Source organism: Haliotis rubra, unplaced genomic scaffold (genome assembly GCF_003918875.1).
Source record: "Haliotis rubra isolate DU_JTF1 unplaced genomic scaffold, ASM391887v1 Scf1592, whole genome shotgun sequence".
NCBI classification, from domain to species: Eukaryota; Metazoa; Mollusca; class Gastropoda; order Lepetellida; family Haliotidae; genus Haliotis; species Haliotis rubra.
This window is the reverse complement of record NW_025765550.1, coordinates 11,617-146,757: the sequence shown is the minus strand read 5'-3', so window position 1 is coordinate 146,757 and position 135,141 is coordinate 11,617. Positions and strand designations below refer to the sequence as shown.

Below are 135,141 nucleotides of genomic sequence, written 5' to 3'. Positions count from 1 at the left end.
AATTCTATTCTTCTTGCTTCAAAAATTCTTTAGGAACTTTCAAAGACTAACAATTCTGTTAACGTGTTTGTTAATGCATTAATTATTATGACCGTCATAACCGTTCTGAGAACATTGCAGATCGCCTTGTTCCTGGTTCTGTGGCGGTTCCAACCCCCGACCTATGGTGACTATCAGTACCCTGGGTGTGTCAGGTAGCAGGGTGGATCTTGGCCTCCATGTCCGTCATCCCTGTACCTGTCATGGCGGCTGTCACCTTGCTCAAGGCCAAAGGATCATTCATGGATGTAAGTGACATCGTTGTGCATGGGCAATCTGTTATGTATAGGCAAACAATTACCTGAAATTAGCTCTTACGAATCTGTTGTTCAGGTTACTAGATTCACTCTCGGGTTTTATATTTTGAGTGAGTGATTGAATTAGTCAATGAGTGAGTTAGTTTTACGCCGCTTTTACACCTTTCCAGCAATATAACGGTAGGGGACACCATCGGAAATGGACTTCACACATTGTACCCATTGGAAATCTAACCCCGGGACTTCTGCGTAACGACTACTAACCACTTCTGTTTTAACCACTAGTAACACCTTCTGCGTAACGACTACTAACAACTTCTGCTTTAACCACTAATAACCACTACCCCACCGACCCTGTTACATTGAGTACCCGTGAAGGTCCGGGTTAGAATATTGATCTTCAGTAACCCATGCTGGTCGTAAGAGGCGACTAACGGGATCGGGTGGTCAGGCTCGCTGACTTGGTTGACACATGTCATCGGTTCCCAGTTGCGCAGGTCGATGCTCATGCTGTTAATCACTGGATTGTCTGGTCCAGACTCGATTATTTACAGACCGCCGCTATACAGCTGGAATATTGCTGAGTGCGGCGTAAAACTAAACTCACTCTCTCACTGTTACATTGAGAGACAAACAGGCGTTGAAAACCTATTGTTTTCACTACATCGTCGAAAATCAATTAGACAGGTGATAATTACCAACAGTGACAATTGTGACAAGTGACAAGTTTGTTTTTTTGCATTTGAGGCCTCAGGGCCCATAGTGTTAAGATACAAAAATCATAGAGTGCGCAAGATATATTGATATACATTGCAACACTACTTAACATGATACATTTCTTTCGAGGAACAGTGATTTCTTTTTATAAGTACAGAATATGTTGCTGACATTAATGATACAATTTATCATGGGATGGATTGTCTTATAGTGAGGACATAACGGAAGGCAATGCAATTCATCTTCAACAGATCCTGCATTACACTTCGAGCATAGCAGTTGGTTATGATCTTTCAAACGTTTAAAACGTAGCAACTGAACATTTAATTCATGCGATGCACAACGAAACGTATAGTGCACACTTAAGAGATCCTCTGACTGAAACAGCTTTAATACATACTTCTTACAAATCATACAGTGCCCAAGATATATTGATACATAATGCAATAATTACTCATAGTCATTTATTGGTGAGTTTATTTGATATGACAGTGGTAAACAATGTCTTACTCTCTCAGTGTTTGTTGTTGATGTGCTTCGTCCATAGTTGTCAATATTGTATCATTACCTGATGAGTAATGATGTAGGATTTGCTATATGTTAATGCTTTGTGGTCAGGGCTAAACCAGCAAAGCATGGGGATGTCTGAAAGGGTTTTAGGAGTATGTAACGTATTAAGTGACTGCCTCTAGCATCTTACATTACATGTATTTTCACCCTGGATTTCCGGGGCAGGATTCTTTGGTTTACTTGTGTCTGTTACGGTTATGGGTTTTACGAAATGGTGACCAGCCAATCGGCAGAGACGGGAAACTGGTCACATTACTGGGTATTAAAGTGACGTTTTTATTCCACCAGAGAATTATGAATAATATCAATCAATGTCTTCCAGAGACTGGCAGCGAGTTGCAGGCCTAACGACTCATGGGGACCGTCACTGAAGAAACACAGAAACCTGTATAGGAATCAACAGGAAACAACGAAATTTGTCTGAATACTTGCAGGCCCCGGAACCCTCTGATTGTTTAGATGTGGTCACACTGTGCTCTGTGCTCTGGAAACATCCTGAACCTTCTTAATTAACTGGATGACAACTTCTTTCATTATAGTTGGAGATGCATTCCCCTGCACAATGCTCAGTGTTTGTTTGTTACGTTCAAACACACAGTTTTAGGCTTACAGTAAATAATGACAGGTACAATAAATTGCATAAGGAATAAGTAAAACAGGTCACAGATAATCAGACCTCTTGGTATATTCCAGTCCTGACAGTAAGAACGACAAAAAGATCATTTTGATAAGTCAGGCTTTAGTATTAGTCGTTAATACATGTGTGGGGCAGCCATCTTACCTAGCGCCTGTCTACAGGGTCCAATGACAAACACAAACAGCTTTCTTACCTAGCACCTGTATACAGGGTCCAATGACACACACAAACAGCCATTTTACCTAGCGCCTCTCTACAGGGTCCCACAACACACACGCAGCCATCTTACCTAGCACTTGTCTGCAGGGTCCCACGACACACACGCAGCCATTTTACCTAGCACCTGTATACAGGGTCCCACGACACACAAACAGCCATCTTACCTAGCACCTGTATACATGGTCCCACGACACACACGAAGCCATGTTACCTAGCACCTGTCTACAGGGTCCCACGACACACACGCAGCCATCTTACCTAGCACCTGTATACAGGGTCCCACGACACACACGCAGCCATCTTACCTAGCACCTGTATACAGGGTCCCACGACACACACGCAGCCATCTTACTTAGCACCTGTCTACAGGGTCCCACGACACACACGAAGCCATCTTACCTAGCACCTGTATACAGGGTCCCGTGTGTTGGAACCATCACTATAAAGACATAAATCATTATCGGAACAAAACTCCTCCAGTAATTTACCTTTAGCGTTGGTATTTGCACTACCCCAGAGTGGGTTGTGCCCATTTAAATCTCCCATAATAATACAGGGCTTCGGGAGTTGGTCATACAGAGCTTGAAGATCAGTTTTGTGAAACGTTGAAGACGTAGATATGTAGAGAGAGCATAATGTAAACGCAACGTGCAAAGTTAGTCGCACTGCAACAGCCTGAAGATTAGTAGTAAGAGCAGCAGGGCTATGGATAACGTTCTGTCTGACTAGGACTGAAGATCCTCCAGTGGCCCTATCACCCAGAGGTGAAAAATAATGATATGCATTGAAAGAACGCAGGGCAAAAACATCTGTTTGTTTTAAATAGTTCTCCTGCAGACAGAACGCTGATGGAGTTAAATCCTGGACTATAAGTTGTAATTCACTGAAATTAGTCCTCAGTCCTCTACAATTCCACTGTATAATATGATTGTGATAAACTATCTTTTGGGGGGATTTATTGGGGATCTTCCCCGTACTTTCTTGTTGGGCGACAAGCTGTGCGCCCTAGAACGGACAGTTTCGGACAAATCCATGTCCTCAAGAAAACCATATTTGTAATACAAGTTGATTGATTTTCTGACCCTTTTGGGGCTCTGCCACTGAATGTTTTGAAAGAATCTGGCTTCTTACCTTTGCCGTTAAGGGGTTGTGTAGACTTTGATGTCGACTGAGGTGATGCGTAAAGATCAGAGGATGTTTTGCATTGGCTTTGAGACGTACTAGGAACTGATTCCGTTGTTTGGGTCGATATTGCAGGTGAGAATATCACAGGAGATTCGGATTTAACCCAGGTCAGGTTTGTCTGACCGCATGCAGTTGACTTTGTTTTTGAGTGGCTGCTTCTGACGGTGTTCTGGTGATAGAAGCATAACTCTCCTTATGCTCTGAGCTTTGAACTAGCTTTTTCGCATCGGCAAAACTAATGTTTTGGGTAAATTTGATTCTATTTATCTCCATTTGACGTTTCCAAACAGGACAGTTTTTAGAGTAAGATGGATGATCCCCTTCACAGTTGGTACATTTTTTTACATTACTGTCACAATCTTCTGTTGTATGTGTCTTTTCACCACAGTGAGCACATACAACAGACAATGTGCAAGTATTTACGCCATGACCGAACTTTTGACATTTGAAGCACCTTAGAGGGTTCGGAATGTACGTGTCAACATTGATGTTACAATATCCTGCCTTTAGAGATTTTGGAGCATTTGGTGAAGAAAATGAAAACAGGTAGGTATTTGTTTTGATAACAGTATCATTTTTCCTGGTCGTGAAACGTGTGACATAGAGTACACCTTGTTCTTTCATCTCAGAGACGATGTCAAGTTCAGACATATCTGCAAACAATCGATCACGGTCTCTGATGATTCCCTTGCTCGTGTTTAAAGTTTTATGATCCGTGACGGTGACCAGAACGTTAACAAACGATTCTGTACTCATAAGGTTGGTGGCTTGGTGCCTTTTCCCACACTCAACCAACAGAGCACCGGAACGTAAACGTATAATATTCTTGACATCACCAGCAATCCCCTGTATACCCTTAGATATCGCAAAGGGGTTCAACTTCAATGGAGTCTTATCAACAGTTTCAATAACAAGAAATCGTGGCCAGTATCCAATGGACGTGGACAGTCATTGATCAGTATCAACTGGATCAGTGTCTAGTGGACGTTTTGTTTTTTTTATGGGGGTTTCGTAAGCCATGGTTAATTTTTCAAGGTTCGTCATCCGAGCTCCCCACCCACCACGGAGTATCGCAAGGACAATACTAAAAACAAGTGGATTTCCAACTTGCAGCACCAAGGATACCCGGATGATATACTCCAGCAGAAGAATTAAACGATTAATAGTTCTACCAGATTGGCCCATGAGCCACCGCCTTCTGGGCATAAGACTCTAGGCAAAGTTCATAACATAATAATTCAAAACCACAAACGTTTTAGATAAACAAGTAAGCCCGAAATTAAAACAATTCCAAATCAAATCAATGATATATATATATATATATACAGTCTATACACAGGGCTTGGCGTGACCAGCCGATTGATAGAACCGGGCCAGTTCAACCACCCGTCTAGGTGAAGTCAGGGCCGAAGTGGTGTGTTTGGCAAATGAACACTGTTCCTGGAACCAGTGCCCTCAACCACCAGACTACCTTCCTCCACCGACACAGGGGCGCAACCCACGGCAAACGGGTTGGTGGACCAAATATTCCCCCGGGTCCACAACGAGGGGTTGAAGGGCGCTTAGCGTTACCCAGCACCCACCACGAGGAGGTGCCCTTCATGGGTGCCTTGGACTGGAGAAACACCCTGATCGCCGAATATCTTATTCATGGATGTGTAACACTGTGTGACATAATGCCTGACTCTAATGGTCTATTTAGCTGTTTGTTTAATGAAAAACCACCAATAGATCACATGATCACATACTATTTGGACTTGATTATGATTTACGCGTGTGTGCATATATACTAGGCACATAAAGAAACTGTGCATACAAAAAAAAAAGAATCTAAATTTATCAAACCTGTGTAGACACATAAGGATTTAAACTCAGAGATTAGTGACATGTATCCAACATGCATGCACGTGTCACGTTCCGTGACGTCAGTGGGTTCGTCCTTGAGACGTGCAATACGTTGTTGCACGTGCATTCCGGGAAAAAGAAACAGAGCAAATGAATGCCACACAATACTGTCACTTTGGAAAGCTCAACCCCTGCCCTTGCGATCGTTCAAAAAATTAACGGCTATTGAAACGCATAGCACGCCAAGGCTCACGTTTGCACAACGTCATAAGGCCATTGGGATGGTCCGTGGGGGAATGTCTCAACGACAAGTGGCTGCACATTTCCACTGCCATCGGAACACCATTTCTGCACTGGTGAGATGCTATCAGAGCACAAATGACGTCATCGATCGGCCACGTTCTCGACGTCCACGTGTAACAACGCTAAGACGGGACAGATGGATAAGGGTGACCCATCTTCGCCACAGGTTTCAGACTGCAGTGATGACTGCCCGAACCATCCCAGGACTTCGTCGTATCGACCCCAACACAGTTCAACAACGTTTACGTTATCACTGGATCAGACCACGACGTCCCGCCATACGACCTATCCTGACACAACGTCTTCGACAATCTCGCCGAATGTGGTGCCGAAATCATGTCCGCAGACCCTTGTTTTGGTGGAGAAATGTTGTTTTTACAGATGAGTCCAGGTTTAACATTTCCCAATAGTGATGGAGGTCAACGTGCCTTTAGACGCGTGGGAAAACGTTATGCACAGGCCTGTGTCTTGGAGAGGAATCACTTTGGTGGTGAATCCGTGATGATTTGGGTTGGAATAACAGCACGCCAAAGAACACTTTTGGTGATTGTTCAGGGCAACTTAACTGGTGTGGGCTACAGGGATCAGATTCTTCGACCTGTGGCAATTCCTTTTCTGCAACGTCATGGCCCTGGGTTAACATTCCAACAGGACAATGCCCGCCCTCATACGGCAAGGGTTGCTATGGATTTCTTGCAACACCACAACGTTGACTTACTGCCTTGGCCTGCAAATTCACCGGATCTCTCCCCGATAGAGCATGTTTGGGACGAGATATATCGACGTCTACGCTGTCTTCCTCATCCGCCAGATAACGTCCTTGACCTTGCAACAGAACTTGAGAGAATCTGGCGTGACATCCCACAAGCCTTCCTTGCACGTTTGATAGGCTCTATGCGTCGTCGATGCACTGCTGTTCTCAATGCCGATGGTGGACATACCCGTTATTGAGCTTTTGACATGGTCATTTGATTCCTGTCCCGCTTGTGGACTCGTGACGTCATTGTGACTGACTTTTCAATTGACATTCTCCCGACTTGTTATGGTCTCATGATCCTCCATTAAAGTTTATATGTACCTTTGACGTTGTTATCGTACTTATCAACTGGGATAATATTTTGACAATGCAGTTTCTTTTATGTATGTGGCTAGTATATATAACGGAATGTGCTCTGTGAGTTAGTTTTGACAAGAAGGATACTCCATTATATCTCGTTCAATGTTTATAAAAAACTGCATGTGGTGTACTATTTATAGCTAGCGCATTCACTCCGGGACTAACTACCGGATGTTTTTATTCAGTCAGGTGTACTCAGATGAGGTTCGTATTAGTATTATCACTTGCACTCCATGTATTTCTACTCTAGTTGTTGAATTGAACATTTGAGCTAAGTTTTTCTCACGCAAGCAAGAACTATATAAGAACATCGTTTGATGTATTTTGACGTCGAATAGGACAGTCTGTCATGATTACACAGTTGGGGCTTGTACATATCTCACTGGATATCGAACAGAAGGTGCATGGTTGGCTCGCTGTTTTCCCTTAGCAATCTTTTGTTTCTGTATATACATTCTTTTCATTTATTACTGACTGACTGAGTTTGGTTTCACGCCGCTTTTAGCAATATTCCAGCAACATCACGGCGGGGGACACCAGAATTTCATTTATTAAGAAAAAATGGTTTCTCTACAAATCACCATAGTAACACATGTATTTTATGATTTCTCACAGACACTGCAGAGGTACATATAAGCTGCGTATCTGCGTAAATTACGCAAATGTTTATGAGAAAACATTTCCTATTAAGTCTATTGCGTACAAGTACGCTTGGAGTTTGGTAAATACCCAATAAATGTGATCTTACATGCGTACAAACACAAATGTCAAATCTTAGCTTGCGTAACGGTGGATAAAATAAAATAACTGTGGTATACTGAGAGGTTCTATTTTAGGACATGAACTTGACAACCTGCAGTCTTTCTTATCGTTTCTCATATTACAGATCAAATATAAATAAGAAACAGTAACATTTAAACTTTTTTATATTTGTAAAATTAATGGAAAATGGAAAAATACCCAATTGAGCTCGAGTGAGGTGAGTACAATTTATTTGGTTACTCAAAGGAAAATTAGGACGCCCAATTGAGATGAACACAAACGAGTACATAACTCAATGATCCAAAAAGTTATCTGTAGGTCTGCACTGTATATATAGCGTGCATACCACATTCACTTGAATATACAGCAATATCTAAACAGATTGGACATATCCTGATACCATTCCTAATGAAAACTACCCTTAATAACAATATAGATTTATGTAATCATTAAAATCAAATTTATCCCAGCTAATTGTCGAGGACTTGCAAATATAGCTAAGAGAACAGAAGTGATGAATATAAATAGGAAAAAATTATATTCCATAATATGTTTGCAAGATATTCATATTGATCAAGCTACCTCCAATACCATGAGAAATGAATGGGGTTTACGGTCTATCGTAGCTCCTTTCAAATCTAATTCTAGGTGTTGTCATACTGTTGAATAATGATATTGATATCAAGATACATAGGACCTTATTAAATGAGATTGGCAATAATGTTTTGGCTGATATTTCAGTAGAGGATAAAAGAATGACATTAACTAATCTCTATGGTCCTAATAATAATGATCCTCAATTTTACATTAATCTACTTGAAAATATTTCAAAATTTGAAAATGATTCATTAGCAATAGTTGGAGACAGGAACCTAGTGCTTGACCCCACAATTGATCTTGAGAATTATAAGGATGTATACTTTACTTTATTTATTTCACTTGATATTCAGGCCAACGGCCCATTACAACATAGAATGCATATACAATATAATAGCCTAATGCGCATGCGTAAAATATACATATTCATATGTGTAGTAACATATTGGTACAATGATTCATATCGGTGGGGATAATATAGAAGTTCTCAAATTCATTGCATGATGATAATACATTGATACATTCTAATAATGCTTTCATTTTTGTTTGACATGAGGTAAATAAACTGATCTATAGAAATCGTCCCGACATCGATATATTGTTTTCTAATGTGTGAAAGTGATCGGTAACCCAAAAGAAAATGGTATTCATGCTCTATATCTCTCGATTTACATAATTTACACAGTCTGTTTTTTCGCTCGATACCGTTCATCCCACCAATTTCTAATTTTAGTGGGAGTATACCGCAACGAAAGTTTGCCAAAATACTCATGAATTTATTTATTTGTATTGAATTGATGTACTCTTCAGATTCAAATTATACTTAAACAATTTGTATCTATGTAGTTTAGATGTACAATTTATTGAATTAAACCACTCTGATATGAATACATCTTTCATTCTTTGTTTGAATTCCTGGAGAAATAAGTTTATGTTTTGCACCCCTTGATTTACCCATACATACATAAATCCATTAGAGCATATAATGTTTCTTACCTTGGTAACCCAGTTTACTTTTCCGTTAGTATCATAAAGAAGTGACATTCTGTAACATTTTTTGGCATATCTATGGTCAGGCATCCTGTTTATTTTAAGCCTGTATTTAATGACTCTTACTAAAGTGTTAACAAATAGAGGGAAGCGGCCACATTCAACAAGGACAGCATAATTTGGTGTCTAAACTGCCAGTTGTAAATATCTCTTACAAGCTGTGAACTGAATTCTTTCTAGTTCATCGTATTGCTTATATCCCCAAATTTCACATCCGTATGTTAGGATTGGTAATATTTTTGTATCAAAAATATGGAAGAAAATCTTGCTATTTATAGTTCAGTTCATATTCAATGTCTGTAGAACACTATTTAAAGCTTCCTGGGCTCTTCTACTAATAGCATATTTCCATGATAACTGAGGAGTGAAAAATACACCGAGGTATTTATAATTATTCACAACTTTTAACTCGACTCTTTCAAAGTTCCATTTCTCATTTGTACCTAACACACCTCCCTTTCTGAATACCATTATATTTGATTTTGCCATATTAACTTTCAATCCAAATTCGATCAAAAATGAAGAAAGAATGTTTTAACGTGTTTGGAGGGTCCTTACCAACATTAGAAAACAGCACAATGTCGTCAGCAAAAAGTAAATATATATGTACAAGATCAGGCATAAGTTGTAACCCATAGCAGTCTGAACATTCAATACCAGTTGCTAATTCGTTTATGTATATTGAAAATATCAAAGGACTCATAATGCATCCCTGTTTTAAACCCACATGACATTTGAAGAATTCTGAATACGTGTTGTTATTTCTTACACAAGCAGAGACATCATTTTACAGATTATGTATTATTTGAAATAACTTGCCTTTTATTCCGATGCGATTGAATAATTTCCACAGTTTTGGTCTCCTTACCGTATCAAAAGCCTTCTTAAAGTCTATGGACGCTGCATATAAGTTCCCTCTTTTCTTCGTTATTTGTTTCTCTATCAATGCACTCAAAATAAATATGTTGTCAATAGTAGAATACTCACGTCTAAATCCACCTTGTGATTCAACAATTTTATCAAATATCTCTGTCCACATTCTTAGTCGGTTACATATGATTGAAGTAAATATATTACTAAATATGCTTAAAAGTGATATCCCTCGATAGTTGTTTGGATCATTTGACGGTCCACTCTTATGTAATGGAATAATAACAGACTTCGACCATTCATATGGTATGCATCCCGTGTCAAAGATCTCGTTGAATAACTTACGGAGAGTTGGGGTTAAGACACAAAAACAATGAAAACATTAAAAGTATTGTTGTCAATGATAATGAATATAAGCCAATGATACTGAACTATTTCTTGATGGAACTGAGGAGAGTTTATATCTTGCTATTGACACAATTAATGCAATTTATAAAATGTCAGGTTTGAAATATTAAAGATATATTTATCATGGAGCAAATTCTGAAACCTTTTTGGAGATTGAAAACCCTTTCTGACATGATGTGCTGAAAGCATGGACACTATTTCACAAACAACATTATGCTGACCCAAATAACATTAATTAAATTTTATCCCAACCACTATGGTTCAATCACAACATTACAAATATTTGGGATATATGTGATGAAAATGGATTACTATGAATAGAATCTTTAAAAGAAAGTTATGATATCAAAGGTACCTTTTAGATTTTAGGTATTTACTGAACATATTACCTGAATCATGGAAACATACTTTAAAGCACTGTCACTGTATCCCAGTCAGGAATTTGAATATCAACGAATGCTAGATAAATTTAGTGAAAGCATCAAAAGGCTGCAGGATTGTTTATGATAATCTTATTTTCAATGATAAATACCCAAACATTTGAAATAAATGGCAGTTTTTATTACTTTGATTGGAAAGTGAGTGAGTGAGTGAGTGAGTTATTATTTAAAGTCACATCGGCAATATTTCAGCCATATCGTGACGAGAACATATGTGACATTGAAATGGAATAGATGTATATTATAAACATCTGTCGACGAAGGACAGTAAAACAACTAGAATAGCACAATTACAACTGAAACTATTGATTGGAAAGATATATTTACAGTATATAGAAAGGGATTACAAGAGTACAGACTTTCAATATAGATTTCTTCAAGGTATTAATTATACAAAAACGGAATTGGTCAAAATGAAAAAAGTTGATAACAGTTTGTGTTGTTTTTGCAATAATTTAAATGAGAGTGTGTGTCATGTATACTGAGTATGTCAGGAAACACAAACCTTTTGGATACACCTACAAACAACTTTTGTTCTCAACCATTGATATTGTCAAAAAACATGATTTGGTTCGGTACTCCATATGAAAATAGAATGCTAAATCACATCATCATTGCTGCGAAGAGAAATATTCACATCTGCAGTATTAAAAATATGCTTCCAAATCTAACTTTATATATAAAAACTCTTAAAGAAATTTTATTTATAGAAAATCATATATCAACAATAAATAATAAAATAAATAATTTCAATCTCAAATGGAGCCTTCTCTCCCCAGCACTAGATGACTCTTAACTGTAACGATTTGTACCTGGCATTATCTATACATGATTTTTGCATGTTTATGAATATACTAATATATTGGTATCCTATATGTACATCATGTAGCTATATTACTTTAAGCCGTATGTATCACGGCTCTGTATATCTGTTATATCTGTGATATTGTAATCATGGGATCATGGGAACCAATAAAAAAAGAGAGAAAAAAAGAACAACAAATAGCAACGGTGCTGAAGTCAATAAACAGGAGGACATTGCTCTGTGACCAAAACTAGGAAATAGATGTCCAGCAGATATTCCACTCACAGGGAAGGAATTTAACATACAAGAAAGTACATTTTTTATGAATAACATAAATGTCACCAAATATACACCTGGACAAAAGTTACGCGCCAACCCTTATTTTACAAGCTGAGAGAATGAAAGACCGAAGTATGAAAACAATTGGGCCTCTTCAACTAAATTAATGTTTGGAACCTGTAGATAAGATAAATGTGTGCACAGAGAAAAGCAAGCCCGAAAGAGATATTTGAACAAATGCATGTTTCTCACTCTTTCCAAACAGCTTGTAAGTTTGATTCTAGGGACCATAATACTTTACACAGTCATGAGTGTCTCCTTTCTCAAAACAGGAAAACATTCCTGTGACCATTTAAATAAAAAAAACCAGTATTTTGTGTAACCACCATGAACACGAACGACAGCTTCAACTCGTTTCCTCATTCATAGGACCAGACGTCGTAGCTGCTGTTGCGGTAGTTGCTGCAATTCCTGCTGAAGAGCTGCTTCAAGATCTTTACGATTCTGCATCGGTGGTTGTCCTTTGCGGATATTCCGACCCATAAAGTCCCACGCATGTTCCATAGGGGTTAAGATCGGGGCTACGAGCAGGCCAGGGGATCGTTGTGATGACATTCTACTGCAGCAGCACGTGAACGATGAGGTAGAGCATTATCCATCCATAAACATGGGACGAGAAGCTAAAGGGTGGTTATCACACTCTGTTCCAAGATGTCCCTTCGGTACTTTTCTCCATTCAAGTTGCCTTGTACAGTGATGAAGTCTTATTTGCAGTCATGCGAAAGGCACCCCCATACCATCACAGACGCTCCGCCATACGGAACTGTTTCCTGGATGTTCCTTGCAGTATATGCCGTATTTGGGGTCCTCCAGAATCTGGTCCTGCCACCCGTACCATGCAACAGAAAACGACTTTCATCAGACCAATGAATCCGTCTCCACGTTGCCACATTGTGTCGATATCCAAGTCTGCACCATTCCAATCAGACTCTTTGATGACCAATGGTTAGCAAGGGACGTCTTACAGTTCTTCATGCCCGATAACAAGCAGATTTCAGATGGTTTCTCACTGTTCTCGTGCAGAGTCTTCTGCTCGGGAGCCTGTCATGGCGCAGACGTGTCCTTGATGCAAAGTCTCAGCAGGGCATTATCCTCCCGTGCGGAGGTTACTTTTGGTTGCGTGACCTTGTTCTGCCCTTGACAGTCTGGGTTTATTGATGTTTTCGTTGCAACCTGCTTATTATTGTATGGTTTAACAAAGGTTTACCAATAGCCTTACATGATAAATCAGCATTCACCATGCCAAACATACGCCATCTTTCTGCTTAAGTCTACGACGAGGCATAATCGTACTAAAAGCTTTATAACGCGTAATGTTTCACTCTAGGATAGTCTCAAAGTTATGATCAAGAAACTTACATTTTTCAGATTAGACCCCTGTCTTATTGCACGTGCACGTGCAAACACGTTAAAATTGTGCATGTCACGGTGCCCTAAGAGTCCCATGAACATGATTTATGTCATGTTATGAGTTTTCCCACTTATAAATAGTTTTATCAAGTGGTGCATAACTTTTCGTCCAGGTGTATACATAGACATGTATCTAAGATCTACAAGACACTGATGAAATGAAAGTCTCTCTCAGAGTTGTGGCTTTGTTGTTTTTATCGACGTAAAATTCTTTAAGAGATGACTTGGATGGACCCCAGGAGCTGTCAGGTTTCAAGGACTTCTGGAATCTCTGGAACATGGTGCAAGAGCATTCGTTTTAACATCTATAGTAGATGAAGCTTACAAAAAAGGGCTGGATATGTTATCATATGTATCCTAACAAACTGAGTCACGTAATCAGAAACTACCCAACATCATGGGTTAAGAGTCATGGCTGAAGGTGCAGACAGTTATTTACTAGGCATTGCATGTGTATATATCGTCCTAGATCTCCAGCTCTGTCATTTTAACAAACTACATGCAAATCTAAATCAAACTTATTTGTAGATGATGGGATTAATTTCAACATTCTATTAGTCATTCCTCTTTATGTTGAGAGGTATTCCAACCATTGCTGTCTACATATCTTAACATTCATACGACCCTTTTAAGAAGTTCAATGCCTCAAGTATAGCTTTCAAAACCGTTTTATGGAGGACACGTAGAGGGCGTTTCCATCAGTTATACCACTAGGGTGTGTTATGTCCATTGTTCCGGCAGGTTGATTTTCTGCGTATCAACCTTCTGTCTGCACGTGTGCAGAGGTTGATATGTGGATAACGACCTGGTCGGTGCAGGAAACGCACAAGCAACAAGCAATGTACGAGTCCATGCGGCGCCCTCGTGGTATAAGTAGGTTAGCACCCCCCCTCTGCGGGTGATATGGATTCAACGCTCTCGCCTGACGGCTCGAGCGTTTAAATCCATATCACCCTTGAGGAGGGTGCTAACGTATACATACAAAATGATGTCCGATGCAATTCCTTATTTCAACTTGCACCATATTGTCCCATGTTTACTTTATCAGCGTTCGCTCGTCATGCTGGAGACATGGTTAGATTCCCCACATGGGTACAATGCCTGAAGCCCATTTCTGGTGTCCCCCGCTGTTATATCACTTTTTTCTATGCGCCCGACAGACATGGATGTCGTGTCCCATATGGTGTATTTCTACGCTGTAAATGTGCTTTAAACATATCAGTTTGGGTTTCATTTATAGATGGTGCTGTATGACGGCCATTTTAATATGAGATATTGATCGTTGCAGTATATTTTACAATGGTTAGTCTCTCTTTACCCGTCAGATTAGTTTACATTCATCCCTACCTGCAGCAGACTCCCTTCCTCCTTGTAGATGGCCTTGAACATCATCACTACCAATGGAATTCTCGGGACGCTTGCCGCACACCAACCGATGGTGGCAGCGTAGTCGGGGTAGACGTATTTCCCGTATGTCGGTGACTGGTACTGAGCCAGGGTGAAAATAAATGTCACCTGGAACAACAAATAGCACATCAACATTAAAGCATCGATGTGATGGAAATGACTGTTGTTTCTAACTCGCAATCGGGACAAAACGTAGCCCATCGTATGACGACGGAAAGCCCATTGTGGGTATGTAAATGTAGAAGGCATACTTGCATCACTTTCCAGAACTGGGGTCTCCTTCATTCCCACGCAATAGTTATTTTCAACAAGACTGCAACTGTAATTTCACTCATTAAAGTCTACTAGCACAGTGATCAATCATGGACACGGAGGTTACTGCCCACTCCTGGGATGCACTTCCAGTTCACATTGGGATTAAAAGGATGTTCTATATACGAGGCCTTACTTAGTAAACATGCTGGTGAGATTCCAGGTTAGGACTGTTGACCAGCGATCTACGTGTTACAAGGGCACAGTAACAACAATGTGTGTAAATGTCTACGGTTTGGATCCTACCAGGAGCATTGCCGGTGTGATGTAACACCAGGTTATCTTGAAGAACAACGGAGCAGGTCTTCCAAGCATCAGTTCAATGTCTGCACTCAGACGATCAACACCTGGAATAAAGATAAACGCATAGAAACAAAAGGTTAAATTGTAAAAGGTGTTTGCATAAAAAATTAACATTTGCACACATACTGAGGTTGACTGATAACTTTCATTAATTCACATAACTTTGTCAGGGTTGGTCACTTTAAAATGCTCCATCATCACTGCCATCACCTTGCCAGGCCGAACCGCCACATCATTTTCTCAGGTTCCACCCTTGACATGAATTTGTCAGATTTCATCCCCCGCAACTCGTTCTGTTCTATGATTACTCTGTCATTCTGGGTTTTTTTGTTACTGTTAATCTCTGAATATATACCTCTTTACAGTATAACCCGTCCCACCAAGTTGTTTTTCACGTCAAAAGTAAATGAATCAGCATTTGACCCAAATTGTTGCCTTTAATGTATAATGCTGGTTAAATCCATTCGTCAGCTAGTTTGCGTGAGTGAGTTTTATATTCACATCGGCAACATTTCAGCCATATTGTGACTTTAAAAGGTATATATTAACAATAAACACAATTAAATTATAACCACCTGTCGACAAAGGACAGTAAAACAACTAGATTATCACAGGAATAAATCTAAGACTAGTAATTATATTTAAAACATTTTAACTATACAAGACGATACAATATAAACACAGGTTATGGATTGCCAACGACTGAAGATGGATCACCATACTAGGGACCATGGGGACTTACAGTATATTTGCTACCTGCATGGGCCCTAGTTGGATTTACATCATCTCTTCAGCTGTCAGCAATTACGATACATCTAGCCGTACCTTAAAGTTACACATATACTACGATTAAAAATTTACCTTGAATGTTTTTGGACTTACGTACCCTCTCAGGAGGACAATAATGGTACAGTACTTTAACCCCCCTCGAGGATACAGCCACGAACAACCTTAGTTACTAATTCAAACTTCCAATCATAAAATATTTATCTATTTACAAATCATAATTAATATGAATTAATATGTAATAATTAAATGAAAACTGATACTATTAAAAATATCCTTCATAGTTCGTGATTTAAATAGATATCCCTTGTGATGGAATATTCAACAGTCAAGAAAGACATGTTTGATCATCTGGTTTGATAAAAACCTTGACGACTGCGTGTTTGTTTGAATGTGAATACTCATGGTGTTTCATTCCAGCATCCGTCAAATGACAAGAATGAGTCGTGTGTTGTTACGAAGCATCATTAATGTACAGTAAGGTCGTCAAGTGTCAGTCCGAACAATAACATCACGTAGCGTGCTGTTACAAATGGCTTCGTTTCTTATGATCCTTGAAAGGCCTTTGTCTATTTCATTTACAGCTGATTTCCACCATGGTAATGAATTCAGATCTTGCGGCAAACACCGGCTAGATGCCATACACTACAGTGGTCAAGTGTCGGCAATAACTCACAGATCACATACCTTGCTGTATTTCTTATGATTATTAAAAGGGATTTTGTTTATTTACAACCCGTTTCCACCAAACACGAGCTAATGGTTCCATATTTTGTGACATACATCGACTAGATAGCAATCTTTCCTGCGATTGTTATCATTTGTCTCAATAATAATCAACATGACAGTTTAAAGGTCACATGCAACGTAAAACACAACTTTGCAGATTCTGACACATTTCAGTATGGACGTACCGAAACAAATCACCAAAAATGCAACTTCAAGTTATAAAGTTGAAAAATAACGCAATGAAAAAAAACGCGCGAAATCGGAGTTCAAACGATTCACTAATTTTCCAAAAAAAATTTCTGGGGAAAACGGGTTTCAACAGCTGGGCTGCGCTCATAGCATGTGCGCAGTGAAATAGGTTCGCGCAACTTGGAAACGGGCTGTCTGGTGAATATTCGGTGAAGGCTTTGGTGTGAGCTATTTTCATAATGTTTTGTTGATATCTCACAGGCGCGAGATTTTTTAAATGTTATGACAGTAAATAAACTGTTTATATAATTTCTTTTGTCTATTTCACCACACGTTCTTCTCACCGAGTCACTTTCTCACTTCGATACTTAAAAGCAATGTCATTATTTAGCGTTGACGGAATTTCTAACTGTGATATAGATATGTCGTTGTCACAGACAAAACTCAATGTCTTGTTTTATTGACACCTGTGTGTCTGCCTGCCCACTAATAACAATATTCAATACACAACTGCGATCACTGACCACATGCAATTTGATCTTAACACCAATCAGGCTATACACCATTAACAAAACGCGTTGATTTATGGCCCGAGTTCGGTCTCGGTCACATTATGTAATTACACAGACAGGCAGGTGTGATACTTGAACACATGACATGTTATGATGTCTGTTGATTGCAAAATGTTATACACAAAAAATGAGCATGTATTTACAAAACCCAACATCTCTATATATACACAAACAATGAGCTGTGGGGGCGGCATCTGCAAATGAACCAGCCGTTACACTTGAGTGCACACCCACCCGCTCTGACTGGGCTCGGTATCCCGGCTGCTTCGTTTCGAGGGAGGTAAACCGAAGTACAAAATATTGCACTTTTGATTTGCGATTATACGCTTATAATTTTGTTTATTTGTTTTTTTCATAATCAACAATGCATATTATATGTCATGAAGAAGTGATAATTGTGTTTTAATTATGTTTGATTTTTTGGCTGCATGTGACCTTTAAACATCAACATGATAGTTTCAAAATTATTTCAGTTACTTACCATATATCCAGCCGAGAATGATGCACTCCAGAAACCCATCGACGATTAGGAATATGACGACGAAGTACCAGTCAATCAGCTGTAAAATATATATTCCACCCTGAAAAGACAAAAAACACAATTACATTCTATGACAGTTGAAACCACATTGTGCTCTAGCTACATGGCGGTCGGTAAGTAATTGAGTGTGGAGTGAGTGAGTTAATACTTAACGTCACATCGGGAATATCTCAGCCGAATATCTGTGACGAATCTAGTGTGGACCACACAATCCAGTGATCGATATTGTGAGCAACGATCCACGTCGTCGATATGCAAAGACACTCTTTCAAGTAGGTTACAGAGAAGCACCATCCGAAACCACTTGGTCGCCTCTTACCACCTGCATTTGTTGCTGGCAATATATTCTAACCGGGAATACCAACGCGCCTGGTCCCTTCAACAAACAAATGTAACTATATATGATGTAACATCATTATTCAGACTGAATGTGCTCTACTACAAACCTCAGTGGTGAACAGTAGCCCCGGCAGAAAGGACAGAACACAGTATCCAAGGGTAACGACGACTCGCCATTTCAGCAGCCAGGGGAACTCATCCAAAATGGCCGATATCACGGTTTCCACCATAGAGAACTAGCAAACCGATGAAATATGCGTTAAAAATATTGGATTCACAAAGTTTTAAGCAGTTTACTCTTACTAACTTGGTTAAGTGAAAATGCACTGTATAGGTAATAATATAATGTACTTTTACACATTATGATACATTACTCGAGCGGATTTTCTATACATTATAATCAGTTGTGAGTGAGTGAGTGATTTAAGATTTTAAGTCAGCCATGTCGTGACTAAACACAAGTTGTAATTTCATAATAAACGCAGGTAAATTATAAAACTCTGTCAACGAAGGACTGTAAAATAACCAGTTTATCTCAGATTTTAATTTATAACTAGTACTGAACTATAAAACATTTTAACTATACAGTCAAGCACCGTTGTATCGAAATTCATGGGCCCAAGAAAAAATATCGAGTTATCCGAACTTCGAGACATCCGACCAGGCATATCACTATGAAAGAAACAAAACGCTTCTCAGTATGTTTTGATTCGAAACTATAATCCGTTATCAGTAGTGTTTAGTCGTAACAGTGACTACTTCCGAATTAAATCCTTCTTAATTAATCATCATTAAATAACAAACAAGTGACACCTTCAACTCAATTAGCCCTGATTAGTTTACACTACCGCATCCCTTTGATTCATGCCGCACCGTGTGTAAACGTGTGGAATCATCCTTAGTTCAGAGGGATACTTGCCCATGAAAGGAAGGTGACTATCGAGTTTCTCTGCAAATATCGACTTTAAAGGGTAATTTTGCTTGTTGTGACCATGAAATTCTATCGAGATATCCGAAATATCGAGACATCCGTATCCAGTTAAAAGAGCTTGAATATTGATAAATTATGAAGGATTTTGTCGGGACCGAGATGTTATATCGAGACAACCGAGTTATCGAGTTATCAGAGTTCGACACAACGGTGCTCGACTGTATATGACAATGCAATATAAAAACAGGCTATAGATTGCCAACGGCTGAAGGTAGGTGACAATACTAGGGACCATGGGGACTTACTAATCAGTTGTGAGAGTGTCATCAGTAATTGTCACCTTTAGCTGCGATTCAGGATCAGTTACGAAAGTTAACATGGTCTGAAATTTCTGCCCCTCACGAAGATATATTGCAGATGGGCTAGAAAGATGTTAGAAATTCTCAGATTCTTTCTTGTTTGTTAGTTAAACGGTTAAATCTATGTTAGTTAAACGGTTCAATATAAGTGACAATTCAGTCAAAGAAGCATTGCATTCCCACTAAATGTATATTGAGGCCGTGTTCGTATGTTTTTTTTCAATCCGTCATGATTTACTAAATATTGCCGCTGCTGAACAGACCTTTCCGGTTCCACATCCAGTAAAGGGCGGTTACACCATCAGGTAACCCATCTCTACTCTCATCACGTGGACCGTTTATGTCCTTGTTCGAATACATGACAGCTATTTAATATAAATGCATATATTAATCACTTCTGTAGGCATATTAACCCCTTTAAAACAATATAAACTGAAGTAGTACCTGTGCAGAAAACTAAATGGTTAACTCACCAAAGTGTCAAGCCCCAACAAAATCAGCATAAAGAAGAAAATGAAACTCCAGAGTTGTGGAAGCGGAAGTTGAGCCAATGCTTCTGGGTAGATCACAAATCCAAGTCCTGGCCCTTTAACAGATATAAAACAAAGTACATGTAGTCGAGATTAAGAACTGGGTTGGTTTTTTTTATGTGTAACGTCATATGGCAAAATTGTATAGTATAGCACGTCTTATCTGTTGACCTAAAGTGTCACCTAAGCCAGGCCAAGATGCAGAAAGCTGGGTTCAAATCTTAGACTGGTATCGATGTATTAGCAGCCATGATGTGTGTCTTTCACAAAGTTTGTAAACTGATTTGCTGCATGTTGTGCTTTTAAATCCTCAATCAAACAGATTGCCCGAGAGAGTATTTGAAAAGTGGGCATTAAAACAAACCCGCTTTACTCAGGATATATAGTGATAACTTTCATCACCTAATACAGGTCTACTAATAACAGGCAGCAGAGAGCAGCCGAAGTAAAGAATATGCACATAATTCAAATGCAAACAACCACAAAACATTTGGGCATGAAGTGTGCGTGATAAGGATTATTGTAATGATTAAAACACGACACGATTTCAGTGGAGACCGCAACAAAGCACTGGGTGCTCAATCGGGTTCTTAATCTTAACTTCTTTGTTTGGTTCCACTGAACATGTTGAGTGTTTTAGGTGTGGTTTACAGTTTTGGGGGATTGTGACTTGTTCGTATTTAATGCGTCTGTTTCTATCTAAAGTGTGTGCACGTTCATCGGTTCGGCTGCTCTCGGTGAGTTGTCTTTCATAGGCCTCTTACTTTGATAGGCCTCTTATAATACATTTCTAGCTCGTAATTTCCTTGTGAACTAATACAACGCTTACCCGAGGAGACGACATCCCCGATGGGGATGTTAGCCTCCTGCGCCATGAAGCCCAGGATGGAGAAAACAACCAGGCCTGCAAACATGCTTGTTCCCTCACTCACAAACGTACAGATGACGGCATTCCTTCACAAGAACAAAATGTACTCGAAATTATAAGAAATAAATAAAATATAATTCTGGGTCAAATGATATATTGTAGTATTGTTACATGTGAAAAAACGTTTCTGAGAAATAATAGATCTAAGGGTGTCATCATAATGTTTAACGCGTTGACAAATGTGACACATCGTTACATACAGACAAAAAGTTCAAACCGCACTAACAAGCATCAGTTCTACAGACCAATCCTCCAACATGAAAATGACAAACATGAAGCACTTGGTCATTCAATATCTGGTGTACCCTCCTCGCGCGTAGCAAGACACAGGTGCACCAGTTCTCGTGCTCCTCATCAAGTTCATAAAGAAAGTTTGCGGAATTGCATTCACTTCCTCAACTAGAGCTCTGTGGAATCTTGGGAGATTTTTGATGGGTGACCTGTGTACACACATCGACCGAGTTCATCCCAGGTGTGCTCATCTGGGTTGAGGTCTGGCGAGCAAGGTGGCCACTCCATCCGCTCTACACCCTGATGGCCTAAGGAATTCTCTGACAAATCCTGCCGTTGTGAGGCCTAGCGTTGTCGTCTTGCAGTAAAGAGGTACGACCATACAACCCATGCAAAGCTTGCAGGAACGGTACTGCAATAGGAGCCAGAATCTTGTCCCGATAACGCTTTCAGGTAAGATTACCGTCGACCACGTGCAGTTGAGTACGTCCAGAAGCAGTTATCCCTGCCCAAACCCCACCCCTACCAAATCGGTTATGCTAGGCCACAGTTGCAACTGTGATTCGCTCTCCATTGGGACGATCAATCTTCATGCCGACAATCATATAAGGACAAATTGAATCTGCTTTCATCTGTGAAGAGTACACGAGACCATTTCTCGCAATTTAGGATTTGAAACATGCAGGATAGTTTGCATAGAAAAAAGGGCAGGGCTTGGCATGACCAGCCTATTGATATAAACTGGACCATTCTTACACCCGTCTAAGTGAAGTAAGGGTAGAAGTGGTGCATTGGGCAAAGGGACGCTGTTCTTGGAACCAGTGCCCTCAACCACCAGAATCCGGTCCTCCACCGACACAAGGGCGCAACCCGCCGCAGGTTGACCAATTCGATCGCCAGCAGTGTGGTGCTGAGGCTATAAGCATTGCCCAGCACTCACCACAAGGAGGTGTCTCTTCACGAGTGCCTTCACAAAGTAATCTGTGTATCGGATATCGTTCACGTAGAACTAATGTGTCGGACGTAAGACGTTTCACGCAATAATCTGGCGTTCAGGTATTGGTCATGTAGAAACAATGTGTCAGAAGTAAGGCCTTTCGTAGGGTTTGATGTTTAGTACTCTACGAGTTCAATGATTACCTGAGACAGTTGGTGTTGAACCCGTTGTAGCTTGCCATGGTGATGAGACCTCCCCATGCTGGGCTGAGCGAGTAAAACACCTGGAGACAGGCCTCCAGCCACACCTGCAGCAGAGCAGGGACTCAATTTCACCACACAAGAGGATAGTATTTCCCTCGTAATTATGCAAAGTTACCTTTAAAGAGGAAGTCCCTTCGGCGAAGATCATGAAAAGATAGTTGTATTTACTTGACAGTAATATTTGGGTATACAAATACATGTCTTTTACCCAAAACAACAGATGAGAATCATTTTAAAAGACCACGAGTACTGAAAGTGGGAGTAAAAATGAAAAATCCGCTACTAGTAATAGGTAACAGGTGAGTTCAGTGATGCAGCAATCTGTGTTGTTCTGATACAAATCTAAACCATATATTGTTAACGAAAATATTAATATTAGAAACTAAATTTAAACAGTAAACTGGAGTGCAATATAATCATGTTTGTTGAACAAATTTCAGGTTTTTCTGAGTGTTTCCAATAAATCATAGGCACTTGATGCTGCTTAGTCTGTTACATCAATAGAAGATAATTTCATACAAATATTTTTTATATACGTGAACTGAATTATATATCAAATATGCAAGTAACTTATTTATTGTCTGTAATGTTGTACTATGTTTAATATATGTATAATCGTACCATCGTACTACCATTCCCTCTACTACTTGGGAGAGTCATATAAGTAAGGTAAGTGAGTGAGTGAGTGAGTGAGTGAGTTGAGGGTGAGCTATATCAGTAGGGTAGTGGCTGAACGGGTATACGTTTTTGCAGCAAACAACAGAGTAGCAGCACGCAAGCTCCTAATCAGATGGGACTCGATTAGTATTGTACAGAAAAGATCATGTCATACATGCCTTACTTATAATGACCAGAGGACCTTCTATGAGAACAGTGATCTTTATTATGTGTGCATCACCCACCTGTATTCCCAGCAGTTTGCTGAAGTCCGGAGTAAGGTAGAACATGGCGCCTGAAGGTCCTCCAGGTAACGTCAAGCCTTTGACAAGCAGGATGGTGAGGATGATGTAGGGAAGTGTGGCAGTCATGTAGACAGCCTGCGATAGATGGAACAATATATTTACACTATACTACACAGAACATATGGCTAGGCTTATACTCTAAATATCCACCATTGTATATGCAAGAATCACCACTACACTCACTGTACTAACTTTACACATCACAACCATTCTAAACTGTAGATTAATCTCTGGTGCCCACCGTATGCTATACAGTTAGCCCTTAGAACTAGGATAGAAACTACGATTATTGTATTTATATATTTATAGCTCAGCCCACAGACTAGGTAAGGAATCACCTCACCCAATAAAAGTACCGAGCAAAATTGAAGAAGGTGACACGTTGGTAAAATCACTATGACATAATGTTTGTTCACGCGGCAACAGAACTACCACGGCTGATACTCCTCGCTTCACTAAACACCTATTCTCACGAAACAATGCGAGATGGATACTGTTGGAAAATAAAAGTGTTCATATCTTGATGAAAATTTGTGTTTTGCAAACACAACCTTTATTCCTCAAAGAACAAGAAATATCAAAAGTCAGGGTGCGGTGTTATGTCTCTATAATTCTTAGTGTTATGAGAGTGTGTTTTTCGTAATTTGTATTATCATTGATTAGGTGATAGTCATTATGGGTCGCAATGTTTAAAGTTTTGAGTGTGGGTTTTTGCTTGCATCTCGCATCATATATGTTCAATGGCAAAAGTATTTTTAGCTGTATTTTTAGATAGCGCTTCAGAGCTGCCTTCCTTGGCTGGCTAAATGTTGTTTTGACTTCCGGGTCTTGTCACGTCTTGTGTTTTCGATGACTTTCGTGAACGTTCTGAGAGAATAATGATGGAGCCTAGTTTTGCTAGAACGCTCGAGATCTGTGAAAGAACTATACTGAGTCAAAAAAGAAACTTCACAAAATGTAATTTGAAAAATAATGATTTCATAGGACATTTATCCTACCTATTAATAAAGTCGTTAACAGTCTGTGACTTGCCTTTTAACTTAAAACATGGTTTACATTTGACCTGTAGAATATACCTGAACCTCAGGATTAATAAGCAAAATAGGTTATTGATACGCGTACAGTGTTTACTATATATCTATACTGAGTCAAAAAAGAAACTTCACAAAATGTATTTTGAAAAATAATGAATAATTTTTCTCTGATGATACATCTATGTATCCGAAATGGGATCCCTATCTTTCGACTCTAGAAAAACGTCAGCAAAACCCACTCAAGCTCAGCTCACCTTCCCGACTGACCTGACGCCCTTTACAATGCATCCGAAGATGAGTATCCAGGATGCCAAGAGACACAGCGCCAGCTCCCACTTGATGCTGCCCAGCTGCTCCAGACCTCCACTGATACCGAGGACTTTATACCTGGAAACACATCAGGTGAGTTGGGTTAACATGGCCACACCCACTGATACCGTGGGCTTCATACCTGGAATCACATCAGGTGAGTTGGGTTAACATGGACACCCCACTGATACCGAGGGGTGATTCTTCCAAATTCCAACTGCAAGAAGTACCGGAGATCGCGGAAGGCAGAGAAATATTCTGCAAACGTCTGCAAGATATCCAGGAAAACGATTGCAAGAATTACAAGAGGCAGCACATGTGGAAGAATGGAGAAGAGAAGCATTGGTTATCCTAGAAGGCAGGAGGAGAGCACGGCAGATAGAACAAGAGTGAGTTAGTGAGTGAGTTAAGATTTTAAGTCACTTTGGCAATATTTCAGCCATATCGTGACTAAATCAAGTTATAAATATACTGAACATCATTGAAAACGCACCACTTATAAAAGTTCAGATCATTAAAAGCACGTGTAAGGAACTGATATTTTTTGAGTGGATAATAACAGATGGACGACTGACAAAAACAACAACACAAAAAAGGCGATCATCTGGATGTGTTGCTGGGCCAGATACTGCATGGTAAGTCTTGTTGTGTGTGCCTGTGCGTTGTCCTGTTGAAAAGTATGGACATCTTGGTGGTGATTGAAGACACATACGATGTGATTCTGAAGAATCTGCTCACTGTAATAAAGGGCATCAACTCTCCCTTGACAGACATGAAGGCAGTCCTCTGATTGTAATTTATTCCATCCCAGATCATGACACTCCCACCACCCAAAGGTCTGTCTGAACCAAACACTCATCAGCATAACGTTCACCACGTCTACGCCAAACACGTAATCGGCCGTCAGCATTACTTTGATGAAGACGTGACTCGTAAGTGACTACCACACCATGCCATTGTTGTAACCTTTACTGAAAATGCCTGCTAGCCCATTGCATACGTTCATTACAGTGTCTGTCAGTCAGAATTGGTCCAACGTAAGGACGTCGAGCATAGAGCCCTGCAGCGTGTAGACAGAGTCGCATGGAGTGAGCGCTGATGACCCCCCACGTCAACCTTGAACTAGTGCAGCAGTCCTGGCAGTCGGCAGTGTTCAATCACTGATATGGACAAGGAAAAGTTGGCGATCCTGATGGAGCGTCGTAACACGTCGTTGCCAAGGTCATTGAAGGTCCCGGGTGCTGCCTGACTACTGATGTCGTCTATGAAGCCTAACGATGGTGGAGTGGCCAAGTCCAAGTTGCCTAGCAATATCCCTGCTCTTGGTACCTACCTGAATCATGCCTATGTGCACGTTCTCTTTCGTGAGGTGTTAACCTCGGCATCTCTGTCCTCGTTTCACAATCGTTAGTGAAGCAATGAGAATTGGTTCTCATACACCTGCTTTTAATGTCACAGTCAGTATGATTTCAGAATGAAATTCGCACTGTGTCCATGGCGTAGCTGCATTCTTATGCATTTTGTAATTAAGAGTCATACTGTAGACAGGAATTTGTTTCTAAAGCATTGTTTCAACTGGATATGCCCTTCGACTTCATATTACTGTAGTTATATTCATTGATCATTGTCATGCAGAAATCTATATTGATGAAAATATGGACAATTTTAGACTGGTGCATTTTCAATGATGTTCAGTATATATTAAATATTAAAGGTAAATTATAAAATTCTGTCTGCGAAAGAAACAACTAGATTATCACAGATATAAATATAAAACTTTAGTAATTAAATCTAAAATACAATACAATTAAAAAAAACAGGCTATAGATAACTGAAGACCACCGTACTAGGGACCATGGGGACTTACAGTACATCTGCTTCCTGCATGGACCCTAGGTGAATTTACACCATCCCTTCAGCCGTTAGTAATTTAGCAAATCTAGCCATACACTAAACGATAGGACAAGAGCAGTGTGGAGAAAAACTGGAGCAACTAGGAGAAATAGTACGGGAGAAAAAGGAATACACAAAGAGATCGGAAAAAGCTTGCACAGAAGTAGAAACAGCTCTACGAACTGCACAAACGAAAACAATAGCAGACGTAGGGAACACTACCTGGTCTAGGGTACCGCATAGAACTAGAAGCACAAACATCCAGCAGAGTAGTCTTGTCGTTAAAAAGACGTAGAAATGTCGATAGAAGTTTGGGCAAACAGACAACTGGAGCGTGTGGTAGAAGAGAACCACGACTTTGTAGAGGCTGCTACAGACTAATACGGGGAAAAACCTGTTGGATACCAAGAGGCTTGGCCAGCAACGAAGAAGAATACCCTGTTGGTCTGCATATCCGCATACAACCCATCATAACTTGCCAGTGATATGGAAGAACCCTATCCTGGAATCCCATTGCTGTAGTCGTTGCCTCAGACGCAAGAAAGCTATCTTCTATAAAGCAAGAATACAGCGACCTACTAGACGATAAAATGCAAACTATAGTGGTAGAGGCTGGCATAGCAGCAATACCAAAGCATAGAACCAAACTTCTAGATGTCAAACCTGGAAAATACATTGGCAGAAGGTTTGCTGCTGCACTATTCTGAGGGAAAGCGAGAATTGTTTTGTATCTGCTGCCAGTTGGGGAAGATGGCAACCCAACTACAGACATTGAAATACCGACGTATGGATACTTTCTAGAGAAGGAAATAGAAAAACTTGGTGGGGTAGAAGCCCTGCGGAAAGCAAACAGCTTGCTTCTCTGTAGAGTAGGTCCCGAAAAGACAACACCACAAAAAACAAAGATAGACTGGTGTCTGTAGCAAGAATACAGCTTGAAACAAATAGTCCCATCAGGGATACAGAATAGAATACCACCAGCATACCCAACGATATACCTTCTGCTACGATACAAACTGTTATGTTTACTAAGAAAGTAAGAAAGTTTATGGATAACAACTTCTTTATTATATAGTTGTTATCCATAAACTTTCTTACTTTCTTATTAGTCACCAACTTCTAAATGCCAATCAAACAGATGTTATGTTTACTGTTGTGCGTTTAAGTTCAGCCTTCTCTGTGTGGACAACTTGCTATCTCTGGTATCGGTGTCAGCTCTCAGGAATTTTCCCGGATAATTTATCAGGTCAGAGCAGGAATCCGTGCATTCAAAATCAGACTCAGTACATAGCAGGCTGTGAGTTCCATCACATTGCTCAGTTTTCTAAAAGGAGGTATGTCTATTCACATTATTGTTCTATAAGCGTCAATGTGCACAATCAAATTGATAAATCATCACTTAAGAATTTCAGTCAAATTCTATGTTTGCCTTATAAACGTTTATTCTTTAGTTTAACAGTACCTATTTCTATAATGTTTACTCAACATATGTGTGATATATATTACTTGAGCCATAAAATCCATGTGACAATAACAAGTATGAATCTACTTGTAGTGTTCGAATAAGTGTTTGCACAGTGGATATGAATGAGCACTTATTAATTTACCAAACTATTTCACAGTATATCTATGTATCTAAACAATGCAGTGGAGAGTGCAAATTGCCAACAAACGTCGACTATTACTTAACTATGATATTACCATTCATTAAATGACCAAAATGTAGACATGTTTCCAAATATAGGAATTTTCCCTGTTTCCTATGCCCGTATCCAATTTGCAGGCACAGGTTTGGTCACGTAGACACTCTTACTTGCTAATCAGCGATGTACAGGAAATCAGAAGATGATATTATATTGCTTATAGTCGGTGACACCAGTTCGCTATTTCACAGTATAAAGAATACGCCACTACCGTAGCAGCCAGATTCCTCACAGCAAATGTCAGCCCCCATCATACGTAAACATAGTATGCGACTTTTAATCATGAAATGGAGAAATCAGTTGCACGATTTGACCCCCAAAATCCGGTAATATTATTTGGTTGGTAATAAATTCCTATAGTATAGAATTAATGGTCTAGGTTGATAGATCTTTATGCAATTTTTAAGTTTTCGGATTTGTACTCTGCGAAATACTTTCACAACACAGGAACATTACTTAGCTGTAATTTAGCATCATCAAGAATGAAGTGACAGTGAATATTTATAGAATGTATATGTGTTTGTTTCAGAAGCCAACACAGACGCAAGAAGAGCCCGATGAGAAAGGTGAGTGATTATTTTCCATATGTATTGATGAAATGAAGTATTCTTTAAAAATATCATTGTTTTCTTTTCATTTGTACTAAATAATAACGGATGACATGATTAACAAACTTACTTACATGCATGTACATGTATTTACTTGACGGGATTTAAAACACTGTGTGTTAGCAAATGAGCCTTGTACCTATATCAGAAGATTACCTTTGTTTATGATATATCTACAATTACAAGAAGTTTCGACCCTAACACACACGGGTACAATGTGTGAAGCCCATTTCAGGTGTCCCCGCCGTGATATTGCTGGAATATTGCTAAGAGCGGCGAAAACTAGACGCACTCACACAACTCTAATAATTCTGGAACGTTTTGGAAACCCCATGGATAAACGTTTTCAGAAGGTGCCTCGCCAAAGTTTTGTCAAAACGTTTTTAAAACGTAAAAAACAAAAGTAAATTCACAAAATTATGTTTTTAAAACACAAGGTTAGGGATTTCTCATTTTGCCCATGTGTTATGTGGGGATTTTCTCATGTCTTGGTGCAGTCAACTGTTAGAGTAAGTGAGTGAGTTAATATTTATCGTCACACCACCTGTTAGATCCTCCCTTGGCTACACTCACTGATACCAGAGTGGGGAGCAGGTCTAGAAGAGAGGGAGGAATGTAGTGATCAGTGCTTCCGGGTGTGATGGAGGCACGTGACAGGGCTTACCCGCCAATTCTGACAAGTAACAGGAGGAAGATCGAGACAGACAAGCAAAGCGATCGGACGTACCTAGCCTAACGAACCAGAGTGAGTGAGTGACTTAAAAGTTTTAAAGTCACATCGGCAATATTTCAGCCATATCGTGACTAAACTAGTTCTAAATTCATAACACACACACACACACACACACACACACACACACACACACACGGCTGTATCCTCAAAGGTCCTCCTGAGAGGGTACGTAAGTCCCAAACACTTTCAAAGTCAATTTGGCACAACCATACTTTTTAATCGTAGTATTTCTGTTATTTTAACTTTCGACTAAGTCTTCCTACATCGCCAGCGGCTGAAGGGATGGTGTAAATCCAGCTAGGGTCCATGCAGGAAGCAAATGTACTGTAAGTCCCCATGGTCCCTAGTATGGTGATCCACCTTCAGTTGTTGGCGATCTATAGTCTGTTTTTATATTGTATTTTCCAAATAGTGCTATTTTCTAACTTTCCACGCTGGTTTTAATTCTAATTGTGATATTCTAGTTGTTTTACTGTCCGTCGTCGACAGGTTGTTACAATAATACATATATTCCATTTCAATGTGAAATATGTTCTCGTCACGATATGGCTGCAATATTGCCGATATGACGTTAAATAATAACTCACTCACTCTCTCTCTCTCTCACACACACACACACACACACGCACGCATATCATCAAGATTATAAACTGAAATCAATGCTGAAATCTAGAAAAATAATAAATAGCAAAGGACAAAATCAGAATCTTAAAAAGATACGAACAAAATCCAACTTTATTTTAAAGAAACAGAATTTATCAAATCTTACTGTGTCTAGATGCAACAGAGGTAACTGTGGAACGTGTCGACATATTGTTGAAGGACACTCTGTAACTTTCACCAGACACGGAGAATTCTATGTAAAACAGTATTTTGACTGCGCTTGCAAAAACATAATATATGTCATAATATGCACAGGCTGTAATGAACAGTATATTGTTCAATCAGAAAATTTAAGAGCCCGGGTTCGTGTCCACAAACAACAAATAAAGTGTCCTGAAACCCGATGTATCCCACTGAGTGAACATCTAGATATCAGTGCGAAAGGAAACGATGGTAAATTTACAATATTTCCTTTTTATCAAGTTCAAAATTCGGACAAAGTATTTTAAAAGAACACTACTTCATAGACAAGTACAAACCAATGTTAAACCATTGCAAGCTGTCACCTTGTCGCTCTAGAATGTTGTCCCTATTGTGACGTCACAATATATATGTAATAGACGTCATACTGTAACCGCTACAATCTCCCTGAAGAGTAAGGAACGAAACATGTTGGAGAAAAAGGCATTCTGTGTTTATTTATCTATGTAATATATATATATATATATATATATTACATAGATAAATAAAAACAATGCCTTTTTCTTGTGTAAACATACACCACCTTGTACATCTACCTCATTAATTGTGTAAACATCATCACTTACTGTTCAACTTTACCATGTATATAAATATACCTTGCATCTAGTATTGTACATCATTTGCTTGATAATGGTGTTAGTAGCTACACCGAAACGTCGCTCATATCATATTAAAGAAGGTGTATATCCATATAACTCTCCTTGTTGTTCATCACACCACCTTCTAAATGCCACTTAAACAAGTAATGCATTTTTCTCCAACATGTTTCGTTCTTTACTCTTCAGGGAGATTGTAGCGGTTACAGTATGACTATATATATATATATATATTAAGTTACACCAAACAGGTAACTTAAAACACATATTGACACGTGCCAAATTCGACTCATGTATTAAACCTACAGTTAAAAGACAGGAAACAACTATTTCATGCACGCTCTAACATGGACTGCTCCGCAAAACATATTATTTATGTTATTGTATGCCAAGGGTGTCATGAAGAATACATTGGACAAACGGAGTGCTTGAGGGACAGAATGCACGTCCATAAACAACAGATTAAGGACCCCAAAACAAGGTGCAGCTCCTTAAGCGCTCACATCGACAAATGCGCAGCAGAAAAGGAAACAAAATATAAAATACTCCCCTTTCTATAAAATGAATAATGCTGACGCCATGCAGCGTAAAGCTAAAGAAACCTTCTTCATTAAAGGTCACATGCAACGTAAAACACAACTTTGCAGATTCTGATACCTTTCGGTATGGACATACCGAAACAAATAGTCAAAAATGCAAATTCAACTTATAAAGTTGAAAAATAACGCAATGAAAAAAAACGCGCGAAATCGGAGTTCAAACGTTTCACTAATTTTCCCCAGAGATTTCTGGGGGAAACGGGTTTCAACAGCTGGGCTGCGCCCATAGCACGTGCGCAAGTAAATAGGTTCGCGCAGCTTGGAAGCGGGTTGTCGGGTGAATACTCGGTGAAGGCCTTGGTGTGAGCTATTTTTCTAATGTTTTGTTGATATGTCACAGGCGCGAGCTTTTTATATGTTATGACAGTAAATGAACTGTTTATATAATTTCATTTGTCTATTTCACCACACGTTCTTCTTACCGAGACGCTTTCTCAGTTCGATACTTAAAAGCAATGTCATTATTTAGCGTTGACACAGTTTCTAACTGTGATATAGATATGTCGTTGTCACAGACAAAACTCAATGTCTTGTTTTATTGGCACCTATGTGGCTGCCTGCCTGTCTGCTAATGACAATATTCAATACACAACTGCAATCACTGACCACATGCAATTTGAACTTAACACCAATCAGGCTATACACCATAAACAAAACGCATTGATTTATGACCCGAGTTCGGTCTCTGTCACATTATGTAATTACACAGACAGGCAGGTGTGATACTTTTGAACAAGTATGACATGTTATGATGTCTGTTGATTGCAAAATGTTATACACAAAAAATGAGCATGTATCTACAAAACCCAACATCTCTATATACACACACAATATGAGGCCTGAAGGCGGCATCTGCTAATGAACCAGCCGTTACACTTGAGTGCACACCCACCCGCTCTGACTGGGTTCGGTATCCCGGCTGCTTCGTTTCGAGGGAGGTAAACCCAAGTACAAAATATTGCACTTTTGATTTGCGATTATACGCTTATAATTTTGTTTATTTGTTTTTTCATAATCAGCTATGCATATTATATGTCATGAAGAAGTGATAATTGTGTTTTAATTATGTTGAATTTTTTGGTTGCATGTGACCTTTAAGAAATTTTGTCCATCGTTAAATAGGTAACGCAATGTGTTTGAATTATACTTGTTTTCATTGTTCTACTAGTACTGTCAAGTTAAGGCACCCGTGAAGAGCCACCTCCTCGTGGTAGGTGCTGGGTAACGCTAAGAGCTCTTCAACGCCCCGTTGTGGACCCGGGGATATATTTGGTCCACCAACCCGATTGCCGTGGGTTGCGCCCCTGTGTCGGTGGAGGAAGGGAGTCTGGAACAGTGTTCCTTTTGCCCAAAAGACTACTTCGCCCCTTACTTCACCTAGACGGGTGGTAGAATGGGCCCGGTCATGCCAAGCCCTGTGCATGTATATTGTGCTGCACAAATATATTATATTGTTAAAAAGTTCCTATCAAATGTCTTGGCTTAATGATGTTTCCTTCGAAATTCAAATTAGAACTTTCATCAATAAATTGCCTAGAGTCTTATGCCCAGAAGGCGGTGGCTCATGGGCCAATGTGGTGGAGTAGTTATTTATAATTCTTCTGCTTGAGTATATCATCCAAGTATTCTTGGTGCTGCAAGTCGGAAATCCACTTGTTTTAAGCTTTGTCTATATGACACTCCATGGTGGGTGGGGAGCTTGGATGACGAACCAATATAACATCAACCATGGATTATCAAACTCCTAACAAAAACGATGATCAGCAACGACCCTCCATATCTATCGATTATTGGCCACGAGTTTTGGTTATCGAGACTCTCGACAAGACTCCATTAAAACTTAACCCTTACAATTTCAAAAGGTGTCTCTGGAATAGCAGGAGAAGTTAAAAACATCAAACGCTTGCGTACAGGATCGCTGTTATGCAAATTTAACAGAAAACAACAGCAACCAACCTGCTATCAATTGATGCATTCATTGGAGTCCCGGTTCTGGTGTCAGCTCACAGAACGTTACACAGCAGCAAAGGTATTGTTAGAGATCGAGATCACCTATTTGCAGACATGACTGAGCTCGATATTGTGTCCGAGATGAAAGACAAAGGAGTTTCATTCGTCACAAGGTTTACAACCAGGAAAAATAATGAGATTGTTCAAACAAACACCTACCTTTTTTCATTTTCTGAACCAATTCCTCCAAAGACAGTCAAGGCAGGCTATTGCAATCTGATCGTTGATGTATTCATTGCAAACCCTCTGCGCTGTTTCAAGTGTCAGAAATACGGACATGGTGTTAATACTTGCACATTGTCTGTTACATGTGCTCACTGTGCTGAGAATACACATGTAACAGAAGATTGTGATAGTATGTATAAAAAATGTGCAAACAGTTCGGGAACTCATTCGTCTTTTTCTAAAGAATGTCCCATTTGGAAAAAGCAAATTGAAATTAACAGAGTCAAGTTTTCAAGAAACGTCAGTTTTGCATAAGCAAAAAAAAATGTACAGTCAACTGAACTCACTGAGACTTACGCCTCCGTTACTAAAACTCCTGAAACGTCCTCAAGAGGAATTACTTCACCAGTAATCACTTCATCAAGCTCATGTCAGACTGACTTGACGTGGGTGAATACAGAACATCCCATCCAAATCTATCTTTCCTGAACAGTCCACTCAGACAACACCACCATCTACACAGCAAAACGTATCTCCTACCCCTTCTCAGTCTTGATCTCAGTGTGAAAAGAAGAATGAAAAACAAATAGTAAAATCGAAAACCTAAACAAGAACAGAACCTTCGAAACCAACTCGAGCTCCTAAAGGGTCAGATGATAAGATAAAATTGTTTAATAGGTTTGGATCAATGGAGGATATGGAAGTGGCACATTCCAGGGCACATAGCTTGTCGCCCTCAAAAAAACGTGCGGGGTAGATCCCCAATCAACCCACCAAAAAGATGATGTATTCCAAAAATATAGTACAGTGGAATTGTAGAGTATTAAGGACTAATTTAAATGATTTACATTCTGTCTGCAGGAAACAGACAGATACTTTTATCTACGTCAGTTTGATGCATATCATTATTTCTCACCTCCGGGTGACAGGGCCACTGGAGGCTCTTCAATCCTTGTAAAGCATGACGTTATCCATAGTCCTGTTACACTCACAACTAGTCTCCAAGCTGTTGCTGTGAGACTAACTCTTCTCCTTACCTTTACACTATGCTCTCTATATATTCTTCAACACTCCAGCAGTCTGATCTTCAAGCTCTCTATGACCAACTTCCTAAACCTTCTATTATAATGGGTGATCTTAATGGCCATAACCCGATATGGGGTGGTACAAGCACTAACTCTAAAGGTTAAATACTGGAAGATTTTATATCCAATAATGACTTGTGTATATAAAATCACGATTCAAGCACTAATCCGCATCCTGCAACCGGCACCTGCTCTTCTCTAGATTTGTAGACTCTAACCTCCTCAATGAATTTGACTGGTCAGTCCACAATGACCTCTGTGGAAGTGACAACTTTCCAACTATCCTTTCAGAAATTTATCCATCTGATTCCACATCTTATACGAGATGGAAATTTTCCAAGGCAGACTGGTCCTTATTTCAAACTTTATGCACATCTAAACTAAGACCCGAATATTTCAGTGATATTACTGATCCTATTGAGGTTTATTCTGACGTTTTAAATGAAATAGCTGATGAGTGTATACCAAAGTCCTCTAGAACTCCACATGTACGGAAACCATGGTTTAATACAGATTGTAGGCAAGCCAGAAAAGCGAGGAAAAAGGCAGAGAACTATAACCGCAATCACCCAACTGTCCATAACTTAAATAAATTTAAAATAAAAATGCGAAGGCACGTTGTACCTTCAAGCAAAACAAACGGCAATCTTTGAGGAACTATGTCTCCAAAATTTATTCACGTACGCCAAAGTCCAGAGTTTGGAACAAGGTTCAAAGAATTAATGGCAAAGGTTCAAAATCTGCTGTTCACCATCTTAAAGATGGCGATAATTTAATAACTGACAAATACAAAATTGCAGATAAAATTGGCGAAACTCTTGCCAAAATTCTTCATCGGCAAATTATGTCCCTGAGTTTCAGAGATATCAGAAACAACAGGAAAAGATAACAGTGAATTTTGAATCAAATAACGGTGAAGACTATAATGAACTGTTTTCATTACATGAGCTACATACAGCTCTTGAGCAAACTCATGACACTGTAGCGGGTGATGACAATATTCATTATCAGCTACTGAAACACTTACCTGAACCATGTCTGGTCACACTTTTACATATATTTGACAAAATATGGACGTCCGGAAATTTTCCTCCCTCGTGGCGTAATGCCATTGTAGTCCCGATATCAAAACCTGGCAAGGATCATACAGATCCCCCAAATTACAGACCGATATCTCTAACTAGCTGTGTCTGTAAAACCATGGAACGTATGGTGAATAATAGATTAACTTGGTATCTTGAAACCAATAACCTTGTAACAAATATTCAATGTGGTTTCAGGAAAAAATCGTAGAACCATTGATCATTTGGTACGCTTAGAATCCTTTGATAAGAATGCTAAAGTCAATAAACAACATGCTGTATCAATTTTCTTTGATCTTGAGAAAGCTTATAATACGACCTGGAAGCATGGCATTTTGAAGAATTTACATGATTCTGGTTTGAGAGGCCGTTTGCCTCTTTTTATATCACAGTTTTTAAAAGACAGGCAATTTCAAGTCCGAGTGGGTTCAATGCTGTATGATCATTACAATCAGTATCAGGGTGTCCATCAAGGCAGTATTTTGTCTGTCACTTTATTTAGTATCAACAGTTTATCCAAGGTGTTAAACGATTCAATTGATGGATCACTTTTTGTGGATGATTTTAATATTTCTTGTCGTGGTAAAATTTCAGGCAATTTCAGTTGTGTTTAAATAAAATAAATAAATGGTGTCTTGAAAACGGCTTCAAATTTTCCAAGTCTAAAACTAATTGTCTACACTTTTGTAGAAAATATAAGCCGCATAAAGAACCGGAACTATCTTTAAATGGCACTCAAATCAAAGTTGTCAAGGATGCCAAGTTCTTGGGTCTAATTTTCGACTCACATTTAACTTTTTTGCCGCATATTTAATCCCTTAAAGCTAAATGCCTGAAAGCCCTTGATTTGTTGAAAGTTGTTTCAAACTCAAAGTGGGGAGGGGATCAAACTACCCCTCCTCCACCTATATCGATCACTGATCCGCTCGAAATTTGATTATATTATATACCATCGTATATGGTGGAGCCTGCAAAGCAACCTAAAACTACTTGATTCTGTACACCACCAAGGCCTAAGACTTTGTCTTGGGTCTTTTAGAACCTCTCCTATTGATAGTCTCTATGTTGAGGCTGATGAGCCATCCCTTAACCAACGTCGTATCAAATTATCTTTACAGTTTTTAACAAAACTCTATTCTAACAAGTCTAATCCTGCATTTAACTCAGTTTTCAATCCTCTTTATGAGGTTTTATACAACAAAAAGCCTTCTCTTCTTCTTCTTCGTGTTTTATATTGTATTGTCTTCTTTAATTGGAATGTTTTAGCTTTGTTAGCTAGTTATATGTTATATCTGTGATTGTCTAGTATGTTTACTGTCCATCGTCGACAGGTTTTAATCTTCAAAATATTTTCATTTTTGGGGTATAAATTGCTTTCGTCACGATATGGGTGAGATGCTGCCGATGTGACGTTAAATATTTTAACACAGTCACACTGTCAATAATCATTGAAAACGCACTAGTCTAAAATTGTCCATATTTTCATCAAGATGGATATCAGCATGACAATGATCAATGAATATTACTAACATGAAGTCGAAGGGCATGTCCAGTTGAAAAACAATGCTTTAGAAACAAATTCTTGTCCTGTCTTAATTCCAAAATGCATCAACATGCAGCCACGCCATAAAAAAAGGGCAAATTTCATTCTGAAATCAGACTGACTGTGACATTAAAAGCAGGTGTATGAGAACCGATTCCCATTGCTTCACTAACAGTTGTGAAACGAGGACAGAGATGTCAAAAACACCTCACAAAAGAGAACGTGCACTAGGCATGATTCAGGATGGCACTAGCAGCAGGGATATTGCTCGGCAACTTGGACTTGGCCACTCCACCATCGTTAGGCTTCATAGACGACATCAGTAGTCAGGCAGCACCCGTTACCTTCAATGACCTTGGCAACGACGTATTACGACGCTCCATCAGGATCGCCAAATTGACCTTATCCATATCAGTGATTGAACACTGCGGACTGCAAGTACTGCTGCACTAGTCTAGTTCAAGGTTGACGTGGGGGTCATCAGAGCCATGCGACGCTGTCTACACGCTACAGGGCTCCATGCTCGACGTCCTTACGTTGGACCAATTCTGACTGACAGACACCGTAATGAGCGTATACAATGGACTAGCAGGCATTTTCAGTAAAGTTACAACAATGGCATGGTGTGGTAGTCACTGACGAGTCACGTCTTTATCAAAGTAATGCTGACGGCCGGTTATGTGTTTGGCGCAGACGTGGTGAACGTTATACTGATGAGTGTGTGACAGATCTTTAGGGGGTGGGAGTGTCATGGTCTGGGGTGAAATAAATTACAATCACAGGACTGCCTTCATAATGCCCTTTATTAATGTGAGCGGATTCTTCAGAATCACATCGTATGTGTCTTCAATCACCACCAAGATGTCCATACTTTTCAACAGGACAACGCACGGATGTATCCCCCATTGAGCACTTGTTGGACAAATTTGGTCAAAGTCTTTCGCGGCGACAACAGATGCGAAGCATCTGGGAACTTGAGGCTGCACTACTGCAGAAGTGGAATGCCATCCTCAAGAACTCTATTCGGACGCTTATTGACTCAATGATGAGACATTGAACTGCATGCGTCAATGCAAATGGTGGTCACACGCGATATTGACTTTTCTATTTGACCCCACGTGTGTTTGATCCTTTCTGACTGTGGAACATTTCAATGAATGAGCGTTTTTTCTGTGATGTTGTTTTTATCAGTCATCCATCTGTTACTATCCACTAAAAAAAAAAATCAATTCCTTACATGTGCTTTTAATAATCTGAATTTTTATAAATGGTGTGTTTTCAATGATGTTCAGTAAATATATATAGAATGCCTTTTTCTCCAACATGTTTCGTTCTTTACTCTACAGGGAGATTGTCTGAATCTCCCTGCAGAGTAAAGAAAGAAACATGTTTTTATTCTATCTATGTAATAAATTTGACTGAACACCTGTACTCTTTTGGACATTGTTGTGCGTATATATATATATATATATATATATATATATATATATATATATATATATATATATATATATATATATATATAATTAGACTAACAACTAGTCTCTGAAATGAACATATTTTACTGAAAAAAGTTCATAGTAAAAAAATATATATATAATGAAAAAGAGCCCTGAGACTTTTTTCATTTTCAGCCTGAAGCTGATGAAAATCTAGACTTGCCACATGTTCTAGACTTGTGTGGGCTTTCTTGGATATATTTGCTTCAGGGTCTGTACGAGAGACTAATATATATGCAACATATATATAACTCTGTCAACGAAGGACAGTAAACTTACTAGATTATCACAAAATGAGTTAAAACTAGCTAGCATATGTCTTAAAAAGCAGAAAACTATTTTTGGACAATACAATGTGCAAATGGGCTAGTAATCGCCTCTAACGAACCTGAAGTCAGATCTCCCCATTCACCAGCTTACGTAGCCAGGTAAGCAGTTTCTTCCCTTGCACTAGGCTTTCACAACATCAGTAGTACATTTACATGCAATGATGCTATAGTTACCTTCTTAATTCTAGAAAGGGTATGATGTACGCGTTAAAAAATATTTTGATTCGCATGCATTTTGACAATCATGCCCTGGGTTTATTCTTTTTTTATCTTATTCAGTGTGAGTGTGTATTTCACGGTGTAAAATAGAAACATACAACTAATTAGACAGTCACCAATCCCTGTTGTCACATTTTAGAATGATCAACATAAAGCTGCTACAAATATATCGTCGTACTTCAAATGTAAGTATGTAACTCGGAGGAAATAATGATAAGCAATTTGGTATAATTTAGGAAACATTAATGTACGCCTGGTAACGAAACATGCACGTGAGAGGAAATAGTAAAATAAGACCCATATCTGCTTCTGCTTACTGCCAGAACTCCTCTGCCGCCGTGTGGGCCAGGCTGTCATTGGTTCCCCATCTGTAAGTGCCGGTACTGTTGATGTACTCTGTTAGGGTCGAGCTCATATCCGTCCCATTTAACACTGTAGAGTTGCTGACTGAATACAAAAAGACGAGCTTTTTCATTATTTTGATGTCGGGTTTTGTTTCAACTGGAAAGTAAAGTGGCCGATATGCTGCTTTGGCACTACTAACACACAAATAACAATAATGCATAATACTGCGTTGATTTATTGATCACACCAATTCACAATTATTATGTTCTCTGTACGGTATCAGAAAGATTAAGGCTGGAAGTTGTAGTATTGACTGAACAAGTGCACCAACACGTTATATGCCGCACGTACGTCACCGGCAGTGAAGAAACCCTACATGTTGCCTAGGAGAGCATCATCGATTGTAATAATTTGCCGAAATATATGCACATAAATTTCCGCGATTGTGGATACTTATTGGTATGTCGAAGCGACATGATGTAACTCTTGTTTATTGGTTAGAACAATACGTTACGATGCCATATTATAATGACGTAACAGCTGGATAAAACTCAGTCACAATTTGTTTGCAAGGTTTCCAAATGCGTTTTCTAGCATTTACGTTTTCATAATAAAAGCGCGTAATATATACGCAGAACATAAGTGTTGATAATCCTTAACTTGACAAACAAATACAAAATATGACGAACTGTTTGGTCTTCAAGGGAAAGGAGAAATATTTTGTTGCTGGTGTCCTCCCGGGAGACTCTAGCCCTCTTTATAAACAGACAAGGTACAGTTGGCTGAATAACCGGCCAAATCTTATGTTTACTGTTGTCGTTTTCTTTCGCTCTCTTATCCTGCTATTCTCCTCTGACTTTAAGGGAAACTCTGGATATGAGAGAGATAAATTCAAGTACCAAATGGCAGTAAAATACCCCAGTAGAAACCGCTTAAGTCTCAAGTCATACCGGTGTACAAATTTTGTGGGCGTGATTAGCCGTGTGACCACTGGCAATTAGTGAATGTAGCAAAATTGTCGTACATTTACTCATTGCTTATCTCAGTAGGATGTGAATGTCCTTTGTAAACATATGAACCACCCTTTCGTCTTCTATTTTGAATCCAGTACTGAGTGGAGTGATATATCTTCAGTTCGCTTTCTTCTTATATTTTAACATGAATTCCTACTTCCAGTGCGTGTATTCACTGACAATGTCATGGGCACTCTGCAACAAGCTTGGGGAAATACATCGTACCTTCAGTTCGCCCTTGGGACATGACTTGAAGGCTTCTCACACAGACGCCAGTGTTCCACGAGTTGCCACAGTCCGTCCAGGGAAGGACAGCTCGACAAGAGAAGACGGCGTAGTACAGTGCCCACGCGCAGATGGTCGTGTAGTACACGACGGTGCCGGCAGACATAATCAGCATCCCGATCCCAACACCTGATGGAGAAGAATCAATATGAAGCTAGTATGATTACAAATGCATGTCAGGTCTACCACCAATGAAGTGCTCATCAAGCAGTAGGGGACACATGAACTTTAAACGTCCACAAATCAGACACGAACTGTTAATGTTCGTTCGACCTAACCATACCTTTCATTAGGGGACACACGCTCCACACATGGGTTGCACTCTTTCCAGAAAACTGTCCCACTGCGACCTCCAGGAAGAACAGAGGAAGGCCACACAGCACCAGACACACAATGAATGGGATGAGGAAGGCTCCTGGAACAGAGACGCCAATGGAAACTGTGTTCGTTCGTTTGTGTGTGAATTTAATTCTTAGCATTATTCCTGCCATGTCATTCGCGGAGTACATTAACCAAAACCATTTACCCCGTGTATGTATACGGAACAGAGAGATAAAGGATATCTCCAAAGTCTCAACAACATCTTGTTGTCAACGCTACCATGAATGAGAAATATATTTACAAATTCATCGAAGGGTTTTTTGCATATCATCATGAGTGAGTGAGTTAAGGTTTATAGTCACATCGGCAATATTTAAAAAGTTATGAACTGATAATAAATGGAATTAAATTACAAAAACCTGTCGACGTAAAATAACTAGATTATCACAGATAAAATGTTTTAGATTTATTTACTGGTTTTACGTTTCTAACTATAGACGACAACACAATATAAAACCAGGCTGTAGATCGCCAACAACTGAATGTTGATCACTATACTAGGGACCATGGGGACTTACAGTGCGTGTGCTACCTGCATGGACCCTAATTGTATTACACCATCCCTTCAGCCGCTGGTGATTGTAGGAATAAATTAGCCGAAATATAAAAGAACAAAAATACTACGTTTATAAATCTGATAAGCTTAAATTTAGTTTTGAAAGTTTTTGGACTTAAGTGCATATCATCATGACATTGCTCCGTTAGCCAGGTCATGAAAATAAACAAATGTTCTCTACATAAGAAAATACCTCCTCCGTTTCTATTGCAGATATAAGGAAACCGCCACAGGTTTCCAAGTCCAACACAGTAGCCGATAACAGACAAGAGGTACTCAATCTGTGAACCCCATGCTCCTCTCGCTGATGATTTTTGTACTTTCTCAGAGTCGATTCTGTCGAACGATTCAGACAAGACGATCACCTCCGCATCTTTCTCCCCCTTGTCGCTTCCAGAATCCATCACTGAAATACATATACATGTTTCTTTCTGTCAAGTCACTATTTTAATCAAACAACCAAGAAACCATTCCAAAGCAAAAGCGAAATAGATGTGATATTATTTCGAACTATCCAAAAGCCAGTTATTACACAATTAAAATACAATAGGAATGCATACTATGACCGGATATCTTTACGTTTCGCAATATTTCGGCGCTTATTTCATGTGAACCTGTACCTATGAAACATACACTCATCGTACTTTGACGAATGCAAAAGCACCTTTTATGCTCTGACTATGCTATAAATTGAAAAGTTGATAACTCAAGATATGCTTAATCACACAATATTTCCAATACATTCCTTTCATTACAATAGGTGTTGAAATTTCCGAATCTTTTCAAAACTGTCTAACGTTTTAGATGATTCAATTGATGGATCACTTTTTATGGATGATTCTAACATTTCATGTCGTGGCAAAAATATCAATACTATTGAAAAAGAGCTACAATTATAAAATGGTCTTCGGAAAATGTACTTAAATTTTCCAAGGAAAAACGCATTTTATCCACTTTTGTAGGACATGCAAACCTCACAGTGACCAAGAACAAGTCTTAGATGGCACTCCTACTAAAGTTGTCAAGGAGGCAAAGTTATAGTGTATCATTTTCGATAGCCATTTTACCTTTTCATCACACATCAAATATTTTAAAATTTAAATGCCGTTGACGTGTTGAAAGTTGTTTCACACTGAAAACCCTCCTCCTTTTATATAGACGTCTAATACGTTTCAAAGACGGTTTTGGCTCAATCGTCTATGGTTGAGCCTGTAAAAGTAAATTAAATCAAGACTTCTCCAGTTAATAGCCTGTATGTTGAAGCTGGTGAGCCGTCTCTATCACATCGTCGTAAAACAATGCTCTTACAGTACATACCTACACATTTTTCAAATCGATCTAATTCAGGTTTTGACTTTGATATCACTTCTCTTTATCAGGATCTGTTTTGTAAGAAAAAATCACCAATTCCACCCAAAGGAATTAGAATAATACCTGACATAACTGCAGCAAAAATTGACCGAAATATGTTCTACTACTCAGTGGGAGCTAGTTCAGCCATAAAGGTGATCTTTCATTAACGCGACTAACAAAATCAGACACAAATGAACTTATCTATCATCAAGAATATAATCAATTAAAAAACACCTACATTACTCACAATTCACGTTTTTACAGATGGACAAAGGATGGTGACACGTTTGCTAGTGCTGTTGTCATTGGTTGCAAAACCGTATCATCAAGACTATAAAATAATACATATATTTTCTTACAGCGAAATCAAAAGCTGTGTTAACAGCTCTTAACTATATAAATGCTCAAACTAAATGTAAGCAGTTCATTATATTTTCTGATTCCCTCGTCTGTCCCCATGCCAACAACATGAATGCTTTTCACACATAACATGAAGCGGTTTCTTATTGTCTCTCTTCCATCCAGTGTTAAGATATGGTCGAAACGACGTTATTTGAATGTATGTAACAGCTGCTGTTACACTGGGTAATATATTCTTTGTGTGCTTCAATACAGTCACTAGCACATGAATAGTTGTCAGGGGTAAAATCCAGTCCACGGAAACAGTTTTCTGTTTCATGACAGTAGAGAGTCTGTTCGCCACAGCTTGCGTTAAGGGTAAGTGTGGAGGCGTCACTAAGATGGCGGGTGTGTTTTGAATCCTGTCCGACCCTTTTATTAAAATTGCTGAGATTTTTAACTCCAATGCTGTTAAGTCAAGTCTGGCGATCAGTCTGCAAAGAGGACGAAGCTACCCGACACTCCACAGAGTACTACGAACTCAGCCACGTCACCTGTTGTTGCCTCTGGAGCTGCTGTGAGGAATGCCGGCAAAAGTATTTCTCTGCCTTCTTCCTACACTTCCTGGCCTGTCTGCAATCATCAGTTAACCATGGTTTACGAATGCGTGGTGTCGCAGATGACTTAGGAATAGTTACATCAGCAACTGTATTCAGTTTATCAGAGAACAACGGAATAAGATCCCGAGCATTGATAAAATAGTCAGATTTCAGTTCGTCAGTACAAAGTGTCTGAAATAGTGACCAGTTGGCCTTATTAAAATTCCGCCTTATTGCAGGAGGATCATCAGTCGGGTTTCTAGCTGAAAGTATTGTGGGGAAATAATCACTTCCACACAGGTCATCATGAACTGACCATTCAAATTCGTTATAAACCTTTTGGGTCTGTTAGTGATAGATCTAGTGCAGAATATGTTCCTGAACCAAGGTGTAAATACGTGGCTGATTCATCATCAAATATGCATAGATTATTATTAGAAATGAAGTCTTCGGGGATTTTCCACAAAGAGTTATGACCGTTAAGATCACCCATGGTAATACAGGGCTTAGGAAGCTGGTCGAAATATATCCTGAAGATCGGAGAAATGTACAATGGACAAAGAGTGAAGGTTATTTGTAAAGTAACACGGACAGCAACCGCCTGACGATTACTTTTAAGGGGGGCAGGGCTATGAATAACACCCTGCCTCACCAAAACAGAAGCGACGCCGGTGGCTATTTACCTGGAGATGAAAATGAATCGAATGACTTGTACTAATGAATTTCAAATTTGTTTGTATTTTTCAGGTATGTCTCTTGTAAACTAAACCCAGATGGTTTATAACCCTGTGCTTATAATTGTAGATCATGAAAATTGTTCCTAAGACCCCCTGAATTCCATTGAATTAAGTTCATAAAACTGCTTATGGTGGTTTGACTGGAGATCGTGAGTGCAAGCAGGCGTCACTCCTACACGCTGTGCGTGAAGGATCAATCTCCATGTCAAGTGGTTCAAATGAATGAGAACTCAAAGAAGGAGTCCCTTCCAAATGCTGAAGTGGTCTGTTCTTTCTCCTTGACTTTTTTTTTCTTTTCTTGAAAGTTAGGCAACACTCTGTGTTGTCTGGGTTGAATGTATATTTTCTGGTTGCATTTCGTCAGTCTGGGAGGCTGATGAGCGTTGACAATCGTTTGACGTTGGACCAGTGTCATTCAAGGTTATTTGATCATCATTCACACATCATAGAACGGTTTGGCAGGCAGCTGAAACTGACTGAGATTTAAGAACAGTGTCAGAGGAGAAGAAGAAACTGTGGGTGAGTATGTTGGTCCGGTAGAAGGTTTAGACTATACATTTACTACTTTGGTTGCTTCAATATATGAAATGTTGTTAGTAAATTTGATTTTGACAACTTTGGCCTCGTATTCAAACTTTGGGCAAGATTTGGAGGATGCCAGATGATCACCACCACATTTGGCGCATCGTATGGTATCACTGCAGTCAGTACTCTAGTGACTTCCACTGCACAATGTCAAATTTTTTGGCACTTGTAACACCAAAGTGGATTTGGTACATATACCTCAACTCCGATGTTACAGTATCCAACATTAGTGGATTTTGGAAGCTTTGTCATACCAAACGTGAAAAGATATGTATTTGTTTCACAATGTTGGAGTCTTGTTTCCTGGTAAAACGCTTCACAGTAGTAACGCCTTGGTCCTTTAATCGTGTTCATCCAGGCACACCGCTTCATCGGATGAAGAAGAAAGATGTCTCCGTTTATTTGTTTTAGACGAATCAGAATGCATGTTTTGAGCCATAGTAGAACTATGATGTTCAGCAACCCTGCCCTCCCACCCGCCATCGAGTGTCAACGAGGACGATGTTGCAATGAAAACCAGACTGCAATACCAGGGCTATAGGGATGCTGTACTCCAGAAATACAGACATGAATAGCTTAGAAATCTAAAAGATCAAATGTCAGGCTGGTTCGGCCCATGACATAAGTCTCAAGAAACTCAGGATTCAGATATCCATATCACCAGATTGGCCGATGAGCCACCGCCTTCGGGCACAGGACTCTATGCAATGTAATTTCGTCAAACGTTTGAACATTCAATTGTTCAAAACATCAAATATCGAAAACAGTTTCCATGACCAGCCGATTGATACAATCGGGCCCATTCTACCACCCGTCTAGGTGAAGCAAGGGCGAAGTGGTGTGTTGGGCAAAGGAACACTGTTCCTGGAACCAGTGCCCTCAACCACCAGACTCCCGTCCTCCACCGACACAGGGGCGCAACCCACGGCAAACAGGTTGCCCACTTCGGTCTAAAAGACCAGCAATGGGGTGCTGTGGACCAACGCTCTTAGCGTTATCCAGCACCCACCACGAAGAGGTGGCTCTTTACGGGTGCCTCCTCCTGCTACATGGAAGCGGTCTGAAAATAGTCGACCATGGACCAGACAATCAAGTGATCGACTGCATGAGCATCGATCTATGCAGTTGAGATACGCTGACATGTCAACCAAATCAGCAAGCCTGGCCATCCGATCCTGTTGTCTTACCCAAATCTTCGTGGGCCTTACATCTGACACCAGCCTCCCACACACCCTCGAGTTACACAAACGAGCATTCACACATATACCAACGGCAAGCCGACAGTAGAATGTTACACTCAACATGCTGCATTTGATGTAAGAGGACGTGTATTCCTTTAGAATGCTTGGAAAAAGTCAGCGAGGATGACCACCCGATCTTTTTAGTTATGACAAGCATGGATTCCAGAAGACCAGTTCAAACTCGCATCTCCATGGGTGTCCTACTTTGCCTTTTCTCGCTACTGCTTTATCTTTGGGAAGGCCATCAATGCAGTACAGGGAAATATAATCAAAATAATATTTACATAAAGGTTAGATATCTAGAGAGTCCAGTGCATTGAAGTGAGGACCGTATGCACTTGCATCTGTTGTTACACCCTCCTGACAAGTGTGAGTGAGTGAGTTAAGATTCAACGTCACATCGGCAATATTTCAGCCATATCGTGACAAGAACATATTTGACAAATGGAACATGTGTATATTATATATACCTGTCGTCAAAGGACAGTATACCTCCTGACAAGACGTTGATGCGTGGTGAAATGTTGTCCATTGGGTACATATTTACCTCTTTCCTTCTGTATTCAGAGTTAAGGCTGTGGAAGAAGTAACTTACCCCATACATGTCCTGCCTGGTAAGCTGTTATTTTAACATGCTATACCAGAACTGCATGCGTTGTGGGATGGCATGTTTTGAGCGTTACTACAAGCACTACAGCATCTGCAGCTAGTGTTCGTAACATAATCCTTTCAAGGCCACGAGCAAGATGGAATATGATGTGAATATCGGTTTCTTGGTGACTGCATGGGACAAGTGAATACGTATTCATCAAATGTTTTGACGGTAACATGTTTCAATTTTGAACAGTAACAGCACCGTTCATAAGTTAAGTGGTAACAGTTGGCTCTTCTAATCGATATTACTGCAGCACATGCTTCTATATGTGCCAACAGGTAACGTGTTGTACCAGTGCGAAAGCATCCAGTTTCTGATAGGGATGGTGTCTGTTTTTTTGTGCTGATCAGCATCATCTAAATTCCCCAACGTGACTGACGCCTAATGTACACACTGATCAGCGTTCTATGTCACTATTCGTTGATTCCAGCTCTTCTGTGCCCCATTTACGGCTCTATTTAATCAATCAAAGTTAACATAATAATGACACATACTGTTGACCGGACTTTGTTCTCTCCACAAACTTGCGTTTGTAAAGGTCTAAAAATGCTCTTTTCCTATGGGTCCTATTTTCACATGATGTGATGGTTCCGATCAAAGTGGAGTATCAACATCAAAACTGCAGTATGTGCGCTTCAATTTCCTGAAATGATGTAAAAGACGGCAGTACTATAAAGTAACTTTTTTTCACACGGCAAGACGCATACGTTCAGAAAAAACATGGCGGCAAGCTATTGCTGGCTGGCTGAATTTAGTTTCCCGCCGCTTTTAGCAATAAACCAGCAATATCACGGACGGGGACACCAGAACTGGGCTTCACTTGTACCCATGTGGGGAATTGAACCCGGGTCTTTGGCGTGACGAGCGAACGTTTTAACCACTAGGCTACCCCACCGCCCGGGCAAGCTGTTGGCTTGCATGATGCAGGGATCTCCTGTCACAACATTGGTGCAAACTTGTACATTAACCACATGGCTGTCAGTCCACTTAAGAGGAATCTTGTGACCTACGAGGAACCACGTGGCCACCTGTGAAGTACAAGTGTCGTCATGGTTCTGGCAGACTGAAGAACACCAATGACCGGGACATCAGTATGATGAAGAACTGCAACAGGGTGTGAGAGTCTCTCATACTCTCCATCATTACCATCAGAAGGAGGCTGCAACGTCTGACGCTACGTCGTCCGATCAGACGTCCCTTCCTTGCAGATCGGGGCAGGCGGAAACGTCTCATCTGGTAAAAACTCCAAGAAGTGCAACTTGCGTAAATGGCGTAGGATTCATTGATCTTATGAAAGTCGCTTTCTTCTACACATTACCCACAGCCATTGTCACGTAAGAATAGAGACGTCGTATCATCAGGAGATGATGGGTCCTGGGTAACGCTAATAGCTCTTCACCCCCGTGTGGATCGAGGGCAAATAGGTTCAAAGCACCCCATTGCTGGTCGTAACACCGAATTGGGCAACCTGTTTGCCGTTGGTTGTGCCCCGGTGTCGGTGGAAGACGGGAGTCTGGTGGTTGAGGGCAATAGGAGCCTGGAACCGTGTTCCCTTTGCCAATGCACCAACTTTGGCTCTGACTTCACCTAGACGGGTGGTCGCTTGATCCCGATTCTATCAATCGGCTGGTGAAGCCAAGCCCTGTGCATGATGACTATTCTGCACATTTTACTTATTATTGGCTATTTGCAATTTCGATTTCTACTGTATAAATTATTGAGTGTATTATATTGCCTGGAGTCCAATGCCAGAAGGCGGTGGCTCATGGGCCAGTCTGGTGACGTTATCCTCCAAATTCAATATGTTTCCAATTACTTGGCATGGGCAGAACCAGCCTAACATCTGATTTGGTGTGCAAATATTGCTATTTGTGTCATTCTTCCTGGAGTATACCAACCCTGTATCCCTGGTGTTTGCATCTTGGATATCCGATGCAGTTAAGCACCTTGTTGACTCTCCATGGCGGGTGGGGAGCAGGGTTGCTGAACACTTTCCTTTCACCATAGCTCACAATCATACTGGTTCAAAACGTAGACACTATGAATCCAGTTCATCTGATAAAACTGTTTCAAATGTTGATTCCTTGGCTCGATTCGTCGTGGTCGAAGCTAAAAGATCACTCACCTATTAAATTAATACCCCTTTGCCATTTCAAAGGCAATTCATCGATATTGTGGCGACTGATAAACAGCCTGAGATACAATCTAAAACTCTCAACAAACAGCCAGCCTCACTCACTTCATCAAAAACGAAAGGAAAAAACATAACCAGAAAAGAGACACCTTCCATCCCTTTACCTTTAGAGGTTCCTCTGGAGAACCCCTTTGGACCTTCAAACTCTCGACATGGAGGTCACACTGTCCTCACAGGACAAGCGGAGGAATAGCTCCTCCTCCCATTCACGAGTGAGATCCCCAATTGAACCACCATGACATAGTTGATATAATTCAGTGTCAGAGGACTGAAGAATAACTCTAATGAAATACAATTACTCATTCAAGATCTTCAACCATCAGCATTATGTCTTCAAGTGACAAATTTTGAAAATACTGATACCTTTAAGTTAAGACGGTTTAGTGATTATCATTCCTTGTCCCATTCTGGCGATAATGCTACTGGAGGCGCTTCTATTTTGTACATCAGAGCGTAATTGACCGCCCTGTCATCCTAAATACGGATCTTCAAACTGTTGCTGTTCGTCTGACAATGAACATGACTCTGACATTGCAGCTTGTATATCCTTCCTTCTTCAAATATTCACCACTCAGATCTTCAAAATCTGTGTGATCAACTTAAGAAGCCATGTCTCATCATGGGCGATCTTAACGGACACAACCCGCTTCGGGGAAGTGTCCATACCAATAATAAAGGTAAAATCTTTGAGGAATTCAATTCCGATAATAAGTTATGTATTTTCAATGACGATTCAGACGCTTATTTACATCCAGCTACGGGAACATATGCTTCCCTGGATCTGTCACTCGCCCATTCCAACTTATATAATGAATTTGAATGGGTGGTTCATGATGACCTATGTGGGAGTGATCACTTCCCCACCATTCTCAAAACAGTCAACCCTCATGATGATCTACCTTCATCAAGAAGGACCTTCGCCAGGGCTGATTGCTCAATGTATGCAGCTCTGTGTGTTGAACACTTAAAACATGACGTATTAGCGAACAGCGAAGATCCTGCACAATTGTTTTCCGATATACTCAATGACATTGCTGACGAAACTATACCCAAATTCTCTGCAATTCCAGATATTCGTAAACCATGGTTTCATAATGAATATCCACACAGGTCTGTGACTAACATAGAGCACATACACAGCTTGGCATTGTGTTTCTAGATTAATGCATAAAACATTCGCTATCGTACGAACATACTAGAGAATTGTATAATACATGTACATATTCCTTGTATAGAGATAAAACAAAGAGTCACGCGATAGGCGGTCATCAAATTTCACGAACAGATCGTGCGGTATCTCAAGTGTTTGGTCACTCATCAGCTTGGGTAGAGATTGTTTATTGGCTATGTCGTTGACCAGTCGATATGTTGGGTTCCGGCTTTATCAACTCGAACTATCATGAAACAGTTTGTGTATTGTAAACATACATAATCGTAGTAGTAGACAACAGTAGATAGATCTCACAGATCGAAAACACATTTTAGTGTTTTTCGATAAGTAAAACAAAGCAATTGAAAACCAACAATTGAGTAGAGATAGTATTTAGCTTCATATACATTTTACGCTCACAACTAGTACACAAAACATAATGGTTTGCTGTACATGTAAGTATAATCTTCATCTTGATACGAATGAACATCCAAATTAAAGTACACGTATTATAGAATTCAAAAACTGACACGATACTGAATTATTATATTGCATAAACTTGCAGTTGAATTCCTACGAATATTTATGAAGATGGGCGTGCCTATTTTTATACTGAATGCAAACGAAGTTCATAAGATTACAGAGGTCTATGTATGCATAAACATTACGGAGAGAGGCGTCCAATGACATAACAGCGAATCTGTTTATTTTACACTTGTCACGGGACAAACATTTCAACAAGGCGTAACTACATACAAATGCATTCTACCGGAGGCTGTTATTTCAAGGTTGAAATAGGTCTTCAATTATCTCATTACTGTATTCTGATAACAATGGATCAATAGAGACTGAGTTCATTGATACACGTGATAATTACATTGGATCAGATAATTACAGAGATCAAATACAAAAGTTATACACAATGCACATGTAAATTGCATAGAAAACTGACATTTCAAATCAACATGAAACTTTCAACAGCTTGAACAAAAATGCTTGAAATACCTATGTATGGTTTACCTGTAATACCTTATGATATTACTTCTGTCTATGTCTAAGAACTTTTTGAAATACCAACTTACTGTATTTTGTAACAAACGTAGTAAAAATATTTCATTGTTGTAATAACAGTGACATGCATATATATTCGATGCAAAGGCGCGAGTTATCACTTTATATTTGATTAGGTAATATTATCAACATTAGATTATGAAAAATAAATAGTTACAATTCAGTAAGCTTTGAATTAGTAGCTAAATTTATGTCTAATCTATTCGAGCTTGCATGTATAATTATTTGTGTTTACAATTCATTATATGAAATACGACAACGTAATAATACCTAAAAAGTAAATTCAAACTTTTCTATTGTATTTAAATTATTTGTATGTCCTTAAAATTCCGTATATTGTTTCCCATTTATTAGGTAGTTGAAGAAAAAATAATCTGCAGTAACCTCTAACCCATTACATCTAATTCAATCCATGTGCATAAGAAGCATTTTAGTATGAGACACTTTCCTCTGTAAAAACATCTCATAATCCCCTTTCCCGGCGACATGTGTTCATTTGCCAAAAGCTGTATAAGCCTATGATAATGATTAGCCATTGCTATCAAAACACTTTAAATACTTCTTCTGATTAGCACTAAAGGTAGCATCTCTAATACGAAAAGGTAATCTTTGCTCAGTACTACTAAATTGGTTGGAATAATAGGTACAGTGCGATGTTTAAAAGTACGACACACATATGCGTCTCTCTCGCTGAATAAGAGGTGCTTTCTGTTGTCGAACATGTGCGGCTCACGCTGAATAAGAGGTGCTTTCTGTTCTTGCACATTTGCGGCTCTCGCTGTGAGGAGCTAATTAAATTGTCGCACATGTGCGGCTCTTGGCCTTAATGAGTTAATACTTGTCTGTTTACATTTGCACTTTCGGCTCCGAAGTGTATAAAAGCCGGATACTTTAACATCGGGGTGGAGGTACCAACTCCACCCCGATGTTTCAAATGTCAAAAGTTCGGTCATGGGGCCAAGTTCTGCCGTAACAACACGGTCTGTACCTTATGGAGGCGCTCACGAGCCCTCTGAATGCACAAATAACATCAAGTGGCGAACGGGGGTAGTCCCTTAAGTTCGACCTTTGGGTCGAGGTGAAAATCCTTTGATGTTTGATGTTGAAGACACTGGCATTCTACAAAATGTGTTCACTTAGGAAGCGAAATATGGCATTTGTACCAGAGAGTGAGTGAGTGAATCTCACTCAATGACTTTGATTATGTTGATTCCTGGTGAGTTATTCACTTTCTTACAACTAGACTACAAGTTTCTTCCTAGGTCTCGTGGTGGAAGATGCCTATGTGTAAATGGTTATATGTACATCGTGAACAAGAAGTAAAGGGGAAAGACTGCCTATCAAGTCTCAACAGTGAACGATATAATTTATATACACATATTTTATTCATGAACTTTAAACCTAACATGAATATGGATTGACACAACAAGCCAATGGCTTATGTCAGTGCCGCTCCATCAAATATAACACAACACAATACAATCAATAGTTAGTTTCAAACAAAGTACAGAAACAGTTATTTCCACAAAGGCATGAAATGAATAACATAGCCAAAAGTCTACAAATATACATTAAATGGTTCATGGTAATTGCATACATAAGAGTTTAGAATAATTTGAATCTATTTGAAAGAGTATGTTTTTATGAACAGAGTCAAGAATAGGCTGATTAGTTCTGTTGCTTGAAGTTTGATTACCAATTTTCAGATCTCTACATATCGGCCCAGGATTTGGGTGGATATCTCCGCAGCATAGAAGTAAAATGATTATGTAAATTGAAAAGGACGGATTGTTCAAGCTGAGAGATGAAAACAGCATTTTCAAATGGTAGGATTTTCCTAAAGCATTAGCATGCAATTTCAAATAGAAAACACCAACCGCCCGCCTGTAAGTAACAAGATCAACTGGCATCGAACATTGTTGGAGAAGTAAGAACTACGTTGGTACAGAGGGCGATAAAAAGGTAAAATACATCAAATAATCTTGTAAAAGGCTACATGCCATTTGTGAAAAGAGAAGGGACGTGTTATGACAAGGGTATACACATCTTCTTAACATATTACTGAACAACAAAAGAAAAAGAAGAAATATAACTTTATTTATATGTATTATTTATCATGTAGAGAATAGAAATTACTGCCCCAATGATTGCACAAATAAGAATGAGATTTTACAGCGTCCTTGTTCAGTTATTTTCCGGTGAACATTTTAGCATTAACTGTGTCGTTGTAAAAACATTGACTGCCCATTGTCTGGAACAGGTCGACCTAAACGACATACACCTCCAAACGGACCAGTTTGTTTTTACACCCATCCAAAGGTCGAACTTACGGGACCTAACCGTGAGAACTGCGACGGAGAACACTTGGCCTCATCCAAATCCTGCCCATTATATGATCGTGAAACAAGAGTTCAAAAAGTCAAACACACGAACAATATTTCTTACGTTGAAGCTAAAAAGCTTGTTCCTCTCTCAACTAACACAACTATATTGTACTCAGCTACAGTGTCATCTCGTACCACTGCCTCCAGACCCTATCTGACTTCAATAGCTTGTCAAACATCCTTATCTTGGGTTCATGAAAAAATCATTATAGATGACCATATGCAAATCTCTCCAACACCGTCCACTATTTCTTCAGTGTACGTAAGTCCCAAAATTTTCAAAGTCAATTTATACTTACCGGGATTTTTAAACGTAGTATTCTTGTTATTATAATTTTGGCTACCATTTCTTACAATTGCCAGCAGCGGAAGGGATGGTGTAAATCTAACTTGGGTCCATACAGGTAGCAGAGGTACTGTAAGTCCCCATGGTCCCTAGTATGGTGATCTACCTTCTGTTGTTGGCGATCTATAGCCTGTTGTTATATTGTATTGTCCAAATAGTGCTATTAGTTTTAATTTTCCACGCTAGTTTGAATTCTAATTGTGATATTCTAGTTGTTTTACTGTCCTTCGTCGGCAGGTTTTTTATAATGTACATATATTTCATTTCAATATCAAATGTTATCGTCACGATATGGCTGAAATATTCCCGATGTGACATTAACTATTAACTCACTCACTCACTCAAATATGTTCTCGTCACAATATGGCTGCAATATTGCCGATGTGACGTTAAATAATAACTCACTCTTCTTCAGCATCCCAGACCGAACGTGTAGCATCACAAATTTCATTAGATCCTACATCCGAACCAGAACCTCTGCCGGAATCAACTCAAGGACACTCAAATGTATAAAAAATGGAGGAAAAAGAGAAGACACAAAAGCAATCAAAAAGGAGGACCAGAAGCCTCCAGCATTTGGAGTTTGAACCTTTGGAGATGGAGGTCAATCCTTCGCTCCCTAGCAATGGGAGAAGACCCCATTCCAATGTACGATCATTCATTGAGCCTCCATAAACTGCTCTAAGAATATTGTTCAGTGGAATTGTAGAGGACTAAGGAACACTTTTAATGATTTACAGTTACTGATTAAAGATTTAAAACCATCGGCATTTTGGTTACAGGAGATCAATTTGATGTAAGAAAATATAATTCATATAACTACTTTTCTCCTCCAGGGCCTAGAGCTACTGGGGGTTCGTCCGTTTTGGTGAGACGGGGTGTTATACACAGTCCTGTTCCCCTAAATACATGTCTTCAAGCTGTTGCTGTCAGACTGACTCTAAACATTGTTTTCACATTATGCTCACTGTATATACCACCATCTTCTTCACTTAACCAAACTGATCTTCAGACTCTCTATGACTAACTCCCCAAGCCATGTATCATCATGGGTGATTTAAACGGTCATGATCCACTTTGGGGTAGTTCCGATACGAACAGAAATGGGAAGGTACTGGAAGATCTTATTTCTAACTGCGATCTGTGCATCTTCAATGATAATTCGAAAACATACTTACATCCTGTAGCAGGTGTATATATTTGTATTTTAGTCTTATTTTTGTAAATAAATATATTTCAAGTTTTGTGTGTTTGTCATTCTAAGCCCAGGCCTCAGTGATCAATCACAACTCAAGCTCCACTACATTCTTTGTCCAGCCCTCTGCTGATCAATCACACCCCAAGCGATCCTGTGATTGGCCAAATTTAAACTTTACCTTCTTGCTCTGACTAACTCCATATTGCCATTTCACTATGCACTGCACTGGGAGTATTCACAGATCACCACAAAAGGTTAGTTTATAATTCATCTTTATTTCTAAATAGGATTAAATAGTAATCAAAGATTATGCATTATAAATAAGCATCTAAGAAGTAATTATATTTACATTGAATTATATATTTCTATTAATGTTTTGAATGAATGTGGTTTAGAGGCTGAACTTTAAACCTAAGCAATACTGTATTTTAATATTATCTTGTATACATGCTAAGTTACTAGTATATCTACATTAATGGAATTGCATAAGCTGTGCATTTTTGTTATTCAGTGTATTTAGTCACTCTAAGTATTTATTCCTGCTCTTTCTTCTGCAGGACATATCATGAATGGTGACATTTCAAGGGTATCACGTTTTTCACCCTTGTGCCACACATGGGGTATGTGTAACCATTTTACTTAATATGTACTGTAAGCATTTTCTATCATATCATCTAATAATACATAGTTGTAAGTAATGTAACAGAAATGATTGTATTGCTTTGATGATGATATGATATATAATATTATATTATGTTTTAATATGCATATACTGTAATAGTCTATATTATCTGTTGTTTCTTATTACAGGGTGACTATCGTATATAATAAACGTAAGCCTCACACCCCGTAGCTGTCTTGGTGTCATCTGTATAAAATAATAGATAAAGCCAAGAAAACCCGGTTACATGTTTGGAGCCCCCAGTGAGGAACTTATGTGATGCCTGGATACCCGCATGGAATGCAAGTTTGTGAAAGAACTGTAATTATGGTCGATTTGGCCATCGCACGAGTGACTGTCAGGTCCATGTTGTTGGGTCTTGTGACCCTAGGACTTACTGAACTTTGACAGCGACCTTGACCCAGAGACTCCAAGGCAGGTCAAGTTGACAATTTGCTGTACTTGGTTTGGTGATTGTGAATTGTGACTCATTTTCCGGACTATTTTGTTTCTCGTCTTTAATTGATATATTTATATTGTTCATCTTGAACTGTAAGTACTGTTTCTACATTTTTTGCAATATTGCTTTGACTTTGTTTACATTTTGACATGTCTGTAAACATTCATCTTCGAATTTTCTGTCCATTATGAACTTGTAAATATTTGCCTGGCATAACTCCTTGTTGTTTCTTTAAATACCTTTACGGTTTGTAGCATTGCTTTTGTTTACATATTACCTGCAGGTTATTTACCCTCAATAAGATGTAGTGTCAACTGCATTTATTTTCATTTGGTGTACACATATCCATATCAATTTGCGTTTCTTTATACTTAGCTGCAGCTTAGTTAGTTAGCATTTTGTTGTGCTTGTACAAGCTTCACTTGTGTTCTCGCTTATTTCCATACTGTAGTCTCTTTAATCATTTACATTGTTTTAGGTGTGACGTGAGTATGATTGTGTGAAATATACTTAAATCAATAAACTTAGCCAAATAAACTTTAGTTTTAAATAAACTTAGCATTAAACTTCAGTTTTATCTTAGAATATAAATGTCATAGTTAACTGCACTGCACTACACTTAGTTCAAATATCTAACCAGCTCATTCGCTTTCTTTGTCTCCCTCTTTGCCTGTGGTCTATATTCATTCATTATGTAGGGTCCATTTGTAATTATCATCCTTTGCTTTTGTATCCGTTTGCCGTTCGTGATTATTTTGCGTTTGCGATGATTTTGCTCCGTTTGCGTTTGTCGTGAAATGTCTACATCATGATGGCGTTGCCTTGAGTCGCGACCCGTTTTGTACATATTGTCACGCGTTCCGACACACTGTGGTCTTCATAGTTATTGTAGTCCACATATTTCATTATTCTGCATCTGCCAACCATGGCATAATCTAATCTTAGGGTCAAATCTTGTTAATTACCCATGGGGTAATACTTGCATTTGCCACATAAACCCAACTGATGTCCTTTAATTTGTTTGTTTGCCGCTGAAAATACAATTATTGTAATTCCTCACTGTATGTGCTACTTTTTATGGGATTAACACATCGTCTTTGTAGCTATTGACACATTCACAAACCACCATCTACTGCATCAAGTCATTGTATCCATGCCTTGGATCCATGTCTGATTTTGTTTATTCTTTACTTGGAGTCTTGTGCCTTTGAAGATGAATTTCTCTGAAGAAGAATATGCTAGTCTTGTTGATAGTTTTGCTAAGATGGGGTTGCATCCTAAGGCCGATAACCCCGATGACTTTAAGTCTTGGTTGAAGCAGTATGCCACGCAGGGTGGTCCAGTTGTGAAGAAGGAAGAAGCCTCCACTTTAGATGGTTCTCAGCCAGAACAGGTGCCACTTAGTTCTAAGGTTGCTTATCGTCACTTCCCTAAACTTCCTTTGTTTAGTGGAACGGCCGGCAAGGATGCTGACTATGATGTTTGGCGGTATGAGGTGAATTGTCTGATGGAGTCCAAGGCCCATGACAACTCTGTTATCCTTCAGGCTATTCGTCAGTCACTGAAGGGTGAGGCGGCTCTTATTGTGATGAAACTTGGTCATCATGCTTCCATTGTGGATATTCTGTTGAAGTTGAAGAGTGCTTTTGGTACTCTCCGCCGAAGTTCTTCATTATTTTCGGAGTTCTACAGCTCCTACCAGCAAAATGACGAAGACGTAACTGCCTGGAGCTGTCGACTTGAGAGACTGTTATACCAGTTAGCGGAACAGAAGCAGATTTCTTTAGCAGAGCAGGATGAGATGTTGAGGTCCAGACTTTGGGATGGATTGAAGACTTCACTGAAGAGTCTTGCTGCTCATAAATATGAGAGTATCTCCAACTTTGATGAGCTTAGACTGTGCCTCCGTGAGATAGAATTTGAACAGAACCGAGCCAGATCAGATATCCAGAAGTCTAAGTCGAAGCCCGCATCCGTCAACATGGCCAGTAACCAGCCCGTCTCTAAGCCTGATGACATCGCTGAGCTGAAGGGGATGATCAAGGATCTGACCACGAGTGTATGCGACCTACGTGACCAACATCAGCAGCTGTCAGCCCAAGTGTACCAGCAACAATCTCCCTTTGGTTCTACCACCCACGAACAGCAGTATGGGAGAGGGCCACCGAGAACAAGAGGTCGCGGACGGGGAGGACGAGGATATCAGCCAGCTATGTATGATCCTCGATCCAGCAAGTATCCTGCTCCATCTCCCGAGGGAAGGAATGCCGCTGCCCCTTCCTATTTCTATCAACCTGGGGCTGGAGCTAACGACAACAGATCTCTCACACCAGGACAAGCATCGGATCATGAGCCTGTGTGTTTCAGGTGTGGCTATCCCGGACATTTGTATTATGGTTGTCGTGTACGTCTTGACCATCTTAAGAGGCCTTTAAACTCGGCCACGCCTATGGCCCGGGGGCGCCCGTAGGTGCTACATCTAGCCCTCGTGTATTCGCACACACTGACTTAGTTGGGAATTCAAATGAGGTAGATATACTTATTGAGAATATTCCGGTTAGGGCGTTAGTGGACACAGGTGCCACAGTGTCTATTGTGTCTAGCTCTTTTTTATGATAGGTATCTCACTCATATTCCCATACATTCAGTAGATAGCCTTCTTAATATTGAATGTGCAGGTGGAAACTCATTACCTTACTCTGGTTACATTGAGGTTAAGGTCAAGGGTATTGGTGATGGTTGTGATGACCAAGATGACATCACTTGTTTGTTACTTGTTGTGCCTGACACCAGCTATAATGCCAAAGTTCCTGCTCTTCTTGGGACTAATGTTCTTGGAGTTCTTTTGGATGCCTGCAGAAAGGTTAATGGAATCCGATTCCTTCAGACGGCCAACCTCTACACACCTTGGTACCTGGCCTTTAGATGTATGATGCTTCGAGAGAAGAGTTAGAGAAGAATGGTGGGAAGTTGGGCTTTGTTAGATCCATTGAATATAAGCCTGTAATCATACCTGCTAATGGTTCTGCCATCATCTGTGGACAACTGTGCAAAGGGATTCCATATCCACAAGTGTGTGCCCTTATACAGCCAACTGTAGACTCTACTATTTCTAAGGACTTAGACATCATACCAGTCGTTGTGAGATACTGCCATGACAGATCAGATGAGATACAAGTTCATGTGTCTAATGTTACTACCCAGACCATGATTGTTCCAACTAAGGCTCTGCTGTGTGAACTTCAACCTGTGACAATAGAAGACCTACCAGACATGAGATGTTCAGACTCTGAAGTGGATTGACGACATTGAGTTGGAGGAAGATGGACTTACACATGATGAAGCTGCACAGGGACTGGAGGTTATTAGGAGATATGGTGACATCTTCTCTAAACATGATAAAGATCTTGGACATTCCAACATGGTCAAGCATCGGATAGAACTCTATGATGACGTGCCCTTCAAGCAGAGACATCGGCGTATACCACCAGCAATGTATGATCAGGTTCAGTCATCTTCAAGAACTGTTGTCCTCTGGTGTGATAAGACACTCTCATAGTCCATGGGCTTCCAACGTTGTGTTAGCCAAGCGCAAAGATGGCCGTTTACGTCTATGTATAGATTTTCGCCAGCTGAACAACCGGACAATTAAGGACAGTTATGCTCTCCCGAGAATTGAAGAACTTTTAGATTGTCTCGGAGGAACAAGTTCTACTCAGTGCTGGATATGAAGAGCGGCTATTACCAAGTTGAGATAGATGATGACCACAAGGAGAGAACGGCTTTTACTGTAGGTCCACTCGGATTTTTCGAGTACAACAGGATGCCGTTCGGCTTGTCAAACGCCCCAGCGACCTATCAGCGCCTTATGGAGAAGTGCCTAGAGGGACTCAACTTGAAGATCTGCCTTATATACATAGATGACCTCATCATATTTTCCCGGACATACGAGGAGCATGTGGAGAGGCTGGAGCTCGTCTTTAGAAGATTACAAGAATGTGGATTGAAGCTCGCCCCACAGAAATGCAAGTTCTTTAAGAGAAAGGTGAGGTACGTTGGATATATTGTGTCTGCTGAGGGGATTGAAGCTGATCCAGAGAAGATAGACAAGATTCAGCACTGGCCAACACCATCTACTCCAGAAGACATCCGGAAATTCTTGGGATTTGCTGGATACTATCGGAATTCGTCCAGGACTTCTCTAAGATCGCCAGACCCCTCTCAGAACTTATGCCGAAGTGTGCCACCAAGAAGTCGAGGTCTAAGACATCCCAAACTGCTTGAACTGGGGTCCTGCTCAAGAAGAAGCTTTCCAGGAGTTGAAGAACAGACTTTCATCACCTCCAGTCCTTGGGTTTGCTGACTTCTCAAGACCTTTCGAGCTGCACACTGATGCTAGTACCCATGGCCTAGGAGCAGTCTTATACCAGGAGCATGATGGTCACCTACGAGTTATTGCCTATGCAAGTAGGGGTTTGAATCGATCTGAACGGAACTATTCAGCGCATAAACTCGAGTTTTTGTGTCTGAAATGGGCCGTTTCAGAGAAATTTCACGACTATTTGTATGGCAATGATTTCGTGGTAATGACCGACAATAATCCCCTGACGTATGTACTTACTACAGCACGTCTGGACGCCACAGGACATCGGTGGTTAGCTGCTCTAGCAAGTTACAACTTTACCATCAAGTACCGACCAGGGAAGAACAACGTTGATGCTGATGTGTTGTCTCGTTTGCCCAGCAAAGACCCAGTCCAGATGGAAGACCTGTCTCGTGATGTGGTGAGTGCTATTTGTAACAAGATTTGTGCACCTAATCTTGTTGAGAGTTTGTGCTTGTCTACAGAAGTGGTTCCAGGAATTGAAGCAGATGTAAGTGACCATGTGTGCTGCCAACGAAAGGATTGGCCGTGCTCAGCTGAAGGACACATCCCTTGCTGTTATCATGGAGCATCTGGAGAATGCCACAAGACCTGACAGAACTCAGTTCCAACGAGACCCAGAGATGACTACTTTATTGAAGACATTTGCACATTTGACTTTGAGGGAAGGTGTGTTATATAGAGTCACCCAGCATGGATGGATGTGATCAAGAACAGCTAGTGCTACCTTCCAGATGTAGATTTCAGCACTCAGAAGCTTGCATGATCGTGTAGGACATCCAGGCAGAGATCGGACCTTATCCCTACTCAAGGAACGTTTCTACTGGCCTGGTATGACCAAGGATGTAGATGACTACCTGAAGATATGTGAGAGGTGTCTGAAAGGAAGGGAAACACATCCATCAGAGCCCCTTTGGTGAGCATCCAGACGTTGCAGCCTATGGAACTGGTCTGCATGGACTTCTTGACTCTGGAGCCATCCAAGGGTGGTCAACAGTATGTGTTGGTCATTACTGACCATTTCACCCGGTACGCTCAAGCCTATCCTTGTCGGAATACATCAGCCAAGACGACAGCAGACTTGTTTTTCAACAACTTTATCATCCATTACGGTCTGCCCAAGAGGATTCATTCCGACAAAGGAGCCAATTTTGTTGGTAAGCTGATGTCAGAGCTGTGCCTGCTGCTTGGGATCAATAGGTCGTCCACAACACCCTACCATCCCATGGGTAATGGGATGTGTGAACGCTTCAACCGGACCCTATGTGATATGTTGGGGACCTTAGTCCATGCATACAATTGCATTCGGCATGAGTCTACCGGACATTCCCCCTTCTTCCTTATGTTTGGGCGTCACCCAAGACTTCCAGTGGATCTAGCATTTGGACTTGACATCCAGCCAAGCAAGCCCAAGTCACTGCAGCAGTACACAAAGTCATTAAGAGATCGACTCCAAGAGGCATATCATCTAGCTTCACAGAACAGCAAGGAGGCACAGCAGGATCAGAAGACCTACTTTGATAAGAAGGCAAGAGCAGCAATTATAGAGACTGGTGACCGAGTTCTGGTTAAAACCGTCGCCTTTGAAGGAAGACACAAACTAGCAGACAGATGGGAAGGTGACATTTATACAGTTCTTCGTCAACCGAACCCCTCCATCCCTGTCTATGTGGTCGGAAAGGAGAATGGTGAAGGTAGGAAGAGAGTTTTACACCGGAATCTTCTACTTCCCATTGGTGCACTCCTGTACCGGATTCACTAGCACCAGAGCCACCGAGACCTATCCCGAAACCAAGAAGATCAAAGAGACTTGCTGTTCCAGTCGAGGAACCAGAGGATGACGAGTCAGACATATATTTCCCATCGTCTGAGCCGTCAGTGTCAGCTGCGGATATAGCTGATAGGCCAACTGAGGCTAGAGCAGAAGTTGAAGACTTTGCATTGGACGAAGACGATTTAGTTGGAGACGCAGTTGGGAGCCAGCCAGACCAGCCTGAAGATATTTCAGCTGAGGCTGATCCTGCTGCAGAGAAGACATCAGATGTGGAGACCACTGACGCAGATCCTGGTGCAGCCCCAGAAGAACCTGCCAATGTGGAAGATGATCCTGAGTCAGTTGAAGATGTGCCGGCACAGCAACCCAGAAGATCAGGGAGGACTCGGACACAGCCACGGTGGATGTCTAGCGGTGAGTATGTAATGTCTGCAGTTCCACATCCCGACTGGAAGATCAGAGCTGAGTATCTCAGTTCTCTTATCAACGCTGGAATGCTCGCCAACGACAGTACTGATGTACAGAATGCATTTCTCTCCCTTGTTTTAGGCAAATGATGAGGACATCATTTTCATCCCGGGGGGGGAAGTGTGTAGCAGGTGTATATATTTGTATTTTAGTCTTATTTTTGTAAATAAATATATTTCAAGTTTTGTGTGTTTGTCATTCTAAGCCCAGGCCTCAGTGATCAATCACAACTCAAGCTCCACTACATTCTTTGTCCAGCCCTCTGCTGATCAATCACACCCCAAGCGATCCTGTGATTGGCCAAATTTAAACTTTACCTTCTTGCTCTGACTAACTCCATATTGCCATTTCACTATGCACTGCACTGGGAGTATTCACAGATCACCACAAAAAGGTTAGTTTATAATTCATCTTTATTTCTAAATAGGATTAAATAGTAATCAAAGATTATGCATTATAAATAAGCATCTAAGAAGTAATTATATTTACATTGAATTATATATTTCTATTAATGTTTTGAATGAATGTGGTTTAGAGGCTGAACTTTAAACCTAAGCAATACTGTATTTTAATATTATCTTGTATACATGCTAAGTTACTAGTATATCTACATTAATGGAATTGCATAAGCTGTGCATTTTGTTATTCAGTGTATTTAGTCACTCTAAGTATTTATTCCTGCTCTTTCTTCTGCAGGACATATCATGAATGGTGACATTTCAAGGGTATCACGTTTTTCACCCTTGTGCCACACATGGGGTATGTGTAACCATTTTACTTAATATGTACTGTAAGCATTTTCTATCATATCATCTAATAATACATAGTTGTAAGTAATGTAACAGAAATGATTGTATTGCTTTGATGATGATATGATATATAATATTATATTATGTTTTAATATGCATATACTATAATAGTCTATATTATCTGTTGTTTCTTATTACAGGGTGACTATCGTATATAATAAACGTAAGCCTCACACCCCGTAGCTGTCTTGGTGTCATCTGTATAAAATAATAGATAAAGCCAAGAAAACCCGGTTACAATCCTGGTACAATTACATACTCTTGTCTTTATTTACCTCTCACTGATACAGGTCTGTTAAATGAATTTGAATGATTGGTCCAGTGACCTGTGTGGCAGTGATCATTTTCCAACCATCCTTCAAACAATAACTCCGGCTGACGTTCCTTCATCATCAAGATGGAACTTCAACAAAGCTAACTGGCCTTTGTTCAAGTTACTATGTACGGACAACTTAACTGCTGATCGTGTAATTGATGCTCCTGATTCAGTGGCAATATTCTCTGATGAATTAAACAAAATAACCGATGAATCTATTCATAAGTCCTCTACAAATCCGCATATACGTAAACATGATTCAACACTATTTCCGTCGCCACCCAATGGTGCATAATTTAAATATATATAACAAAAATTAAATGCTAAAGCACGGCGCACATTTAAGCAAAATAAGCGCCAATCTTGGCCAAAATATGTTTCAAAAATAAGTTCACGGACGCCGATGTCCTAGGTAAGGGTACCAAATCAAGCATACATCATCTCAAAACTGGGGACCAATAGTTAAAGGATACAAGTGATATCGCAAACAAACTGGGCGAAACACTTGAAAAACATTCTTCCTCGTCTAACTAAGTGCCTAAATTTCAAATATACCAAAACAGCAGGAAAAGAACAAAAAGAATTTTCATTCGGATAATGGGGAAGATTATAGTGAAATCTTTTCTAATAATGAGCTTGATACTGCTGATAACATTCATTGTCAACTTCTGAAAAACTGACAGAATCATGTTATAGACACTACTGAATACTTTTTATGGCATTTGGACGTCTCGTTAATGTCCTTCATCCTGGCGCAATGCCATTTTTGTGCCCGTACCTAAACCTGGACATGATCATACTTCCATTATCAAAAAGATCCTTCATAGTTCTTAATTTGCAATAGTTATCCCTTGTGATGAAAGAATCATGATCAAGCATGTCTTACTTGACTGTGTTGAATATTCCATCACAAGTGATAACTATTTCAAATCACGAACTATGAATGCTCTTTTTAATAATAGAAGTGCTCATTGATTATTGCATTTTTAAAAGAATTAGATTTGTTAAATGATTTGTAAATAGATTTATATTTTATTACTGGTAGTTTAGATTAGTAACTACGATTATTAGTGGCTGTACCGTCAGGGGGGTTAAAGTACTGTAAATTATTGTCCTCCTGACAGGGTACGTAAGTTCCCGAAACATTTAAAGGCAATTTAAATTTACCATGGTTTTAATCGCCAGCTGCAATGGTTGATATAAATCCAGCTAGGGTCCATGCAGGTAGCCAAAGTACTGTAAGTCCCCATGGTCCCTAGTATGGTGATCATACTCAAGTAGTTTTACTGTCCGTCGATGGTAAATGTTTTATGTTTTCAATTTATTTATTTTAATGTTGATATAAATTAAATTGTTCTCGTCACGATATGGCTGAAATATTGCCGATGTGACGTTAATTCTGAACTAACTCACTCACTCACTCACTCCTTCGTTGACAGAGTTTTATAATTTACCTGTTCTCATTATGAAATTATAACTTGTTTTTAGTCACGATATGGCTGAAATATTGTCAATGTGACTTACAATCTTAACTCTCTCACTAAATTTTAAATGCCAAGGCTCGATGCGCATTTAAACAAAATAAGCGTCAGTCTTGAAGGAACTATGTTTCCCGTACAACAATTTCAAAGGTTTCATGAAATTTCAAATTGCTGAGGAAACTATTCCTAAGTCCTCTGCAACACCAAACATTCGTAAACCTTGGGATACTGGTGATTGCAAACAGGCCAGGAAGTGTAGGAAGAAGGCAGAGAAATACTTTCGCCAGCATCCTACAGGTCACAATTTAAATAATGTAAAAATAAATAGTGCCAAAGCTCGACGTGCGTTTAAACAGAATACGTGTCAGTCTTGGCGAAATTATGTTTCCAAGATAAATTCACGCACACCAGGCCAATTCCAAAGGTGTGGAATATGATAAGAATTAAGGGCAAAGGTTCTAAATCTACTGTCCACTATCTGAAGGATGGTGACAATTTATTAACTGGTAAATCTGACATCGACAATAAGCTTGGTGAAACTCTCGCCAAACATTCTTCTTGGTCAAATTACGTGCCAGACTTTTTACTGTGACACACAATCTGTCAACGACAGACAACGCTCAGGTAGACTAAGGTCGACAACTGCGGCTCAGGATTGATTTATTCGTACTACAGCCATAAGAAATCGCGTCATAATAGCCAATCAGATAAGAGATCGACTGTAAGCAGATGCTGGTGTTAAAGTGAGTGACCAGACCTTCAGAAATCGACTGCACAGTGGTCATTGAAACGCACGACGTCCTCGTGTCATCCCCTGCTTCAGAGATGGTCACATTAAGGCAAGACGTCTTTAGTGTTTAGAACGCCAACGCTGGGATTATCCACGTTGGAACAATGCAATGTTCTCTGATGAGTCCAGATTCGTGTTAGACTTCGTTGATAGACGTAACTGGGTTTGGCGTAGACGTAACGAAAGTTTCCAAGATGTCAACGTCATTAGGCATGATCGTTTTGGAGAGGGTCTGTAATGGTGTGGGTGGCATCACTGCGGCTGGAAGAACAGACTTACATGTTGTTGCTGGACGTGTTACAGGTCAGTACTACGGGGACAACATCCTTGCAGCCCACGTTGTGCCATTTGCTCGACGCCATGGCCGCCGTTTCATCTTCAAAGATGACAACGTCAGATGTCACAGGGCTGGGATTGTCACTGAATACCTCCAACAGCAGAATATCGCCAGGCTACCATGGCCAGCCTTAAGTCCAGACCTTTCGCCCATCGAGCATGCCTGGGACATATTTGGACAGTGCGTACGGGGACGTCAACAACGGCCCTCTACTCTCCAAGAACTTGCCGCTGCATTGCAAGAAGAGTGGAATAATCTCGATCAAAATGACTTGCGAAGCCTTATAAGTGCCTTTTTGGCCAACAGATGGGGATTTACCCATTATTGACTTGGTTTTTACCGTATGGTAAATTTCTACATTGACCCTTGGTGTAGTTTGACCGATATCCACAGAATGTCCTTGTTACTTTGGCACTATCAGATGTATATGGTCCCTTAACAGTTCTTCATTATTTGTTCCGTTCTCGTTTTCACACGTTGCCTTTCATCAGCCATCAAAGTCCGATATCCCCTACTTTTTTGGGATAGTATATTTTTGATACAGTATGGACTTTGATACAGTATGCAGACAGCTAAGTATATTAGATATAGATATGGCTGAAATACTGCCGATGTGAAATTTTAACTCACTCACTCAATGTTCCACTTCTTTTGAATCAGATCACGGATGCAATATCTGTTTACAAGTTTCACATCACTGTATGGAAGAAGAAGTGAGTGAGAGAGTTCGTATTTAGTGTCACATCGGCAATATTTCATCCATATCGTGACGAGAACAATCTAATTTATATCAATAATAAGATCAATAACTTGTTGATCCTACCCGCATGGACCCTAGCTGGATTTATATCAACTCTTCAGCAGTTGGCGATTTATCAGAAAAGATTATATATCGTTTGTGTTTAGTGTGTCCTTGAATATATTTAAGAGCCGTTTATATGGCGTTTGCTGATGCTGTATAAATAGAGCTGTTATCCGGTATTCTAGAAGATACTGTTCTGGATCCAATGACATTAGCACATGCCACCGTGCCACCATCCTTGGGCCCATCAGGAAATAAGGATTTGTGTATTATATTTACTCTTTAATTGATTATATTCTTGTTTATATTGTAATTCCCTAGTTTCTGATTTTTTAAACGTGGTCAGGGCTAGGTCAACTTGTGGCCTCACTAACTGCCAAGGAGAAGAAGAAAGGAGACGTTTTTAATTGCCTTTGCAGGCTCCACAATATACGATGGAGCCATAATCAAGTTTGGAACGGACCAATGATCGATATAGGTGCAGGAGGGTATCTTGATCCCCTTGCCTCCCCATTTTGAGTTGGAAACAACTTTCAACAAATCGAGTGCCTTCAGGCATTTGACTTTAAAGATCACATATACTCTAGGGGGGTACAAATACATAATCCATTAATTGGCATCGTTATAAATGACACCCCGTCATTAAAACTACTCATTTCGACTTAAATCGACCTTTTTGACAACACTGCACAATTCGCACCCGCGAACGAAATTTCAGCCAATCAGAGCAGCGCCTCCTTGTTCAAATTGTATCACTTGCTTGATAATGGTGTTAGTACCTACACCGAAACGTCGCACTCATTTTAACACAATGCAACGTCAAGTACAACTGTATCTTACAGAGGGAACTGCAAATAACACAATTGCTTATCAAGCAAGTTACATATACTACCCATCACTAGTGTAAATGTAACCACTTACTTCAGTCAACTGTTTTAAACTAGATTTTGCTAAATATTCCAAAATGTTTAAAGGTACTGTTTGCACATGAACCGATGTATTGGAAAAACATAATCGTAACGTTAAAAAAAATATTTTCATGAGTTCAATAAATCATGAAACTCATTGAAAATTAGCGAATTCTTAACAAAACTTTACACCAAAACGTAGCTGTTCACACGCACGATATTTGCCGATGCTTTTCAGAAAATTGATGCATGATCATCGTGCAATTCATCTGCATAAGGTTTGCAGACGGTTCCCCTAAGTTAGTGGGGAAATTTATCTTCGATGTAACCGTATATATATATACATAACATATAATTAGTGCTTTAAGTGAGTCTAAACGTTTGATGGGTAGTATATAATCACAACTATCTATTCAGTACATGCATATAAGTTACTCTGTACATTGCTTTCATGTATTCACGAAGCGGTGTCCGATGACTCAGCCTGACTTGTCTGCCATAGAGACCCAGAAATATAACTATGAAAAGTATACCTAGCATGCAGGGCTAAAACAGGCTCAGCAAATACAGATGCCTTCAGTTACATACTCCTTGCTTCTATCACACTTAATAAAGATTCCTTGTATTATGTTCGGTTTAGAGAATTAAGTAAGGGACACATCATGGTTAATGTTTATATGGCCTTACATGGCACATTTGGTTTACCACATGACACAACCATACTATAAGGCTAGCATAAAACGATTAACATTCGTTCACTTTGCCAGTGCCTGGCAATCTCGTATTACTCTGGCACGTTTTATTTGAAAATATCATTTACGAAATTTAAATTCATCTCAGAGACTAAACACTGTTAGGGTAACATGAAACGCTGACTAAGGACCTGAAGCTGAATGTGAACTGTCGAAGACTAACATCAGAGGAGTTTCACCTGTGGTACACTGGTATGCGTTTTCTTGTACTTTTAAACCAAGAAACAACAGTTTCACAGACCGGGTCACTGCACGCAAGCTGCATAGTTCTAGGTTAATCTTTGTAGACATGATGCTGAACCGCAATGAAAAGGTTCGCCACAATAGGGTCGGTCAGGAGTGTAATCTTACTTTCTAAAATGACGATGAGCTCGCTAGTCTGTACCTTCTGCCTCATTCATTCCACTCAGTATGCCTTGATACACTTAGCCTGCCTCGGTACACTTAGCCTAAAACGTTGTTAGTCCAGACAATCTCAAAGAAGTGGATTCAAACATTTTAAATCATCTAAATATAAACAGCGATTATACAAGTTTACTACGAATAAGCTGTGACAATGATAAAGAGGCAAGTCATGATATATTTTGAACTACAAAATTACGAATTACAACACAAAACGCTGCCAAGGATCATGGCCTCTATGGCTGCAGTTAACAAATATTACAAAGAAATCCATAGTCCGCAGGACTCAATGCATTCATATAATTGTTTTCAATGGGAAATCAGCTGCACTCAACAAATTGTGATCTATTTGGAGGAATAGATTGAACCATTATTTGTGATATTCCTATGAGGAGGTACAGTTTACAAATTGTGAATGACTATGACTTTCAAATGTAAACAGAAATTAGGACTAAAATCTATTTTTTATACGTCTATTTATGTTCCACCATAAGTCATCGGTATGCTGACCCTGCAACTGGTGCAAAGAATTGTCTTATAACTTGGTCACTATAACATTCCCATGGGTCAAGGAGATATGAGTAATTGGACAAGCCCTATTTGCACAAGTTTACATTAATTATTAAGTGCGTAGTAAATAGGTAGGTATTTTCCCCACAAATATCTCAGTACAAAACATGGCAATGAAATATATTAAGCATATTCATCTATACACATATCGACCGGGCAGGTCAATATGCACGTGAGCAATCAACACCACAGTCGTGATATGAAGTTCAAATAGGCAAGTATGCACCACATAGGTGAACTCCGAAATAGGAATCCATCAAAATACATCACATGGGTGGACTCTGTTACACACACTCATTAAAGTAAACCCCATTAATGCAATGTTGTTTTAAACATATTTAATATATTCATTAAAAAAATGGATTCGGCACAAGTTATCCAACTTAGAAAAGCCCCCTCAAGATAATTACACAATTCATCTTACAACAAAGTACACAAGTAACAGACATAGGATAGGATATGTACAACAGCTGTTAACTGAGAACCGTTTTGTTTGAGAGATATAGATATGTACATATTTGAAAACATTTAATGCAATGCACCAGATCCCCGATACATAAATGCATTAGTGTACACCCCATACCCGAGATCTTCGTTACACACATTCATTGGTATATATCACACAGGTGATCTCCCATTAACAAATGTATCAACATACACATTACATTACTTTACCTGCAATGAGTTCTTCACAATGTTGACTACCAACCTGTATCACTCTGTCGCTCACTGCCAACAGAGGAGAATTCGCCTCGGTTGTACACTGTCATGGTTGACATGCTGTGGAATTAGTGCTACTGTAAACATTTTGAAACAGCTTGTAAAACGTCAAGGGAACGGAATGAATCATACAGATGAAAATGCATAAAGTTAATTGTGCGATTCAGATGTAGTTTGAGGTGAGTTTCGCTGTCTTTTGACATGTCCTTTCACCAACATTGGTTTTTGCATATCCCAATCAAATGCAATGTATTGTTCAATTAATTGATTTGGAAGACATTTTCCAGAACAAATTTTATGAATTTAGAAAGCTATCACGATTTGTGTACGTATATTTGACTTAGCCGGCTTTCATTAAAACTGTAAGATGCATATCTACCATTTTGATGATGCATGTTTAGTGTTTTTGGTTAATAATGTGTTGATGTTGTACAACTATTGATGGCGCTGTAAGGTTGAATAAATCTGATGGAGACACGTCCTCGCAGACACCTGGGACTGATACTTACTGACAGAGTAAGTAAATCAGGTGTCTGTTAACAGATGATTTTAAGTCTCGTATATAAGCAATAATATTCGAAACTTTTCAAAAGCAAAAATTACAAAAGGTAATACAGTAAGGCACCATTCAGCGTTTGGGAGGAGGCGTACACAGAAACAGAAGAAGGTATCGCAGTTCAAACATAGCAGGGACATAAACTGATGGGAAACCCGACATAATCAATTTAGCAGACAGTAAAGTTCAGGTGTGATCGCGGATAGCGACAGGAGTGAACTGACGGATAGACAGATTCTTAGATTGAACAATGTTGACATTGAAGAAGTTCCAGACTCAAGACAGTCTAGGTGAACCACCAAACACGACCACATCGACAGAGTGATGATATGCCAACGTAGTTTAAGATTACTGGTGAATTGTGTATATAGTTGTACATCGTGGTTACGAAAATAGTGAGTGTATATATTATCGTATGTATCTGTCAGCGTTATTTTCCTATTGGGGTCAGCCAGGTGCCATGTCGTTTGTTTAGGTTGTTTGTCAAAAGCGTAATGACACCCAGGTCAACGTGACTAGTCAAGTCCGGCACAGAATTTGTCCCTTGCACACAGTTTATAACCAGGTGCCACAACAAGTGGACTGTCACGTGGAGTGTTCAGAAATTACTGTATCGTTATCATCGCGAAACGTTGACATGCATGATTACCATGTTGTTTTCTAAGCTATTGGATTGGGGTTAAATTCAACATTTAACAGGTAAAATGTCATTCATAACTACCCGACTCTTTCCGTGACCTACAAGAAGACTCGTACCTTTATCGTACGCCGAGATTCGTGGCACACCAATCAAATCGCGCGTAGTTAAAAACATTTTGAAACATGAAAAAGGCGGCACCGTTGAAGGTTGAAACTTCGCTAAACTATGCAAAGCACAATTTAAACATAAATTGTGAGCTAAAGGATTAGCAACTTTTTACACTGAAACATATATTTACAAAGGGAATGACTGCATTGCTGTTTTGCCCACGGGATATAGGATATTCTAGGAGCCATGTTTGGAAATTCAGAGTTATCTTTCCTTGGTAATAGTACAAAACTATTTTCATCTCCATGCCCGTTTGCGCTTAGACAGGGCCCAGTCGTAAACATGGCCACGAGAGGAGTACGAGACGCCATTCGGCTTGCCTGAATGACACGAGAAGTTACGAAATGTGAACTTTGCAGAATTTAGCCGACTGGATACAAAACGGAGGCGATCATTAGTCACGATGTTTCCTGTTTGGCATAGTATCTGATGCAGAATTGAATACGGAAGAAAATACAATCAGATAGGATTAGGTCGCATAGCTATGGAAGAATTATGGATTCATAAGTCACTGCTGCTTAATGTATGTGGACAGTTATTGAGACATTCATCAAACACAACGTTGTTTGAGGACAGTATTCGTACACACCCTGTTATGTATGACTGCAGTTATATTTTGTAAGCTTGCGCACTCAGCAATATCCCAGCTATATGGCGGCGGTCTGTAAATAATCGAGTCTAGACCAGACAATCTAGTGATCAACAACATGAGCATAGATCTACACAATTGGAACACGATGACATGTGTCAAACAAGTCAGAGAGCCTGACCCGTTAATTTTCTCTTACAACAAGCATGGATTACTGAAGACCACTTCTATCCCGCATTTTCAAGCGTTATTCTGTATGGAATAACTATTGAAACGATGGACACTCCTTGACGATCACTTAAATATCACTATTGCCGTAGTTTATACTTACGTCTGAAGTATAAGGAACCTATGTAATGATAAACCATGTCAATGCAGTAGTAGAATAGTGAGTGAGTTAAGATTTAAAGTCACATCTGCAATATTTCAGCCATATCTTGACTAGTTCTAAATTCATTTAAGAGTTGAATGTCACTGTGTGTGTTTGCACTAAAAGAATGAACGATGTCAAAGTGTTGTTCAAACTCGTGTGAGCGAGCGAGTTCACACGAGAGTTTGAAGAACGCTTTAACATCGTTCATTTTTCAGTGCAAACACACAAAGTGACATTCAATTCTTATAATTTCGCACTTTGATGTTTACAAATACGTTTTTTACCCACTTCTACATGATCTTTGTTTACAGTGATGTGTTTTAATACCTGTAAAATGTTGTAATATCATTCTGTTCAAGACCGTATTGTAGCGATGTTTGTATACTTGGCGATATTTTTACACATGTATCCCAACCCTTGAAGAAATAGTTCTCAAAGTATTCCTTAAAATATTACAACAAGTTCGTCAATACGTTTGAAACTGCTTGTATAAGCGTAACATCAATAAAATTATCAAACAGAAACAAATATCAATAACAATATCATTTTAACAAACAGTCATTGTACCTATAAAACTATGACGGATTCGTTTGACCGCGTAATAATACACTGACCGACTTCGAAGTTGTGCGGCGTGGCGAATAGGAAGCAGATCTCGTTGGTGTATTCTATATATTTGTGATTGTTTATTGTGAAATTTAATGAGCAGTTTTTAAACAGATCACGGGGCAGAACCCGCAAATCTCGGGAGATTAAACTCTTGTGATAAGGAACAATGCTCGGCAATTGGAAATCCGTTTGGTCGTGAAGAAGCAACATTGCCAAAATTGGCGTGACTTGAAACAGGATCGCTCGCTAAATTGTCATCACCAAATGCAGCACGATCATTGGGGTTCCTTGAAACCTTAGCGCAAATTGAAAATTAGGTCGCACTGGCTGGAACTTATTGTCGGACTTGTCGGACGCGTTGCAAAACTGTTCTCAGTTGGTGCTTTTTGTTACATACAAAAACAAGTAAGCGATATGTATAAATTAAAAGGAGTGTGAATACAAATGATTTATCTTGTTTACGTCAAGCTGGACGGCGAGTATCCTGGGGAAAACCCTGAAAGTAGCTAGCATATATATTTAAAAGTAGAATTTTGGGGGGTGATGCCCAAAAATGTATTGTCCAATATAACAATGGGCAATTGATCGCCAACAACTGAAGGTAGATCACCATACTTGAGTCCATGGGTACTTACATTACTCTTGCTACCCAACAGTCCGTTTGAGACAAAATGATACCGATGAATTGCAATCTAACACAAAAGCAAATAGACATAAAAGAATCAAACCAACGCGGACTGCAATAAAAACAACAGACCAACTCTAGAAAAAAATTGCATTATTTGTGTCACAAAAATAAAAACGTTGTCTAAGAAACTGTCATCATTTGTTTGTGCAAGCTCTGAGCCATTAAGTGGTCTCGTCACGATATAGCTGAAATACTGTCGATGTGACGATAAATATTAACTCACTCACTCAATGAGCCATTCGGGTCTTAGTTTAGATGTGCATGAAGTTTGAAATAAGGACCAGTCTGCCTTGGAAAAATTCCATCTCGTATAAAATGGAGAGTCAGATGGAGTAATTTCTGGTAGGATAGTTGGAAAGTGGCCACTTCCACAGAGCCCATTGTAGACTGATCAATCAAATTCATCAAGTAGATTAGAGTCTGAAAGAGACAAATCTAGAGAAGAGTAGGTGCCGGTTGCAGGGGGCTTGAATCGTCATTATACATACACAAATCAGTACTGGCGATGTATGTGGACAGTTATTGTCACTGCAAACAGACTATAATGGCAGATTTGGAACAGACAAACACGTAGGCAAAACAACATGGACAATAAGTTCGCTGTTGATTATATCATATCATCGCCGAGGTGTTTATCCCTTTCAGAACAGTTAGAAATACTCGACTTCAAACCTCTAATACTCCGATGTTCATTGTCCGCTTCATTTCACGCTGTCGTCTGCAGCTGGTAATCTCGTAACTCATTATAACAAAGAACAAACTCATGATAGCTCAATGCCTACGAGACCAAAGCATTATGATATTAGTAAATATGGTGATTTCTGTAATAACTTGCTCATAAAAAATTAGAACATCTAACTCAACTGGATTACTCAGATAACGCCAGCGCTTGAATCAGGCACAGACTGCTCGTGATACATTCAAAGTGCACAGTCGCCATGATAAGAAACAAACACAGATAAAACCGAAGCAGAATAAACCAAGGTTCAATAATGAGAGTAAAATCATGAAAAAAATTCCACATGGCTAAGAAGAAATACAATAAATACAAAACCCTGCAAATCGATCCAACTTGCAACTAATATCTAAATCCTACGAAATGTGTTTGAATAAACATATGAAAGTATATGAAGGCGATATGAATAGGAAATTTAGAGAAAACAGGAGATATTCACCTTAGGAGTACTGGGAGTTACTGGATAATTGGAATATATATCATCTGCTACATCCCCCGACCTCGATACGTTTTACAAGTTTTATAAATCCATTAATGAAAATTACTGTGCTGAAGTAATAAGTGAAGACACGCAATTGAATGATGAGGTTTATGACACTGAAATCTTGAATTGAAATATAACAGAGGAAGAAATTGTCACTGCCGTCAATAACATGAAGCGCAATAATTCTTCAAGCGTCGATCTTGATGAGAACGACTTTCTAATAGGTGCTTCACAATATCTTCTTCCATCGTTACTGAAACATTTCAGTTTGATTCTTAATTCTGGCTCTGTTCCATAAAGATGGCTTAAAGGCATGATAGAAAACACCATGGATACGAATTTATACCGCCCAATTGCAACATTATCATGTTTCGGGAAGTTGTTCATGTCTATTCTATTCTGCATAAAAGATTAGCCATTTTTCTTAATATAAACAATATTTTTAAGTCCTGCCCAGGCAGGATTCAGGAAAGGTTTTTCGGTATCAGACAATGTCTTTGTCATACATATACTTACAGAACTGTTAAATTAAACAAAAAGAATTTATACTGTGTCTTCATTGATTTTACAAAGGCGTTTGATACTGTTTGGCGTATTGGTCTGTGGCATATGATGGTCAGAAACGGAATAAATGGAATATTTCCTGTCGACGATGGACAGTAAAAATACTAGAGATCACAGATATGAATATAAAACTAGCGTGCAAAGCTCAAACATTCTAATTAAAGAAGACAATACAGTATACAACATGGGCTATAGATCGCCAACAACTGAAGGGGGATCACCATACTAGGAACCATGGTACTAGTTGAGAGTGCAACAAAAGCCACATATGCTTTATTGAAAAATAATCGGAATATAAATTTACCACTAGATTGCATGTTATCAGCTTGTGACACTATCATCGTACATATTAGACAGACAGACAGACAGTTTTATTCAGTAAAAGGCCACTGGACCATAATACAGTCAAATTATGATATATCAATCTGGAATTTGGGGATTTTAAAATTACTGACTATTAAAAGATTACACCTGAAATTCTTAAAACTAATTTCCTCATTGTGAAACTCAATTCCGAACTTTGCTCTCTATGGTGAATTTGGTAGAGAGCCAATTTATATATCAAAATATATAAATGAGTAATAACCGTTTGGCATACGTTCGTTACTTGTTACCAGTACCTTGAAAATAAGTATATCCAGGTAATGTCTCAGGTACGTTAGATAGACTGAGATGGTTTTCATTCGTTTGAAAAAATGTTAATGATTGCGGGTTAAAAGAAATATACGATAATCCTTCCATTTGCACTACCATGTGGCTAGCCTCAACAGTAGAACAGATACTCAAAGACCAAAATGTACAAAATGGAAGAAGTTCTCAGGAACAAAGTTCTAAGGGAATTTATTACAAATACTATAAACGCGATTTATGTTTTGAACCGTACCTTTTCATGCCAAAAGCAATTTACTTGCCTCTTCATTAAATTAACTAGTAACCATTATTTACCTTTTGAGACTGGCCGGTGGACAAATACTCCTAGATATGATCGATTATGTAAATTATGTAACTCACCCGTTGTTGGTGATGCGTTTCAATACCTTTTCAGGTGCCAAACTCTTCACCAACAGTGACAGCTGTATATATCTCAGTATGACAGTACTTGGCCTGGCCCAGCCTTTACGCACTTAAAAGATTAGTTTGTTCCAAGAAAGCTACAAATGCTAAATTTTGTCAATTGTTTTGAAAAGTATCAATAGAGGTTTAGATATAAATACATGCAATTAAATTTTGTACCATTCTCTAATGGCATCCTTGTATATATAAGTATGCATGTATATTGTATTGTACATTATCCTGCCTCAATTATATCTCTCCAATGCCATCTTGGTGTATACATGTACATATGTATACAAGTTGTTCTCCACTTCACTCATGTACTCAAGTTAAACCATCGAACCTTCGTTAAGCCAGTTCAGTCTATATACACTAGACTAAGCTGGTTCCGGTAAAACATTGAAGGTCACCATACCACTCATCTCTGCACTCCATCTGGCTAAAACTGGCTGTCTTGTGATATCTTTCTGGCACCATCTTCAGGCGCGTAGACACGGATTGTGAATATACATGGTAGTACAAGTCTCTTATTGTGGAGGGGCCAAAGAGATAACTTGTGCATTTAATGATAAATGCATTAAACTTTGCACCATAAACATTTTCAGATATGGAGGCACTCAAAATAATTCCATTTTGCGCATGCACAGACGGTTTTTTGGTTTGTTGTTAACGCCGCATTCAGCAATATTCCTGCTTCCTCATGTTATAGTGAGTGAGTAAATAACCAACTTGAATATCACAGTATCAAGAAATAAAACTAGCATCTCTCTCTACAATTGGACAATACAATATAGAAATTGGTTACAGTTCGCCAACAACTGAAGGTAGATCACCATACAAGGCACCATGGGAACTCACAGTGCCTTTGCTACCTGCATTGACCCTAGTTGGATTTACACCATCCCTTCAGCCGCTGGCAACTGTAGGAAATATAAAGCCAAACCTTAAAAGAAGAAAAAATACTACATCTGGTAAGTATAAATTTAACTTTGAAAGTTTGGCAACTTACGTATCCTGACAAATCCTTACAAATCCCTGAAGAATTTCCAACCAAACTATCAGGAATCCATGACGTGAAGTGGGGTATCGACCAAAAAGGCCTGGTTCAGTGATGAATCACGATTTCATCCTCACCGGGGAGATGGAAGAAATTAATGGTTTGCACCTAATTGCATTCGACAGGTCGACCGATTCGGTAGGGGAAGTGCCATGGTGTGGAGTGTGATATCCAGCACACAAAGAGCATTATAAATTGAAAAGGAGCCTCGGGGAAACCAGAACCTGAGGAAATCTTGGTTCATTTAGGGCTTTAGCATTGCAGAAAGGGAAAGGCAGTAGGGAAAATAATATTGTGGTTCAGGGACTGTGAGACAGACTACATTGGTTGGCCATAAGTGAGTCAAAACCAGTCAATAACCATTCCTAATTTCAGGAACTAACCAAATCTGTAAGACTTGAATTCAGTAAAATTACTTATAGGCCAAATGTAGAGATAGCATAACACATTACAATCTGTTTTATCACCCACACTGCATATTTTGACTGCATCAGTGCTTGTCACCCTCTGTTAGACCATGGGGTTAATACTCATTGACTTGAGTTTGCTCAAATAATGAGCTGATACTGCAGTGTTGAGGAAGACTTGTAGTTATAGTTTCATGATGTCACTCTCCATTGTTGCTCTTTGCTGTTTCCTCTGATAACTGAACTACACATTTTTATATCAGCTACACATTTCCTAAATTGTTCATGCAAAGGAAATATGCATTTGCTCCCTTGACCATAATATGTTTCAGTTACATCATTTATATCAAGAGTTTTGTATCAATAGTTTTGTAACTTTCAAATACATTGTATAGCTTTTTGTACTCCTGCTTTCAACCCTGTCCCTTTGGGTGTTTATGTGCAGTGTATCTCCTCCACTGGTCTTTCAGAGTGAAAATATCAGTGTATAGTGATGAAATCTATATTTTGGACCATTTTCATGCTGATAATAATAATTATCTCCATATGAGTATAAAGAGATTGTAGCCTACCACCTTATTACCTACAAGTAAAGGCTGTCTGGGTCAAACCTTGTTTGTTTTTAGTCACCTGAAACATTTTGTGGCTGGTTATGACAAGAAGTTCTAATTACCAGATAGCACATTAACTGCTGCTGAGAGATCCTAAAAGATAAAAACTTTTCTTGCATTTGGTCCAGGACTATAACCTTATCTGTCCACATGCCACTGACACTCAGCCAGCATAATTATGACCAATACATCCTCCTACTCAGAGCGTGACTCAACTGACAACCACAAATGTTGGTTTCGTTGTATTTTTCTCCACTTGGTCCAAACTTGATATAGTTTCAAATGCTAGAGATTTTCCATTTCAATTTGACAAACAAATACATGTACTGATGCACTTGAATCTGTTAATTGAATATTGAGCATGAATACAGTCAGAGTTCCCTTTTTGAGCTTTCTGAATTCCATTGCAGATATATCTCTGTATGTTTAATGCAGGAACATTTCTAAAGTCTAAATCCTGTACTCTGTGTAACATAAGGAAAGAGGGTAAACAACAGTGGACAGAAAAAGATTAACTGAAAAAGCAAGGATGGATCTCTCTAAAGACATTAAGACATGTTATAACTTATTGGTTGGTCAATAGACCAACTGTTTCTCTGCAGGGATATGTTATTAGTCTTTTGTGTTTTTAGGTTACCTTAGCGGTCAAATTGCTTAAAAGGGTAAATTTGTTCAAAGGTAGGGGTTCTTAAACAATCATTTTCTTTTTTTAAAAATGGATGTGAAGTTTAACATTTCTTTCAATACAAACAGTAAGAATTAAAGCCTCTTCCTGTTGTAAGTTACCTTTACAAAGCCATAACAACAGTTTCAGAAATGCCTCTTTGATGCATCTATTCAGGTAGTGTGCTATTCATCATTGGCCCATCATCGGTTAATAGTTTGCACTGTCGACTAATATCAACATCTCTGAACAGCACTGTGCAGACAGTATTGATATAAATCACAGAATCGATGATCGTTATTATGAATAGTAACTTAGAACAAAAATTAAAAAGAACCCTGAAAGACTGGTGAGTTTGGACATTTATGCATTTATGACTAACAAAATCCTGAACACGATTTAGAGGCAATAAAGACATAACTTTGTATATTGTGTGTGTAAATTGAAACTATGATATTATGGGTATTCTTAAATTCCATTCAAATTGACTTGATGGCACAAGATTTTACCTTTGGTCACCCTTCAACTCAAGTTCAAAATTGACAAAGACCGTAAAAAGTCAGAAAAGGTCTAGCCTGTCTCATAGTTCCTGAACTGCATTAGTTTTACTTCCGTCTATGCTTTTCTGCAATGATAAAGACCTAATTTAAGCAAGTCTAGATTTACTTAGGTTCAGGAATCTTCCATCTCACTGGAGGTCCTTCTCAGTTTAAAAGGAATTGTTTGATTTTATCAATATTATATATTCAGAGACTCAGAAGTGCTAGTCTCAGATGGTCATGTTAGACGTGGAAATCCTATCCAATCCAGTTTATGCCTGGTAAGTTAATTTTATTTTACAAAAGTTTCTGCATATGAAACATTAATAATTAATAATTTATGTATGTTGTTAGGGTGATAACTAATTCTAGTAGAATTTTAAATACTTTATCAGTTCAGAAGAAAAATATTATTTCTTAAGCTCAGTTTTGAATTTAAGTTTACAATTATTTTGAGAATAATATTGTTAACATTTTAATGTTACATTATGCAGACAATTACGAACGGATTCAAGAGACGTTGAGCTTGGCAGAGGAGAAATGTGATCTTCAAATTGCAGAATCAGAGTGGGAGTCTCTGAGGCATTCCAAAGTGAGGAAGGGGTAGGTTATGTGATCCAGAGATCAATACTTTCAGGTTAGTAGGTTTAAATTGTGAATACCCTTTTTACAACTTTGTTAAATATATTTCAAGCTTAACTAGGGTTGTCACGATACAAGTTTCATGAATCGATACATATCACAATACTCATGACATGATTTGATATGTATCATGATACCTAAATTTGCTGCATTATTGCGTAAATTTAGTTACATTTTGAACATTAAATATTTCATAGTTTATAATAGTCCTTGCAAATATCACATTTTCTATTCTCAGAGATTAAAAAGTTCTAATTTCCCATCTTTGTGCATGAAAAATAATCATTTATAACTCTCATAACATAAAAAAACATGATACAATTGCAAAATGTACGATACATATTAAAACGTATTTAAATCGATACTTTCAAAACTAAATATCAATACAGTTTTGAATGTATCAATGATTGTACTGTCTTAGAAAAAGTATCGATGTATCATGGAATTCCTAACCTTAACAATATTCTGGCCTTCCTTTAGAATTCAACACCACAAACTTGCAATACCCCATGAAGTAATGCCTCATGAATCTTTGCAAATTGTTTAATCCTTCTCAATATTAGTACAGTTATCTTGAATGGTTGTGTGCCGATCAGTACCGTGTGAAGCAATACATGTTTTAGGTATTATCTCAATACATGATCTTTTACTATTGATAGATGTAACAAGAAATTCAAAATGGCCAATAAGAGATTAATTGATAGACATGGAATAGCCTTATATACAGATAGTCTGTCTTTGATGACATATATGAAAAATTTAAAGAAAAACTGTATGTACTCTCATAACAAGCAGTTCCAGACAAGTATTGTGGTTCTGATCATCGAAAACTTTACAGAAAATGTAGAAATTTGAAAACTGGCAGAATTTGCTCTTTTCACATATCAATAGGGTAATTTTCAACATTTTAAAACTTTTCTATTGACTTTTGCAAACATTTACAATTCAAAAATTAATCCCTGCAATAATCATGTCTTTTATAGAGATATCATTTTCACTTTTAGGTTACTATCTACTCATATCTTACCACAGTTTCAAAGAGAGCTGATGCGTGTCGTGTTTCGTAGTGCACACAATTCAGACCATACCCATGAAGAGAAAATATTGGTATTGCTCAATACAGAGTATACAATTAACATACTGCCTACATTTTGTTGTTTTTCTGTAGTCAATAATTCAATCTTCCATCGGATAATCGGGCGGTGGGGTAGCCTAGTGGTTAAAGCGTTGGCTCGTCACGCCGAGGATCAGGGTTCGATTCCCCACATGGGCACAATGTGTTAAGCCCATTTTTCGTGTCCCCCGCCGTGATATTGCTGGAATATTGCTAAAAGCGGCGTAAAACTAAACTCAGTCAGTCAGTCCATCGGATAATCAGGCTCATAGAGAGCTGATGCGTGTCATGTTTCATAGTGCACACAATTCAGACCAGACCCATGTAGAGAAAATATTGGCTTCTCTCAATACAGAGTATACAAATTAACATATTGCCTACATTTTGTTGTTTTTCTGTAGTTAATAATTCAATCTTTCATCGGATAATCAGGTGTATAAAAGTTCTGACACCATTCTGTTCGTATCACAGGGGATGGCTAGTGGGATGGGTGGGTTCTTAATCAAATTTGTTTTACATAATTGTATCAGGTGTTTAAATGGGTTGTTATGAAATGATTCATGTAATTGTTAATAATTTTGCATTAATGTTTTGGTGTCCTTCATACACAGTAAATTCAGCAAATGAGAACTGAAGACACCTGTATTCCATGTCAGCAGATACATTTTCTTTGTTTATCTTTTCAGGATTCAGAAAGATGTAGTATCTGTGAGAAGGTACTAAAATGTAAGGTGGATATACTGTTCATCAGGAGATGCACTTGAAGTCAAAAGGTACCACCAGTTTTTAGTAGTTTCTTTCTAGATATCAAGATAAGTGAACACCCAGAACATATCATATCATGATACAAAGTCAAGAATGTGTTTAGCTCGATATATGATGTTACTGACAGGTCATTAGTAGATCAATCATGCTAAATTCCATTGTATGCAACTAGGATGTGTTGTCCAAAAATCTGTGTTGATGATGAATAGGATGTATTGTGTTGACCATCGGCAACTTATCATATATTATGTATTAATAAGCAGCAGACTCTTGGGCAAGATATGTATATCCTAATCATCAGAATGTTGGGTAACACATCCCATCTGTTATTTTTACATACCTTTTGGCAACACATCCTATCTGTTATTTTTACAGACCATTGGGCAACACATCCTATCTGTTATGATCACAGCCCATTGGGCAACACATCCTATCTGTTATTTTTACATACCTTTGGGCAACACATCCTATCTGTTATTTTACAGACCATTGGGCAACACATATATATTAACATCAGACCTTGTCAGAAGACCTTTGGGCAACACATCCTATCTGTTATCAGCAGACCTTTGAGCAACACATCATATATTTTCAATAGACCTGTGGGCAACACATCATATATCAGTAGACCTTTGGGCAACGCATCTTATATATCACCAGTAGACCTTTAGGCAACACATCATATGTATTATCAGTAGACCTTTGGGCAACACATCATATGTATTATCAGTAGACGTTTTGGCAACACATCATTTAATCAGTAGACATTTGGGCAAATACATCATATAAATCAGTAGACCTTTTGGCAACACATCTTATATATTACCAGTAGACGTTTAGGCAACACATCATACAATCAGTAGACCTTTGGGCAACACATGTTATATATTACCAGTAGACTTTTGAGTAACAAATCATATATATTATTAGTACAACTTTGGGCAACACATCATACAATCAGTAGACCTGTGGGCAATGCATCTTATATATTACCAGTTGACCTTTGGGCAACACATCATATATATCACCAGTAGAGCTGTGGTCAACACTTCATATATATTACCAGTAGACCTTAGGGCAACACATCATACAATCAGTAGACCTGTGGGCAACACATCATATTTATTATCAGTACACCTTTGGGTTACACATCATATATAGTGTATATACCAAACTCTCTGTAGTTGTCTACTTGTCTCACTTGTCTACAGTCAAATATAATCAAACTTTGTATCCCTAAAGAGGCTATTTAACTAATCAGTTTGTAATCTAGTTATATCATATGGATAAGTTGAGTTTGGTTTGTCACACTGTGCACTGAGCTGTAGTACTGTGCACTGAGCTGTAGTATTAAATCATACTTACTAAAGGGTTAAGATTTCTTCCTTGCAGTCTTTATTGACTGATGTCAGTTATGATTCAACACTTCAAATGATATGTGTCACATAGATCGATAGAAATTACAAAAATGACAGATCATGTTTGTATTTTACAGTGCCAGTACATACTGTATGTTTTTCTAGATTTGTAGATTTCATTGAGTAGTCAATGCCAAAATTGTTTACATTTCAAACCTCAAGCTAAACTTGTGTGTATTCTAAATTCTTCTTCTAACTTCTGTTTATGAAATACACAACAAAACTCTTAAATCTGAAAACATACTATGTCTTTCTTTCTAACTAGATAACTAACTTAGCCTTCAGCACTGCTAGAACTTGGCTGACATACTGCTGACATATGTCATCAACTGGTTCCAACTGCATCATGCATGACATGTAGGGGATGTGGAGCAAAATGACTGAGCCAATTGTATGTAGAATTTTATGAAGTTTGGTTTAGAAGTTACCGAATCAGATATGTTCTTTTTTTATTACATATTTTCAGTTCAGACCTTTTGTTTTACAAAAACCTAATGCTGCCATTTTGTCAATCAAAACGTTGTTTTAATTAAAATTTCTCTTTTGTTCAATTACTTTCTTGCTGTGATTATTTTATCATTGCTGTAATAATTTCTCTGAGTATATACCAAAACATGTGCATGTTGCTGCATATTAATTATGTCAGTGTTTTGTTTCATCATCACATCACTTGTTTGATAAACACTACGCAATAAGGTTAACCAGTTTCCATCTGGACATACTTTTCCTACTTTCCCTTTCTCAGTGGTATTCAGTCTGTATCTGCTTTCCATGAAGCGATTACTACTACTAGGGTTGACGGACGGAGGGGTAGCCTAGTGGTTTAAGCGTTCGCTTGTCATAGCTAAAAGCGGCATAAAACTTGACTCACTCACTGCTAGTGCTGACCCTCATTTCACTCAGACAGTGGCAGTCACTCCCATTCAATTTTCAGCCATGTTATCAGATTAAAGTTTCCTCAATACTCAAGGCTCCATCTTTATAGAACTATTTCTATTGTACGTTATAGCAAACTTAATTTAAGGACTATATGTTGTTATATTGTATATTGCAGTGATTAGAAACTAACATATACTACTCACACTTTGCTAAGGATCACTAAAATTCCCAACTATACTTACACATAGATTTATAATTTGAAATTGTATACATTTAAAACTGAATAAATAATAACATAGTAACCCTTCTTTAGGCAAACAGCTACTTTATTCTGATCTTATGCACTTGATACATGAGTAACCATAAAATGGTTTTAATGGCACCAATCAACCATTTTGCAAATCATGGAACGAGTCATTTACAAATACACAACACCTGTGAATAGCAGGTATGGGATCCACAAGAAGCAATGACATACTGAAACCTAGGATCCATACTTACAATAAGCTTAGATATTAAATACCAAATTGGACCCAACATCATAGTTTTCTATTGAATCAATGATTTAATCCATAGCAAAGTGTGAATAGTATATTCAGGCCACAAGTCCTCATAATGATAACAAATTAGCTAAATCTTTAAAATGGCAAATGTTTACTTGTCCTAATAAAACCTTAAGTTTGGGAGTTGGTTAAAGACTATAGGACTAGAAGCTGAGTGGTGATACTCACTTAGAATTGTACTCTTGATGTTTTAACATAGTTTTGAAAACTTTGTTATATTTCAGAAATGGAGACCATTCAGGCATGTCTACAGATTTCCAAGCATGAATGCTCTTATGTTCAGCTGAGAACAAAAATGATGAACAAGCAGAAAATACAGCAGCAAAGGACAAGGGAAGAGATGGCACACATTTTAAGAATAAGATTAACTTAAAAACTATTCAGATGATTTCTAAGGGATGTTACATTTGGGATTTGCTGGCAGGGGTGGAGTCAATCCCTTGTGTGATTTGAACCCACCCTCTCAGAGTGAAACTTCTTATCACAGAACAACATAATCAGCAATTTAACCTGACAAATGTTAGTGAAACACCTTATCACAGAACAACATAATCAGCAATTTAACCTAACAAATGTTAGTCAAGGTCTCTTTCAGAGAAGTGTAAATGCCACAGTTAAAAATTTGTGCAAAGTTATGCAAATAAGAATGTCAAAACTATTTGGTTTAATAAATAGTAAATATTAATCTTACAATTTTTTCTTGTTCCTATCATTGGTTCGCACTGGGGTGGAATGTGGCTCCATTTTCCATGGTGGAGTCTCCGAAGCTGATTTGAAAAAATAGGGGGATGGGGTGGTAGTACTTGCGGAACTAGCGCGGTGATGGGCTGTGTTTAAATGGTATTCAGACCAGACATTAGGCAAATATCAGTGTAGGAGCCCCAGTTTATTCAGGAGTCGTCTGGTATGCCTCATTGTATGATAAGAGAACGGGAATAGTCCCGACTGGCTCAAAATGGGCTGTGTTTAGATGGTATTCAGACCAGACATTTGGCAAATATCAGTGTCGGAGCCCCAGTTTATTCAGGAGTCGTCTGGTATGCCTAAGTGTATGATGGGAGAACGGGAATAGCACCGACCGGCTCAAAATGGACTGTGGTTTAGTGGTATTCAGACCAGACATTAGGCAAATATCAGTGTCGGAGCCCTAGTTTATTCAGGAGTCGTCTGGTATGCCTAAGTGTATGATGGGAGAACGGGAATAGCACCGACCGGCTCAAAATGGACTGTGGTTTAGTGGTATTCAGACCAGACATTTGGCAAATATCAGTGTCGGAGCCCTAGTTTATTCAGGAGTCGTCTAGTATGCCTAATTGTATGATAAGAGAACGGGAATAGTCCCGACCGGCTCAAAATGGGCTGTGGTTTAGATGGTATTCAGACCAGACATTAGGCAAATATCAGTGTCGGAGCCCCAGTTTATTCAGGAGTCGTCTAGTATGCCTAATTGTATGATAAGAGAACGGGAATAGTCCCGACTGGCTCAAAATGGGCTGTGGTTTAGTGGTATTCAGACCAGACATTAGGCAAATATCAGTGTTGGAGCCCCAGTTTATACAGGAGTCGTCTGGTATGCCTAAGTGTATGATGGGAGAACGGGAATAGCTTCCGACCGGCTCAAAATGGGCTGTGTTTAGATGGTATTCAGACCAGACATTAAATAGGCAAATATCCGTGTCGGAGCCCCAGTTTATTCAGGAGTCGTGTCTGGTATCCCTAAGTGTATGATGGGAGAACGGGGAATAGCCCGACTGGCTCAAAATGGGCTGTGGTTTAGTTGGTATTCAGACCAGACATTAGGCAAATATCAGTGTAGGAGCCCCAGTTTATTCAGGAGTCGTCTGGTATGCCTAAGTGTATGATGGGAGAACAGGAATAGCACCGACCGGCTCAAAATGGACTGTGGTTTAGTGGTATTCAGACCAGACATTTGGCAAATATCAGTGTCGGAGCCCCAGTTTATTCAGGAGTCGTCTAGTATGCCTCATTGTATGATAAGAGAACGAGAATAGTCCCGACTGGCTCAAAATGGGCTGTGTAGATGGTATTCAGACCAGACATAGGCAACATATCAGTGTCGGAGCCCAGTTTATTCAGGAGTTGTCTGGTATGCCTAAGTGTATGATAAGAGAACGGGAATAGCACCGACTGGCTCAAAATGGGCTGTGTTTAGATGGTATTCAGACCAGACATTTGGCAACATCCGTGTCGGAGCCCCAGTTTATTCAGGAGTTGAGTATGTCCTGTATGATAAGAGAACGGAATAGTCCCGACTGGCTTAAAATGGGCTGTGGTTTAGATGGTATTCAGACCAGACATTAGGCAAATATCAGTGTAGGAGCCCCAGTTTATTCAGGAGTCGTCTGGTATGCCTAAGTGTATGATGGGAGAACGGGAATAGCACCGACCGGCTCAAAATGGACTGTGGTTTAGTGGTATTCAGACCAGACATTTGGCAAATATCAGTGTCGGAGCCCTAGTTTATTCAGGAGTCGTCTAGTATGCCTCATTGTATGATAAGAGAACGAGAATAGTCCCGACTGGCTCAAAATGGGCTGTGGTAGAGTGGTATTCAGACCAGACATTAGGCAAATATCAGTGTTGGAGCCCCAGTTTATACAGGAGTCGTCTGGTATGCCTTGGTGTATGATAAGAAAACGGGAATAGTGCCGACTGGCTCAAAATGGGCTGTGTTGAGATGGTATTCGGACCAGACATTTGGCAAATATCCGTGTCGGAGCCCCAGTTTATTCAGGAGTTGTCTGGTATCCCTAAGTGTATTATAGGAGGACCGGAATAGTCCCGACTGTCTTAGAATGGGCTGTGGTTTAGTTGTATTCAGACCAGACATTAGGCAAATATCAGTGTAGGAGCCCCAGTTTATTCAGGAGTCGTCTGGTATGCCTAAGTGTATGATGGGAGAACAGGAATAGCACCGACCGGCTCAAAATGGACTGTGGTTTAGTGGTATTCAGACCAGACATTAGGCAAATATCAGTGTCGGAGCCCTAGTTTATACAGGAGTCGTCTAGTATGCCTCATTGTATGATACGAGAACGAGAATAGTCCCGACTGGCTCAAAATGGGCTGTGGTTTAGTGGTATTCAGACCAGACATTTGGCAAATATCCGTGTCGGAGCCCCAGTTTATTCAGGAGTTGTCTGGTATGCCTAAGTGTATGATGGGAGAACGGGAATACTCCCGACTGGCTCGCAATGGGCTGTGTTTAAATGGTATTGTTATAAGGTAAAAATTCATCCCCAAAACCATGAGAGAATTATATCAGATTCGTATTTAGATTTGTATCTTGTTTCAATGTATGTTCTCAGTCCATCACATAGTCATCTATGTTGTTCGTTCTTGTTGTTTTAAACTGCAAAGCATTTACTGAATGTTGTGAGTAACTAGCTCCTATTTAACCTATTACAGGTATTACAGATGTCGTCCATGGTTAAAATAACATTTGATTCATATTTATTGATGTCATGTTACAGGGGTATCAGAGAATATTCATGCAACATAATGGACTCAAATTGTTTTCGGCACGCAGTCGACAGTCAAGAATGCTGTTATTGTATACTGTGATCTTTACACAGGTTGTCATTTATTTGAGCGTGTCATGTTTTAACATGTATTGCCGTCGTATCTAATGTATATGATAATACTCATTATATTCGCCGTGGTTTAACACTCGTTTCAAGTGTTGTAGATTAATGGCCGGACCTCCATTCGGACGGGAGAACAGATAAGCTCCTACCTTGCTGTCGTCTGGTCCACGCCACATCGATTATCTGGCTCCACACTTGCTGTTACCGGCGAACGCTATCGCAAGGGTTGCGACGCTGAACACCGCCCATGAAGGCGCAGTATTGACAATAGACACTGCAAGACCTCTACGATGTTCCCACTCCAAGTTGTGAAAGCAACAGGGTACATCATCAGTGAAAATACAGAGCTCACTCTCGCAGTGTGCAGAACATATCGTCTCCTCACTTTGAAGACCAAGCCAATAAACTATGCTGTGTGATACACGGCCCTGTGTTCAGACATTAATTTTGTTGTGGCCTCGCACAGAGTAAACAGCGTTCAGTGTACATCAAGTGACATTCAGAACATGACTTTTCCAGTAGACGTTTGCCTGTTTATTCGATGGGACCAGAGACTTATGAACTTTTGTGAATGGTGGTGCCATTTTTGGCCATATTGAAGACATTTTCACATTTAATACTGACTTTAATTCATTGTTGTGTTTTCATCTCATAATATATGATGTATATGCTTTGTGGTTACCCGAAGTAACATAGGATCATTCTCTTATTCCTTGGCATGCTCGTTTTTTAAGGTACAGTATCCTCGACTTTTTCCGAATATTTCGAAAGTTTGAGATGGGTTATCATTTCCTTCAGAAATTACCGATCCTGTTTTGCTTCGATTTCAATGTGTTTAACTTTAACATATCGGACCTGTGCTCATGTTTAATGTATCCGAGCTGTGGGCAGCTCTTGTCCACAGGCGGAGGATGTTATAAGGTAAAAATTCATCCTCAAAACCATGAGAGAATTATATCAAATTCGGATTTAGATTTGTAGTTTGTTCATGAGTCATAACGGTTAGGCACGGTATGGAGACGGAAAGTTTCCATACAATGGCGTTTAGCCGTAGGCTATGGAAAGAGAGACAGAACACATTTGTTGTGAAAGACATAACAGATTAATCTTATATTGAAACAAACAAAAGGGATGAGTAACCGAATGATTTTTACCGGTACTTTTCCAATCGTAATATTCATGAGTGCAAGGTCGGATACAGGTTAACCGAATCAAAATGATTAGTTGAAACATGTGATCAAGATCAGGCCAGGCTCGAACCATATAAAAAGCGAGTGGTGCGCGCTTTTTAGTGACGGAAGCCAGTCCACGCCACTCATTTGCCTCGTGTGGTACGAACCTGCCCTGTCTGATGTTGAAGTTGTAGTTAGAGAGATGGACTGAGACAGAGTAAAAACTATGTGAGTATAAACTTGGTGTTGCGTTTATCTTTGAATGTATGTGTGCCAGTACATGAATGTTATGTGGTTAATTAGGAGTCACGGTCGTCCGAACCCTCACTCCTTGACTTGGCATCCTGTAACGGACCAAGCGAGTGGAGCGCCAGAGCTACCATCTCCCCGACAATGTGGAACGACCATAATTAATAGGTAACTGTGGAAGGGTTTACTAACACCCAATCGCCAGTTACGACAGTATTCAGACCAGACATTTGGCAAATATCAGTGTCGGAGCCCTAGTTTATTCAGGAGTCGTCTGGTATGCCTAAGTGTATGATGGGAGAACGGGAATAGCACCGACCGGCTCAAAATGGACTGTGGTTTAGTGGTATTCAGACCAGACATTTGGCAAATATCAGTGTCGGAGCCCTAGTTTATTCAGGAGTCGTCTAGTATGCCTCATTGTATGATAAGAAAACGGGAATAGTCCCGACTGGCTCAAAATGGGCTGTGGTGTAGTGGTATTCAGAGTAGACATTAGGCAAATATCAGTGTTGGAGCCCCAGTTTATACAGGAGTCGTCTGGTATGCCTTGGTGTATGATAAGAAAACGGGAATAGTCCCGACTGGCTCAAAATGGGCTGTGGTTAGATGGTATTCAGAATCCATCAACCTTCGCTGATCTGTTCATTGTGATCAGTCATTAAAAATAGTTTCAACAAATCCATATTTGATTACGAAAGTTAATGATGTTGTTACTTTATCTCGTAAAAACATGTTTTTCATATCTGGACTTCGCAATCCAGTTTATTAATTTTACTCAAAAGGTGAAAAAAAATGTTTCTATCAACTGCAGTTATATCCTGTGTCTCCCCGATATTTTAACTTCGGTCCACATTAGTCACAACAATCACTATCATTTTCACATCTAGTCACGCCTCGAATTGAAGTGTATTTGGCAGGAAATGGATACGTATACATATTTCTTTTCCCTAAAAGTAATGTTTCTTGCATTTGGACTATCACATGTCAACGAAGTGTTTTCGCGGTGGAATAAGCGAGATCGCGCGAAACCTCATCTGTGACAGGTCAAATTGTTCCTTGCATAACTCCTATCCAGCAAAACACCATAGTGCGTGCTCTCGCATAACCTCAGTTATGATTATAGATATTTTACATTTATATAGCAAAGCCTGCAATTAAAATGAAACAATATATTTCTTATGGAAACACAATAATTTCAGATACTAGATTTTTTTCGATCACTCCATTAGAATTCATCGCGTGGTAATATTTTGGATAAATTTTAACTAAATCACCGGTAGATCGCGGGGAAAAGTGTGCACAGCTGATTGCCATTTCCGACGGCGTATACGGGGGAAATGCACACGCTAATCCTAATCCCTACAGATAATACAATGCCTAGCAAAAACAAATTAGAACTAAAAAGATAAATAAAATTGTCTAATAATTTTTAATTGAAAATTTTGATGTCTTTACTGCCAAAATCGTCTTCGTTCACGGGAAGCGATACGATGTCGTTTTCTTACCCCCAGAAAGAAAGACTACATATCTGTCTTCATAAGGGTGTTGATTTCCTATAGAGATTTTCAGTGTTTGAGTATTGGAATATTTGATATTTAGTTGTTGGTTAATATCCTTAAAATTTAATCCTTAGCAACCCATGAATGGTAAACAACGGAAACTAATCTAAAGCAAGGGCACATCGGCGCTTGAGTGGGAAACAAGTTATGATAAATGATAAATGTCTGTTACAACATAATATTTTTAGAAATATTACAAGTAATCATAATCTCAGTGTTAATTCTAACTGGCCTGTTTTTTTTGACTGCATCATATTTGAGAAAATTAAGCACAAAACTATCAACACATAAACAACCAAAGGGCGACATATATCAAATAAGCAGCCATGGAAATGTATACACGTATATAGTATTAAACAGCGACATATATATGTATATTACATAAGCGACCATTGGGCGACAGTCGCCTAAAGGTCGCATATATACATGTACGCCGTACACTTTACCTTTGGGCGACACGGTATGGGCGACACCAAAAACTATATTCTCTATTTGTATATATTTACAAGATTTTATCCTCTTTTAATGTTTATTTATCAAATTAAAGTGTATATAACCGAAGCAGAATAATAAATCAATGTATGTTTGTAATATACGGCAATGTCGCCCAAAGGTCGCAGTTTATATTATTTATCAGAAATTTTTGAGAATTTTAGCATATATAGTATGATCAGAAATTTTTCAGAATTTTAGGAATATGTTTAATTTGATTTCTATTATAAACAACCTTGACCAGCTATCAAGTGCTTGGTTTCATTCAAGAGAGACAACTCCGTTTATCCTTTATCATTAGTTTGTGAAGAGTTATCCCCCTTTGTTTACTTGCTAGCAGACGACATTTTCAGTTATCCTCAGTATGGATGATTTAGAGAAGAGGAAGTTGATTTTAGAGTATTATAACGAGGACATTAGATCAGCTCAAGTGATTTCAAGTAGAACAGGCATCCCTTTGTCCACTGTTTATCGTGTTTTGAAAAATATTGCAAATGGATATGGCATTGGGCACCAGGGAGGCCTGCAGGTAGGCCTGTCGGTGACAGGAGGCGGCTTGGTATTCTTGTGTCTAAAAACAAAGGAAGGAGTTTAGAAAACTTAAGGCTGGATATGACTGATAGAGGAACTGTGGCTGTCTGTAAGGAGACAATTAGAACTGAGCTGCATGCAGTGGGTTGGCAGAAAAGTCGAGGAATTCCATCACCGATCATGAAACCTGAACAAAAGGAGAGAAGGTTGAACTGGTGCTTAGTATTAATAAAGGTAGAAGATTGTCTATAGACAGAAATATGAGAATTTGTCCATTATGCACTTCATCTATTGAAGATGAAATTCATTTTATATTTGTATGTCCATATTATGATGATCTTAGAAGAAAATATATTTCAAGTTATTATCTATCAAAATATCCAACAATAGCCTTTGTCTCGATTCTCACTTCCAGAAATGAAACAGTTATTCGCAACCTTTCTCTATTTGTAAAACATGCTGTTGTCTTGAGAAATGATAGGTTATCTAAGCAATAACCATTATAATTGCCATTGTTTTATGTACTGTAGTTATGTATATGTATTTAACTCCTTGTATATTGGCCGGAGGCCTTGAATACAATAAACTTGACTTGACTTGACTTGGCTTACAGCATAGAAATATTAACTGGGGCAATGTGATTTTCTCAGATGAAAGTTTTGTGTGGCAGTTTCCTAATACACTGGAATAATGGACCAAACAAACTGAAAAAACCTTTGTATCAGTGCCCAAAGTACAGTCCGAAATTTAACGTGTGGGGTGGCATATCTGTGTTAGGGGCAACGCCCCTCTGTGTATTTGAAGGGAATATGAACAGTGAGCGGTACACGGATATTCTCGAGGGACATTAACTTCCATCTGCTCACGTGTTCTATGCAAATGTTTGGATTTTCCAGCTGGACAACGACCCAAAACATCGTTCAAAGTATTCAAAGGCCTGGTTTCGAACCCCAAATATGACATTATTAGATTGAACAAGCTATAGCCCTGACCTAAATCCAATAGAAAGTGTTTGGGGACTTATGAAGAAAAGTGTCAGTAAAAGACAATTCTGACAAATATTGCTGAAATGAAAGAAGAGGTGGTCCGATATTGGGACAGCATGGACCACGACTTTCTAACTTCTTTGATCAGTAGTATGCCCCGCCGCATTGAAGCCTGCATTGCTGCCCATGGTGACTTGACAAACTACTAACTGTTCACCTGTCTTTGAATCTGGAGTTATGTTCTGCTAATATTCACATTTAATATCTGAGTAATGAGTGAAAGAATTATAAAAAATTACAATCTTTAAATTCTCAATAATTTCTGGTTGTACTGTACATAACATATAATGAGTGCTTTAATTGAGTCTAAACTTTTATAATGACAACTAGGTATTCAGTACACGCATACACTCTACATTGCTTTCATGTATTCATGAAGCGGTATCCAATGACCTGACCTGACTTGTCTGCCATAAATATAACTACGGAAAGTATACCTATTATGCAAGGCTAAAACAAGCTTAGCAAGTACAGATGCCTTCAGTTGGATACCACTTGCTTCTGTCACGTATAATAGAGATTCCTTGTATTATGTTCGGTTTTGAGAATTAAGTAAGGGCCACATGCTTAATGCTTATATGGCCTTATATGGCACATTTGGTTTACCCACATGAGGCAACATAAAACGAACATTTGTTCACTTTGCTAGTAGTACCTGGCATGTCGTATTACTCTGGCAAGTTGTATTTTAAAATATCATTTCGAAATACCAACTCATCTCAGAGACTAAACAGTGTTAGGGTAACATGAAACGCTGACCAAGGACGTGAGACTGAATGTGAACTGTCGATAAGTAACATCAAAGGAGCAGCCATTTTTAAGATTCACTTGTGGTACACGTGTACACCTTTGTTTCACATTAGCACGGTTGTGTTTCTGTTGGGTGCCAAAGTACTAGTTGCTTTGGTGTCAGTGTGTTTAACAATCAGTTTTGTACACGGAAACCAAGAAACAACAACAGTTTAATTCATGTTCAGAGACAGCTTGACTGCATGCAAGCTCCATCAAATCTAGGATAATCTTTGTAGTCATGAGGCTGAACCGCAGTGAAAAGGTTCGCCACAATAGGCTCGATCAGGAGTGCAATCTTACTTTCTAAAATGATCATGAGCTATCCAGACTGTACCTTCCGCCTCATAGGATGCACACATCTGATAATAATCATAAAGCGTGACTCAAAGGCTAAAGGATGTCACATTGCTATAACATGTTCCTCAGTTAGCAAAGGTCACAAAACCTTCTCTTTTTCACAGTCATATAGTCATAGTCATATATATATGAGCCAAACTGGACGTTCTAAACACAGCAGGAATGAATTACAATAAAAAAGGATCACCTACCGAGGAAAGTCGAGGTCACCAGTGGTGACGCACAACAAACTCGTTTAATAGCAACCCAGTTCTGTAAGCGAAAACATATTCACGGGTGCACTTGGTTAAACTCACAAGGGGGAACAGGGTGGGGTGGGAGGAGAAACGTTGTGTTTTATCATCTACGTACGGTATGAGATATATAACGAATGCCAGGTTCTCAACTTCCCAAAATAAATTCTATGAACACTGAGAGATAAAGCTGATAGCGTCATTGCTCGGTTACCCCGTACTGTTCTGGGGTCAGTAAGAGACCCGTACTTTTTCAAACAAATCTACTGCTTTAACAATCATTCAAAATGTTAACTCACGCAGTCTTGGGGGAAAATAATCACAGTCAGTGAAATCAAGCATAACTCATGTAATTGTGGTAAGTTATGGTGTAGTCTTTCAGCGGTCAATCATACGTTTGTGTTTAATCAAAATTGTCTACACCAAACACATTTAGACACAATGCCCTCGATTATCTGAATAATACATCATTATGCTTCGATACAATTAGCCTTAAACGTTTTCAGGCCAGACAATATAAAAGAAGTGGATTTAAACATTTTGAGTCATCAAAAGGCGTTTTCGGGATATTGAAATTGCTATTAGAAAATAGAGGGAAACATTACAAATAAAGCCATAGTCCGCAGGACTGAATGCATTCATATAATTGTTTTCAATGGGAACCCAGCTACACTCAACTAATAGTGATATAGAGGAATAGATTGAACCATCATTTGTGATATTTATATGAGGAGGTACAGCTTACAAATTGTGAATGACTATGACTTTCCAATGTAAACAGAAATTAGGACTAAAATCTATTTGTCCTCCTTAAGTTTGAGTCATAGGTATGCTGACCCTGCAACTGGTGAAAACAATTGTCATAAACTTGATCACTATAACATTGCCATGGGTCAAGCAGTAATTGGACAAGTCCTATTTACACAACAAGTTTACATTAATTATTAAGTGCGTAGTAAATAGGTAGGTATCTTCCCCACAAATATCTCAGTACAAAACATGGCAGTGAAATATATTAAGCATATTCATTTATACACATATCGACCGGGCAGGTCAATATGCACGTGAGCAAACAACACCACAGTCATGATATGAATTTCAGATAGGCATTAAGTATGCAACACATAGGTCAACTCCGAAATAGGAATCAATCAAAATGCATCACATGGGTGGACTCCATTACACACACTCATTAATGTAAACCCCCATTAGTATAATGTACACCAGATCCCCGATACATGAATGCATTGACGTACACCATATACGCGAGATCCCCGTTACACAAATGCATTAGTGTACAACCCATACCCGAGCTCTTCGTTACACATTCATTGATATATATCACATAGGTGATCTCCCATACACAAATGTATCAACATACACATGGCATTACGGTACCTGCAATGGGTTTTTCACAATGTTGACGACCAACCTGTCTCACTCTGTCGCTCACTGCCAACAGAGGAGGATCCCACTCGCTTGTACACGGATCACATGACCTGTCATGTTTGACATGCTGCGGAATAAGTGCTACTGTAAACATTTTGAAACAACTTGTAACACTTCAAGGGTACGGAATGAAACAAACAGATAAAAATGGATAAAGTTATTTGTGTGATTCAGATGTAGCTTGAGGTGAGTTTTGCTGTCTTTTCATATGTCCTTTAACCAACATTGGCTTTTGCACATCCCAATCAAATACTATGTATTGTTTAATTAATTGATTTGGAAAACATTTTCCAGAGCAAAATTTATGAATTTAAAAAGCTATCAGGATTTGTGTACGTATATTTGACTTAGCCGGCTTTCATTAAAACTGTAAGATGCATATCTACCATTTTGATGATGTACGTTTAATGTTTTTGGGTTAATAATATGTTGATGTTGTATAACTATTGATGGTGCTGTAAGGTTGAATAAATCTGATGGAGACACGTCCTCGCAGACACCTGGGACTGATACTGACTGACAGAGTAAGTAAATCAGGTGTCTGTAAACAGGGACTTCTCACAGACGATTTTAAGTCTCGTATATAAGCAATAATATTCGAAACTTTTCAAAAGCAAAAATTACAAAAGGTAATACAGTAGGGCACCATTCCGCGTTTGGGAGGCCTATATCAGGGGTCAGAAACGGTGGGTGCCGTTGTTTAAACGTCGCGTGGACGACGACTATGCAAAACCCATTGACATGTTGCACATCGACGTGAATCTGGTTCCCAGGGCTAACTGGTGGTATCATCAGAAGTGACCTGTCTTTAACAGGTTCGACGCCGGGGCGCTTATAAGCCCGATTTACGGCAGTTTTTCACGCTGCAGGTACTTGTTATGTTTCGTACATCGACCACAGGGTTTTGTTGTTACTATGGATTGAAAGCCCTGTGTCTTAGCTTTTACGACATGTGCGACACGTGCGGATGTCGTCACGTTTTCCCACCCTTAAAGCCACCGAAGCTAAGCCCCATGCGTGTGACGGGAGGCAAAACAGCTCAGATTTGATATCACAACGGGTCTGATCTGTGCATTGAACAACCAAGAAGAATTTCCAACCAAACTGTCAGGAATCCATTCATGAAGTGGGGTATCGACCACAAAGGCCAGTGGTCTTCCCTATTTTGAAAGACTTCCATCGGCGCAGTCACATGCTGTGGTGTCCTAGAGTCCGGAACTGGAACCTTAGAAGTCTGGTTCAGTGATGAATCTTCATCTTCACCGGGAAGATGGAAGACAGCGTGTTTACCGTCGGAGAAATGAATTGTTTGCACCTAATTGCATTCAGCAGGTCGACAGATTCGGTAGGGGAAGTGTCGGTTGTGGAGTGTGATATCCAGCACACAAAGATCTGATTTAGTGCTGGTCCAGGGGAATTTGACAGCAAATCGGTACATCAACGAGGTCCTTGCATGTCACATGCTTCCGATTATGAGCCAACAAATGAAGTTTGTCACGGTCCGCTACCTTGCCAATTCCAACGTTAATGTCTTGCCATGGCCTTCCCGACCACCTGATCTAAACCCGATGGGATGAACTCGATCGACATGTACGTCAACGTCAGAACACGCCTCAGAGGCTTCCACACCTGGCCATCGCATTGCACGAAGAGTTGGGAACAATTCATCAAGAGCGACTTCGTCGACTTAACCAGTCTTTTCCGAGACGGTGCCGAACAGTAAATGCTGCCAATGTTGGCCATACAAAGCACTGACTGGACTCAAGTAAACAGAAACACAATAACGGCTAATGCTGTGTTGGCTAACTCTGTGTCTATAGACGTTTAGTTTTTAACCAAATCGCATTCTTACCATAAGCCTAGTCAGCCAGCCTGACCACCCGATAATGCTAGAACCCTCTTACGACAATCATAGGCTGCTGAGGACAAGCCCGGATACATACTCGTCCAACATATTTGTAACCTTTGACATATGTTAATGATGATAAACGTCATTGTTTGATTCGAGATAAGTCCCAATACTTGATAAATCGTTAACACAATGCAACGTCAATTACAACTGTATCTTACAGAGGGAACTGCAAATAACACAACTGCTTATCATGCAAGTTACATATACTACCCATCAAAAGTTTAGGCTCACTAGTGTAAATTTAACCACTTACTTCAGTCAACTGTTTTAAACTTTCATGCAAGTTACATATAATCAAAACTATCTATTCAGTACACGCATATACGTCAATCTGTGGGGGCGGTGGGGTAACCTAGTGGTTAAAGCGTTGGCTCGTCACGCCGAAGACCCGGGTTCGAATCCCCACATGGGTAAAATGTGTGAAGCCCATTTCTGGTGTCCCCCGCCGTGATGTTACTGGAATATTGCTAAAAGCGGCGTAAAACCATACTCAGTCAGTCAGACAGTCAGTCAGTCAGTCAGTCAGTCAATCTGTGCATTGCTTTAATGTAGTCATGACACGGTATCCCATGACCCGACCTGACTTGTCTGCCTTGGAGACCCAGAAATATAAGTACGAAAAGTATAACTATTATGCAGGGCTCAAACAAGCTTAGCAAATATAGATGCCTTCAGTTACGTGCCACTTGCTTTTATCACTTTTAATAGAGATTCCTTGTATTATGTTCGGTTTAGTATCTCAAGTAAGGACCACATCATGGTTAATGCTTGTATGGCCTTATATGGCACGTTTGGTTTACCTACTTGACACAACGTCACTATAAGTCTAGCATAAAGCGATGAACATTCGTACACGTTGCCAGTACCTGGCAATTTCGTATTACTCTGGTGTTATTTTAAAATATCATTTATGAAACATCAATTCATCTCAGAGACTAAACAGTGTTAGGGTAACATGAAACGCTGACCAAGGACGTGAGACTGAATGTGAACTGTCGATACCTAACATCAAAGGAGCAGCCATTTTAAAGATTCACTTGTGGTACACGTGTACACCTTTGTTTCACATTAGCACGGTTGTGTTTCTGTTGGGTGCCAAGGTACTAGTTGCCTTGGTGTCGGTGTGTTTGACAATCAGTATTGTACACGGAAACCAAGAAACAACAACAGTTTAATTCATGTTCAGAGACTGCCTGACTGCACGCAAGCTCCATTAAATCTAGGATAATCTTTGTAGTCATGAGGCTGAACCGCAGTGAAAAGGTTCGCCACAATAGGCTCGATCAGGAGTGCAATCTTACTTTCTAAAATGATCATGAGCTCGCCAGTCTGTACCTTCCGCCTCATTCATCATAAAAGGTGTGTGTACCAGAGATAGTACACATCTGATAATAATCATATAGCGTGACTCAAAGGCTAAAGGATGTCACATTGCTATAACATGTTCCTCAGTTAGGTCACACAATCTTATATATATATATATATATATATATCAGCCAAACTGGACGTTGTAAACATAGCAGGAATGAATTACAATCAAGAAGGATCACCTACCGAGGAAAGTCGAGGTCACCAGTGGTGACACACAACAAACTCGTTTAATAGCAACCCAGTTCTGTAAGCGAAAACATATTCACGGGTGCACTTGGTTAAACTCACAAGGGGGGACTGGGGTGGGGTGGGAGGAGAAACGTTGTGTTTTATCATCTACGTACGTTATGAGATATATAACGAATGCCAGGTTCTCAACTTCCCAAAATAATTTCTATGAACACTGACAGATAAAGGTGATAGCGTCATTGCTCAGTTACCCCGTACTGTTCTGGGGTCAGTAAGAGACCCGTACTTTTTCAAACAAATCTACTGCTTTAACAATCATTCAAAATGTTAACTCACGCAGTTTTGGGGGGAAATAATCACAGTCAATGAAATCAAGCATAAATCATGTAATTGTTGTTAGTTATGGTGTAGTCTTTCAGCGGTCAATCATACGTTTGTGTTTAATCAAAATTGTCTACACCAAACACATTTAGACACAATGTACTCGATTATCTGAATAATACATCATTATGCTTTAATACAATTAGCCTAAAACGTTTTCAGGCCTGACAATATCAACGAAGTGGATTTAAACATTTTGAGTCATCAAAACGCGTTTTCGGGAAATCAAAATTGCTATTTGTTTATCATGGAAATGAATCACTGTTAATATACCATAAGCAATACATGTGTAAAAATCATTTTCTATGATGAATGATGCAAGAATTAATCCACCAGAATGCCAATCGACATGCGACAGGAACTTAGAAAATGGAGGGAAACATTACAAAGAAAGCCATAGTCCGCAGGACTGAATGCATTCATATAATTGTTTTCAATGGGAACTCAGCTGCACTCAACAAATTGTGATCTAACTGGAGGAATAGAACTGTCATTTGTGATATTCCTATGAGGAGGTACAGCTTACAAATTGTGAATGACTATGACTTTTCAATGTAGACAGAAATTAGGACTAAAATCTATTTGTCCACCTTAAAGGTCACATGCAACCAAAAAATCAAACATAATTAAAACACAATTATCACTTCTTCATGACATATAATATGCATTGCTGATTATGAAAAAACAAATAAACAAAATTATAAGCGTATAATCGCAGATCAAAAGTGCAATATTTTGTACTTTGGTTTACCTCCCTCGAAACGAAGCAGCCGGGATACCGAGCCCAGTCAGAGCGGGTGGTGTGCACTCATGTAACGGCTGGTTCATTAGCAGATGCCGCCTTCACAGCTCATTGTGTGTATATATAGAGATGTTGGGTTTTGTAAATACATGCTCATTTTTTGTGTATAACATTTTGCAATCAACAGACATCATAACATGTCATGTGTTCAAGTATCACACCTGCCTGTCTGTGTAATTACATAATGTGACAGAGACCAAACTCGGGCCATAAATCAATGCGTTTTGTTTATGGTGTATAGCCTGATAGGTGTGTTAAGTTCAAATTGCATGTGGTCAGTGATCGCAGTTGTGTATTGATTATTGTCATTAGCAGACAGGCAGGCAGACACACAGGTGTCAATAAAACAAGACATTGAGTTTTGTCTGTGACAGCGACATATCTATATCACAGTTAGAAATTCTGTCAACGATAAATAATGACATTGATTTTAAGTATCTAACTGAGAAAGTGACTCGGTAAGAAGAACGTGTGGTGAAATAGACAAATGAAATTATATAAACAGTTTATTTACTGTCATAACATATGAAAAGTTCGCGCCTGTGAGATATCAACAAAACATTATAAAATGGCTCACACCAAAGCCTTCACCGAGTATTCACCAGACAGCCCGCTTCCAAGTTGCGCGAACCTATTTCACTGCGCACGTGCTATGAGCGCAGCCCAGCTGTTGAAACCCGTATTCCCCAGAAAAGTCTGGGGAAAATTAGTGAAACGTTTGAACTCCGATTTCGCGCGTTTTTTTCATCGCGTTATTTTTCAACTTTATAAGTTGAATTTGCATTTTTGACGCTTTGTTTCGGTAAGTCCATACCGAAAGGTATCAGAATCTGCAAAGTTGTGTTTTACGTTGCATGTGACCTTTAAGTTTGAGTCATCAGTATGCTAACCCTGCAACTGGTGAAAACAATTGTCTTATAACTTGGTCACTATAACATTTCCATTGGTCAAGGAGGTATGAGTAATTGGACAAGCCCTATTTGCACATTCTACATTTATTATAAAGTGCGTAGTAAATAGGTAGGTATTTTCGCCACAAATATCTTCATTTATATATTCATTTAAACACATATCGACCGGGCAGGTCAATATGCACGTGAGCAAACCACACCACAGTCATGATATGAATTTCAGATAGGCATTAAGTATGCAACACATAGGTCAACTCCGAAATAGGAATCCATCAAAATACATCACAGGGGTGGACTTCATTACACATACTCATTAATGTAAACCCTCATCCATGCAATGTACACCAGATCCCCGAAACATAAATGCATTGACGTACACCATATACAGGAGATCCCCGCTACACAATTGCATTAGTGTACACCCCATACCCGAGATCCCCGTTACACATATTCATTAGTGTACACCCCATACCCGAGATCTTCGTTACACATATTCTTTAGTGCACACCCCATACCCGAGATCTTCGTTACACATATTCATTGATAGATCTATACATCACAAAGGTGATCTCTAGTATTCACATTTATTACTCACCCATTGAAGATATCACTGTTTAATATTTTTACAATGTTATTACAGATACAGAATTACTTTGCTCGATATTTTTTGTTAATGTTGGGTGAGTTATAAATAAAATACTAAACTATGTCCCTTGTAATACCATGTTTATGAAACTCGTGAATGGTATTAGTATCTAACTCGCTTTCGCTCGTTAAACAATGACCTATGTGTACTCAACCTGTACATGTTCGACTGAACAGAAAGGACATGTGTCGCCACTTGCACCCATGGACCCTTGCAAACGTCCCATATTGTACATTGTTTCAACGAATGTGTTTTGGTTCTGATTGTCATGACTTGATAACATTGGAATCACAATGCTCGTAGCTGGAATTGGGCCTTCATCATGTTTATCAGTGAAAAAATGTCATCTTCATTAATTCATCAGAGAAACAACGAGACAAATCGATCTCACAATGTACAGGTACTAACGTTATCGTGTCAGGTATTTTTGCAAGACGATACATGACACTTATCGCTTGTCGCATCTCGGCAGTAAAAGGTTCAATGTTGTACATTTTGAATATTCGAAGGGAATCCCGGGCTTTAAGTCTAACCCCGATTTTCACATAATTGTTTACACAGGTATCACTGATTGTTCGAGCCATTTTGAAGTCATGACTGGAATCAAAAGTTTTAATAAAAGGAATTAGAACATGAATAGATTCGTGTTATATTTATTTCAATTGTGTTAATTGTATAAATACCTGTTTATGTTGCAATCGCGAAAATAACAGGTAGGTGTAAAGGGTTGGGGGGGGGGGGGGGGCACGAGTAACAGGTTTCTCTTCGATTGAAGCACGAGTAATTTATCAATGAATTTTGATCAGGAAAGTAGTCCGTAATAACCTGACCCTAGGTCATCACCATGGAGTAGCCAATCACGGGACTAGAAATCGATCTCACACATATGTGTGATACCAGTTTTCTTACATGGGTTTCTCACCCACGGGTGTGTAAGAGTCTCTATTTATTACTCTCCTGTGAAATATACTGCAGGGTTATATTTTTACCTCAATATTACATTTGTGTAATACCCCTAGACGTATGACGTCATAATGTTTACAGTTATGACGTCACATTGCTAATACCTCTGTCACAATGGTATTAGACCTTGCTTGACTCGCGGAAATCTGAAAGTCATCACACTGTTAGTAGGCAGTTTCTATCAATTTATGTTGGAGAGTAATAAACAGAATACTAAACTCGCTTCTGTGAAATACCATTTTTATTAAACTCGTGAAAGATTTAGTATCAAACTCCCTTTTCTCTTGTTTGATACCAAATCATTAACTCGTTTTAATATAAATGGTATTACACGGAAGATCGTTTAGTATTCTCTATATATCAGGTGATCTCCCATACACACATGTATCAACATACACATGACATTACGGTACCTGCAATGAGTTCTTCACAACGCTGACTATCAACCTGTCTCACTCTGTCGCTCACTGCCAACAGAGAAGAATTCCCCTCGCTTGTACACTGATCACATGACCTGTCATGTTTGACATGCTGTGGAATTAGTGCTACTGTAAACATTTTGAAACAACTTGTAAAACTTCAAGGGTACGGAATGAAACATGCAGATGAAAATGGATAAAGTTAATTGTGCGATTCAGATGTAGTTTGAGGTGAGTTTCGTTGTCTTTTCATATGTCCTTTAACCAACATCAGGATTTGTGTACGCATATTTGGCTTGGCCGGCTTTCATTAAAACTGTAAGATGCATATCTACCATTTTGATGATGTATGTTCAAGTTCGTGGTTAATAATATGTTGATGTTGTACAACTATTGAGGGTGCTGAAAGGTTGAATAAATCTGATGGAGACACGTCCTCGCAGACACCTGGGACTGATACTGACTGACAGAGTAAGTAAATAAGGTGTCTGTAAACAGGGACTTCTCACAGATGATTTTAAGTCTCGTATATAAGCAATAATATTCGAAATTTTTCAAAAGCAAAAATTACAACAAGTAATGCAGTAGGGCACCATTCAGCGTTGACAGAACATCAAACTTGTCAGTTGTCTGTAAAGGCAGAACATCAGACTTGTCAGTTGTCTGTACAGGCAGAACATCAGACTTGTCAGTTGTCTGTACAGGCAGAACATCAGACTTGTCAGTTGTCTGTATAGGCAGAATGTTAGACTTGTCAGTTGTCTGTACAGGCAGAATGTTAGACTTGTCAGTTGTCTGTACAGGCAGAACATCAGACTTGTCAGTTGTCTGTACAGGCAGAATGTTAGACTTGTCAGTTGTCTGTACAGGCAGAACATAAGACTTGTCAGTTGTCTGTACAGGCAGAATGTTAGACTTGTCAGTTGTCTGTACAGGCAGAATGTTAGACTTGTCAGTTGTCTGTACAGGCAGAATGTTAGACTTGTCAGTTGTCTGTACAGGCAGAACATCAGACTTGTCAGTTGTCTGTACAGGCAGAATGTTAGACTTGTCAGTTGTCTGTACAGGCAGAACATAAGACTTGTCAGTTGTCTGTACAGGCAGAATGTTAGACTTGTCAGTCAGTCTGTACAGGCAGAATGTTAACTTGTCACAGGCAGAATGTTAGACTTGTCAGTTGTCTGTACAGGCAGAATGTTAGAATTGACTGTCAGTTGTCTGTACAGGCAGAACATCAGACTCTGTCAGTTGTCTGTACAGGCAGAACATCAGACTTGTCAGTTGTCTGTACAGGCAGAATGTTAGACTTGTCAGTTGTCTGTACAGGCAGAACATAAGACTTGTCAGTTGTCTGTACAGGCAGAATGTTAGACTTGTCAGTTGTCTGTACAGGCAGAACATAAGACTTGTCAGTTGTCTGTACAGGCAGAACATCAGACTTGTCAGTTGTCTGTACAGGCAGAATGTTAGACTTGTCAGTTGTCTGTACAGGCAGAATGTTAGACTTGTCAGTTGTCTGTACAGGCAGAATGTTAGACTTGTCAGTAGTCTGTACAGGCAGAATGTTAGACTTGTCAGTAGTCTGTACAGGCAGAATGTTAGACTTGTCAGTAGTCTGTACAGGCAGAACATCAGACTTGTCAGTTGTCTGTACAGGCAGAATGTTAGACTTGTCAGTTGTCTGTACAGGCAGAACATCAGACTTGTCAGTTGTCTGTACAGGCAGAATGTTAGACTTGTCAGTTGTCTGTACAGGCAGAACATAAGACTTGTCAGTTGTCTGTAAAGGCAGAACATCAGACTTGTCAGTTGTCTGTACAGGCAGAATGTTAGACTTGTCAGTTGTCTGTACAGGCAGAATGTTAGACTTGTCAGTTGTCTGTACAGGCAGAATGTTAGACTTGTCAGTAGTCTGTACAGGCAGAATGTAAGACTGTTAGACTTGTCAGTAGTCTGTACAGGCAGAATGTTAGACTTGTCAGTTGTCTGTACAGGCAGAATGTTAGACTTGTCAGTTGTCTGTACAGGCAGAACATCAGACTTGTCAGTTGTCTGTATAGGCAGAATGTTAGACTTGTCAGATTTAGCTCTTGCAGATTATCAGGTGTCGGTACAAAAAGAACGATAAAGTTGTCAAGACTGAGATATCGGACTTACGAGATGTTGCTGTAAACATACACTGACAGACAAACACACTTACACAGTTCCTGATACTACTTGTGACTGACCTGCCAACACATTATGTGACCTGCCGGCACATACAAAGATATAGGTACATATGCAGTGTGCAGTCTCACCTACCGGTACTCGAGAGGCGAGTAACCAACGCCATTGCCTGCTGTACTTCACGCCTATAAGCTGAGTTATAATGAAATTTTGTCACGTCGAGCCGTATCGTTTTCTAGTAGTCGTTCATGGAGTACGACAGACAGACAGACGGATAGATTTATTACAGTATAAGGCCTCGGGCCCAAAATACAGTGTTGCAATCGGTTGAAAATGTATACTAGCCACATAAAGAAACTGTGCAGTGTCAAAATATTATCCCAGTTGATAAGTACGATAACAATGTCAAAGGTACATATAAACTGTAATGGAGGGATCATGAGACTATAACAAGTCGGGAGAATTTCAATTGAAAAGTCAATCACAATGGCGTCACGAGTCCACAAGCGGGACAGGGTCAAACGACCATGTCACAAGCTCAATAACGGGTATGTCCACCATCGGCATTGAGAACAGCAGTGCATCGACGACGCATAGAGCCTATCAAACGTGCAAGGAAGGCTTGTGGGATGTCACGCCAGATTCTCTCAAGTTCTGTTGCAAGGTCAAGGACGTTATCTGGCAGATGAGGAAGACGGCGTAGACGTCGATCCATCTCGTCCCAAACATACTCTATCGGGGAGAGATCCGGTGAATTTGCAGGCCAAGGTGCCTTCCACTAATAGTGGAGCGGCTAAGCAGATAAATTGTGCATTTAATGATAAAAGCATGCAACTTTGCACATTTATAGCCTTGATGGATAGTGAAACATTTCCCAGGATATGGAGGCAATTAAAAATAATTTCACCTTTGCGCATGCGCAGTAGATACTTTTACTATTTTGCCTTTTCTGGCTACCGTTATAGCTTTGGGGCTGCCATCAATACACCTAATGGGATGATTTGTCCCGGAAAATACTGACCTGAATTACTGGCTAAACATCTTAAAAAATATAGCAGGGTCAAATGTTATGCAACACTGGCCCCTCGCACCAACAGAGTCTAGTGCATTTTAAGTGAAGACTGTTTGCATCGGTTGTTACAGCCCTTTCTACAGCCACGGAGAGACCAACTCCTGACAAGATTGTGATGCTTGGTGTACTCTGTTGTCCAGTAGGGAACAAACTGTCCACTTTCCCTTCTGTGTCCAGCCCCACCTCTGTTGAGATGGGAGTTCAGGGCTGTGGAAGAATTGACTGAACCCCATATGTGGCTCACCTGGTAAGCAGCCCTTTTGACATGTTGAACAAGAGCTGTATGTGTTGGTGGATGGCATTAATAGAGTTTTTCTTTGCAAATAGTCTCTTTCTGGCTTGATCAACATTTGTGCTAAGGCTGGTCCTGTCATACATCAATATGATGAACTTCTCAATGATTTTCATGACATCATCTGTGATGCTTCTTGGAGCACTAGACAGAGCAATTAGAGCCTGCGTCACCTCTGGAAAGATTTCCCATGTAGTCCAGGCTGTCTTCTTTGCCGTGTCTTGCAAATGCTGATACAGTATCACATCCTGTCAGAGCATGAAACATTGGAAGAGCACGCGAATTCCCTCAGGGTCCAAGACATGCTTTGATTTCATGAGCTGCCAAGTAACAAAGAGTTTTTCCTGTCCCAAAGTGCAAAGCCAGTTCTGGAAATGAATTGGCAAATAAGATCTGGGGAACCATGACTACAAGCACGACAACGTCTGTATCGACTGTTCGTATCATAACTCCTGTCATGGCTATGTTTTTTGCAGCATGAGCAAATATGAAGCATTATGCGACTATCAACTTCTTCGTGGTTGTAAGGGACAAGGGAAGAAAAATCAGGTTGTAGAGGAACACTGCATTGTAAAAGTATCTCTTCTCCTTCTGTGACAATAACTTCCTTGTGCTGCTCTTTGGACAGACTGAATAAGGGCCTTTGTCAAAAAGTGGAAAAGTTCTCCCTTTGTTGCGATCGTCATGTAAAAAGCTCTGCCAGTTAACTGGCATGGTAGCAGTACCAATAACATGTCTCCTTTGAACACCTGTACCCCGTTGAGCTCTGACAGCTGCTTTGTAGACTGTTGCTTTATGTATCTATCCCAAATCAAATCCAAACGTGTCACATTCTCGTAGCTGTGGAATGGTGGATGTATGGTATGAAAACCCTCACGAGCATATTCATCAAATGTTTTGACTGTACCGGGCTTCAACATTTGTACAGTGACAGCGCCATCAACAATCAGACTGGTCACAGCTGGCATTTCTGATACTGCTGGAGCACTTGCTTCAAGACATGCCAACAGGTCACGCTTTGGTTCCAATACGCAGGGATCCATTTTCAGATAAGGATGGTGGATACGTCTGATTTCTCGACGACGGAAAAATTCATCTAAATTTCCGCCTCGTGTCTGACAGCCAATGTACATCCTGGAAAAAGAGTTCCATGTCAGTCTCTCATTGTTTTCAGTTCTTCTTTACAATGTTTTATGACCTTCATTTTGAGCTGCCAAACAAAGTTAGATTGTTGCGTGAAATAACACTGCTGATAGGCTTTGTTCTGTCCACAAGACGTTCCTTTGTAAAGTTGCAAACTGCTCTTTCCCTAGCTGCTCTACACACCTGACAGATGTCAGAACCTCAGCACCTGCTATTTCTCTGGTATCAAGGACAAGCAAATCTGGACTGTCCTCCTCAAAGGGGTTTCCCAGTTCTTGGATGACAACTACAAGAGAACTGACATCTTCAGCAAAATCTTTTGTACACATGTAGTCTGATCATGATGGTGTATTTTTTGTCTCCCCTTTGATGTAAGACATTCTCAAATTCCCTCCAATCACCCTTGACACCTTCAGGTCCAGAAACCATCCAGCGTCTGGAGTGCACTTGGATTTTCTTGTAAGTCCAATGGCACCACCATCCCCCTTGATACAGGCATTATTTTTACTCATGTGCTTGATCAATTGGAATTGCAGAAAATGCACGCTGTCTTCTGTACTCGTGAAGTAGCCCAAGTTGAATGCTGCTGCTACTTACTGTTGGATTGGTGTCTGATAGCTCGCTCATATCTCTTGAGATGAACTGGTATCCAACGAGCGTGTAGTTAGTGTGATCCAAGGCAAAGAACCATGGAACAAGTCTCTGCTTAGCACATCCAAGTACATGGCAAAGCTGCTTCTCGTAGAGAACGCACATATGCTAGAATGCATAGCCCTAGCTTCCAAGGGCAATTTCCTAGAAGTGGAAACATAGGAGACGTTCTCTTCGCTTGGTACACCAAGCATAAAAATCCAGCGTATCTTCTCTTCTACGTGGAGTCGAGGTAGCATATGCTCTTATAGGCATTATGCTGTAAAATATCCAGTGAAGCTGCTGTGGGGATTTGATGAGCTCGTCGTGTGCGGGTAACCTGCATTGCCTTGATGAAAGAATCTGCTGTTCTAGGTGCTGCAATCTCTGCCTGTACAAGGGCATGTGTCCATCCGCTTGCTTTCAGCCAGTCACCAGCAGTTTTAAGGCAGCCATCTCAATATGTAGACTCCTCAAACAAAATGACAAATTTGTTTCAGCATACTTCTCGTGGCCACTTCCACTGTATTTGCTTTTTGGCTATAGCATACAAAGGCTGGTCAAATGTTATGACACAAGACTGTCCTTGGTTCAAATGTTCTACAGCACTCTTCACTACATCCATAGAATGTTTGATCATTGACACTGTGTGAGCACTTTCCTTGGGACAGAGGAAGAAGAGCTGATTTGGAAATAATGCTATCTTTGTATTGGCCTTTGTTGGCATTGATATGCAGCCCATGATATATTCATGTGATGGATATCATCTGTTGTGCTGGATCATCCTTCTTGTGTGTTCCAACCATTTCATCTCCTCTCGCATGTGTTTATAGTGAAGCTGTCTCTGTTCAGACTTATCAATTCCCCTGCACTGAGATGTTTGATCACTTTGACGTCTGAAGAAACGAAGGGACATTTGTATAGTAGTGTGGCAAAATGTCTTACCAGTCTTGGAACTAAAATGCCCATTCATCGAGGTTGTTGTACGATTACAACCTTCACTTTCAGTTCTGCAGTGCTGAAACAGCGATATGCTAGTTCCATGAAATGAATCTTTGGCGGTTGATGAGCTTTAAGCTGTGATCAATGTTGTCAACAGCAGAAGTACTGTGAAGATTCTTGACCTTGCAATGTCAGAGGGCAAACAACATTTTCTTTTTCAAAGTGTTCACACACCCTGTTGCCTAAATCAGTTGAGATATAGAGTACTTGTCATAAGAGATGCTTTTATGCCAAGATCATGTAACTTGTCAACCAACTCCCCTTTTCCGAGTCTGGGCATGAAGCATCAATCCAATGTAAATAGAGACTGGGGTTTCCTTATCTAGGTTGTGCCGTGTTGAGGTTACACTCCCTATCGGAGTTGAGCGCTTGTGTCTGACACTCATTGTATTTAAGAAGCTGAGATATAGTGCGTGGCCTGAGAAGAGGATTCATGACTTTGGTCTTTATGCTTGGTCCTTCAAGTATCATGCTTACTAAAGCTGTCAATAAACTTGGGACAGAGTCTTCGGCTGCTTTTGCTGAATGACCCATCAAATGATGTAACATCATTGAATAACTGTTTGCGTACGATCTTGCGCAGCTCTTCTTGCGAGGTGAACAGCATCAGAGTCACTATCACGTTCACAAGCTTTGTCAAAGCATTGCCAATGTCTTCTTCGTCAAATACAAGGATAACATCTCGGCCCTTGTTAATGGCTTGTAAATCTGAAAAACTGAGCAAGCAATCGTTCCTTCAATCGAGTGGTATGTACTCTTTGATCAGGGTCAATCCTAAACTGTCGCAGTCTAGATGCATAGAGATATGCAAGGTCTGCAAGTTTGAAGACTGGAGCGGTCGACTGTCCTAAGCGATTTTCCTCTATACATGACAAGTTCAGCAAATACAATACCAGACACCTTCCTCTACAATCAGTTGTGGATTCTTCTGTAATCCTGGCCGCTCTTGCCCGATTGTAGAGTGCCGCCAAACACTTACTATGATATTATCTGGCTTCCAAGGCAAACTTCATATCACCCATGCTTAACTTTTGCTAATAAGGTAGTGTCTTCAAGTAGCGTAACACATTCTCGAACTCGTTTATCTACTTCAAATGTTGCTGCATCATGAAGAACATCAGTCCCAGCTGCGGGCAGTTCACAGGAAAAACAGTGAGTTTTGTGAGTGTCTGATGGTACCGGAAAACAAAGATCTGGGGTGCGCTTGCACATACCGGCCATACTCGGTCTCTCTGGTTTCTTCTTTCAATGACCTTTTTCTGCTCTTGTATCATTTTATTGTTAAAGAGGAGTCTGCATGTTTTATGCCACTTTGCCATTTTTGCAGTCAGAGAAGTCTCTAATACAAGAACTATCATCTATTTTGGTAAGCTAACTGTAAGCTCTTAAATCTCTTAAATTAATGAACTCTGCTTAGATTATCAGCGAACGATTTATATCCGCTTCCGATATCTTTCCTCTTTGTCTGTGCTGACACTGAGATACAGTCATTTTTCTGCTCTTGACAAATGATACACAGTTCCCAGTTCATACAGTCGGATGTGGAGACAGTTGGTGAATTTGATGTGTCTATAATTTTGAATTTCGACATATTTGGTTTTATTGTTAAGCATGAAGTCCACATTCAATATCCTAACTTGTGATTTGTATCATAGCTGCAATGGCACCTGTAAGTTAAGAAAATTTCATGTTTTACCAATTTGACCATAAACATTTATTATCTTCATCTTTCTGGAAAGCTAACTCTTGCAACTTAACTTTGTGAAAAATAGAATATTTTAGGGAAAATTTTAACCAAACGAAAAATATTAATGATATTTTGAAAATAGAATTAGTCAAAATAGCTATTGAACATCAATAAAATTGCATTTTTGCACTAAATTAGTTGCTGTGAATTTAATTAAACAATTAAACTAGTAAAGTGATTTTTCTCTGGAAAAAATGACTGCTCCCTTGAAAAAGGCAAGTTTGGATTATCTCCCTTGATTGTCCTTGGGCTATGAAGTTGGGGAATAATCACTTATATTGTGATTGATAAGAATAACGCACAACTTTACTTTTATATTTATTGTGCTGCAGTTCTTTTCTACATATTATGTGCAATTAAGCAGTCTATTTCGATCAGATAAACTCCAAGTATACATACATTTTGTCAGAGAGAGATTCATACTCCAAAAGCTGTCTGCTAGCCGCCATTTTGGAAAGAGGGAGTGTTCATTGTTTAGAAATGTTTTCTATTATTCGAAATTTATGAATTTTCCTGTCATTGCATGTACCTGTAAATCACTATTTATAAAATTATAACCCAGCAGGCAATATCATCGTTGTTTCAACGTTGAGAATAGGTTGATCCTCAACGTTGAAAATAGATTGAAAATAGGTTGTATATGAAAGTTTTTTTGACGTAGATATCCGACGTGGAATCAACGTTGAAGTTTGACCGATTATCAACGTTGAAAAAAGGTTGATCCTCAACGTTGAAAATAGATTGAAAATAGGTTGTATATGAAAGTTTTGTTGACGTAGATATCCGACTTGGAATCAACGTTGAAGTTTGACCGATTATCAACGTTGAGAATAGGTTGATCCTCAACGTTGAAAATAGATTGAAAATAGGTTGTATATGAAAGTTTTTTTGACGTAGATATCCGACGTGGAATCAATGTTGAAGTCTGACATATTATTAACGTTAAAAAAAAGCTACCTGCAATAAACAGTGTTCAAACAGAAAATTGCAGTAAAAATATTTACCTGATAAAATACTTGGTTCAAATTCCACATTCAATATAATGTTCGTTCATTTAAGTTTTATGTCAGTTGGACGTATAATTCCAGTAAGAAGAAAAGAGTATTCCAAATTAAGAAAAACTATTTACTGTTGTATTGTTACCTTGAAAAGGTGAAAATTGTCCCGAGAAGACATTTTGTCTGAATTTCAGTTCTTAGACAGACCCCTGAATAAACACAATGCAATTACTTTCACCATGAAACGGATCCAAGATGACCAGGAACTATACCTGAAGACAGCACATAAAACAAGTCACTTTTCATGAAATCTTTATGAACACACACGCACACAGAAAACGTGGTTTAATGCATAATGTAAAACATCACACATGACATAGTCTGTAGGTGATCTCTGTTGTGCTAATAACACAATATCATCTGCATATAGCATCAAAGTGACATTTACGCCACCAATTTCAATACCACAGTTCAGATTTTTCAACACAGTTACAACTCCAAAAACACAATTATCAGCTCCTCTTCGTTTTGCCACTCCCTGCCTGGCGGTCAGGTGGATACTTCAGAAACGTTCCTAACTCTTTCTTGAAATTTGCTTCTGATGCATTCCCATCTCATTCCCTTGAGATAGGACACATTCTGAAATTTTATATTTAAATACATGAATAAGTTATATGGAAGATATATTGTCTTAAATGATTCAAGTATTTGTTTAATCAATCACTTGAAAGGTTCATTTCACTGCTGTAACTTGGCATGTGAGCATATGAACAGCATCAATACAAAATATGACGAAAAGTGTAAACAATTTATATTTTCAACCGAAGGAATGGAAGTTTTCTTAAACATTTTCAAAGAAAATCCTCAATTGCAAGTTGATTATTTAATTAGACTATGAATTACCGATAGGATGAATGAGACGATGCTTTACTGTCATATATTATTTGCTATGGTCATGATGAAAATGCTGCACTTGGTAATTAACTTACCAGAGATGATTGAATACAACCTTGTATTCTTAAAAGAAAAGAATTGTACACTCATAAAACTCAGATAAATAACTTTTTTATAATTCATAAATGTTTACACTTAATCTCTTATAGGAACGCTTAGAAAATCTCTCATATAATGAATTATGTGTGCGTATGATCTGCGACGTCATAACTATGCTTCTCTGAATCATGAACAATAAAATAATGAGATTAAACTCTACATTGCCAGAAATAATCTATCATACCCTGAATAATAAGACATTGAATAACATCTCTTACAACTCCAATCTACACTCAAAAAGACTTAAATGTACTCGTAAACAAACATCGCTGGCACACGCAAATTCTTGGAAACAGTGCATCTCTGACTCTCAATTCCAAGAAATGGAAGTCCTACTCTATTTGACCAAAGGTGACAGGTGGCTAAAACATATTGAAATGTAGGTCATACACTGAAAATAACTCTGATTTAAAAACACTACAAATATACACCTTCTCTAATATACTCGATTGATGATCTTGACAAGGGAACATGTACATAAAATGCTGATATCTAACAACACCTGTACTTTAAATAATGGACTCTTCAAAATCTCAGTATGTTTCACTGCACACATATTAGATTGCAAATAATGAAAAACCTACCCTTTGACAATAATAAAAAACATCATATTCAAATTCTACAGCTGACCAAATACCTGAAGAGTGTGTTTCCCAGCAATAAACATCTCTATATATCTATAAATGTATGACTTCTGTCCTCTCATGTGCTATCTTGCATCCAGCTGTTTACGGCGAAAACAATATGGCGCCAAGCAAGGGAGTGTTCATTAAACTAAACATCTCCGGGAGAAATTATTGTCAATTTTTTTCTCTTAAATGATCAACCTTAATATATAAATGAAAATAAAGACCAAATTTTATCACCAAAAAGACCAAACATTATCACAAATATTCAAAACAGGTGGTAAATGAAAGAGCATTATCATCTTTCTCTTTAAACTTTGTGGTGGATATACTGGAAACAAGTGAAATGTTAAAAACGTGTTACCTTAGCCTTGCTCCTTTTATGTGATCCACAAAATTGCTGCCACCCAGTCTTCGAAGATGAGATTTCTGCAAATTCCATTAAAATATTCTTATTTCATAATTAAATGTTCCTTACATTAAAATTACTTCTTTTGTATGTAAGATTTTAACCTTTACGAGACATGAATTATCATATCCCTTCCAAACAAGTGTAAGAATGAAAGTCTGTGGGTGCAGTTTTTGTTAATTGTCCCATCAAAGAATCATTAGTGAAGTTACACTTTTGTAAATAAATAAAAGTTCAAATAAATTATATACAATTTCATCCTTCAAAGACTTTCACAAGACATTTTAAAGTGAAAATTTTCGTTGCATTTCCTTACGCCATTCTCCACCACCCCCTCCCCCCAATAATATACATATGTTGACAGGGTTCAGGGCGTGCTCAATGCATCATTTACTGATAGATCTATTCAAACGAACAAATGTTCATAATAATGGGATGCAATATAAAATGTTGATTGATCCTATCCGATTTTGTATAGCCGCCCTTAGGGGATCGTTCATAATGTATGGCTTTGGGGTGATGTTGATTTTCATGTACAATGTGAATTACACACACACCCCCGCCCCTAAAGTGTATGAGTATGTACAGAATAAGAGACGGCCCACCCTGCATGTCATGTACATTATCTATGACGCCCTCTCCCTTCCCATAATTTCTAAACATAGTGCGTGTGTACAAAAAATGCTGACCCCTTGAGCTCCCTGAACAAAATGGGTGACACCCCACCCCACCCTCCAACCCTTACAATCATCACCCCACCCGCAGCCATATATTTAATTATGAACGGTTCCTTATATTGATGTACTTCATTGATTATTTGAAAATGTATATTTGCAAAATTCAAATCAGGTGATGGGTACGAAAGGAAATCTTATTCGATTATATAATGAAATGCCAAATATATGCATGCAAATATATTGTAAAATAACAAAACAAGTTCATGGAAAACACGGGCTTCCACTAAATTTTGAGAAACATGTACTGTGACATACCGGTAACCTTGTGAGATAAAACATGAGCCCTAATTCGGAGTTTCTTGCTACCGCTAGATTTAAACGGCATTCCTACGTTTTCATTATACATGAAGGACATACTTACTAGGGAAATAAACACCATCATGCCGTGAAGATGGTGAAAATAGAACGATATTGATTGAACTTCGCCAAAGTGAACTGACAACGATCAGCTGCGCCTTTGCGCGCGATAATTGTGCGCATGTCCGGATATGGCCAAACGAGGCGATCGAAAGGTCAACATCTGGCTTGTGTTTGAAAGCAAATTGTCGGGAATTATACAATTTTCACAGTTTTGTGGGAAAATATCAAATGTAATGCAATTTGATAACTGATGACTTTATACCTAAAACTGCGATTTACGTAATATTTCCGTCCGTTGATCGATGCACAATCAAATAATATATAAGATTATATCTGTCACTAGCTCGATCTTGATCTTTTATGAAAATAATGTTCCGAAATGATAGTTGCTAAGTTGGATACCTATTACAAATATGAATTATGTATCAAATTTTGCCAAGGAAACAATTAGTTGACAATTTGTTGGTTCCCTTACGTTGAAACAACGTTGACAACTAAACGAATCTCGACTAACTTTCTTTTGTCGCATGATAAACGTTGAATCAACGTTTATGAAAGGTTGATCAACCAAACAACCAAAATTTCAAACGTTGATTCAACGTTGATTCAACGTTGTGTGCCCGCTGGGAAGTGTGTTATTGGGTTGGCTATACTGATTCTTTAAGGGAAAACGCAGAAAATAGTATGTCATAGTTTATGTACTGCGCATGCGCACACATGCAAAATTTCAGGGTGCCTCCATATCTAAAATTATTTCAGACATGTTCTTTTTATATCATGACCAATTTTGGTGCTTTTATCATCAAAATGCACAATTCTTACGAAAACTGGATCTTTGCCGCTCCACTATAACCAATCTTATCCAAGATCAATCTTAGCAAGTTACGCCAATTTTAGCTAGAAGTTACACCCGTTCCACTACTCCTATCTTAGAGCCGATCGTAGCCGGTCCTGATCTTACGATCCGATCAAAGCTTAGATCGAGACTCTTTCGTGCGAGAGATAGAGGAATGCGAGGCACGAGTTATCTCCCCTTGCATAGTCTAGCAAATGATGGAAGTGAAGTTTACGAACCAACTGAGTGGGTGAGTGGAGTTTAGATTTACGCCGCACTCCAGCAATAGTCCAGCTATATTGCGGCGGTCTGTAAATAATCTAGCTAAGATGCATAAGCGTTCATTTCAACATGAGCGTTCATGTTAGTGAACGCTATGTATCTAGCTATAAATAATCGAGTCTGGACCAGACAATCCAGTGGTCAACAGCATGAGCATCAATCTGCAGTTAGGGCTAGCTGAGCCTGACCACCCGATCCCGTTAGTGGTCCCTTACGACAAGCATGGGTTATTGAAGTTCAATATTCTAACCTGGCCTTCTTCATGGGTATTTTTTCAACCAAGTGTAAACGTGGAGAAAAACCTAGAGCAAAATATTAGGGGTAGTGAGCACCTTGGTTTCAGGTGCAAGTGCGTGTGAACGCTAGGTATCAGGCATAATATAATAATAATAAATGCATATTTATAGTGCGCCTATTCCACATCCTGGGGCATGCTCAAAGCGCTATGTACAGATATACCACGTGGGTTGATTATCGGGTCAATATCTGAGGTTATTATTTTTGTGAACTACTCTTCAAGGGGTTGGTTATCAGATAACCAACCTTCCCCAGAGGTTGGTTACCATATAAACCCCTAGGGCAATTATCTGACCAACTCGGCGCGATACCGGGAACAAGGCTCGGCTTCGCCTCACCTTATTCCCTTTTCCCTTGGCAGATCGGGGCTGACAACCCTATGCCTCTACCTTAATGTTTTTGTTGGAAACATATTCAATAAATAAACAAAGACAAAACCATTCAAAATGATTTATTTTTTTTGACAATATCTGCACACTGCAGTTAATAAATTGAACCGGCGAGATCTCCTTCCCTTCCCATTCTCCTCAGAGTCACTTGAATCATCTGAAAAATGAAATAGATGTTTAGACAGGATCCTCATAGATAGTTTTGTAGTGAATAATTTGAGTTACAACAATGATTAATTTGATGATACATTCCTAGAACTTGAACATGACGTTTACCAACAAATTACATTCATCAATATCAAGTATAGTTTTCATGAAAATCCTCAAATACCAATACACTTGGGGTTAGTAGAAACTCTTGACCAGTGGAATGACAGTTCGGTCGGTTGGCCACTGGCCTATGAGCAGTGCATTTCCCCTGACCAATAACGTTAAATTTCATTAGAAGAGTCAGTAATGAGAACGTTTTTAAATTTTTCCCTAAAAATTTTGTTTCCACTGGGAGAAAGAAAAACATACCTTCTGGAGTTGAAGCCTTGTGTTCCGCTTTGCATCGTACTTCTCGGTTTTTGGCTTCTTACTGGTGAGAATGCTGCTGACCATCTTCATTTGTTCCTCATTTACTCTCTTGTACACCTACACCTGCAACAGTTGTATAAAATCAATGGTACTATTGAACAATCAGATAAATTCCCAAATTAGGTGGGGTGGGTGGGGTGATGATGTTTTTGATTTTTAAATTTATTTTATTATTTATTTATTTTATTTATTTTTTTATTTATTTTATTTGGGGGGCACCTGTTTTGTTCTGGGGAGGTTTGTTTTGTGTGTGTGTGCGTGCGTGTGCGTCATCTTGTACACATACACTACGGGTTGGGGTTGGTGGGCGTGGTCAACAATTTTGTACATGATGACAAGCAGGCGGGGTGGGTAGGTGAGTGGCCACTTTATGTATAAAGTGTTATCTTTAACCCGTAACCTACGCTTGAAGTGTATTCTATTTGGATTATTTCGACGGGGTACATAGGCCTATATTCTTAGGGCATAGAATGATTAAAAAGAATACGGGGATTACGGGAGGATGTCTTTACCATATAGTTCAGTGGGGAGCATTCTATATTTTACATGTTTGGATTTGACACAGATATTATTTGTGTTTTTAGTTATGTCCATCCACAAGGTTCAAGCTGGTATGCTGACAAGGATGCGAGGGAATGGGATGGAAATTTTGCTTAATTTTATACTGAAAGTGGTAGAAACACACTCTGTTTTCTCAGTCTTTGTTCTCGGGGATATGAGCAGCAGGACTGGCATTTCGCCTGACTATATGGAAGATTCAATTATCAAACATGTTGAGGGTAAAGATTTTGTAAGTGAATTTTTCACAGAATTTGAGATGGTATTACTAAGCTATTCATGTGACAAGACTGTGAACAGTTTTGGACAAACATTACTGAATTTGTGCGCAGTACTGAATATACATAACGTAAACGGGAGATGTGGAAGTGATTCCGGCATTGGTGATTTTACCTTCTTAGGTCATTTAGGATGTAGTGTGATTGATTATATTCTTGCGTCCACGGATATGTTCCCTTTAATCGCCAACTTTCACATCGTGTCACGGTCTGAATCCCAGCATCTTCCCATACAGCTAGAGGTCAATATACCCGGTAGCTCTTTGCCGAACCCGACCTCTACCCATATAGATCAGTGCAGGTACATATGTAAGGAGTCGTGTAAACTCAACTTTCTTCATCATATGGAATCCTCGGAGACTTTAGCATTACTCGAACAAGCAGCCATGTGTTCATTGACTAATGTAGCAGAAGCAGTCTCGATATTCACGGACGCCATCCTTTCAGCTGCCTCCATGTTTAGACGACCAGAAAGTCACAAAAGCAGCACTTCACCATGGTACGATAGTGAATGCCTCTCTAAAAAGCATGAACGATGTCAGTTTCTAAATGCTTTTAGAAAATCAAAAGACAAATCTTTCTTGATGAAATATAAGAAAACATGCAGTGAATACAAGTCCTTATGTCGAACAAAGAAAGAAGAATACATTCAACGACAGAGATGATTTGGAGACCTCGACAACTGACTCGAAAACGTTTTGGGAGATACAATGAAACGTTTATCAGGTCGTAAACTGCGCCCAAACCCCATAGATATTGGAGACTGGGTGGACTATTTCTCTACCCTCTACGGCAGTCCAGATATATTAGAATGTATTAATGACGATATACATGATATAGAAGATCCCCAGCTCCTATAAGAGAAATCACTGAAGATATTCTGGATTCCCCCTTAACCAGATTGGAGATCATTCGCAGTCTCGAGGCGCTAAAGAACAACAAATCTCCAGGACTTGATGACATATTGAGTGAATATCTTAAACATTCCTCCCATGTAATCGTTCCATACCTCGAGATAATATTAATAGCATGTACCAAAAGGGTAAATTCCCAGAGACCTGGTCTACAGGAATATTAATTCCTTTTCATAAGAAAGGTGACACTTCTATCCCCGACAACTACAGAGCAATAAGCCTCCTGAGTATCCTCAGCAAAGTCTCCACGTACATCCTGAATCAGCGATTAGTGTGCTTGGCTGATGTGTTGAGTAACATTTCAATGAGTGTCAATCAGGTTTTCGGAAAGGTTATTCAGTGGTTGACAATTGTTTTGTTCTGAATTCTATTATCGAGCGTTATCTTTCGCGCAAAAGTGGTAAATTCTATGTAGCTTTTGTTGATTTCTCGAAAGCTTTCGATTCTGTTCAAAGACATTTTCTTTGGAAGTTATTATATAAACACGGTCTGAGTCGTAAAATGGGTAAAATGTTAGAGTCTATTTATAATAGTGTAAAATCTTGTGTTCTCTGAAAAGTAGTTCATCTCGTGTATTTGATTGCCCAATGGGAGTCAGGACAAGGGTGTATGCTCAGCCCCTTTTATTTCAGTTTTATATAAATGAATAAGTTAATGTAAGTGAAAGTGAATGTCGGTTTGGTGTCCAGCTACATCCAGATGTTACTCATATTTTTCTTCTTTTTATTTGCGGATGACCTTATTTTGTTTGGGAACAGCGTGAGAAGTCTGCAGTTTCAACTAAATATTCTTAATAGGTACTGTTCAGAATGAAAATTGTCAGTCAACATGCATAAAACTAAAATTGTAGTTTTAAGAAAGGAGGTGGTTTATCTCGGTTTGAAAAATGTTTTTAATGGTAGTGTTGTTGAAGTTGTTTCAGGATATTGTTATCTTGGATTGTATTTTAGTAATAGGTTACAGTGGTCGAAAGCGTTTGACAATATTTCTATTCAAGCCAGAAAAATGCTGCCATTACTTCTTAGTAGTATACATTGTTTGAAACCACACTCGCCTCATCGGTACTTCAAAATTATTCGATACGAAGATAACACCAATTCTCCTCTATGGGGCTGAAATTTGGGGGCTTAATTATATGGAAGAACTGGAAAAGTACATTTATATGCCTGCAAACGTTTTTCTAAACGTTAAGTTATCAACGTCCAATAAAGGAGTATTAGCCGAATGTTATAGATATCTTGTCCAACTATCTGCTGTTTTAAAATGTATTAAATATTTGTTAAATCTTATTAACATGCCTGGATGCCGTTTGCCTCGAAAATGTTACAATATGATGCGTATGTATGATGAGCAAGGCTATGAGAACTGGGTTACCAAGGTTAGAAATATCATATTTAAATTAGGTTTTGGTGATGTTTGGGTATCACACACTTACGGAGATAAAAACGTTTTTTGTTAAAATGTTTTTTTCAACGAATGAAATATAATTTTCGGCAAGTTTGCCATAGTGATTTATTTGAGAGCCCCCAAATGTTTACGTATTGTAATTTTAAATTAATGATTTCTTTGTGAAACATACTAAACTCATATTACTGTATCCAAATATACATCTTGTTTATCGCGAATTCCCATAGTTTGGAAATTGAAAGAGGCCGTTACTATAACATTCCCGGGAACAAAGAACATGCAAAATGTGTAACTTAAACGTAATTGAAAAATGAATATCACTTTTTACTTATCTGTCCAGCCTACATTGAATTAAGACGTAAAATATCTTTGTCGCAATTCTATGTTTTCCCCAATATACTAAAAATCAATTCGTTGTTATCATCCAAAAATGAAGACATTTCCTTGAATACTGCTAAATATCTGTTTTATGCATTCGAAAAAAGGAAATCAGTTTTGTCATATTAAGATTGTATATATTATACATGCTTTCATTGTTATCATTTTATTTCATGTCTGCACCGATGAGGTGTTTTTTGTACTCATAGGCTCGTGGCCTCATAGTATCAGAAATAAAGATTTGAATACATGCACCCCCATAACCCAATCTTATTCCGGTATCGCACCTCGAGAAGAACTTTTCCCTTGGCAGATCGGGGTTGAAAGCCCGATGCCTCTACCTCAATGGTTTTATTGGAAACATCTTCCATAAATAAATACAAAACCATTCATTTTTTTATTTTATTATATCTGCACATTGCAGTTAATAATATTACAACTAGAATAAGAATTACAATGTTTTTGACCTTGTGGAATATGTGAAATAACAACCTTAAGCTCGCGATTCGCTTCGATAACCACCTCTCGGTTCCCTCGAGGTAGTTATCACAGCGAACCACTCGCTTGGCGGTTATTATTTCACCCATAATTTACACGAGAGTATTTACAGCCTTGATTATAAGTAATATACTGAGAACAGGTTTTAAGTCTGGACTTTAAAAATGTCAATTGTGTCAGAGCTTTTAATATGTGCCTGAACCTTGTCAATCAGAAAAAACAAGGCGTGACGAGGCATCCTCTATAACGTATGTAGAATCCTTCAGTGGTCTTGAATACCACGCGGCCTGCCTTTGGAATCCCCCACCTAATAAGCGCACTTGAAATCAAACATATTTGTATCTTTTTGTTTCAGAACATTGTTCACTTCATGACCCTCCCTATTCTTAACCATGACGTTGCAATATTGTTGTACAAATGTGTTACTCCGACTCGCTCGGCTGTGTCCCATGACGACAGTGGTCAGACTGGCCTGACATTTTTAAGGCTTCAGTGCAGTGTTTGTTTATATCACAGAAATATACAAATTCATTTCATGGGGGATTTTAGGGGACGCTCACGGTGAAGTTGCTCGCTCTTATTTTCACATAGAATAGGAAAGCCACCATTTTGGTTTCTCTACGATTGATTTTAGCTATCCCAAGTTGGTCATGAGCAACTTTGACTTTGAATCTTAACTTTACGATTGACTTAGGTAAGATTGCTTAGTGGAACGGTAAGCCGCTCTTAACGTCACGCTAAGATTGGGATTTTAGGGGTTTACGATTGGCGTAGGGCTTAGATCGGTTAGTGGAACGGCACCCAAGGCAGTAAGTCAACGTTGTGGTGTTGCAAGAAATCCATAGCAACCCTTGCCGTATGAGGGCGGGCATTGTCCTGTTGGAATGTTAACCCAGGGCCATGACGTTGCAGAAAAGGAATTGCCACAGGTCGAAGAATCGGATCCCTGTAGCCAACACCAGTTAAGTTGCCCTGAACAATCACCAAAGGAGTTCTTTGGCGTGCTGTTATTCCACCCCAAATCATCACGGAACCACCACCAAAGCGATTCCTCCCCAAGACACAGGCCTGTGCATAACGTTCTCCCACGCGTCTATAGGCACGTTGACGTCCATCACTATGGGAAATGTTAGACCTGGACTCGTCTGTAAAAACAACATTTCTCCATCAGAAAGAGGGGTCTGCGGACATGATTTCGGCACCACTTTGGCGAGCTTGTCGATGACGTTGTGTCAGGATAGGCCATATGGCGGGACGTCGTGGTCTGATCCCGTGATGACGTAAACGTTGTCGAACTGTGTTGGGGTGGATACGGCGAAGTCCTGGGATGGTTCGGGCAGTCATCACTGCAGTCTGAAACCTGTGGCGAAGATGGGTCACCCTTATCCATCTGTCCTGTCTTAGCGTTGTTACACGTGGACGTCCAGAACGTGGCCGATCGATGACGTCATTTGTGTTCTGGTAGCGTCTCACCAGTGCAGAAATGGTGTTCCGGTGGCAGTGGAAGTGTGCAGCCACTTGTCGTTGAGACATTCCCCCACGGACCATCCCAATGGCCTCATGACGTTGTGCAGACGTGAGCCTTGGCATGCTATGCGTTTCAATAGCCGTTTAATTTTTGAACGATCGAAAGGGCAGGGGTTGAGCTTTCCAAAGTGACAGTATTGTGTGGCATTAATTTGCTCTGTTTCTCTTTCCCGGAATGCACGTGCAACAACGTATTGCACGTCTCAAGGACGAACCCACTGACGCCACGGAACGTGGCACGTGCATGCATGTTGGAAACATGTCACTAATCTCTGAGTTTAAATCCTTATGTGTCTACACAGGTTTAATAAATTTAGGTTTTAAATTTTGTATGCACAGTTTCTTTATGTGCCTAGTATACATTGCATGCATAAATTTAGTTTTAAGGTTCATGAGGTTACACGACGTGCGTTGAACACTTTGTACAGGAACATAGCTATAGCTTGGATTGTTTTATATCAGTGGATTGCATGAGCTGAGCGAATTCATGCAAAGTTAGATTTTCAAAGAAATATTGGTTGATATATGTTTTCCGTAGATTGTGATACTTGGGGCAGCACAGGAGAACATGGTATTCATCTTCGATGAACTGTGCATTATTAGTTGTGCACATTTCCACATAATCTTTGACTGCGAGGTATATTTTTATGACGACCAGATTATATTAATAAGTTGAAGTTGTTGCAACGGAATTTAGCTATATTCTTGATAAGCTAAGGTTGGATATCACATGTAAGGTACTTTTCAACATCAACATCCCATGCCTTTTGTATCCACACTTGTCCAAATCCCAGCTTAAAGAGTATGTTTCTAATCTTCAGAAGCCCAAGTATAACGACCTGTATCAGAGATGGATTTAATCATGTAGTAGGCTTTGGTAGGGGAGTCTTGAAGGTTTCAGATGGATAAGTGGGCACCAGAATTTAATAGCTTTTGTCATATAAGTTAGCTGTAAGTAGGTTTTGCCACATTCTCCAAGAGCCATACTGTTCGGTGTAGCTTTGCTCAGTCCAAGAAATCTTTTGCAGAATTGAATGTGAACAGTCTCGATGATTTTCCGATATGATGTCCCCATATTTCAGCTCCATGGCATAGTATAGGAACTACTATGCTTTCATACAATTTAAAAAGGTCACAGTAGTTAAACTTACCAAAATTATACTGGTATCGATAAATACTGATGATTGATTTCCTCGCTTGAGATGCAGAACAATTTAGTGCTTTAGTCCACTGAGGTTTAGGCCTGAATACAATTCCCAGATACCTGTAATTGTTTACAACTTTTATTTCTTTCCCTCTAACATGCCACTTTTCATAGTTCCTCAGTGGGCCGCCGTTTCGAAACACTTCTATTTTGTTTTGTCTAAGTTAATTTTTCATTCCAGTTTTATCACAAAAATTCTTCAAGAACATTTATTTTCCTTTGTAGTTGCAGAGTAGTATCTGCTATCCTTGATACGTCGTCGGCGAATAGTAGTGCATATACATTTGGAATTTCAGTTGATATGAAAGTACCATGACCACCATCTTCTTCCAGCATGGTGACTAGTTGATAAACATAGTAAACAAGTTTGGACTTAGTATACATCCTTGGCGAGTTCCAATGTTACATATGAAATATTCTGAGAGACCTGTTCCAGTTTTACAAAGCTGATAATTTGCCATACATGTCACAAAGTATCTTGAGGATCTTACCATCTGTACCCATAGATTTCAGTTGATTTAGTAAGACATCGTGATGAACGCAATCAAAGGCCTTCGAAAAATCGACAAATAAACAATAAAACCTTCCATTCCTTATTGATATATGCTTTTGAGTTATTGGCTGTAAAACAAACATCTGGTCCACCGTGGAATATCCTGGTCGAAAACCAGACTGAGTTTCGTGGATCGGTTTATTGTCGTCACACCAGATCTGAGTCGTGAGTTCAGTATGGAGGTGAACACCTTACACACTGAGTTGATGAGTGAGATGCCCTCGGTAATTTCCCGGGTTGTGTCTATCACCTGCTTTATGAAGCGGACATATAATGCTTTTTCCCCACTGAGAAGGGGATATTCCTGTATCAAAGAGTTTATTAAACAATATTTTTAATAGAGGGGTTACATAATGTTTAGTTGATTGTAGAAATTCACAGACTATCCCATCTTCGCCAGGAGATTTGTTTCTCTTCAGCTTACTTATACTATCAAAAGCTTCTTGTTCTGTAAATGGTTTGTTTACAGTTTCTAATAAAGGGAGATCATCTGTGCTTACAGACTCGTTGACAGTAGCGATAGATATACTTTCATAATCAGGCGAGTAGTCAAAGTTTAAAAGAGCACTGAAATGAACGATCCATTGGTTTGCTGAAATATGGTTACTGCTAGAAGATGTTTTCCTCGATCCTTTTATAGTTTTCCAGAAGCGTTTCGGACTGTTTCTACATTCTATGAGTTGACGTTGTTTATATTTGAAATACTAATGTTTCTTTTCATTAAATGCCTTTTTAAAGAGAGAGCGTAAAGTTCTGAATCCAGAAATGTCTTTCCAAAAATCCCTATGTTGTCTAAGAGCTCTGTATTTGTCTTTCTTAATCTTCTCGAGATCCGAGTCCCACCATGGTGGCTGAGTCGGTATACCAATGCTTCCACTTTTCCTCGTAACACACACTTTGTGACAATCCGCAGCTAAATGGTACAGATTCACAAATAGTTCAAAGGAATATTGTATATCATTTGAAGATGCTCTGATGATTGCTTCGTAATTATTCAAAAACACTTCTTGAAAACGAATCAGAAACTGTGCTTACTTTTGAATCATCCCATAAGTACTTGGTATATTTTACGGACGCATCAAGCAGTGGCTGGGGCGTGTCATCACCGACCTGCATATCAACACTACAGTACAAGGGGAAGTGAACAGACTCGTCTCTGTGATGTATTCCAAAATCACAAAAAATAGGGGAAAAGCTCACTACTAGCAAGCATAATCAACGATGCTAGCCCCATTATGTGTGACACATGTAAAATTCCCTTGCTGTCATTGGATAGTCTACCGTTCAATGCATGAATACCATACATACAACAAATATCTGCAAGCTTCTTTCCGTAATTGTTATAAAATTCTGAATCCATCGTGGACCTTGGCATATCAAAATAATCAGACTGATACCCGTCCGACTCCAGGCATAATGTACTCAAGTGAATCTTTTGAATATAACCGAGAAATCCTTTCATTCTCGCATTGAAGTCCCAGCAGCCAAGATAAAAGTATCGGGGAAATCAAGCATAATTTGTTCAAGTTGCGTTTCAAACACTGACATGCTATCCGTATTGGTTGAATTGTATACAGGAGATTGTTCTGGTGAAAGATAAGGAAACATAATTATGACATCTTTGGGTAAAACCAAGCTGAGTTGTTTTGAAGTATAGTACTACACAATCCGTATTAAACAGGAACAGAAAACCTGTCAGCATGTGCGTAGAATGCTAGACTCTCCAGATCTCATTATATAAACGTATAGTTGATCTTATAATACATATAAAGGATGCGTCAAATGTTCATCACGGGATGGATACGAGTACTATCTGTTCCCCAGGCATTATATAACGGAGGGGTTCCAGGTAGGGGAGAGTGTTACCCAGGTATCGTAGAGGGGAGGTATCCCAATAGAGAATACTAAACGATGTCCCGTGTAATACCATATTTATGAAACGAGTGAATGGTTTGGTATCTAACGAGCGAAAGCGAGTTAGATACCAATACCATTCACGAGTTTCATAAATATTGTATTACACGGGACATAGTTTAGCATTTTATTTATGAGTCACCCTGACATTAGCAAAACAATATCGAGCAAAGTACTTCAATTCTTTCCTAAGAATTCAATGAGTGTGATGACTCTCAGCTTTCCGCGAGTCAAGCAAGTCTAATACTATTGTGACAGAGGTATTAGCATTGTGACGTCATAACTGCAAACCAGTTCTACGTCATACTTACGGCACCACGTGATGTTATTACACAATGTGTAAAATTGTAAAATTATTAAACAGTGATATCTTCAACGGGTGAGTAATAAAGTTTTATATAGAGGAGGTGTGTTGAAGGTATTATATAGGAGAGGTGTTTCTCAGGTATTATATAGGGGAGATGTGTCGGGTATTAGATAGGGGAGGTGTCTTGCAGGTATTATACAGGAGAGGTGTTCACGGGGTATTTTATATAGGGAAGGTGTGTTGCAGGTATTATACAGGGATATGTGTTGCAGGTATTATATAGGGTAGGTGTGTTGCAGGTATTATACAGGAGAGGTGTTCACCAGGTATTATATAGGGGAGATGTGTCGGGTATTAGATGGGGGAGGTGTCTTGCAGGTATTATACAGGAGAGGTGTTCACGGGGTATTTTATATAGGGAAGGTGTGTTGCAGGTATTATACAGGAGAGGTGTTCACCAGGTATTATATAGGGGATATGTGTTGCAGGTATTATATGGGGGAGGTGTTCACAAGGTATTATATAGGGGAGGTGTGTTGCAGGTATTATACAGGAGAGGTGTTCACCAGGTATTATATAGGGGAGGTGTGTTGCAGGTATTATATAGGTGATATGTGTTGCAGGTATTATATAGGGGAGGTGTGTTGCAGGTATTATATAGGGGATATGTGTTGCAGGTAGGTATATAGGGAGGTGTTGGTATTAGGTATGTCTTGCAGGTATTATACAGTGTGCAGGTATTATATAGGGAAGGTGTGTTGCAGGTATTATACAGGAGAGGTGTTCACCAGGTATTATATAGGGGAGGTGTGTTGTGGGTATTATATAGGTGATATGTGTTGCAGGTATTATATAGGGGAGGTGTTCACAAGGTATTATATAGGGGAGGTGTGTTGCAGGTATTATACAGGAGAGATGTTCACCAGGTATTATATAGGGCAGGTGTGTTGCAGGTATTATATAGGTGATATGTGTTGCAGGTATTATATAGGGGAGGTGTGTTGCAGGTATTATATAGGGGATATGTGTTGCAGGTAGGTATATAGGGGAGGTGTTGCAGGTATTCAATAGGGGATATGTGTTGCAGGTATTATATAGGGGAGGAGTGTTGCAAGTATTATACAGGAGAGGTGTTCACCAGGTATTATATAGGGGATGTGTGTTGTGGGTATTATATAGGTGATATGTGTTGCAGGTATTATATAGGGGAGGTGTTCACAAGGTATTATATAGGGGAGGTGTGTTGCAGGTATTATACAGGAGAGGTGTTCACCAGGTATTATATAGGGGAGGTGTGTTGCAGGTATTATATAGGTGATATGTGTTGCAGGTATTATATAGGGGAGGTGTGTTGCAGGTATTATATAGGGGATATGTGTTGCAGGTAGGTATATAGGGGAGGTGTTGCAGGTATTCAATAGGGGATATGTGTTGCAGGTATTATATAGGGGAGGAGTGTTGCAAGTATTATACAGGAGAGGTGTTCAGCAGGTATTATATAGGGGATGTGTGTTGTGGGTATTATATAGGTGATATTATATAGGGGATATGTGTTGCAGGTATTATATAGGGGAGGTGTGTTCCAGGTATTATATAGGGGAGGTGTGTTGCAGGTATTATACAGGAGAGGTGTTCACCAGGTATTATATAGGGCAGGTGTGTTGCAGGTATTATATAGGTGATATGTGTTGCAGGTATTATATAGGGGAGGTGTGTTGCAGGTATTATATAGGGGAGGTGTGTTGCAAGTATTATATAGGGGATATGTGTTGCAGGTAGGTATATAGGGGAGGTGTGTTGCAGGTATTATATAGGGGATATGTGTTGCAGGTATTATATAAGGGAGGTGTGTTGCAGGTATTATACAGGAGAGGTGTTCACCAGGTATTATATAGGGGAGGTGTGTTGCAGGTATTATATAGCGGAGATGCCTCTAGTATTATAAAGGGGAGGTGTGTCGGGTATGATATAGGGGAGATGTCCCTGGTATTATATAGGGGAGGTGCCACGACACACACGTAGTCATCTTACCGACCATATCTGTCTACAGGGTCCCACGACACACGCAGCCATCTTGCCTAGAACCACACTGCAGGGCCCACTACATACAAACAACCATCTTATCCAGCACCTGTCTACAGGGTCCCATGACACACAAACAGCCATCTTATCCAGCACCTGTCTACAAGGTCCCATGACACACAAACAGCCATCTTGTCCAGCACCTGTCTACAGGGTCCCATGACACACACACAGCCATCTTATCCAGCACCTGTCAACAGAGTCCCATGACACACACACAGCCATATTACTTGAAGCACCCCTCTCTTTCAGGAGTTCCCACTGCACACAAACAGACATCTTATCCAGCACCTGTCTACAGGGTCCCATTACACACACACGCAGACATCTTATCTAGCACCTCTCTTCAGGTTCCCATGACACACAAACAGCCATCTTATCCAGCACCAGTCTACAGGGTCCCATGACACACAAACAGCCATCTTATCCAGCACCTGCCTACAGGGTCCAAATGACACACACGCAGCCATCTTACCTAGCACCTGTATACAGGGGTCCCGACACACACACACACAGCCATCTTAATCCAGCACCTGTATACAGGGTCTAATGACACACACACAGCCATCTTACCTAGCACCTGTATACAGGGTCTGACACACACACACACACAGCCATCTTAACTAGCACCTGTACACACAGGGGTCTAATGACACACACACAGCCATCTTACCTGGGTAGCATCTCTCTACAGGTTCCCATGTCACACACACACGCCATCTTACCTAGCGACAGTCTACAGGGTCCCAATGACACACACACACACACACACACACACACACACAGCCATCTTACCTAGCACTCTGCATGTAGGCCCTAATGACACACACACACACACAGCCATCTTAATCCAGCACCTCTACTTTCAGGGGTCTAATGACACACACACAGCCATCTTACCTAGCAGCATCTCTCTCTACAGGTTCCCATGTGCACACACACACGGCCATCTTACTTCCTAGCGCACAGTCTACAGGGTCCCACGACACACACACACACACACACACACACACACACACACACACACACACACACACAGCCATCTTACCTAGCACCTGTATACACACACACAGCCATCTTACCTAGCATCATCTACAGGTTCCCATGTCACACACACACGGGCCATCTTACCTAGCACCTGTCTACAGGAGTCCCATGCTCACACACACACAGCAATCTATTTTAGCACTCAGGCTGTGGGTCCCACGACACACACATACAGCCATCTTACCTAGCACCGCATCTACGGGTTCCCATGTATCATCCACACATCCATCACAGCACCTGTATACCCGAGGTCCGACCACCGCAGGCGGCTACATCGCCACTGCTGTCTGCAGGGTGCTGGGTAAAGTGAATGTCGAATGTTTGTAATAGGGAACCTGTAGACCGGGTGCTAAATCGTGGAACCTGCTGCAGATGCTAGGTGGCTCGCTATTGATGGAACCCTGTGAACAATGTGTCAGACGGGTGCTTTAGGTATATAATAATACAGAGTATTAGGTAAAGAATGGCTGTCAGTAATGTCGATAAGGACCCGTAGACAGTCGCTGATAAGATGACATGGGGAACCTGCAGAGTAGATAACAAATGAACCCTGTATGGGGTGCTGAGTTAAAGATGAGCAATAATGATCGCCCTGTATGCAGCACAAATAGATGAACATATAAATAACTAGTTAGATGGCTGTCGTAACAAATATAGTAAGGACCACAGCAGACTGGAGATGCCCTATGGCTGTAATGATGAACCTGTATGCAGTACTAGTTAAAAGATAATGAGGACCCTGTATCTGGGTCGCTAGGTAAAGATGTCTTCAATGTGTGATAAATGGTATACGGAATTAGTTAAGATGAGAAACGTGGTATTGTGTGTCAGGACCCTGTAGGCGGAGTGCTGGATAGATCGGCATGGGTTCTTAGACTGAATGTGGACATAGGAAGGTGCTATTAACTGGATAAGACTTTGTGTGTGTCATGGGACCCTGTAGATGGAGTGCTGGACAAGATGGCTGTTTGTATTGTGTCATGGGACCTTGCTTGAACCCAGGTGCTGGATAGGAGTGGCTGTTTGTCGTGGGACGCAGACAGGTGCTGGATAAGATGACGATTTTGTTTGTAGTAGGCCCTGCGGTGTGGTTCTGGTAAAGGTAAAACTTAGGTAATAAATAGGTTTACCAATATGAATTAGATGGTCCGGTAAGATGGTGACTGCATTATTGTGTCAAATTGGCCTCCTATGTATTACCAGGGACATCTCATCATGCCACTCACGCCCTTAATGCTAGAGGCATCTCCTTTATCCAGTGGGCCTATCTTACCTATATACCCAACATCCCCTTTCTTTTATGTCTTACCTCCTTCACCTGCTGCCTATCACTGCCATATTAATTTGTACCTGCCTGCATGCACAACATCTATACCTGGTGTTTCTCCGTATTTTCCCTATGTCTGCCTGCAACTTTATTAATTATA

The 135,141-nt window shown here is 39.4% G+C and overlaps 1 protein-coding gene and 1 long non-coding RNA gene across 2 annotated transcripts; one reads left to right on the top strand and one right to left on the bottom strand.

The window, feature by feature from the left end:
• The first annotated feature begins 186 nt into the window (after positions 1–186).
• On the top strand, positions 187–1,952 carry LOC124271276. Its single transcript, XR_006896994.1, has 2 exons — positions 187–287; positions 1,906–1,952. It is a non-coding gene; the product is annotated as an uncharacterized LOC124271276 (long non-coding RNA).
• Positions 1,953–13,690: 11,738 nt separating this feature from the next.
• On the bottom strand, positions 13,691–98,875 carry LOC124271277 (sodium- and chloride-dependent glycine transporter 1-like). Its single transcript, XM_046706377.1, has 15 exons — positions 98,820–98,875; positions 42,934–43,146; positions 42,087–42,218; positions 41,744–41,932; positions 40,478–40,607; positions 25,178–25,310; positions 23,830–23,964; positions 22,868–22,971; positions 21,398–21,522; positions 20,512–20,624; positions 18,856–18,984; positions 18,350–18,449; positions 15,536–15,636; positions 14,918–15,085; positions 13,691–13,841 (listed from the first exon to the last, which is right to left on the bottom strand). Exons 2-15 carry the CDS (start codon positions 43,142–43,144, stop codon positions 13,704–13,706), a joined length of 1,908 nt encoding a protein of 635 aa, XP_046562333.1. The 5' UTR covers positions 43,145–43,146; positions 98,820–98,875; the 3' UTR covers positions 13,691–13,703.
• Between the last annotated feature and the right edge of the window lie 36,266 nt (positions 98,876–135,141).

Excerpts from the sequence above, each read along its gene's own strand:
- LOC124271277 (XM_046706377.1), bottom strand. The coding sequence starts at position 43,144 with ATGGATTCTGGAAGCGACAAGGGGGAGAAAGATGCGGAGGTGATCGTC. Across the intron at positions 40,608-41,743 it reads GTCCCAAGGGCGAACTGAAG|TCAGCAACTCTACAGTGTTA; the intron begins GTACGATGTATT and ends TTTTGTATTCAG. Across the intron at positions 18,985-20,511 it reads TGTTGGGGCTTGACACTTTG|TTCTCTATGGTGGAAACCGT; the intron begins GTGAGTTAACCA and ends TCGGTTTGCTAG.